The sequence below is a fragment of the Mesoplodon bidens genome (assembly GCF_964165515.1).
Source record: "Mesoplodon bidens genome assembly, chromosome: 12".
Taxonomy (NCBI): domain Eukaryota; kingdom Metazoa; phylum Chordata; class Mammalia; order Artiodactyla; family Ziphiidae; genus Mesoplodon; species Mesoplodon bidens.
Genome location: NC_138168.1, coordinates 43768072 through 43912250, shown reverse-complemented (window position 1 = coordinate 43912250; position 144179 = coordinate 43768072). Strand labels below are relative to the sequence as shown.

The 144179-nt window shown below is 41.8% G+C and overlaps 2 protein-coding genes across 5 annotated transcripts in view; one reads left to right on the top strand and one right to left on the bottom strand.

Annotated features, from left to right (window-relative positions):
- Positions 1-8711, top strand: part of SESN1 (sestrin 1) — a 116106-nt gene extending 107395 nt beyond the window's left edge. For all 4 annotated transcript variants that reach the window (XM_081251456.1, XM_081251455.1, XM_081251457.1 and 1 more), the window contains 5 exons: positions 691-838; positions 3067-3179; positions 5346-5536; positions 6811-6955; positions 7556-8711. In XM_081251456.1, the coding sequence (XP_081107582.1) occupies positions 691-838; positions 3067-3179; positions 5346-5536; positions 6811-6955; positions 7556-7642 (684 nt within the window). In that variant the 3' untranslated portion in view covers positions 7643-8711. The remainder of the gene's footprint in view (positions 1-690; positions 839-3066; positions 3180-5345; positions 5537-6810; positions 6956-7555) is intronic.
- A 15211-nt stretch (positions 8712-23922) lies between these two features.
- ARMC2 (armadillo repeat containing 2) lies at positions 23923-128258 on the bottom strand. Its single transcript, XM_081250532.1, has 18 exons — positions 127906-128258; positions 121684-121944; positions 121128-121200; positions 113089-113260; positions 105953-106157; positions 93059-93135; positions 88616-88714; positions 84291-84466; positions 78646-78748; positions 77078-77301; positions 62488-62633; positions 59795-59894; positions 45202-45517; positions 33416-33538; positions 32990-33103; positions 31118-31250; positions 30606-30766; positions 23923-24304 (listed from the first exon to the last, which is right to left on the bottom strand). Exons 2-18 carry the CDS (start codon positions 121899-121901, stop codon positions 24147-24149), a joined length of 2598 nt encoding a protein of 865 aa, XP_081106658.1. The 5' UTR covers positions 121902-121944; positions 127906-128258; the 3' UTR covers positions 23923-24146.
- Between the last annotated feature and the right edge of the window lie 15921 nt (positions 128259-144179).

The following is a 144179-nucleotide window of genomic DNA, read 5'->3' as shown; positions in this document are numbered from 1 at the left end:
CCAAAATATACCTGAGGTATGCCTGTCTATTGACAACATGCCCAGTGTACACAGTTGATGCAAAACGACTTATATTTGTGTACCTTATTTAACTGATTGAACAAGTAAAAGTTTAACTCTTAAATATTCAGTTCTGTTTAAATTGACTAGTGTTAAATTTTAATTTTTAAAATTTAGCATTGATAGTAATATTATAATTTTAGTAATAAAAGGTAAAACATTAGAATGTGTTCTTAAAATCATTTTTCTCTTATATTTTAAAATTTAAATATCTGTATATATAATAGGCCAAATAATTGTTGGGGTTTTTTTGTTTGTTTGTTTGTTTTTGTTTTTGCGGTACGTGGGCCTCTCACTGTTGTAGCCTCTCCCATTGTGGAGCACAGGCTCCGGACGCACAGGCTCAGCGGCCATGGCTCACGGGCCCAGCCACTCCGTGGCACATGGGATCTTCCCGGACCGGAGCACGAACCCGTGTCCCCTGCATCAGCAGGCGGACTCTCAACCACTGTGCCACCAGGGAAGCCCCAAATAATTGTTTTTGATTCATTCATGTGCATTAAAATTATAAGAAGATCTACTTTTCTTATATTGTATTAAGATGCAAATTCTTATGAAACAGACTTAATAAAATTCAAAAATTTCATTCCATGTCTGACGTATGTAACCTTAATTGCACTTTCTTTTCAGATAAGTGATTCCTTCTTTGAGGTCGAAGCCCTCATGGAAAAGATGAAGCAGTTACAGGAATGTCGAGATGAAGAAGAGGCAAGTCAGGAAGAGATGGCTTCACGTTTTGAAATAGAAAAAAGAGAGAGCATGTTTGTCTTCTCTTCAGGTAAAAGCAACCATTACATAGTCAATAAAATGTCTATTGTGTCCAAAAATAAAAGCCCAATTTTTTAAGAGAATTTAAATAAAAGTATCTTTTTTATTGAAATATAGTTGATTTACAATGTTGTTTTAGTTTTAAGTGTACAGCAAAGTGAATCTGTTATACATATACATATATCCACTTTTTTTTCAGATTCTTTTCCCATATAGGTCATTACAGAATATTGAGTAGAGTTCCCTGTGCCATACAGTAGGTCCTTATTAGTTATCTATTTTGTATATAGTAGTATGTATATGTCAATCCCAATCTCCCAGTTTATCTCTCCCCCCTTTTCCCCCCAGTAACCATAGATTTGTTATCTACATCTGTGACTCTATTTCTGTTTTGTAAATAAGTTCATTTGTACCACTTTTTAGAGTCTACATGTAAGCAGCGACATATGGTATTTGTCTTTCTCTGACTTAACTTCACTTAACATGATAATCTCCAGGTCCATTCATGTTGTGGCAAATGACATTATTTTGTTCCTTTTTATGGCTGAGTAACATTCCACTGTATATGTGTGCCACATCTTCTTTATCCACTCCTCTATTGATGGACATTTAGGTTGCTTCCATATCTTGGCTATTGTAAATACTGCTGTAATGAACATTGGGGTGCATGTATTTTCAAATTATGGTTTTCTCCATATATATGCCCAGGAGTGGTATTGCTGGATCAGATGGTAACTCTATTTTTAGTTTTTTAAGGAACCTCCATACTGTTCTCCATAGTGGCTGAACCAATTTATATTCCCAGCAACAGCTGTAGCATTTACTGTTTGAGATTTTTTGATGATGGCCATTCTGACCAGTGTGAGGTGATATCTCATTGTAGTTTTGATTTGCATTTCTCTAATAATTAGTGATGTTGAGCATCTTTTCATGTGCTTTTTGGCCATCTGTATGCCTTCTTTGGAGAAATCTCTATTTAGATCTTCTGCCCATTTTTGGATTGGGTTGTTTTTTTGATACTGAGCTGCATGAGCTGTTTGTATATTTTGGAGATTCTTTGACAGTTGCTTCGTTTGCAAATATTTTCTCCCATTCTGTGGGTTGTCTTTGCTGTGCAAAAGCTTTTAAGTTTAATCCAAATATGTCTTTCCTTTTAGAAAGGTTATTGCATAGGTAGTCCTACTTCTAGAAAAGGAAGTTATAGTGAAAACAGCACTAGACAAAGAGCGAGGACATTCGATTTGGGTTCTAATACTAAAATCACTGCTAATAAATTTTGTGAATATACGTCATTTAACATTGAGTGTTTTTCCTCTTCTTTAAAATGAGGAAATTGCATTCATAAAGTCCTGAGATTGCTTCCAGCTTTAAAATTCTATGATTTGTGAAAAGGAGCTACTTATTAGGTAACAACAACGTAAATCCTTTATGTTTGGCCTTTATCAAATGTAGGCTATAGGATTTAATACGTAAACCAGATAATTTAAAGGAAAAAAGTGTGTCAGTGTATTTTGACAGTAATAGAGTGGGACAAAGAGTATATGTTAAAAGCAAGTTTCTTAATAGCAAAGAAAAAATCAAATTTGTATAAATGGAGGTTGGATGTTAGCTTGAGGAGAAGTCTTTGATTTTATTTACTTGAAACTATAATCTCATCGACCCCTAAACGTGAAGATAATCTGAAAAGGCTTAGAAGCAGTGCAGGAAACATTGTAAAAACAATGACGCATAGAACCTCTTTCCTTTATTCATCATTTTAGAATTGTTTCTAGGACCTTCGAGCTGTTAAAGAGATCATTTTATATATTGTGTGACATTAAAAATAGTCCAAGTGCTAAAGTTTAGTGCATAAAGTTTAAAGTTTAATTTGTTATCACCATAAAGATTATTCAAAAGGGTGTTCATACTTGAAGTACATACTTTTCAGTAGAACCTAGTATCTATAAACTACAATGGGGACACAGAGGGAGAGAGGATCTGTGAAAGAGAGGAATGAAAAGCATAGAAAATTCAACCATGAGTATTTTTTAAATAACAGAATCTACTTTTATTATATTCCATTTACTAGTAAGTAGGCTATTTCTCTTTATAGTTTTAAGACTTTATTTTAGTTGATATTGGTTACTCAGTGTCAGAGAAAGGGTAATCCTGTTTTTAATTGTTATAGGTAAAATGAATTTTAACTAGCATCCTGTTTTTGAAAGGCTTTCAGTGGTTTTTTTAAAAAAATTATTTCAGATGATGAAGAAGTTACACCAGCAAGAGATGTATCTCGTCACTTTGAGGATACTAGTTATGGCTATAAGGACTTCTCTAGACATGGAATGCACGTCCCAACATTTCGAGTCCAGGTAAAGTGACAACTTGTTGTATGTACATGCTCGATTAGAAATATCTCAATCTGACTTAAAATAAGAAAGAGCCATCTGGATTTGAGAACAGAAAGCGATACAGAGAAAAATAACTTTTCTACATACATGTAATTCCCTTAGGTATGTTTATTATATTGTTGAAGTTCATAAATCAGTTGCTCAGAATTCAAAACACATTCAACCATAAAGCAAAATTACAATAGTGGTTAGGTTCCCAAAGATGGTATGCAGAAACCCAGTTAAAGTTCCTACTATAACTAAACAGTAAATAATAGTTGTGTTTGAACCTAGCTTGCATTTATAGCATTGTTTTACTGAGCCCCAGTGTTAAAGTGAGGCGACTTCTGCCCTGATATGCACCAGGCCTGAGTAACAAAAGAAATGTCCTCACAGCATCTCAGGCATTATGTGTGTGTGGGTGGAGGGAAAGAGGATGAGAAAGAGTGAAAGATTTGCTTAAATTAGGACTTATAGGGAAAACAGATTTTTTGTTTTCTTTTTAATTTGGGTGAGTTCTTACAGATACCATAGAAAATAAACCATGATTACAATAACCTAATTCCCTTTAAAATATGACCTGAATGTCATTTGAAGCAATGAGAATTTTTAAAGGTTTCAAATTTAAACCTTAAAGAGGATTCACATAAATAAATCTTATTCCAAAATTACTTAGCACCCATCTCTTAGAATAAATAAAGTTACTAGGGTAGGGAGTAGAATTATTGTTGGTAGACCCAGTTTGTTTAGCTCCATAATCATTAACTTTGAAATACACAGTAAAACTTCCCAGTACAATTCTGTATATACTGAGTCCATGGAAACTTAGGGACCTTGTCGTCCTCCAGGATACCAGGCTCCTTCTCTGTTTTCGCTTTGGCAGGAGGCACTGTGCTAAGTGCTTTGCGAGTATATCTCAGGAGTGACAATTGCTGTATCTTCTAGTTCCAGAATAAAAGTTGAGAATCATCAATTAGCAAACATTTATCTATTCTGTGCTGTAGTTTTGTAAGACTGCTCCCAATCCATCAGTAGAAACATACTGTAGTTTAAATGTTTTTCTTAAACAGACTGTTATATATTTAATTTAGATAGGTAAATATATAATTCATGAGTTGATATTCCCAACTTTTCCAGTTATTGTGCAGGGGCTATTATAACTCTTTTACCAGAATTATGAAAATATTTGAGAACTATGAGATTTTATTTTTCTTTGCTCAAGGAACTAACAATGTTTAAGGAGACAGAATTAGGCACAAGAAAGAATTATAGAATATTTTACTTGATAGTGAAGTTGTGTCATGAAATATAAAAGATTACAATTGAAAGGATCATGTGGACTGGAAAATTTTATGGAGGGAGATCAGGATTTGAGAGATTTGAATCGTTTAAAAGCATGGGCATTGTAAGCAGAGGAGACTGTAGGCAATAACTGAGCATAGGTTGAGGGAAGGGGGATCATAAACTGGGCTGCTAAGACCTTCAAGCAAAGGATTAGTGGGAAGTTAGTTAGTTTAAAATTGATCAGATTTGTAGGTGATGATCAGATTTGTAGGTTTTGACCATAGTGATGGCATAATATCAAAGAGGTGTTTTAGGAAAATAAATATGGGAGTAACATTGAAGTGGGGGCTTATTAAGTTTTGCTTGAGATGGAAAGAAAGGAAGCAGGGAGACTTTAATTTGGGAAAACTAATTAGGAGACACAATTAATAGGGCTGAGAATCAGAGGTGGGTAGGAGGAAAAAGAATGAATGGTGGATACCTTGAATTAAAAATTTACAAAGTTTGAGGACCACTTGAATGCCTGCAGCAATAGAAAAGGAGAGTGGCCTCCCAAGATGGGTCATCTCTGGAGGCTGACGGGGGAAACAGTGAGAGAAAGCTGAATATGGGTGACCTGTGTGTAAGGGGAAGAGATTCCACTGGTTTTTAAACTCACTGAGTTCAAAACGTAACTTTTGCATGTTGCAGTATAGAAATTGAAAACATCAAACTGGAATGCAAGTGAAACTGAGAGCTAGGGATGTATTAGAAAGGCAGTGGGTTTCAGCTGCCAGTAATTTCACTGCACTGAAGAGCGACAGACATAGAACTATAGTTGGCCACATTTTAATTATTCACATTTGTTCTGTTCTCTGTATTTAGGACTATTGTTGGGAAGACCATGGATATTCTTTGGTAAATCGTCTTTATCCAGATGTAGGACAGTTGATCGATGAAAAATTTCATATTGCTTACAATCTTACTTATAATACAATGGCAATGCACAAAGATGTTGATACCTCAATGCTAAGACGGGCTATTTGGAACTATATTCACTGCATGTTTGGAATAAGGTTAGTCTGTTTTCTTATGTTTATGAAGAGGTATTCCTTTAGCCTAAATTATTCAGGTGCTTGGAACACATATGCACAGACATACGTTAACATACTCAGAACCATCCCCTCCCCAATAGCTTGCTTATTTTTATGCATTTTGTGCTTCAAAAACTTGATTTTTTTGCAGCTTGGTGTGTTTCCTCTTGCCTAGCTAAGCAGGAGGGAGAGTTAGGAATGCTGACAAGCGTTAAATAACAGATGCCTCCAGGGAAGAGGAGAGCAAGCAAGCTGGTCCAAGAGCATAGAGGAAGAGTCAAAGTTTGTCTCTGAACATTTATGGTATCTTTTCCCTTTGTATCATCTTTTATCTCCTGACACACTCATACTTCTACCTTCATGGAACTTAGAGCTCTTACAGTACCCTTCTAAAGAGTACCTACTCCCATGATATTTCATCAAAATACAAAACTTTCATATCCTGTTAGGTATTCAGCCACATTCATTAATGCTATATAGGAAACACAGCCATCATAAACCACCTTCTAACATACACAAACAACCATGCTGTGGTACTTTCTGATTATTTTAGCTGTAAAGTCAGACTTTCTCTTGCTTCTTCATTTTATCAGTAGCCAGGCTATGACTTTAGACTCCTGAATGGTTATATAGGACCCCCTTTCTTCCTTTTCTACTAAAAACCAAATAGTAAACTTCAGTTCTAGGAACTATGTGCCAGTGGGGCAGAGGAGACATTGGTGCCTACGACCATCTTGGCTTAGCCTTTCCTAAGTGTAGACACTGTGAAGCCATCTAGAGACTGATTCTTTCCTCTCAGACACCTCTCCCCACTTTTTTCTCATCTGACCCCAAGAACTCCTGGAAACATAAGAAAAAAAATTTATTTACACAAATAGATTATAATTTATATATCATGCAGTAGTATCAATAAGTATTATTGTCTGATTAATTTGTTAATTTCTTAATATCAGAAATACTCAAACTTTGTTTCCAGAATTTGTTCCTCAGTGTGGTTGCTTATTCATGATTGTAAATATATACTGTTGCTTGGGCACTGGCAATTTTTTTGTTCATCTAACTTCTCTGTTTCTTACCCCTTTATAACTCATTCATCCACCCCCAATGAAACATTGTAAAGCTGTCATTTTGGGGGACAGCTACCTACAGAAAGAGGGGGAAAGAATACAGCATGTACTGTTGATGTCTGTACTTCCATAAGAAGAAAACAGACTATACATCAAAAATATAATAATTCTCACATTGTCTTTTAACAGATATGATGACTATGACTATGGTGAAATTAACCAGCTATTGGATCGTAGCTTTAAAGTTTATATCAAAACTGTTGTTTGCACTCCTGAAAAGGTTACCAAAAGAATGTATGATAGCTTCTGGAGGCAGTTCAAGCACTCTGAGAAGGTAAGTACCTATTGTGTTTACTGTAACTTAGCAGTGATCCTTATTCTCCTTCACCTAATCTAATGGGTCTCAAACACCTTCCATCACCTCTACCAACCCAGAGAAGAACATTCCAGATCAGCTGTCTCAGGTGCCCCTTGGAAGGGGGAACCTCATTATGGTTTAAAGTAAAAGAATAAAGACAGGGAGGACAGGTGTGCTGGCCTCTCCTCAGAATGCTGGCATCACTGTAACTGCTTAGGAGAAAGAAGAGACTGTGAATGATGATTTGGTGGGGAAGTTGTTATTCTAACAAACCTTCAAGAAGAGATGTGATCGAATATAAATATATAAGCTCAAAACATCTATCCAGACAGCTTTTGTTTTGAGAAACTGATGTTATTCAGTGGCACACAGAAAACATTTCTGGTGTTTATTAGATGCACTGAAACTGATTGTGAATGCTTATAACCCTATCTCTTTTCTTTTTGCATCTTTATTGGAGTATAATTGCTTTACAATGTTGTGTTAGTTTCTGCTGTATAACAAAGTGAATCAGTTATATGTATACATATATCCTCACTGAACCCTATCTTAAATAATAATGTGTTTTATATTCAGGTTCATGTTAATCTGCTTCTTATAGAAGCTAGGATGCAAGCAGAACTCCTTTATGCTCTGAGAGCCATTACCCGCTATATGACCTGATGCCTTTCCTCCATTAAAGAAGATGAACGATCAGCAGATATAGTCCTACAAGGGGAAGGTACTAAGCCCCAGGACCAATGGTAGATAAAAGAATTCAGAAATCCATTGTGCCATGATTCCTTTAGTTTCTGCTATTTTACTGTGGAAATGCCACTGCTGGCACAAGCAGTGAGTGCTTGGCAGCTTCAAGTTTAGAGCTGTGAAGAAGGGCTGCTGTTCACAGTATTTTGCTTTTTGACAGTACAAGATGCTGTATAACTGTTTTAATACAGCAAATAGTAACTCTCAAAATCCTGTTGCTTTTATGTTAAAAAATAACAAGAATTGGAGCATGCAAAGAATGGGACTTTGATAATGATGTAAGCTTTTATATTGATACATAAAGGATTTTAGATATTGGTGCTGCTATTCCTGCTGGTGGAATGAATAGAGTGGCTGTTCAAGTTAAGCTATTAGTACTAAAGTGAACACTGCTACTATCTGAGCCTACATACATAATTTTTGTGGTTTCAAATTAAACTTGCATATGTGTTAATTTTTTTTGCATCTAAAATTACTCACAGCTCGGCAAAGACCATTATGATGGTAACAGCTCGTTTCTTTCATATAGTTTTTAAATTCAGAGTTATTGGATGATATTAAATTACAGTGGCATTCTTAAAGATTTTCTTCAGAAAGCAATCTTAAATGAAAGTGTGTAAATTATAAGAAAAGCTGGCTACCTTTTGATATGCTGTTTCCCAAGATTCTCTGACACTGGAGGGCAGCTGTCTTGTACAGTATTTTTGTTTCCAGCACCACAGTTACAGGAAACATTGCTGTAGACTCTGCTGCGCAGTCCCAGGAGCATCCTGCCCCTCTGCTCCTGCCCACCTCCTGGTCCCCACTTCACAGGTTGTACAGCTCCTTAAATAAGAAAGCTGGAAAATGTATTTAGTCAGGTTATCAAATTTGAAATGCAAACAGGCTTGAAAAAATGTATTAAGTACTTTGTATTCTGGAGCATGAATTGCTTTTGAAGTCTGTCAGTATTATTGGTATTTTTCAATAAAGAATAATTTTTCTCCAATTTTTTTTGCTGTCTCAGTCTCTTAAAAAGTCATGACTTCACAATCGGTAGCTATTCTGTTTCTTTTGACTTTTTCATTAGCCATCACACTTAAATAATTCTGTAATCAGATGAGAGACTATTAAATGGCAAACTCTTGAAGTCACTTTGAAACATATAAAGAAAAGTTTTATTTTGGAAATAACTGGTACAGCCCCATGCCTTGTCCATTTTGGACTGAGATGTTTTAGGGGCCAAATAGAATTATTAAAAATTATTAGAAGCAAAGGCTAATTAGGGAGCCACTACAGAACAAAAAATGACACTGTCAAACAATTAGAAATAGCTCTAAATTTAATCAGAGCTGTTGTAATAACTCTCTTACTCATCGAAACATTTATTGAGCTCCATCTAGTGCCTATAAATTTATAGTGTGCGATGGGAGGCACAGTTTTGAATGGAGGTGATGTACTTACCTTCATGGCTGTACACCCTATTAAGAAGATAAGACTATCACCTTAGATAAAAATTATCTTCAATATATTTAAAGATATACATAAGCCCATTTCTAGTCAGCTTACAATAATATACAAATGGTCTTACCTATTGAACTTGCGTCATACCTCTGCCCTTTTCTGCCTGCTGCTGGGTTTTTTCATCATAGCAATACAGGTGAATCCAACAAGTAAAGTTGCACTGGATTTAGTTAAATTTTTACTCATTCTGCTTCTGCTCTTTGTTCTTTGCACTTGCTCTTGAAAATACAAAATTTCTAATAGAGGTTCTAATCAGTAGTAGGATGATCACAAAACAAGATAAACTGAGTTCATTACCTTCTTTCACTGAAGCTTATAAACTACTTACAAATCACGATTTGACATTTTAATGAGTAAAAAAGTGTGCTTATATCTAAAGTAAAAAGGCATGCCTGTGATACAAAGTTGATGTTTCACTACCTCCCATTTAACAGGTGTTTATTACTCAATGTTTTCTCAAAACTAAACACATAGGATTTCTAATGTCACTATAATCTTTGAAACTAATAGTTTCCAAGATAACTGGGGGTGGTAAAATAGAATACACTATGGAATACCAAAACTCTCCCCCACAAGAGGAATTTTTTTCTTAATCATGAATAGATTTCTGGTTGAGGTTTCCCAGATTCAATTTTTAAATCAGTTTTTTTGGTAAAAATTGGGGAACTTTTTTATTAGGTGAAACTTAATTCAGTATCTCTTACTATAAGAATGAGATTAAATTCTAAACATTTATGTATTTACCACAATTATTAACTTCATATAAGTAATGGTGATATTTTTAACTTAAAATTCATTTAAGAGTTAAGAGATTTTTAATTCTTCTAATGGTTACCTATTTTCAAATTATTTTGATAACAGACCAGTGGTAGATAAGTAAATAAATAAAACTTGTTGGATAAGCATGTTTTCCAAGCTTCCACATTTCACTCATTAAGATACTCAAATTTTGTCACATATTTGTGACTAGTGAATATCAAGGGAAAGCAAAAGGCAGGTAGATGAGGAGTGACATCACCAGTGAAGCTCCAGGTCCTTGTTCCCCATGAGACACTGAGCTAACAACAATATAAGGACCAAAATACCTTTGTGAGAACTCTAGAAACCCCTTGGGAAGCTATAGCTCAGGCAAACACAAAACCAGGAGAAGGCTGCACCAAAAGGTGTTAAGAAAATTTGGGGCATTTTGCTTGTCCTAGCCCTTTCCTTTGCCTAGCACAGCATGATGCAATTGAGAGGAAACCCCCAATTCGTGGCTCCTCCCTCAGGACAGAAAGGAAAAAGGTGAACTTGTGTCCAATATTCAGCTTGTCTGGGGGCTGTTTCAGGGACTGAATTCTGTCTCACCTGACTTGGAGCACTAGTGGGAGTGGCAGCATGGTTTGGATGCTGGTTGTGGGCCACTGAAAACAGAAGTGAGCATAGAGGTGCATTAGAGCAGCAGGGAGTCTACAGTTACGTAGCTAGGTACAGGAGATCCAAGAGAGTACAGCCAGGAATAAAATAGAAATTGGAACAGGAAGCTCCTGAGAAGAAACAGAGACAAGCCTCTTAGGGAAATTAAGACAGTTAAAAGCAGATATATATCTTGGAATAAAAGCATACACACATGCCCAAAGAAGATACGTCCCTGGAAGTAGCTATTTTTCAAATGCCCAAATCTCAACAAAGTTCACAAGGTATATAAATAAACAGAAGAATGTGGCAAAATCTAAGAAACAAATCTAGAGAAACAAGCCCTAAAGCAATGCGGAAATCTGATTTACGTAACAGAATTTTTAACAGTTGTCTTAAAGATGCTCAATGAACTAAAAAAGAACAAGACTGACAAATCAGGAAAATGATGCATGAACAAAATGAGAATGTCACTAAAGAGAATAAAGAAGAATCAAATTCTGGAGCTGAAGCATACAATAATTGAATTAAGGGGAAAAAACCGAGTTCAACTGGAGATTTGATCAGAGAGAAGAATTAATCAGTGACCTTGAAGAGTTATTAATATTATCAATAACTTTGGAGTTACTATTAGTAACCTTGGAGGTTATTTGATATTATCAAGTCAGAGGGACCAAAAAAATGAAGAAAAGTGAGGAGAGCCTAAGGGATGTAGGGGGACATCAATAACCAAGTGGGGAGTGGGCAGAACTGTAAAGGAATGGCGTTTTGTATGCAAATCGAGTTATCAGCTTAAAATATTCTTATAACTGTAACATTTTTAAACGTAATCCCCATGGTAACCACGAAGAAAATCTCTTTAGAATTTACACAAAAAGAAATGAGAAGGAAATCAAAGCATGTCACTACACACACACACAAAAAAAAGTCAATGAAACACAAAGGGGGAAGAGGGGAAATGAGGTACAAAAAAGCTACAAAACTTGCAGAAAACAATTAACAAAATGGCAATACTAAGTCCTTCCCTGTCAGTAATTACATCAAATGTAAATGAACTGAATCCCCCAATCAAAAGACACAGATTGGCCAAATGGATAAAATAAAAAAGAGGATTCAACTATATGCTATCTATAAGAAACTAACTTTAGATCTAAGGACACATATAGACTGAGAGTGAAAGGCTGGAAAAAGATATTCCATGCAAATGGTAACCAAAAGAGAGCAGAGGTGGCTATATGAATATCAGACAAAAGGGTCAATTCACCAGGAAGCTATAACAATTATAAACATATAGGAACCAAATACCTAAATATATGAAGCAAATGTTAATAGAATTGAAGAGAGAAATAGATAGCAACACAATAATAGTAGAAGATTCAATACCCACTTCCAAAAATGAATAGAACCAACAGAAGGAAACAGGACTTGAACAACACTATAGATTAGTTGGATCTATCAGACATATACAGAACATTTAAACAACAGAAGAATATACATTCTTCTCAAGTGCACATGGAACATTCTCCAGGACTGACCACATATTAAGTCACAAAACAAGTCTTAACAAATTTTAAAAGACTGAAATCATACAAAGTATCTTTTCTGATCATAATGGAATGAAACTAGTAATTGATTGCAGAAAGAAAAACTGGAAAGCCCACAAGTATGGAGAAATTAAACAGCACATTCTTAAAAAGCCATTGCAAAGAAGAAATCACAAATGGAATTAGAAAATATCTCGAGATAAATTAAAAACAGAACACACCAAAATTTATGGATGCAGTGCTAAGAGGGAAGTTTAGAGCTATAAACTCTTACATTAAAAAAGCAAAAAAGATCGCAAATCAACAACCTAACTTCACACGTCAAGGAACTAGACAAAGAACAATCCAAACCTGGAGCTAGCAGAAGGAAGGAAACATAGAGCAGAGATAAATAAAACAGACAACAGAAAACAACAGAAACAATAACAACAAGACAGTTGTTTGAAAAGATCAACAAAATTGACAAACCTTTAACTACATTAAGAAAAAAATCAAATATATAAAATCAGAAATGAAAAGTGGGACATTAACAACCAATGTAAAAAAAAAAAAAGGATAGAGACTATTAGGTATTGGGTGGGCCAAAAAGTGCCTTCAGTTTTTTAAGTAAAAATAGAAGACATTTTTCATTTTTACCAAGAACTTTACTGAACAATGCATTCACCCTTTTGTTCCACTTCCTTCTGCCATTTTTCAGGCAGCTTCATAATTCCATCTTCCCAAAACTTTTTTATCTTTTTTTAATACATTTTTAAATTAATTAATTATTTTTGGCTGAGTTGGGTCTTTGTTGCTGTGTGTGGGCTTTCTCTAGTTGTGGCGGGGGGGGGGCTACTCTTCATTGCGGTGCTCAGGCTTCTCATTGCAGTGGCTTCTCTTGTTGCGGAGCGCAGGCTCTAGGCATGTGGGCTTCAGTAGTTGTGGCTTGCAGGCTCTAGAGTGCAGGCTCAGTAGTTGTGGCACACGGGCTTAGTTGCTCCACAGCATGTGGGATCTTCCCAGACCAGGGCTCGAACCCCTGTCCCCTGCATTGGCAGGCAGATTCTTAACCACTGTGCCACCAGGGAAGCCCAACTTTTATCTTTTTGAGCAAAGAACTGTTCCAGGTGCCTTCTACAGTCTAAAATTTCAAAAAATTGAAATTTTTTCCATTAAGAGAATTTTGTAAAGAGCAAAATAAATGGAAATCCGAAGGTTCAATGTCCGGTGAATACGGCAGATGAATCAGAACTTCCCAGCCAGCTGTAACAGTTTTCACCTGGTCATCAAAGAAACATGCAGTCTTGCGTTATCCTGATGGAAGATTACGTGTTTCCTGTTGACTAATTCTGGATGCTTTTTGTCAAGTGATGCTTTCAGTTGGTTTAGTTGGGAGCAGTACTTGTTGGAATTAATCGTTTGGTTTTCTGGAAGGAGCTCATAATAGAGGACTCCCTTCCAATCCCGCCATATACACAACATCACCTTCTTTGGATGAAGACCAGCCTTTGGTGTGGTTGGTGGTGGTTCATTTCACTTGCCCCACGATCTCTTCCATTACACATTGTTGTACAGTATCCACTTTTCATCGCCTGTCACAATTTGTTTTAAAAACAATGTTTTCATTACATTTCAGTAGAGAATCACATGCAGAAATATGGTCGAGAAGGTTTTTTTCACTTAACTCATGTGGAATCCAAACATCAAAGCGATTCACATAACCAAGCTGGTGCAAATGATTTCAGTGCTTGATCTGGATATTTTGAGTATGTCGGCTATCTCCCACCAGGTATAACATTCATTGTTCTCAATTACTGTTTCAGTTTGATTGCTATCAACTTCAACTGGTCTACCTGACCGTGGAGCATCGTCCAGTGAGAAATCTCCAACACGAAACTTCGCAAACCACTTCTGACACAATCAGTCACGGCACCTTCTCTATAAACTGCACAAATCTTTTTGTGCATTTCAGTTGTGTTTTTATCTTGAAATAATAAAGCATAATATGCCAAAAATGTTTTTTCTTCCATCTTCAATATTAAAATGGCTATGCAAAAATTCACCAATTTTGATAAGTCTTTCTTTAAATGCACGCTGATATGACAGCTGTCACATACAATCTAACAAAATTGTTCTGAATGACGTTAAAAACAACTAACTGCTACTACAGCCATCTTAAAAAAACGAATAAAAAAACGAATGAAACTTTTGGCCAATGCAATAAACAAATTGGATAACTTAGAAACACACAACCTACCAAGATTGAATCATGAAGAAACAGAAAATCTGAACAGACCTATAACTAGTATGGAGATTGGAATCAGTAATCAAAAGCTCTCAACAAAGCCCAGGACCAAATGGTTTCACGGAAAAATTATACCAAACATTTAAAGAAGAGTCAACACCAAACTCATCCAAAAAATTGAAGAAGAGGGGCTTCCCTGGCGGCGCAGTGGTTGAGAGTCCGCCTGCTGATGCAGGGGACACGGGTTCGTGCCCCAGTCCGGGAAGATACCACATGCCGCAGAGCAGCTGGGCCCGTGAGCCATGGCCGCCGAGCCTGCGCGTCTGGAGCCTGTGGTCCACAACGGGAGAGGCCACAACAGTAAGAGGCCTGCATACTGAAAAAAAAAAAAAAATTGAAGAAGAGGGAACACTTCCAAACTCATTCTATGAGGTCAGCATTACCCTGAAACCAAAGCTGGACAAAGCGGCTACAAGAAAACTACAGACCAATATCTCTGATGAATACTGTTGCAAAAATCCTTAATACTAGTAAAGAGAATTCAATGGCACATTTAAAAAATGAAGATAGGGCTTCCCTGGGGGCGCAGTGGTTGAGAGTCCGCCTGCCGATGCAGGGGACACGGGTTCGTACCCCGGTCCAGGAGGATCCCACATGCCCCAGAACGGCTGGGCCCGTGAGCCGTGGCCGCTGAGCCTGCGCGTCTGGAGCCTGTGCTCCGTGACGGGAGAGGCCACAGCAGTGAGAGGCCCGTGTAGCAAAAAAAAAAAAAAAAAAATGAAGATAGATTCCTGAAATGCAAGGATGATTCAACATATAAAAATTGATCAGTGTAATACACCATGTTAACAGAATGAAGGGGGGGAAAACATATGATCATATCAATTGATGCAGAAAAATCATTTGGCATAATTCAACACCCTTTCATGATAAAAAATACTCAACAAACTAGTAGAAGGAAACGATCTCAATGTAATAAAGGTCATATGTGAAAAGCCCATAGCTAACATCATACTCTGTGAAAGACAAAGCTTTTCCTCTAAGATCAGGAACAAACCAAGGATGCCTACTCGCACCACTCATAGTACCAGAAGTCCTAGCCAGAGCAATTAGGCAAGAAAAAGACGTCCAAATTAGAAAAGAAATGTAAAATTATCTCTGTTTGCAAATGACATGATCTTATATATAGAAAATTCCCCCCACACACACACACAATAAAAAATTACATTTTAAAAACCTGTTGAAACTAAAATATTCAGCAAAGTTGCAAGATACAAAATCAGTTGCATTTTTATACACTAACAATGAGCAATCTAATAAGGAAACTATGGCAACAATTCCATTTATAATAGCATCAAAAAGAATAAAATACTTAGAAATAAATTTAACCAAAGGAGTTTAAAGACTTGACACTGAAAACTATAAAACATTACTATAAAAAACTAAAGGAGACACAAATAAATGGAAAAGGACCATTCAATGAGGAAAGGACTGTCTTTTCAACAAATGGTTCTGGGAAAACTGGATATCCACATGCAAAAAAAATGAAGTTAGACCTTTACCTTACAACCATACACAAAAACTAACTAAAATGGATTAAAGACCTAAATGTAAAAACTAAAACTTTAAAACTCCTAGAAGAAAACATAGGGGGCAAAGCTTCAGGACACTGGATTTGGCAATGATTTATTTGACATAAGACCAAAAGGCAACAGAAAAAATAGATAAATGGAACTACATCAAACTTCTATGCATCAAAGGGCACAATCAACAGTAAAAGGTAACCTACAGAATGGGAGAAAATATTTGTAAATCATGTATCTGACAAAGGCTTAATATCCAGAATATATAAAACTCCTTTAACTCAACAACTACCACCAAAAAAAACAAAACAAACAAAAAACCCACAGACTGATTAAAAAATGGGCATCTTATAGTTTTCAGAGTACAGGTCTTTTGCCTCCTTAGGTAGGTTTATTCCTAGGTACATTATTCTTTTTGATGCTATCGTAAATGGGATTGTTTCCTTAACTTCTTTGTCTGATATTTCATTGTCGGTGTATGGAAAAGCAACAGATTTCTGTATATTAATTTTGTATCCTGCAAATTTACTGAATTTATTGATGAGGTCTAGTAGTTTTCTGGTGGCATCTAGGATTTTCTATGTATAGTATCATGTCATCTGCAAACAGTGATAATCATACTACTTCTTTTCCAATTTGGATTCCTTTTAATTCTTTTTCTTCTCTGATTGCTATGATGAGGACTTCCAAAACTATGTTGAATAAAAGTGGTGAGAGTGGGCATCCTTTTCTTGTTCCTGATCTTAGAGGAAATGCTTTCAGATTTTTACTGTTGAGTATGATGTTAGCTGTGGGTTTGTCATATATGGCCTTTGTTACGTTGAAGTATGTTCCCTCTGTGACCACTTTCTGGAGAGTTTTTATTATAAATGGATGTTGAATTTTATCAAAAGCTTTTTCTGCATCTATTGAGATGATCATATGATTTTTATTCTTCAGTTTGTTAATGTGGTGTATCACACTGATTGATTTGCAGATATTGAAAAATCCTTGCATCCCTGGGATAAAACCCACTTGATCATGGTGTATGATCCTTTTAATGTATTGCTGGAGTCAGTTTGCTAGTATTTTGTTGAGGATTTTTGCATCTATGTTTGTCAGTGATATTGGCCTGTAGTTTTATTTTTGGGGTATCTTTGTCTGGTTTTGGTATCAGGGTGATGCTGGGCAAAAAGAGTGAGTTTGGAAGTGTTCTGTCCTCTGCAATTTTTGGAAGAGTTTCAGAAGAATAGGTGTTAACTCTTCTCTAAATGTTTGGTAGAATTCACCTGTGAAGCCATCTGGTCCTGGACTTTTGTTTATTGGAAGTCTTAAAATTACTGATTCAATGTCAGTACTGGTAATTGGTCTGTTCATATTTTCTATTTCTTCCTCATTCAGTCTTGGGAGACTGTACCTTTCTAAGAATTTGCCCATTTCTTCTAGGTTGTCCATTTTATTGGTGTAGAGTTACTTAGAGTAGTCTCTTATGGTCCTTCTGGTATTCTGTGGTATGGTATTTCTGTGGAGTCTGTTGTAACTTCTTTTTCATTTCTGATTTTATTGATTTGGGCCTTCTCTCTTTTTATTCTTGGTGAGTCTGGCTAAAGGTTTATCAATTTTGTTTATCTTTTCAAGAGCCAGCTTTTAGTTTCATTGATCTTTTGTGTGTGTGTGTGTGTGTCTCTATTTCATTTATTTCTGCTCTGATCTTAATGATTTCTTTCCTTCTACTAACTTTGGGTTTTGTTTGTTCTTTATCTAGTTGCTTTAGGTGTAAGGTTAGGTTGCTTGAGATTTTTCTTCTTTTTTTTTTTTTTTTTTTTGCAGTACGCAGGCCTCTTACTGTTGTGGCCTCTCCCATTGCGGAGCACAGGCTCCAGACTCACAGGCTCAGCGGCCATGGCTCACGGGCCCAGGCACTCCACGGCATGTGGGATCTTCCCAGACCAGGACATGAACCCATATCCCCTGCATCAGCAGGCGAACTCTCAACCACTGTGCCACCAGGGAAGCCCTCTTGTTTCTTGAGGTAAGCTTGTATTGCTATACACTTCCCTCTCAGAACTGCTTTTGCTGCATCCCACAGGTTTTGGATCATCATGTTTTCATTGTCATTTGTCTCCAGGCATTTTTTATTTCCTCTTTGATTTACTCAGTGATCGATTGGTTGTTCAGTAGCATATTGTTTAGCCTCCACATGTTTGAGTTTTTTACAGTTTTTCCCTTGTAGCTGATTTCTAATCTCATAGTGTTGTGGTCAGAAAAGATGCTTGATATAATTTCAATTGTCTTAAATTGACCAAGGCCTGCTTTGAGGCTGAGTATGTGATCTATCCTGGAGAATGTTCCATGTGCACTTGAAAAGAATGTGTATTCTGCTGCTTTCAGACAGAATGCTCTGTGAATTAATCAGTTAAGTCCATCTGGTATAATGTGTCATATAAGGCCTGTGCTTACTGATCTTCTGTGTGGTTGATCTTTCCATTGATATAAGTGGAGTGTTAAAGTCCCCCACTATTGTGTTACTGTCAATTTCTCCTTTTATATCTGTTAACATATGCCTTATATATTGAGGTGCCCCTATGTTGGGTGTATATATATTTACAATTGTTATATCTTCTTCTTAGATTGATCCCTTGATCATTATGTAGTGTCCTTCTTTGTCTCTTGTAACAGTCTTTATTTTAAAGTCTGTTTTGTCTGATATAAGTATTGCTACTCTAGCTTTCTTTTCATTTCCATTTGCGTGGAATACCTTTTTCCATCTTCTCACTTTCAGGCTGTATGTGTCTCTAGATCTGAAGTCGCTCTCTTGTAGACAGTATATATATGGTTCTTGTTTTTGTATCCATTCAGCCAGTCTATGTCTTTTGGTTGGAGCATTCAGTCCATTTACATTTAACGTAGTTATCATTACGAATGTTTTTTACTGCCATTTTGTTAATTGTTTTGGATTTGTTTTTGGAGGCCTTTTTTCTTTCCTTCTTCTTTTGTCCTCTTGTTATTTGATGACTATCTTTAGTGTTATGCTTTGATTCCTTTTTCTTTTTTGTGTGTATAGATTTTTGATTTGTGGTTACCATGAGGTTTTGGTATAGTAGTCTGTATATATACATGATTGTCTTAGTTGCTGATCTCTTAGTTTCAAATGCATTTTAAATACTTGCATTTGTACTCTCCTCCCCTCATGATTACTGGTTTTGATATATTTTACATCTAATTGTTTTGCATATCTCTTAACTGCTTATTGTGGAAACAGATGATTTTACTACTTTTGTCTTTTAACTTCCCTATTTGTGTGTGGATGATTTCCTATCTTTACTGTATGTTTGCCTTTACTGGTGAGCTTTTCCATTTCATAATTTTCTTGTTTCTAGATGTGGTCTTTTCTTTTCTGCCTAAAGAATTTCCTTTAGCATTTGCTGTAAAGCTAGTTTGGTGGTGCTGAATTCTTTGAGCTTTTGCTTGTCTGTAAAGCTTTTGATTTCTCTGTCAAAGTACAAGACCATAAACTATAAGTCCATGTACTCCATAAACTATAAGATGCTGATGAAAGAAATTGAAGATGACACAAACAGATGGAAAGATATACCATGTTCTTGGGTTGAAAGAATCAATATTGTTAAAATGACCATACGATCCAAGGCAATCTATAGATTCAATGCAATCCCTGTCAAATCATCAATGCCATTTTTCACAGAACTAGAACAAAATTTTTTTAAATTTGTATATGAACACAAAAGACCCCAAGAGCTGAAGCCATCTTGAGAAAGAAAAATGGAGCTGGAGAAATCACACTCCCTGACTTCAGACTATACTACAAAGCTACATTAATCAAAACAGTATGGTACAGGCACAAAAACAGACATACAGATCAATGGAACAAATCAATGGAAAGCGCAGAAATAAACCCACACATCTACGGTCAATTAACATATGACAAAGGAGGCAAGAATATACAATGGAGAAGAGACAGTCTCTTCAACAAATGGTGCTGGGAAAACTGGACAGATACATGTAAAAGAATGAAATTAGAACATTCATAAACTCAAAATGGATTAAAGACCTACTGTCAGACCTAAATGTAAGACCGGATACTATAAAACTTCTAGAGGAAAACTTAGGCAGAACACTCTTTACCATAAATCACAGCAATAGTTTTTTTGGATCCCTCTCCTAGAGTAATGGAAATAAAAACCAAAATAAACAAACAGGACCTAATTAAACTTAAAAGCTTTTGCACAGCAAAGGAAATCATAAACAAAACAAAAAGACAACCTACAGAATGGGAGAAAATATTTGCAAATGATGTGACCGAGAAGAGATTAATTTCCAAAATATACAAACAGCTCATACAGCTTAATATCAAAAAAATAAACAGTCCAATCAAAAAATGGGCAGAAGATCTAAATAGACATTTCTCCAAAGAAGACATACAGATGGCCAATAGGCACATGAAAAGATGCTCAATTTCGCTAATTATTAGAGAAATGCAAATCAAAACTACAATGAGGTATCACTTCACTCCGATCAGAAAGGCCATCATCAAAAAGTGTACAAATAATAAATGCTGGAGAGGATGTGGAGAAAAGGGAACCCTCCTACACTGTTGGTGGGAATGTAAATTAGTGCAGCCACTATGGAGAACAGTATGGAGGTTCCTTAAAAAAAAACTAAAAATAGAGCTACCATATGACTCACCAATCCCACTCCTGGGCATATATTTGGAGAAACCTATAATTCAAAAAGATACACGCACCCCAATGTTCATAGCAGCACTATTTACAATATCTAAGATATGGAAGCAACCTAAGTGTCCACTGACAGATGAATGGAAAAAGAAGATGTGGTATATATACACAATGGAATATTACTCAGTCATAAAAGAAGAATGAAATAATGCCATTTACAGCAACATGGATGGACCTAGAGATTATTATACCAAGTGAAGTAAGTCAGACAGAGAAAGATAAATATAACGATATCACTTACTTATATGTGGAATCTAAAAAAATGATACAAATAAACTTATTTACAAACAGATATAGAAAGCAAACTTATGCTTACCAAAGGCGAAAGCGGGGTGGGAGAGGGATAAATTAGGAGTTTGGGATTAACATATACACACTACTATATATAAAATAGATAACAAGGACCTACTGTATAGCACAGGGAACTGTACTCAGTATCTTGTAATAACCTATAATGGAAATGAATCTAACAAATGTATGTATGTGTGTGTGTGTGTGTGTGTGTATTATATATATATATATATCTGAATCACTTTGCTGTAAACCTGAAACTGAACATTGTAAATCAACTATATTTCAATAAAAATTTTAAAATAATTATTTTTCAAAATAAATAAATAAAAATGGGCAAAGGACTTGAATAGACGTTTCTCCAAAGATGATATATATGGCCAAAAAACATATGAAAAGATACTCAATATCACTAATTATTAGAGAAATGCAAATCAAAACCACAATGAGATACCATTTCACAACCATTAGGATGGCTACTATCAAAAAACCCCAAAAAACAAAAACAAAACAAACAAAAAACAGAAAATAGCAGGTGTTGGAGATGATGTAAAGAAATGGGAACCCTTGTGCACTGTTGGTGATGTGAAATAGCACAGCCTCTGTGGAAACCAGTAAAGAGATTCCTCAAAAAATTAAAAATATTACTACTATATGATCCAGTAATTCCATTTCTGGGTATACACCCAAAGGAATTGAAAGCAGGATCTCAAAGATGTATTTACACACCCATGTTCATAGTAGCATTATTCACAATAGCCCTGAGAGAGAAGCAACCCAAATGTCCTTTGATGAATGAATGGATTAAAAAGTGTGATATAAACATACAAGGAAATATTATTCAGCCTTAAAAAGGAAGGAAATCCCATCACATGCCACAACATGGATGAACTTTGAGGACATTATGGCTAAGTAAAATAAGCCAGTCACAAAAAGACAAATGCTGTATGAAATATCTAAACTAGTCAAATCAAATTAATGGAAACAAAGTAGAATGGTGGTTTCTAGGGCCTGGGGAGAGGAGGAAATGGAGAGTTGTTTAATGGATTATAGAGTTTCAGTTTTGCAAGATGAAAAAGTTCTGGTGAACTGTTGCAGAACAATGTGAATAAAGTTAACACTACTGAACTGTACATTTAAAAATAGTTAAGATGGGGACTTCCCTGGTGGTCTAGTGGTTAAGACTCCACACTTCCTCCACAGGGGATGTGGGTTCGACCCCTGGTTGGGGAACTAAGATCCTACATGCCACACAGCACACCCCCCCCAAAAAATTTCTTTTTAAATTAAAAAAAATAGTTAAGATGGTAAATTTTATGTGTTTTTCACCATAATTTTTTTTTAAGGCAGGTAGATGGTTCCAAATGGTCCAGCTTGCACATGAGTCTGAGTATAACATGGAGGACAGGTACAATGGTATTCCACTATGAGTTATTATATTAGTTATAAATACAGAGGGTGCTGTTTTAGGGGGAAGAGAGTTTTATCTTTTTCACTGAAAGTAGAATATATAGCCTGCTATGGTTAAAATAAATACTTAGATCTTCAAATGTTTTTGAGAGATTAGCCTGTCAGCCTTTTTAAAAATGATTTCAGCGGGCTTCCCTGGTGGCGCAGTGGTTGAGAATCCGCCTGCCGATGCAGGGGGCACGGGTTCGTGCCTCAGTTGGGGAGGATCCCACATGCCGCGCGGAGCGGCTGGGCCCGTGAGCCATGGCCACTGAGCCTGCGCGTCCGGAGCCTGTGCTCCGCAACGGGAGAGGCCACAACAGTGAGAGGCCCGCGTACTACCAAAAAAAAAAAAAAAAATGATTTCAACTACTGGAGTGAATCTACTAGTATATAATTATGGATGAAAGACTTATGGATAAGGTGAGTGTCTCTAGAGGATTTTGCTGAGCCCCAACCAGGAATGAGCCCCAAACTAGAGGAGCCCTTGGTAAGTCTATTTGTTCCTGGAAATTTAGTTTTTTTCTAATAGATATTAAGAACCCATCTAGGCTGGGATGCCTGCCTTCGTCCCATTAGTCTTGGTATTTTGTTAGCGTGAGAGATGAGCTTTTTGGTTATTAATGGCTCATCTCTCACCCTACAGAGCAGAGTAGTAAATCTACTTTTATTTCCAAATCGCCTTTGGCTAATATGGGATAACAATGGTTATCTCAATTTCTTTGGTTTTTATCATTTATTCAAAGGCCAAACTTATCCTACAAAGAGTGGCAAACTAATTACCATCATAATTTATTGAGCACCTACTATACATCAGTCACTATACTGGACAATTTGCCCATTTTGTTTTTTTCCTAAACTACACGATATTAAAATAGATATTAATGCCATTTTACAGTTGAAGCTAAATAAATCAAGTTCCTTGCCCAAGGCCCAAGCAGGAGAGAGCCAGGATTCAAACTGAGATCTGCCGTGCACTTAAGCCTACACTCTTTCTAGTACATTATATCACCTCCCTAGTCACAGAGAGTTATAAGTAGAAGAATTGTCTGGTCTACTCATTTTATTTCAAATGAAAATAAAAAGGTAAAATACTTCCTTTTCCATCTCTTTTACTTATTTAGTAAAGAGTAGATGGCCCCAAGCAATCTTCTCTAAACGTTTCTGCTTACCCCTTCCCTTAATATGACAACCAGAAAAATACTGATACCTAACCAGAAAATTATTATTAGATGCTGTAAGAATTAGTGCAGATGCTTATGTAGTAATGTATTCCTAATAGTGTTGACCACCATTCTTTCTATACACAAAACCTAACAGTCTTCATTGCACAGTTCATTTACTGAACTGACAAGCACTTAAATTCTAGAATTGTTAAGTCAGGATTTTAAGACTAGAACTAAATTATTTAATAGAGAATAGAAGAAAAAGTCATTTACTTAGAAATCCCATGCATATATTTCATCTTACATTTCATCTTACATTTCTCATAGCAGAAAGTACAACATGTATATTCATTTTTCCATAATACCTAACAAGAAGAAATGCTTATTTCTTTTAAAATACTAAGACTACTCACTAAAATCAGTACCTGAAAAACTTTCAATATTTGTTAATACTGAAAAAAAGTTCACATATGTTGCCACTTCTTAAGAATGAAGGAGACCTGACTTCCTGTTTCTGTTGTTAATCTGCATCATGTTAGAAAGAAGGAACAGGCAGGGGTTCCAGGAAGGTGTGATGACTCTGAATTCGGTTTAGAAGCTGCTGTGCCACCGGTTTAAATTCTGTTTCCCAATGGAGTTTGTGATAGTTTTTTAGGTCTTGGTCAAAACTCCCAATCAGTGCTAGTTCTTCATCTGTATCAGAAAAATTAACATCACAGCAATTTTTTAGAAACATAATCCTACCGAATAAAGTTTAATTTTTGATGGCATGAGTTAAACTCATCCTGGGTCATCTCTAATTCCAACAAGGCTTTTTTTTTATGGGAGTAGTTCTTTAACTCTTTTCTGTTCTTTACAAAAACTGCACATCTGCACATTAGAAAAGTTAATTACTTCAGTGGTTAACAGATATAAGTTAGGAAATCTTTGAGGAAAGTAGCACAGTTGAATTTGACACTGTAAACTTGACTGAAAATCAAATTGCTCATTTCAGAGCAGGCCGGACATACTTCTTTGAAAAGACAACCCCTCCCCCTGCCACCTTATGCTCTCACCAATAAAAGTGAAAAGTGGGAGACTGAGAATCCTAAGGAGTATCAGAATCCCAAGTGAGTCCATGGATAATGCAGAAAAGCACTTGTAAAAAAAAAAAAATGCAATATTACAACCTTGATTTGCTTCTTAATCCAAGGGCACTCTGAATTCTGTGAATGTCATAAGTATATCCAACCCAAGTAGGAAGACAAATGGCGACTGAGGTTTCTGCACCGACCTGCCACTGCATTTTTCTTTGTTTATATTGGACCCCATGTGAAGGACTTCAGGACAATGCACTGGCCTGCCAGTCGGAAGGTTGCTCTGCTACTTCCTAGGTCTGAGGCCTTCTTAAGTGGTAACCACTAAGTCCTAAAGTGACCACAAATATTGCTACTTGCATAATTTGCAAACTCTTTTCATAAGGCCAATTAAAATCCTACCATAAAATGCTTCATTAGTGTTTACATCAAATTTTCTACCCTGAATATTTTCAGTACACAGAGTGTACTTTGGCACTACTGCTGTTAGTGTCACCATCCAGGATAAGATAAGTCTGGAATCCCAGTCTGTACCTTCCCCTCCTCTCTTCCAGCCAAGTGGACAGCTATGCAGCTCCGAGATAAGTTCCGGGCAGACACACACACTTCAGCAAGGCTCTCCATGGAGACCCCTGTAAGCAAACCTGGCTCTCCCCACCCATGTGATAATCAGGGCCTTGAAAGAAAGAGAATACAGATGGCGTTCAATGCCTTCAAAGTCCTTCCCGTTGGGCTACTTCCAAACAAAAGGAGTCTGTGAGACTCTGAGTGCTTCTGAATTTCTAGATCTTCTTCCTGCTCATTCTTCTCCAGATTTTCTGAGCACTAAACTTTCATTAAAAATGAATTCTTGGGCTTCCCTTGTGGTGCAGTGGTTGAGAGTCCGCCTGCCGATGCAGGGGACACGGGTTCGTGCCCCGGTCTGGGAGGATCCCACATGCCGCGGAGCGGCTGGGCCCGTGAGCCATGGCCACTGAGCCTGCGCGTCCGGAGCCTGTGCTCTGCAATGGGAGGGGCCACAACAGTGAGAGGCCCGCCGCAAAAAAAAAAAAAAAAAAAGAATTCTCTTGTTTCATGCCCTTCTTTCCCAAGCAGCTTAGGGCTGAGGGCTGCCCAGGCACCCCACAGTCCTTTCCTCTGCCCAGGGCTTTTGGTTGGATTTGATGGTTTTAGCCATCAAAGGCTTAGCATATAATTAGTTAATCTACACTCAGACCTTATTAATTGTAAATTGGGTTAGGCAAGATAACAAAAGTGGCCAAATACCTATAGGTAAGATAAAAGCAGTCTCAAGTTTCAAAGTAAATACAGCAAATGCATAAAATGTGTCATATTGCACTAGGTATTAAATTTTGGAACTTGTACTGCAAAGAATAGCAGAGGCTAATCCAAGAAAAATTTAGGTCTATGATTTTCAAACTTTTTTTTTTTTTTACTGTGACCTAAGAAGCCCATATTACATGATGACTATATACACACACTTAAATATTCATATACAAATAGCAAATGTTTCACAATAGAATACTTATTTTTACTTTACTTATTTTACTTATTTATATATTACTACATGTACTATATATATATATTTTAAATAAATTTATTTATTTTTTGCTGCATTGGGTCTTTGTTGCTGTGTGTGGGCTTTCTCTAGTTGTGGTGAGCGGGGGCTACTCATTGCGGTGGCTTCTCTTGTTGTGAAAGACAGGCTCTAGGCACACGGGCTTCAGCAGTTGTAGCACGTGGGCTCAGTAGTTGTGGCTCATGGGCTCTAGAGGCAGGCTCAGTAGTTGTGGCGCATGGGCTTAGTTGCCCTCCGGCATGTGGGATCTTCCTGGACCAGGGATCAAACCCGAGTCCCCTACATTGGCAGGCGGATTCTCAACCACTGCACCACCAGGGAAGCCCCATGTACTATATTCTGATATTGTTTCTTTGCTACTTCATTTTTTAAAGATGCTGGTCACAGTGTGAAAAGTGCTGATTCAGATAACCAATTATTCTTAAGCTTTCTTTGTGCACAACATACTTCCAAATACTAGAACTTTAGGTAAGATATTAGAAAGGATTAAAGGACTCAAAACAAGTTTGTCAGTGACCATTATAACACAATCTCTATCTATTACAGTTGAAGGATCCTGCAGCATCAATAAAAGCTTCCCCTACTCACTGCACCATTTCCTAGCTTGCTGTTCAGCAGCAGGTGGCTCCTGAGGGTTCGATTATTGTTGTGACTATTATAAGGCACAGTCCTTACATGTTCCAGAAGCACCTGATGGCTCTTTGGCATGGGCTTGGTGATGTGATCCTCTAACTTGAACACTGGGTCCCCCTCTACCCCGTCATATAACCTAGGTGCTAAGTTCCACATACCACAGACGAACGTAAAATAACCTAGTGTCGTTTACGTTCACAATAACAAACTGCACACACTAATCACCATTTTCAGGCAACCCTGAGAGAAGCTCACAGTAGACTAGTGTGCCAGGGCACACCACTTAAGAACTTCAAGATAAACACATTGCTAATGAGTTTATAAGAAATGGCTGCAGTACATCAGGAAGTTTCAGACAACATTCTTTTTAAGCCACTTTCCTAAAAGACTGTTAACATGCCAACCACATTGAGGACCATTACTTTCTTTTTCCAGTTCCCCATCAAGAAAAAGTTGGTTAACTTATTACATTGCTTTATCAATTGCCCTACCATCATTTCCAAAAAGAGTGCTCACACTTCAGCGTGGGACTTTTGTGATTTAACAGCTCTTCCTGTTTTCAAAATGGCCTGTTTTTTAGCTATTTTTGTAAAAGAATTGAAATTTAAGTATACTCTCACTCATATATCGATTTCACCTGGTGCCACCCAACTGGCCAGATGCAGCTACAACCCTGTCAGAAGTAAGGGTCTGATGCCCACACTGTGGAGAGAAGAGCCAGCAAGCAGCCGGTCCTCCACAGTGTGATGACCTGGCTCCCTGATGGACTATGTTGATTTTTGTTACCCATGCCTCTATCCCCTTCCACGGCAGGGTAGGGTAAGGGTATACTATGTAATGGAACAGCAGAAAAACACAGGGGCTAGATGTTTACTTTCTGATGAAGAGCCCTGGCCTTGCTACAGTATGATCTTAAACAAGTCACCTAACCCTCCTAGACCTACCTACCTCATCTGTCACCTAGCTGATGACCTTAGAGAGATCTTACAAGGATAGAATGAACGTGCTTTTAAAAGTATACAGCACTATTAAAGATACCACTATTGGGCTTCCCTGGTGGCGCAGTGGTTAAGAGTCCGCCTGCCGATGCAGGGGATACGGGTTCGTGCCCCGGTCTGGGAGGATCCCACGTGCCGCGGAGCGGCTGGGCCCGTGAGCCATGGCCGCTGAGCCTGCGCGTCCGGAGCCTGTGCTCCGCAACGGGAGAGGCCACAACAGTGAGAGGCCCGCGTACCGCAAAAAAAAAAAAAAAAAGATACCACTATTGTCAGTTAATCCACAAGCATCAAGAACCTGCTTTGCACAAGGCAATATCCTTCCCCTAAAGTGTCTCCACTGGAGTGGGGAAAAAAGATAAAAGTTACAAAACAATAATACAGAACAAGTTACACAGCTCATGATTAATTGCTATATAAGTAGTATAGATTTCCTATGACCATGGGCTTGAAAAGCTCATGGGAAGGGCCTGCAAGGACTGGCAGCATTGGGCCAGGTAGGTAAGGGATACGGCACGAGCAAAGGTACAAGGTTAGGGAAGCACGCGAAGCCCAACCCGGCTGTAGGGAAGGCTGGGGGAGGGAAGAGGTAGGAACAGGCCCATTACAGTCGAGTGTCCGCCCGGTGTGCTGCCTCCTGCCGCGCAGCCGGCCGTGCCCACATCCCTTCAAGGTGCCACACGGCCCCACCATTTTGTTATATATCACTCACTGCCCCAGACTTAGGTGCCAAAGGAAACCACAGACAGCCTGTGGTCGAGGCAGCTGCTGCCTGAGGCACGAAAGCCCGACACCGCAGGAGAGTGACTCATGGAACCAGTCACATCTCCCCAGTGGGACACAGAAAGTCATGCCAACCACAGAGGAGGCAGAGTCCCACTCACGGAGCGCGGCCAGAAGCAGCCTCGAGGCAGCTGAAGCCGCGGCCATGCAGGAGCCTAGAGGGAACGAGGGGGAGGAAGGGCTTTTCCCGCAAGAGCTGAGACGAGCACGGCTGGGTCTCGGCAGGGTGCAGCAGATGACGCCCGCTACTGAGGGGGCCACGCGGGGTCTCTGCTTTTCCACCTGGAACAACCTTCCTGGTCCTGAGTGCCTGTCCAGCGGGCTCTGGGCAATGCGCGTGTTTCCCGGCTTCCTTCCTCCCCGACATCCTCTCCTTCCACTCCTTCGTTAACCAGGGCAGAGGTTCTCAGTGCTGCCTGAAGAGCACACTCACCTGTGGAACTGTTTAACGCCGCAGATCATCAGCCTCCCACCCAGAGCTCCTGAAATCAATTCCTGGGGATGGGGCCAGGACAAGTGGTTTTTTGTGGTGGTTTTTGTTTTTTAATTCCACAGCTGATTCCAATGTTCTGCCACAGTTGAGACCTGAACTAAGGCAGGTTGAGCACGCTTCTGCTCCCGGCAACCTGAGGAAGCTTCATGTCCACGGAGCAGACTGTGAACCTCAATGATTTAAAATCACGCTCATTTTTCCTACTCTTATGCAAAATTTTATTTACTGGGAAAAAAGCAAATTTCACATCAACCTAGCACACCCTATTCTTTCAAATAGCTTCAGGTTCCGAGTTCCTGTTTAATAACATGCTGTTACGACACTTAGCGTCTATGAAGCACTTTCACAACCGTGATTTGAGGCCTTGCTGTGTGTCAGGCTCTGTATCAGGTTCTTTGTACAGGTCTGCTCATTTATTATCCTTACAAGTCTGCAAAGTGGACATCAATCATCCCCATCTTAGACATGAGAAAATATAAGCTCAGAGAGGTTAAGCCAGCCCAAGGTTAAAAGCTTGATAAAGCGAAGCCTTAACTCAGAATTGTCTGACTACAGCCTTCTGGTCTTCCTGGAGTGTTCTTAGGATGCTTGTTTGATTTTCACGACTCCCTGCAACAGGGCAGGGATATCATGTCCCCATTTTACAGACGAAAAGACAGGTTCTGAGAGATTCTCCTATTGAGTCACCCCACCCCACCCCCTCCCCGAGAGAGGCTGGATTTGAATCCACAGCCTCTGAGTCAAACCGAGTCTTTCCACACAGCCTTGCTGATCCAGCACAGTGCCTAGGCAAGGGTAGGGACACCTCCGTTTTGGAAAAGAGATTATTTAAACACTCAAACTCATTTAATGACCCAAACCACTGCCGTTAGACCTAAGCCAGGATGAAAAAATTATCCTAAAAATAGAAAATTTTCAAGGTAAGACACTCTCATCTTTCCTTTGGTTTGCATCAGTGATTTCCCACCGTTCAATGTAGGGCGCCACTGTAATGTCACATAGTTTCACAGACCCTCCCTCACATAATTAACATAGATGCTAATCAAAACGTACGGGTTCATGAAAAGCGTGACTTAATTCAGAGTAGCTTTTAGCTGTATTTTCTCAATCACGACGTCTATATACTTTTTAAACAACAGCAATACATTTATGCCTAGATCTTCTATTTATGCAGTTTACAGAAAATGCAAACAAGGGGGAAAAGCCACAGAAGAAATCATGACATCAGGCAATGAGTTAAAAGTCCTTGCATCCCACTGTAAATAACATTCAGCCTCTTCCAGAGAGCTCCAAATTATAATAATCTTTAACATGCTCTTGTTACTTATAGAAACAAAGCCACCCAAACGCCTACCAATCTTTATCCATACAGGTCACAGAAAAAAATTTTTTCTCATTTTGATAAAACTCACAGACTCACAGTCAGGAGTCTTACCTAAAAACGACGAGAGCAGGACTAAGAGTGTGCTGGCGGCCTCATCTCCAAAACATGACGAAGCACTGGTGATATTTTCACTGAAGTTCCATAAAGTTTTGCACACCAAGCAGGCCAGCTGCCAATCAGTGGGACCAAAATCCCTTAAACAATCCACTAACCTGAGTTAATAAAAGTCAAATTGAAAAGTTATTAGGACAGGATCTCTTTAATTTTTATATTTTTAACATGATGCTTAACTTTCTGTGATATTTCATATGCATTATATATAATTCAGTGTTATTAAAATTAATTTCATATCTACAAATTTAAGCAGCTCTAAAGTAGCAATAACCTACTTCTGAATTATTTTAAACATCCAATGGAACCTAAATCCCCCCTTTAGCCCTAGCTTGGCACTTCCAAATGTTGAAATACCTCTGCCTGGAGAAATGAGGAGAGGGACCCAAGCTCCCCGGAAAACTGTGTCCTCTGAATCCTGACAGAGTCAGGACTCCATGCCTTGAACTTACTTTTTAATGCCACCTCCTTCTTTTAGGATGACACGCTTGTCTTTATCCACGGTGAGATTTAGAAGAACACCACAGGCAGAAAAGCAAATATCCTGATGCTTAGCATCCAGAAGAGCAATCATGAACTTGTGAACTGGGAGGGCAGAGAACGAATGCAGGCCAGTAAAGCTCAGGGGCCGCAGCTGTATTTCATTTCTCAAATGGCAAAGGGGAAATGGGGAGCAGCTTGCAAAACTGGAAACCCTGCTAGGGGACTCGGTCCACTCTTCCTAAGTGGACTTCACGCACTGCTCAGAAGCACCTTCCCCAACATCCACCACTTCAGAACCTGCTTCCCGCTGCCCAGGCCCCCTGTCGCGATATTGCTGTATCTGACGCAGGCATCAGCTCCCCCTCCCAAGCCGTGGTAGAGACCCCGCCCATGGAGAGGAGGGAACCACGGCCTTCCAATCACACAGGTGCCATTCATTTCATCTCTACACAGGTGCCATTCATTTCATCTCTAACTTCTGGTTGTTCTCCAGGGCCCTTATGAACCTCCAGCAGCAACTTTCTTTAAATACACAGCCCTGGGAGAGGGGAGCACAGGCTCCAGTGGAGATCTTTCTGGAAGTCTTCCAGGGTCACAGCTTGTAAGAGAAGACTCGCGCAGACCGCAGGAAACAAGCCTGTAGTGAGGCTGGACTTCCAGGGTAGGGGATGTCTCATATCAGGACAGGCTCCCAGCCTTCCCTTATTCCTAGAAATGGAACTGTTTGTCCTGTCTTCTCAACCCCCAGCGGGGGCTGGGCAAAGGGTTGGGAGAGAATGAAGAAGGTGTGTGCTCTGTTCTCCTGCTCACCTGAGAGGTGGCCACCCTGTGCTGAGCTTGGCCTACTGATGTGTCACACAGTGAGCTTGGCAAAGGCTGCATCACATGTAAGTGTGTTTTTAAGAGTCTAAAGAATATACACTAAAATGTTAACAGTTATCTCTGGGGTAGTGTTTTTTTTAATCTGTATTATCCAAAGTTTCTATCACGAACATAAATAATTCGGTATTTTTTACCGTTTTTACATGAAATATTTAAGACATACAAACAGTATGTTTAGTATACACTCTTGTGTACCTGCTACCCAGTTTAAGAAATAAAACATTACAGATTCAATTTTATATTTGGGGGCAACCATTCAAATGCAACTTTGTCTTAAATGTGGAGTTTATCATTTCCAACTACATTTATACCTTATTCCATTACCATGTGAGTATTACATAAATAATACCCAAGACTGTTTTACAGGTTTTAAAACTATATTAATGGCATTATTTCATATATGTCCTCTGATTACTAGCCTTTTTGCTCCTATATTACACGTTTGAGGTTGACACATGGTGATACATGAACTTCTAAATCATTTATTTTCACTGCTATAGAAGCTTGGTTGCATGAATATAATGTAATGTACTTATCCTCTTACCTGCTGATGGACATTTAGGTTATTTCCATTTTTCACTATTACAAGCAGTACTATAATAGACATTCCAGTATATGATGGAAAATGTCTTTTGAGTCCATTCCCATGGACAGAAATGATGTGTACAGATTACTTGTTTCCCTTAAACACACACACAAGCACACATACACAGGCACACATGTGCCATCTCAAAACTCAGAAGACCACTTATTAAGGAGAGGGAAACGCTAAGAACACAGCCTAGGTCCGTCTTGGCATCCTGGGCTGAGAGCCTTACGGATGTACGGAACAGAATGTGAGGCACCACTTGTCCCAAAGCAGAAACAAGTATCACGTTGACATGACCCAAGCTGCAAAACCGCTCAGCTGTTTATTGGCAAGACATGCCTGTTTATGAATTTGAGTGTCATTAACTCACCATTTTTCTGCACAATGAAATCACAGATGTCATGGTCCTGGGAGAGATTTCCAAAAACGCGCACAGCCTCCAGGATTCCATCCATGTTGTGGCTCACAAGGAGCTTTAAGAGCACTGGGTTTTGTGACCAGAGAAATAAAATTAGTGAACTTAAGTTTCAAGTTAAAGGCTATTAGAAACCAATATCATGCTAAATACTGATAATTTTAACATTAAAAATGATAATAAAATTCCAACTGTAGGGGACTTTAGCCAGAACTAAGAAACTAATGTGTCCCCATATTCAACTTTCTTAGAATTAAATCAGGCTCTTAGATAGCAGTACCAGAAATCAGAAAATATAAATGCCTCCAGTTTTGTGTTTAGTTAGTAAAGTCAAAACCTTAAATGAACATGCATCTACCCAAACCCGACTCTGAACCTTACATTCAGCAATATATAGCTTTTTGTCTTGAATTATGGAATTCTTCACTTGGTAGTAAGATAAGTTGTTGATCGCTGCCGTAGTGTTGATCACCAGCTCCTCACAATCATCAATGGACTTAGATTCTGAAATAAAGTGAGGACAAGGGTGTCAAAGACTCACTGCAGGGCAGAAACCACAACATCCTCACTGCAACGCCAGCAGTGGCAGGGACAAGCCATTGTCCCAGGCAAGGGCTGTATGAGGGCAGTGTTTGCCCTTGCTGTTTGCTGCTTTATTTCCCATGACTCTTCCTGCAGGGAAATGCGCCAAAGGCAGGGGACCACTCTGGGCCAGGGTTTGGAACACTCTAAGCTCAGTCCCTCCAGCCAAGGGTCTGGAAAAGTTGGGCTGATCTAGTTCCTGTGTACAAAGGTGCCAACACCAGTGAGCAGAGCTTGTTTGCCCTGACCCAGAGGTCCCCTGGGCCCCCCACCCTGGAAGTCTGTTCCCCAGACCTGCCCCCCTCCCAAAAGAATGGCCCTCAGGTCATAATCCATCTGTAACTCCTATCAACGCTGCCTTCGAAACACGCAGTCTGATCGCCTCTCAGCTCCTCTGCTACCACCTAGTCCACCTTTCACCTCCTCACTGGCTTCTCTTCTTCTGCCTTTGCCTCTCTGAGCCTGTCCTCGACGTGGTGGTCCTTTAAAATTCACTCAGGTATCACCACTCATCTCATCCGGCCCACAGGCCTGCCCCAGCTGCCCCAGTCCTGACCTCCCTGGCCTCATTTGCTGCTCCAGCCCCCAGCTCCCCCCATCCCCATGCCCACCTCACCAGTCTTCTTGCTCTTTTTGAGCATGTCAGCCTGATCCTGCCCAAGAACCTCTGCACTGCTAGTCCCCCTGTCTGGAATGTTCCTTCCTCCAGTCATCCTGGCTCACTCCTCATGTCCTTTGGGCTGCTGCTTAGCTGTCACCTTACTGGACATACTTTCCTCAGCCACCCTATATAAAATAGCACTGTTACTCCCTTTCCCCTCCCCCTCTTCTCTGTAACACGTGACCACCTGACTTGTTATGTGTTTAATGTCTGTCTTCCAGCTCTAAGGTGTAAGCTCCACAAGACTAGGGACTTGTTTTATTCATCACTGCATTCCCAGCATCTAGAACAGTGTCTGCACAGAGCGGTGCTCAATAGATAACTAATAAGAACCTACTGTACAGCACAGGGAACTCTACTCAATACTCCGTAATGACCTACATGGGAAAGGAATCTAAAAAAAAAGGGGATGTGTGCATATATATAAACACAATATTGTAAATTAACTATACTCCAATAAAAATTTAAAAAAAGAAAAGAAATCATTCCCTCTGGAATTCCCCCTGGAAATATCGACTAACAAAACAGAAAACTGTAGCATTTCAGTGTCTTGGGGTGGATCAGAATAAAGCCTAGATGATAAATTTTTGAAGCAAAATAATAATAATAATAAACTTCATTGTTGTAAAAAATAAATAAATAAGTGGTTGCTGAATGCAAGAATGAATGAAGGAATGAACCCTTTAGCTTAGCACATAAGACCCTTAGTTATTTTGTCCCTGCCTTCCACTCAGCCTCCAGACTCATCTTCCTGGTGACTGAGACCACAGTTCAGAGAAGGGGAGATGCAGGGATGCCAGTCAGGAGCCTCCTGTGGTGTTCCAGACGGCAAATAACAAAGCTGAGGCTGGGGTGACGGTGGAGATGGAACAGGCAGGCCAGGCTGGAAAACTATTTAGGGAGGAAAACGGACAGTGTGTGGTGAAGACTAGATCGGGGCATGAGGGAGAGGAATCACTCCGGATGAGCTCTGGGTTTCTGGATTACATAATGGGCTCTCTATTACATAAGTGCCAGGTGGAGGAAAGGTCATGAGTTAGACATCTTGAGGTGCTTCTCAAGTACCCACAGTTGATGAGATTAGGTAAGGCAGTTGGATATACGGGTCTGGGAGTCAGAGGAAAACGCCAGGAGTCTGGTTATACTAAACTAGCTACAGCAGCCTCTGCCTCTCACATCTGACCCTGCACGTGCCCCTCCACTTCACCCCCACCCCGCCCCCGGCCCTGCCCCGTGCCTGGAGTACATTCACTCCCCTCTCCACCCAGTCATCGGTCACCGCCTGACTGGGAAGCCCTTCCCCAGCCTGGGAGGGAATAACCTCAGTGCCCATGCATGTCTTGGGCCCTGATTTACCCACTGGGTTTTATTGGTTAAGAAGTGCCTTGTACCTCTTTTTTTAAAAAATTGAAGTATAGCTGATAAACAATATTACCTCAGGTATAGAACACAGTGATTCAATATTTTTACAAAGTATACTCCATTTAAAATTATTATAAAATATTGGCTATATTCCCTGTGCTGTACGATATATCCTCGTTGCTTATCTATTTTATACAAGTAGCTTGTACCTCAATCCCCTCCCCCATCTTGCCCCTCCCCCTTGCCTCTGCCTACTGGTAACAACTAGTCAGTTCTCCATCTCTATGAGTCTATTTCTGTTTTGCTGTCTTCATTTGTTTGTTTTCTTTTTTTGGATTCCACATATAAGTGAAATCATTACAGTATGTCTTTCTCTGTCTGACTTATTTCACTTAGTATAATACCCTCTAGGTCCCTCTGTGTTGCTGTGAATGGCAAAATTTCATTCTTTTCCATGAGTAAGGAAGTGCCTTTTATCTCTTGTATGAAACCAAAGTTCCTCAAGGATAAGAGGGAGGCTGTGAGCTGAGCAGGAGGACTGTGCTAGCTCTTACATTCTCTGATTTAATTCTCTCTCCTTTTGGCCTTCTTTTCATTAAAGAGAATGACCTTTTTACAGTTTACTCGATTCAAAGGGAAATTCAGACATTTGTTACGCTACAGAAAACACATACTGGCCCTTCAGCCAGTGGTTCCTCCACCCACAGCAGCCAGCATGGGTGCAGTACCTGGTAGACACTCAATGAATACCTGGAGAAAGAAAGAATAAATGAGGCCCTAATTGCCTGGTTTGTTAGTTTAAATACATGGGAAGGGAATAAAGAACAGAATTATCTTGGACTTCAGTATGGATTCTACAGCAAGGAAATATCCTAGTGGCCTCAGGCTTCTAGGAGATCTGTGAAAAGATCCCAGGTGTTTTTGAGGGAGGCAAGGTAAAAGTAGGGACATAGGACCCCCAAAAGTATCCTCGCTTGCTTCGCTGGGACTCTGGAGCTGGAATCCTGATCTACCTGCTGGCTGTGTGACCTTGTTCAAGTCATTTAACCTCCTTGGGCCTCAGTTTCCTTGTCTGCAAAGTGGGATAATAACTGCACCTACATTACAGATTTGTTACAAAGTTTAAATGCATTAATATTTGTAAAGGGCTTATAAAAGTGCGTGGCACACTGTGGGTGCTAAATAAACATCTGTTAATGAACAGGAGGGCTATCCAGAATGATGGCTCATGGGGAATGGCTTGAGTGAATGTCTAAAACTTAGCAAAGAGGAAGTCTCATCCCTGGTTCCCTCCATCCCTGGACTGATGGCCAAAGATCTTGGGCAGTGTCTAGGGATGTGTTTTTTTCTCTTGCCTTGGTAGGAGAATTTATTAGTTTGCCCAGAAAAAGGAATGTAGCTCTCATGTGTCACCACCCCCCTGTAGGACCTCACGTTTGGGAGCAGGGATAATGTCTGTCATCTGGGGCAAGAGGAGAGACATTCACAGCTACTAGGCATCTATCATGAACAGCACCAAGCACTTTCCATGCATGTAACCCCACAGAAGTTATTTATTAATAACGCTTTAAATGCACTTACATTTAAACCCACAATAATTAATACTCTAAAGGTGCACCTGCCTCAGTCAGCTCAGGCTGCCATAACAGAATGCCCTAAACTGAGTGGCTTAAACAACAGGAAATCATTTAACAGCTCTGGAGGCGAGAAGTCCAAGATCAGGGAGCCCGTATGGCTGGGCTCTGGTGAGGGCTCCTCCTGGCTTGCAGATGGCTGCTTTCTCTCTGTGTCCTCATCTAAAGCTAATTATTTCCCAAATGCTCCATCTCCAAATACCATCACACTGGGGGTTAGCGCTTCAACACATGAATTTGAGGGACACAGTTTAGTCCACAGCAGCCTCCTAATATCCCATTTTCTCCTCCCAGATGAGAACATTGAGGCTTAGAGAAGTTAAATACCTTGCCTGATTTCACAGAGCAGACATGTGAATCCAGGTCTGCCTGACTCCACCATCCTGCTCTTTGCACAGCATCTTGCTGAGTGCCTATTAGAGTCAGTTGGGGCAATAATTTGCCTCCAAAGAGCATGAGACACCCACACAGCCCTCTGTAGCTGACTCATGAATATAAGAGAATCTGGAATTTGGAGATTCCACTAAGGCAGCAAATCGCTGCATCTGGGCGCTTGCCGAGAAGGCTGGTCCTCACTAGAAATATTTTTGATTTTAAAAGACCCTCTGCAATGAGACTGGCCTCTGGAAGGGAGTCCTGGGGTACAAGCAACTCCTCTGTGAGGGGAGTAGGGCTGGGGAGACGGGGAGAACAAGGTCCCAAAGGATGCCTTTCCCACATGCCTGGGGGGAGGGTGCAGTGCAGCAAAGGTGTCAGGCTGGGAGGAGTGAGGACTAAGTGAGCACTGGGGACTAACAGGGCAACAGCTGCCTTGCCCTCAGGCAAATGAGCAAGTCAGAGTCAAGCCGGCCCCGGCCTGCTTTCCAAAGCCACTACCAGGCTGGCTAAGGGAGGCAGGCGCTCTGAAGACCAGCTCCCTCTACCAGGATCTGATGGCCCTTCACTGATGCAGAGACTCCAGGTAGGAACCAGCAGAGACCAGTTTAGGGGGTCCTCGTAGGGCTCAGGACATTCACCCCTGCAGCTGAACTGCCAAGGGGAGGGTGAAGGCATATGATCCTCTGTCGAGGTGAGTTCACCCCACTAGAGCTTTTCGTGGGAGGTCAAATCATTCAGGAGATAAAACAGACAAGGGATCCCACTGCCTCTGCCCAAACAGCTGCCCAGCATGGCAGGCTAGAGAGAAGGGTTTCTTCACTCAGGCTTAACCTCAGATGGCACTGAGCTCTAACATGCAGAGACTGAAGCATTCTCAAGTGAGACCTTCCACCACCCACATCCGGACCAGCCAAGGAGCTTTAAAAAAAAGCAGACTCCTGGGCTCCACACCTCACTTGATCAGTCACTACTTCTGAGGGTAGGGTGAAGAATCTGTGTCTTCCATAAGCTCCCTGCATGATTCTATGCACAAAGAAGTTTGCGAAGTACCAGATTTGAGTTTCACTGATCGCTTTTGAGCAAAAGCAAGAAAGCAGGCTATTCCCGAGTGACAGTAACCTCAAGAGGGTGCACTGGAGAGACCTCCCATGGGAATCCCCCAGTGACCAAGACAGAGCAACTACCCTCCCAGAGGACTTGGTGATGGAGGAACGCAGGGGACAGGCCCTAGCCTCCTAAGGACTCTAGCCAGGCCCCCCTGGTTAACCCTTTCAGCTCTGGCCAAATCTGCTTCTCAGCCTTTCTTCTGCCTCCAAAGCCTCAGTTTCCTAGAAGTCAAACACAAATTATCCATTGTACCTTTAGTTCATAGGTAGAAATGTAATTTCTAAGCTCAGAAAATACATATAAGACCAGGAATTTTCTCACTTCACATGTGAATATTAATAATTGCAGGAAAATGAATCATGCAGAGCTTTATTTCTTGACTAGCCACAGTGATGTGTCCAGGTGGCTAAGGGCAGGTCCTCAGGCTCTCCCCAGGTAGCTACAGTCAGGTGAAGCGATTTGGCCTGCCAGCAGATAAGAACTCACCGGATGGGTTTCAGACACCTGCCAGCGCCTCACTAGCCAGAGAGGCTAAAGGTGATTCTCTGAGCAGTGGGTTTCAACATTTAAGGGGCAGGGGAGTAGTTGAAATGCATATTTCAAGACCCTAAAACCGTCCTTCAGGTAAAGCCTTTTTCTGGGTAAGACCAGAAACTGGAAAGGGTATTTTAATGAGCCCCATAGCTGACTCTGAGGCAGCTGGATCCCTGATTTCTGGATGGAGAAGAATTGATCCTCCAGATGCAGAAGGATCATCAGAAGACAGGGAGATAGTATGGTCCAAGTGCTGAAAGTTTTGAGGTTGTTAGAGAAACTGCATTTCTGGAACAGCTTGATGCAGGTTTGCACAGACGGTTTAATGTGCCGTCAGCAGCTTGGAAGACAGTCCCACACTAAATGTGTAGGTTTTTGAGTTATCATGTGGAAGTGATTAAGTCACAAGGAAAGACCTCAGTCAGAATTTAATAATCCTTCCTTAAGACCAGCAACATGTAGGGACTTCCCTGGTGGTCCAGTGGCTAAGACTCAGAGCTCCCAAAGCAGGGGGCCCTGGCTCGATCCCTAGCCAGGGAACTAAGATCCCAAGTGCAGCAACAAAGATCCTGCGTGCCTCAACTAAGACCCTGCAGAGCCAAATAAATAAATAAACATTAAAAATAAAAACAAAAAAAAAGGATCAGCAACATGCAGAGCAACCCTGTCACTTACTAACTTTGTGACCTCTAAAAGTCACTTTATTTCACTAAGCCTGTTTCCTCCTCTGTGAAATGGCTAAAATAACAACAACCTAGCACAGCTGCTGTGAGGTAACAGATGTGAACGTGCTTCTTAAACTGCGCAGCTATGATGGTGATCATTTTATAATGTATAGAAATATCAAATCACTATGTTGTGTACCTGGAACTAACATAATGTTTTCGGTCAATTATACCCCAGTTAAAAAATAAATAAAATAGGGCTTCCCTGGTGGCGCAGCGGTTGGGAGTCTGCCTGCCAACGCTGGGGACACGGGTTCGAGCCCTGGCCCGGGAGGGTCCCACATGCCACGGAGCAGCTAGGCCCGTGCGCCACAACTGCTGAGCCTGAGCTCTGGGGCCCGTGGGCCACAACTGCTGGGCCCATGTGCCACGGCTGTTGGGGCCTGCACGCCTGGAGCCCGTGCCCCGCAGCGGGAGAGGCCACGATGATGAGAGGCCCGCACACCGCGGCAAGGGGTAGCCCCCGCTCGCCACAAGTGAAGAGGGCCCGCGCACAGCAACGAGGACCCAACAGAGCCAAAAATAAATAAATAAATAAATAAATAAGCTTATTTTAAAAACAAATAAATAAATAAATAAATAAAATAAAAATAAATTACACAGCTCCACAACAAGGGAAGGCACAGTCACTTACACCCCCACACACCAAAAGCTGGGCCCTGTAGCTCTGTCCTCTCAGCTTTCATGTTCTGTGTACCCCTTGCTGCTGGCACTATTCATAAGCTTCTTGTCTATACACATGATATTCCTCCACCACGTACCCTGAGTTCCTTGAAAGCAGATACCAACCTATACTTTTTTAAACGTTGTGCTGGCCTGAGTGTTTGTGTTCCCCTCCAAATTCATATGTTGAAGCCCTACCCGCAATGTGACTATATTTGGAGATAGGGCCTGTGAGGTGGTAAAAGTTAAATGAGGTCGTAAAGGTGGGGCCCTCATCCGATAGGGCTGGTGCCCTTAGAAGAAAAGGAGGAGACACCAGAGCTCTCTCTCCACCATGTGAGGACACAGCAAGAAGGTGGCCATATACAAGCCAGAAAGAGGATTCTCACCAGACACCAACCCTGCTGGCACCTTGACCTTGGAATTCCAGCCTACAGACTGTGAGAAATAGATTTCTATTGTTTAAGCTACCCAGTCTGTGGTATTTTGTTATGGCATCCTGAGCAAACTAAGACAAACCTCTTTTAACATACAGCATAGGACTGATTATGCAGTGAAGACTCAATAAATGAGTGGCAAAGGGGCAAAGTTCAAAGATTACCCCAACACATCATTGTCATCAGGCACGAATGCTTCTTCCACAACAACACAATCTTTCAGAGTCTGGTAAGTAGTGGCAAAGTAGATCACTCTAGATGGCAGTCAATTTCCTTGCACGCTGGTAGGCAGAGGTGCCCATGGGAAATGACAGGGTCTAAAAAGTGGAAGGGGGTGCTATGGACTGAACTGTGCCCCTCCCAAATTTGTGTGTTGAAGCCCTCACCTCTAATGCGCCTGTTTTTGGAGGTAGAGCTGTTAGGAGGTAATTAGGGTTAGATGAGATCCTAAGGGTGGAGTCCTTATCCAATAGGATTGGTGGCATTAGAAGAAGAGGAAGAGAGAGAGAAGGCAGCCGTCTATAAGCCAGGAAGAGAGGCCTCACCAGAACCAACCACGCCGGCACCCTGATCTCAGACTTTCAGCCTCCAGAAGTGTGAGAAAGTGTCTGTTGTTTGAGCCACCCAGCCTATGCTATTTTATTGTGGCACCCTAAACAGACTGAGACAGGTTTGGGTGCCTAGCAGTGAGGTGCTACTGTAACAAATACCTAAAAGTATGGAGGCGGCTTTGGAACTGGGTAATGGGTAGAGGCTGGAGGAGTTCTGAGATGTATACAAGAAATACGGATGTTAAAGGTTGTGAAATAAAATTCATATTTTATGGCAAGACAAGAAAAACTTAAACATAGAACTTCTTCTCTGCTCTTTGGCCTCCTCTCTCCCCACACTGTGCTTTGTGTATCTGCGTTATGCATCGACCAAACCTCTCCCATCGGTAGGAATACCTGTTCAACCATAAAGAGCAACATTCTTCCAGCATCAAGATGACTCCCTCCTTAAAAGATAACATGCCTTCTTGACCTTGTAAGGGGTCACATGACCCACCAGGATGATGCTTAGATCTGGATTATGTAAACTGCCAATAACACATCATTTGACATACAGCCCTCTGTCTCAAAAAAACTTATGTAACTGTGCCTTGACTTCTAACCAGTGGAACAGTTCTCAGAGCTTTCTGAGATGCTCTTCCTGGGTTATAATCCTCAAATTTGGCTCGAATAAAATTTTCCAATTCTTTCTTTGATCCACTGATTATTTTTTTAAGATAAATTTATTTATTTATTATTTTTGGCTGTGTTGAGTCTTCGTTGCTGCACACGGGCTTTCTCTAGTTGCGGCGAGCGGGGGCTACTCTTTGTTACAGTGAGTGGGCTTCTCATTGCGGTGGCTTCTCTTGTTGCGGAGCAAGGGCTCTAGGCTCACAGGCTTCAGTAGTTGTGACACACGGGCTCAGGAGTTGTAGCACACAGGCTCAGTAGTTGTGGCTCGCGGGCTCTAGAGCGCAGGCTCAGTAGTTGTGGTGCATAGGCTTAGCTGCTCCGCGGCATGTGGGATCTTCCCAGACCAGGGCTCGAACCCGTGTCCCCTGCATTGGCAGGCGGATTCTTAACCACTGAACCACCAGGGAAGCCGACTACTGATTAATTTTTTGTCAACTGGGTGATTCTGGCAAAGGCTCAAAGACAAGAGAGAGCTGGAGAGAAAGCTTCCATCTTCTTAGAGAACACAGAAATAATCATGAATACAATGCTGTTAGAAAGATGGACATTAAAGGCCACTCTGACAAAGTCTCAGATGGAAAGGAGGAACAGGTCCTTGGAAACTGCAGGAAAGGTGATCCTTGTTATAAAGTGGCAAAGAATTTGGCTGAATTGCTTGTGTTCTAGTGTTTTGTGGAAGGTCTAGTTAGCGAGCAATGATACTGGGTATTAGCTGAGAATTCCAAGCAAAGTGTTTAAGGAGAGGCTTGGCTCTTCCTGACTGCTTACAGTAACATATAAGAAGAGAGGGATGAAATGAAGAAGGAGTTGTTAAGCAAAAGGAACTAGAACTTGAAGATTTGGAAAATTCTCAGCCTGTCCATATTGCAAGAAAGAAGAAAGCATGTGCTGGAGAGAATACCAAGGGTGTGGTTGGCCTATCACTCAGTAAAGAGTTTACAGGATTATGTGAGCAGAAACACTGCCAATTTGAACTGAAGCTGAGACAGGATCAAACGAAGGAAGGCTGTCAGACTCCTTGGATTTGAGAGGACAGAGTGTACAGCTATTTGGCTGTGAATATGCACTACTCTAGTAGAGAAGAGAATGACCCCAGTGGTGATTCAGAGATCACCAGGGTCACTGCCTCAGTTTCAACAGGCCACACTGGCCTTCACCCCAAAGTTTTGAGGGCAAGACTGCCCTGCAGAGCCCTGGTGGCCTAGCCGACAGAGCTGTGGAGGAAGGGCCACTGCCCCAGCGGGTCTGCAAGGCAAAGCATCTAACCAAAGAGGATTATTCTCAAGCCTTAAGATCTGATGGGGGCTTCCCTGGTGGTGCAGTGGTTAAGAATCTGCCTGCCAATACAGGGGACACAGGTTCGAGCCCTGGTCCAGGAAGATCCCACATGCCGTGGAGCAGCTAAGCCCATACACCACAACTACTGAGCCTGTGCTCTAGAGCCTGCGAGCCATGACTACTGAGCCCGCGTGCCACAACTACTCAAGTCCACGCCCCTAGACCCCAGCTTCACAACAAGAGAAGCCACCGCAATGAGAAGCCCACGCACTGCAACAAAGAGTAGCCCCCGCACTGCAACGAAGAGTAGCCCCTGCTCGCCGCAACTAGAGAAAGCCCACACGCAGCCAAAAATAAAAAAATAAAAGAAATAAATTTGTTTAAAAAAAAAAAGATCTGATGGAATTCGCCTTACTAGGTTTGGGACTTGCTTGGGACCCATCACACTTTCTTTTTTTTTTCCTATTTCTCTCTTCTGGAATGGGAATGTCTATCCTGTGCCTGTCCCACCATTGTATCTTGCATATAACTTGTCTGGTTTCACAGGTTCAAGCAAGAGAGGAATTGTTCCTCAGGATGTATCATATCTATCTGATTTAGATGATATTTAAATGAGATTTTGGACCTTAGACTTTAGAGTTGATGCTGGAATGAGTTAAAATTTGGGGGGCTGTTGGGATGGAATGAATGTATTTTGCATGTGAGAAGGACATGAATTTGGGGGACCTGGGCTAGAATACTATTGACTGAATTGTGTCCCTTCCCCCAAATTCATATATTGAAGCTCTAACCCCTAATGTGATTATTTTTGGAGACAGGGATTTTAGGAGGTAAAGTTAAATGAGGTCGTAAGGGTGGTGTCCGTATCTGATAGGGTGGTCTTATAAGAAGAGAAAAATCATTCTCTTTCCTATGTGCACATGCACACACTGAAGAAAAGCCACAAGAAGACTTAGTGAGAATGCAGCCACCTGCAAGCCAGGAAGAGGGCTCTCCCCAGAACAGAATCAGCGGGCACTTTGATCTTGGATTTCTAGCCTCCAGAGCTCTGAGAAATAAACTTGTGTTGCTTAAGCCACCCAGTCTGCAGCATTTTGTTATGGCAGCTCCAACTGACTAATGTGGGGTGGGCGGGGGAATGGGACCTGAATGACTAGGGGCTATAATTACTGATAATGTAAAAAGCTGAAAAAATAAAAAGATAAATAAACTTTAGGACTATCCCAGGAAAAATTTGGGATTTTAAACTCTGTGGTTAGTTTGGCCAATTTTTTACAATTTGATTGGTATGCTTTCAAAAAAAATTGTGATATAATTCACATACTATAAAATTCACCCTTTTAAACTGTACAGTTCAGTGAGTTTTAGTAATAATTTGTATTACTATTTTTTTCTTTTTTATCTTTTTTAAAAAAAATCTGGATGACTTTTGAGGCAGTTCTGAACAGAAAAGGAATGAATTTTCCTTCCAGCTGAGAAGGCCTGTTAAAGCGAGCCGACGGTACTGCTAAAGCCCCCATGGCACCCGAGCCCCGGGCCATCTCCTGGCAACACCCTTGCCGCCAGGGGGCCTCGCTTCTTACCCAGCATGGCGATGAGCAGGCCCACGATGCGCGGGTGGGCGGCGATGGCTGGGCCCACCCTCGGGTGGATGGCCAGGTTGGCAAGCACACGGGTCAGCTTGATGAGCACGTCCTCCGCCTGGGCCGGCCTCGGCGCCTTGGGCCTCTCTCCTCCTTCCCCCAGGGGCTTCTGGGAATGCAGATCCAGTTTGTAGAATGTATGGAATAAAGACAGCAGAGTTGGGATGCTCCCTTTCTCTTTGGAAAACTGCTCACGAGCCTGGTTATTTTTCGCTGTCAGGTTGCCAAGAATAAAAACAATACGAACAACTAAATCCTGCAATAAATTAAAGACAAAGAGTCACAAGACCAAAGGGGTTGGGACAAGTTGTTGGGAAGAGGACAGTATTTAATTAATTCACAATTTAATTAATAGTAAAATGGAACACATCTGGCTTCTTCTGACTTGTACAGTCTTTGATTCCCAAGATTGGTGCAAAGTGACAGAGGAGATTAAAAGCATTTGGCAACAATGAAAGAATACAAACTGATTGATGCTGTTAGCAAGGTCTATTAACTTCAGATCCTTCATCTGAAATGCTGGCTGGCCTTTTTTTGTTTTTTGTTTTTTTTCCTGGAGAACAATTAGTTAAGCGGGATGACATTACTAACAATGTGTCATATAAATCTTAAGTCTTGACCCAAACAGGTTTCTTGAGCAGCCAAATCTTTTCCTAAAAGTCCATCTCTTGCTGAAGCACTGTTTCTAAACCGGGTGTTTGTCCCATAGTGGCTCATCAGCTTGTGTTACAGCAGGCTTTCTCAGCCTGGGCACTGCTGACTTTGGGGCCTGGATAATTCTTTGCTATGGGGGGCTGTTTATGTTTAATGGCATTCCTTTCCTACTAGATACCAGAAGCACTTCCCCAGATACCACAAGCAAAAATGTTTCAACGTCCCCTGGGAGCAAAATGGCCCCCAGGTGAGAACCACTGTTACAAAGTGTTCACCACTTTAAAGCAGTATTTGTCTTTCTTGACCAGGGTAGTGGTTACACGGGTGACACTTTTATAACTGTTTGCTAAATGGTACAAATGTGTTTTGCGCACTTTTCTGTATATAAGTCATATTTCACAATAAATAAACATTTCTAAAAAATCCCAAGCTGAGAACACTTTACAACTGAACAAGAAACAGAAACAATTATGTTCTTAATTTGACAACAGCAGGCAGACATACCAGTTCGGTTGTTAAAGGAACACTTACTGAGGGGCTACAACTGGCCAGGGTGCTAATGCTCACTGTGCAGGTGCTCCAAGACAAGAAACTGGCTTGGAGAAGCTGCCTTGGTCACAGCCAGTGAGGGGTGGAGTCTGGATTTGAACCCAGGATTACCCAGACCTGGAGTCCTTCCTACACCCATGCCTCTCACGTGGCCTGTTATTTACGAACCTCCTTCCCCTGCCCTGCTTTCAGAGCAGTAAAGGAATTATCTCCTTTTAAATGTAAATATGTCACCAGGAGGGATTCTGATAAATACTAATTTATCAGATCTGTAGTCAGCAATAGCCTTAAGGAACTGGGACAAAGGGCAAAGGGCTGGGTTGGTTTTTCTCCAGGTGGGACCTGGGGGATGGGAGCAGCACTGAGCACTGTGTGTGGCCTAGAGAGAGTGGGTGACCCAGGACAAAGGACAAGACCCTGGGGTTTGCCTGGGTCTGCTCTGCCAATACCAACTTGTTCCTGCTTGTTCCTGAAAAAATTTTCCCTGGCCCTGGTGAAGAAGCAGCCAGGCTGCTGCTTTTGAAGCTGGGAATCATTTGCCAACATTAAGAAAGGATGGAGTCTAACACGATGCGCTGGCCCTGGAGAGCATTCACACCGGTGGGGGGGATAAACCTCAGCTGGGCAGTGTGCAACCAATCACAGCAGGTGGTCCAGTCAGGGGACCCACTCCTGCCCCCACCCCAACTGGAATGCTAATCCTTGGGTATATTTTGAATGCTGGGGTCTGGGGGAAATACACACAAACAAGGATAAGGCAAGGTGCTCTGAAGAGTTAGAATCGACTTGAGAAAACAAGGCTAATGCATGAGGGGACACAGCAAAGACAGAAAGGCTAATAAGGAAGAAGTTAGACACCCTAGGGGATTACGACTCCCAGCAAGAGAGCCAGGCAGCCTGCGTCACACTTCACTTAGCTTCTTTGTGACTCGATTAACTCATCTGTAAAATGGGGGGAATATTGTGTTGCAAAATTAAGACAAAACAGATAAAGCACAGGGACTTCCCTGGTGGCTCAGTGGTTAAGAATCCACCTGCCAATGCAGGGGACATGGGTTTGATCCCTGGTCCGGGAAGATCCCACATGCCGCGGAGCAACTAAGCCCGTGCACCACAACTACTGAGCCTGCGCTCTAGAGCCCGTGCAATGAGAAGCCCGCGCACTGCAACGAAGAGTAGCCCCTGCTCACCGGAACTAGAGAAAGCGCCGTGCACAGCAACGAAGACCCAACACAGACAAAAATAAACAAAAATAAAAATAAATTCATTAAAAAAAAAAACACAGGTAAAGCACAGATTGTGGTGAGTGATGATTCAGGTACTGTTTTGGGTTTTTTTTGTTTTTTGTTTTTTTTTGGCTACACCACGTGGCTTGTGGGATCTCAGTTCTCTGACCAGGGATTGAACCCGGGCCACGAGAGCGCCAAATCCCAACCACTAGACCATGAGGGAACTCCCCTCAGGCACTGTTAAGAACCCTTTACTATCAATAGAATGTTAGTAGTGTTAACCGTGGTAAGTTCAACCTTGAAAAATGAATGAAAGCAGAGATGTGGCGGGGAACACAGGTGGGTTGGCAGGGGGAAAAGGAGCATGTCTTGAGAAAGAGGACCTAGAGCAGTCCCTTTCTGTGGCCTGGGGTCACCTAGTCTGTGTCTGATCACCAGACAGTTCCCTAAAGAAGCCGAAGCCTGTAGGCCTTAAATCTAAACCAAACACACAAAGTTTCGTTACAATACTCTAGTCGCCCTTCGCATGAAACCAATGGTTACTTCATGTAATTCCCGATGGTGCAAGCCCCTCCCTGGGCTCTGGAAGGAGAGCAGTCCTCCACCCTGGCAACACCCAGCAGCAAAGCAGACCATTTTCCAACCAGGACAGAGGCTACTTCTGAGAATTAAGCTCCCTGAAGGAAAATTCCACTGTATTTTCTAAATTGAGGAATATGAGCTTTTCACACAAACTGATACAAGATTTCTGACTAAACACACTCTACACTAGTCCTACCTCTGAAAATTGTAATAATTACTATTACTACTAATAGTAGTAGCAGCAACTAATACACTGTGTTTATGATGCACCAGGCACTGTTCCAAGCACCTAGGTACACAAATTAACTAATGCACTAAAAGTGACAATTTGCAGTTCTTTAATTTGAACAAAACGTTCCCAATCTCCACAATCTGGATAGACACCTCCCTCATGCCCTAGACAGCAGTTATGGCCAATATTTTTGGACTACCTGGTATTCCCTGGATTGTGCTCTTATTTGCACAAAAGTACATTAAGCAAGTCAGGAAAGACATGATCAGTGCTCTTAAATGACTTCATAAAGAATACGATAAATAATTGTATTCTATCGGTTAAATCATTACCGGGACTAATCAAGTTACCTCCTAAAATGTCACTGCCGTCTTCTGAAGGATGCTAGACTATTTTTTTCTCCTCTCTCCCTCTTCCTAGCTCTGCTGCTTTACCTCCACCTCTGATGTTTGTTTTTCTGGTTGGTCTAACTCAGAAGGCTTCTCTGACCCTGTGCCACCTCCACCTGCCCCTGCTGATTTGCTGACCAGATCCCTGGCTGCAGGTAAAAAAAAAAAAAAAGCAGGTTTCCTTAGAGGTCCTCATTGTTCATAATTCAAATGACCTCTACCCACTGTCACATGTGGTCAAATCTGGGAAGACTGAGTGCTGCTTTTCTTGTTTGAAAAATTCCCTCAGGCCCCTTCCACTTCTAAAATTCTTTGATTCAAATATCTCTGTGGATCCTAACATGGCACGGATTATTAAGCCTGATGTGGGAAGAAGAAACTTTAGGCTTCAGGGCAGGAAGAGTTAACCCTGCTGCAGTACCTCTCTCCCTTCCTTCAGATGGAAAAAGGAGGGGGTGGTTCCTGGCAGCAGTGGTGCCAACTGAAGGATGGCATGCAGAATCAACAAACGGGCTGGCAGATTGCAGCACCAAACTTCCAGCAACTGCTATGCTTGCTGTTTCTGTCCTCTTTCTCAGGGTTGGCTAAGGCATCTTTTTTTTTTCCTCCCCCCATCCCCTCTCTCAAATATATTCTCTGTGAATCGAGGTAATAGGCCAGAAGAGCAGCAGTCTCACAGGAGGCTGGCAGCGGTGGTGTTTCCTTACTCCCACGCCAGTGCTTGTCTGGACTCATCTGGAATCCGGAACAAGGAGGCTGACCAAGAGGGCTTAGCAGGGCCCCTGAGCTCCCTGCGGGTGGCCTCTGCGCCGTGCAGAGTACTGCCCCTGGATGGTGTTACGGAGAGGTTGTTTATTGTTCCACAGCCCAATCTATCTCAAGTCTACCAAACATCACTTAATTAAAATCCTGTAAAGATTTGAAAAATTAGGCAAAGGCCAAAATCATCAATCTGTAGAGAAACAATGTGCAGAAAACGATTTCATCGAGGGGCCATTCTCCTTTGAGGTTCAGAGGCTCTCCTTTATTCTTAGACAACATCTGAGAACCACCTATAAATCAACACTGCATTTTTTATAGCCTTCTTATTAAACTGAACACAAAGTTGCATATTCATACCACAACTATGTAGTTTTTTTTTTTTTTTTTTTTGCTGTACGCGGGCCTCTCACTGCTGTGGCCTCTCCCGTTGCGGAGCACAGGCTCCGGACACACAGGCTCCGCGGCCATGGCTCGCGGGCCCAGCCGCTGCGCGGCATGTGGGATCTTCCGGGATAGGGGCACGAACCCGTGTCCCCTGCATCGGCAGGCGGACTCTCAACCACTGCGCCACCAGGGAAGCCCCAACTATGTAGTTTTGAAACAGCAAAATGAAGATGAATCAGGAGACAGAATCTTATTTTTCTTTTTAAAGAAGGCAGTCTAGTATAACCAGTTCATATCGACTCTAATTTTGCTTGAAATGGAATCAGCCCAGCAACAGCTCCGGCCAACCAGAGCTCAGACAGGTACACCTACTGGACAAAGCCTGACTCAACTGTGCATCTCAGGTATAGCCTGTGGGATGTTCTCTTTGGTTTAGCATAAGCTATGCCCTCATGAGCAAGCATGTTACTCAGTCTGAATGGGCTCCCCATGCCTGTAAATAAAATTAACTGGAACAAAACAAGGAGCAGGACACTGCTGAAAGGAGTGGTCTCTGTCAAGTTTCAGCAGCAGCCGCCGTGTTGACTGTTACTTTCCATGTGAGAAAGACTGGCCTAAAGTCAATGGAGGAGATTCCCCACTACTCAGAGATGTAGAAACTGAGGCTTCAAGAGGCTCCCTGGCCCCAAAGTCCCACACTGGTGAAGAGAAGAGGCAGGACTTGGACAATCACTTCTGTACTCACAGATGGACTCCAAAACCACCTGAGCGCACCTGCTCATCTTCCCCAGGCTCAGCCCCAGAGGCATCTTCCATTCCTCCCTATCTCACTCCCCTCAGCAACCAGTCACCAAGTTCCCTCCAACCTGTCATCTCAAGATCAACCCTGGCTCCCCCGTCTGTAGACTCTTGTCAGAGACCCTTGACGGGCTCCACCCTCTGTGACCAAGGTGAACTCCACTTCTTGAAGCGCAGCTCTTACGTCATCCCCTCGCTCAAAAACATCCACTGCCTATTAAATGCCAAAGCCAGCATCTAATGCACCATCTGGCCCCATGTGACCACTTCTACATTGCCTCACGTTATTCCCCACCCACGGCCCACCAATGAGATTGCACTCCTCCCCCACTCCCACACCCTTCCTACCGTAGTACCTTAAAATAACCCTTAAAACAGCCCATGTACATCATGTTGACCATGGGGAAGGAAACATATCGAGCTGTCACAGAAAGAATCAACGATGTCCAGTAGACTCCATTACTTACTTGGGAGAGGACTACTTCTTCGAAGTCAAGGAAAACATTTGAGAAAGGTTTTCAAGAATGGGTTGAAACTGAAAGAGCTGTAAACGTACTTAAAATCAGAACCCTCTCTTAACCAGAAAATTAAACTAATCAAGGTGCCCTGTTTAAATCTGGGTTAAAAAGCTCTCATGCGATCTGGATCTGAGAGCTCAATCAGGATTTGCAATTTGCAACATTTATCCAACTTCTCACCCTCAAACAAAACCCCAACATTAATTGAGCTTATAGGTGGCTTGAAGAACAGATACATTTTACCAATCGGGAAGACAGACTGCAGTGCTACAGAAATGCTAATTAACCTTAGGCTACTGAAAGTGGGTCAATGGTTTGCTGAAGCACTGAGCCATACAGAGCGGAAGAATCTGAGATGTTGGAGACTCAAAACCAGAATCTAAGTAGAAAATCATTTGAAAACCAGAAGAGATTATCCTTGATGCTTCCATCCACCTATCCATTCCGTCAACAATCGTTTACTGAGCGCCCACTGTATGCTTCTGAATGCGGCTATCACTCAAAAGCACCAGGGCGATGTTAGAATTTCACTGGGCTCAGTTCTTTTTTAAGTCAGCAGACATAAATCAGGCATTTGGGTTCCGTGCTGAGTGGGGGAAAGAGCCAGTTCCACAAGGGCAAAGCAGCAGGAGCTGGAAAGAATGAACAAGCTAAGGGCTTGTTGTGCTGCCCGCCCGGTCAGGGGTACAGACCAAGGCCAAGGCCGAAAAAAGGAGCCAGCTCAGCCAAACGCTCGCGGCACCCACTGGGAATGTGCCTGCAGAGGGGCCGGGAAGAGAGCCACAGGGCGCGCTCCTGCCAGGCAGGAGGCGGAGGGCAAGCGGGGAGCCAAGTCACCATATAAAGGCTCCAGGGGAAGGGGTGGAGGCGCCTCCCTCACCAATCCTCTCCGGCCCCACAGAGGATGGAGGGGAGGGAGAGAGAGGTCGCGCTATCTCTGGCCTGCTCCTTGGCTGTGGCTGCATTGGAGGTGAACAGCTCCAAAAAGGGCAGATGTTTTTGCTTTCAGCCTATACTCTCCAGACATTCCAGGTCTCGTTTTCGACATCACGCTGCCTGAGTGCTCCAAATCAGACAGTGTTCCTCATGGCTGGAGACAGCTGCTTGCCCAGAAAGAGCTCTAAACGGGATGAGAGAGGCATGACTTTAAAAGCAACACAAGCAAGGACATGTCGGGGGATTCCCAGACAGTGTTCTCTGAGGTGCTGATGATTGCCCTGCATTTGGAGGTTCTATTTAAAAAAAGAAACACAAGAAGTTGACCATATCTAAAAGTGGAGAGGGTTAGACAGACAGTTGTTCAATGGACACAAGTGATGGGAATGTAGCTAAAGGTTATTCCTTTTGGACTGTGACCTTTGCAAAATAGTGCCAGTCTTATAAGTCTTATTTGAGGCATTTTACCAGATCTCCTGCCCAGTAGACATTTATAGAAGAAATGGGGGAAAATCCTTCCACGTTTTTCCAAAAAAGCAAACCCAAACGTATTTTGCTGAGCTGCTAAATGCGACAACGCTGACGTCAGAGGCACCTCCTGAGGCGGGTCTGCTTTGCAAGGCCGCCATGGCCAGCCCCTGCCCATGCCTTCGACACTAGGCCCATCTGTTTGCACATTTGGTTGTACCAAACGCAGTTTATGCCATAAAGCATACAATATGTGCTTATTTCTAAATGAGATTTGCCATTTAACTGAATTTCAGTCAGCATTCTAAATAGATGCTTTACTTAATGTTAGAGTCTAGCTTACAAACTGCACCCAGCTGACTGAAGTGCTGCATTTTTCGGTCTCAGGTTGTGTGTGTGGGGGAACTGGGAGTTACTAGTTGGACCGTGGATCTTGGACAAATCAACCTCCTAGACAGACATGAGCCAAAGAAGTTTCCCTTGTTCTCCTTGGGGAAGTCCTTCATTAGAGCTGGGAGGAGTGGATTCCTTTTCTCTGAGACTGTTGATAACTAGAAACCCTTGGCTTATACCACAGCCATCATATTCTGACGTGCCCCCGTCACTGAAGGGCTGTGTGTGGAGAGGGGTGTTATAAACCAAACCATGCGTTATTTAAAATGAACAAATCGCCCTCGGACTTTATCTGTTGCAAACTTACCCGGTTAAGATATGGCTATCTACTGAAATGTCGCAAAGCAGACATAAAGCCTGGTGGTTGTTTCACTGACAAATGAATCAACAGCAGCTCGTGCTTGTCTAGCTAACGGAGGATAACGAACCCTCCCTTCCGCAGCCAATTCAAGGGTCCCGAGGGCCCGTGCTCACCTTTCCCCGTAGCCCACTCTGACCGGTGCCTGAAGCCCCATCGGTGCGATGGCCTAGTTATCAAATTGGGTTTGGTCTCAGGATGACTTGTTTGGACACAAATCTGGCAGAGAAAATTCCTGGAAGGGTCTAATGACCCATCTCATTTTCTCTGGCTAAGAAAGTGCTCCTTAGCTATTGTTGCAAAAGGCACAAGGCATGTGGTTATCACCACTCACTGGCGAAACCTACACCAACACCTGGCATGTCTTGCTAATTTGGTTCCTACTTTGTGAGGGAGATTCAGTTTCAGCCACATGCCTGTAGAGAAAGACTGACCCTGTGTGGCTGCTTTGTTTTAATCATTTTAAAATCTCTTGAGGTTTTGTAGAAAACCCTCTGCTGTCCATATGGGGGAAAATATTGTTTTCAGGAGCCACCTTAATAATTTATACCACAGGTTCTCAAACCTGCTCTTCATTTGAATCACCTGTGCAGCCTCTTAAAAACAGGTTCTTGAGCCCTGTCCCAGATCTGAATCAAGATCTCCCAGGTGGGGCCTGAGAACCTGTATTTTATTTTTTTTATTAGAGTATACTTGCTTTACAATATTGTGTTAGTTTCTGCTGTACAGCAAAGTGAATCAGCCACACGTATACATATATCCCCTCTTCCTTGGACTTCCTTCCCATTTAGGTCACCAGAGGGCACTGAGTAGAGTTCCCCTGTGAGAACCTGTATTTTTAAAGCTCCCCAAGTTTAGGAGACACTGATTCAAGTCAAGAAAGAATTAGAAATCTCACCACCTTAATACCTACTAACTGTTCTTATAATATCATGTTTAAAAATAATATGAATCCATGTTCCTTGTAAATAATTCCCACAACACAGATGTGTAGAAAATAAAAGTGAAAATGCTCCTCCTACCCTTCATTATCAACTGACTCAATAGAGACAGATTAAGGACTTTCCAAAAAGACCCATTCTCATATGCTGAAGTCAGACTTCACCCGTGAAAAGAGATGAATATGAATAATGTAAAAAAAAAAAAACCAGGAAAACAATTTTTACTTTTGACATTTTCTCAAACAATTTTGTTTGTTTGTTTTTTTCCTTTAATGGGAAACAACATCGGATGGGGGAGGAAATATGCTACTTCTCCCATCAGCCATCAGCTCTCGTACTACCCAGTTCCAAGCAGGATTTCCTCCCGGGTGGACTGTGGAAGTGGCTGGGCAGTTTCCTGCCAAGCTCCTCACCTGGTTGATAAAAAACACTTAAAGAGGTGTGCGTAGGTGACAGTTCATCTATTACAAGAGAGGATTTTTCTTTTTGTTTTTGTTTGTTTTAGATTTTTGTTTCTATGTTCTTTGAAAATATACTTAGCCATAACATGAACTATGATTCATGATTTATGTTATGGCTAAGGCCCAGATAAATGAAATCTCCCAATTGCCAATGTAGTCTTCAGACTTCTAAGACAAAGGCAACACTAACCTCTCAGAACAAAGTCTATAGACTCTTTCTGATTATTAATCCCTGGGTGATACCTGTGTACATTAAGAGACTATAAAGCCTCCGAAGTACGTATGTGTCCACAATCCAAGTTAGCCTAAGAGAAACATTTCCTAGAGCTGAAACAAAAATAGTTCCAGGAAGTAATAACTCTATTTTAAAAGTTGCTGGAGGACTGGTGTATGTTTCAAAGATCAGTTCAAAGCCTCAGCGTCCAAGTAAACCTCAGATGGAGCAAAGTTTGAGCCACCAAAGATTAATACACTCACATCAGAATGTCATGTGCGGTTTCTGAAAATCACTTTTATCTCTAGGCAAAGAGGAAAAACAAATCTTATCCAGCTGGTCACCTGGGCCAAGGGGAACAGGAACCTAAGATGCTGTGCTGGTCCAAAGTAATTTAAGATCCATCATTTCTGTTTTGCCATTGTGTATGGCAGCCCACCAATGTGAAAAATGTGGGGAAAATTATTATTTCCTCCTCCAAAGTAGGAAGAAGAAAGTAAACATTTAAGGAAGAAGTACTAGACGACTAGAAAAAAAAATACTGTATAATACTTTCCAAAGCATCTCACATACTCAAAATTCATTCTTTCAGCACTTTTATCATGAGTCTGTTATGCCAAGAGTCATCTCAGTTTATAAAGACAAAGATTGTGTCCTTAGGAAATCCCAACAGTGGGTGAGGTAGCTACGCAAATGATAACCATTTGGAGAATCACAGTAGAAATATTTACAAAGACCTATGAGAGCTTTTGGTTAGTGATTTTAGGAAATAGTTGGGACACATAACTACTTCCTTGTAGCCTGAACAATTTCCCTGCTCTTCTAAAATATTTTGGTTTTGAGGAAAATATGAATTATACATATTTTTTCTTACTAGAAAAAAAATCAAAGATGGTTCAAAACTGTAATATTTCATTCTTCTACATAAGTAAAAGACAATATAGCATCAAAGTATAATTTTTAAAAAGTTAACATGGCTCTCATAGAAATATAAAATTAACACATTAAAAAAATTATTTAATGAGGGAAGCCAATACAATGGTAAAGTGGGCTCCAAGAACAATCAAAGAACTGGGCGGGGGGAGCCATTTACAGGCATTAAAAAGAATGTTAGAATTAAGATTACTAGGTTAGATACACACCTGGATAATAGCCCAAAGGGAACAAAACATAACTTTGAGGTTATCTTGTCTACCAGAGAGAAATCTACAAATTAATGTGTAACTTTATAGTGTCTGGGTTCTAATCAAATAGTAAACAGCAAGTTTAAACAAAGATATATTCTCCTTGAGAATTAAGCCCTGCCCATTAATGCCCCAGAATGACTTTGTCAGGACATCTAGGCTCCTACCCCACACCCTAGTTCTAAGTTTTCATTAATTTTTCTTAATAATAGTGAAATGGTTGAGGTTAGGGACATACTGCTTGGGTCCTTAGCTCTGGCTATACTAACTGGGTGTGCTAGCTACATTAAAGTCTTCAAAATGAGGCATGCAGTATGTAAACTTTGGGGATTGGCTTTTTTTCACTCAGCATAATTGGAGATTCGTCCAAGTCGGAGTGTGTATAAATAGTTCACTCTTTTTTATTGCTGAATAGTATTCCATGGTATGGATATTCCACAGTTTGTTTAGCCATTTATCCAGTGAAGGACATCTGGTTGTTTCTAGTTTTTGACTATTACATATAAAGCTGCTACAAACATTTTAAAAATAAAAATAAAATGAAGCACTGATGAGGGAAAAATTGGCTGGTCTTAGAAGGCTTCACAGAGAAGGGAACACGAGCACTACATCTTGAAACATGAATTGGCTTTTGAAGATGAGAAGGGACAAGAGAAACTTCATCAGAGAGTCCCTCCAGCCTTTCTCACTAAGAACCTATTCATGTTCAATTTTTAGACTATTTAGGTGTTACTTTTAACAAGTTTGGTTATGAGGTTCCCCTGCTAATTGCAAATAATTGCAAAAGACAGTTAATGATTACCAAAGGCAAAGTTAACAACCACAGAAAGGGAGAGAGAAATCTACAAGAAGAAGACACAGACATTTAAAGAACCTTATCAATAGACTCATGCTCCCAATGTAGGACAAGTAACCTCTAGAGTAACAATTAATACCTGTAATATTGACCTTTGGCATCAAGAAGAGGTTAAATTATTTTTAATATCCTCTAAGAAGGCAAGGAAATATGCAATATATTTGAATATGATTTTACCACAATGATTAAAATAATTTTGGTGATTAAGGGGATAAATTACACATTTCCTTGATGGTTCTGAAAACAACATATTACTGTACTTAGTTTGCAAGGTGCTCTTTATTCTTCTTTGGACCAAAATAACTTTAACAGGAACACAAAATTAAAACATAAATCAATAGAGAAGAATATGGCCTTTAAACACCAATTTTGCTTTACAGACAACTATTGGTCCAAAGTGAAAAGTAGTTCAGTAAGAAGTGTGTTAAAATTTTATGCCAATTAAACTTTAAGACATTTAGTCCCTTGAGACAGAAAAAGCATATCCTTAACCATACTGACATCTCAAGTATCTAATATTAGCGGGATACCAGGACTTTTCACTGTTTATTAAATACGACCATCATCTAAGCTACAATCAGAGAAACAGTTATGTGCTCATAATGCCGTAAGACAACAGGGCTATTTGTCAGTACTGAAATGATAGGTTTTCTTCCTTTTCAAACAAATTACAGGTTATGACATAACTTGAAATCAAACTGTAAAACAGAAGTGTTTTCTTTCATCCACATTTGAAAACATCTTCTCCGGTTATGTCTAATCTAAGTCATCCATGATCAAAACACCAAAGCAAAAGAGAAACAATGATGGTAATATTACAATTAAAACCCATAAAGGAATCCCATAAAACAAAACTACAAAATAAAATCCATAACTAAATCCCTTTTTAGATATAATATTGAAAAGTTTCTTTTAATGTTATAGCAAACTATCTTTTCTACCCTTTTAATTTTTTCCTTAAAAAAGAAAACTAGGACTAGGAGTGCCTAAGCTCCTATGGGGTTAATTCACTTGTCTAAAGATTAGGGTTCTGGTAATATATTGTACCAAAATCTAAATCAATAAATGCTTAATGGACACTTAAATTAACACTGTGACTACTTTAAGGTACATTAATCAAATTCATTCTCCACCTGACACAGCAAATTCTTATACCAGGAAATCTTTCAAGGTATGTAATTTAAAGAAAATACAAAATACACAGGGGAAAGCATTTGTAATCCAAATACTCAGAATCAGGAACTCAAGTGCCTATTTGTGAATCAGGTTTTTAAAGTTTAATAGAAACATTAACACTTTAAGCAAAGTTTTATCATCTTTAAAATGTAGTAATGGTGTAATATGAGCCCAGAAATTTCTCTAACATCTATATAACCAAAAAGACACTAGTAACCATTTAATAAATAGCTGATAATAGTGTAAAATATGACAAATTTAGTCATTCTGAGCAGAAGTACTTGGCTGGGTAAGAATAAGTTCAATGCTGTTTGTGGCAAACAGGGATTATATTTTGAGATGGTTTTGATATGGTTAATATAAACACAAAGCTTTATATTAAAATGGTCTTATATATAAATGATTTGGTTTTAAACTGGTGATACCTACTATGTGATTTTGAAAATTTACTGTATTTCAAATGAATATATATTGTCTTCATGTATAAACCGTCTCCACTAAAGAGTTGATGTCACTTTAAGCATTTTATTTATATACTGCATTTAATGAATATTCAAAAACTTATAATAAAAATTAACATTTGTACTAAGTATTATAATTTTATTAAGGGGAAGTCATTTGTGAGTTCCTTTTTTTTTCTTTTTAAACAGCTAAACACATTTTTGTCCGATCCATTAAAACCAAATTATTTCCTTTAAATACTTACCTAGAAATGTCATCTTCTAAATACAGCAGTGTCAAGGAATTAGAGAATTTCAGGGCCAGAAGAATCTTTAGACTATATCCAGCATAGGAGATCCCAAACTTTAGTTCGCATCAGGAGTCCCTGCAGTTCTTGTTAAAGTGAAGATGGCTAGGCCCATGTGCACCCAGCTGGCTCAGCAGGCCTGGGGTGGGGCCTGGAAATAACCCGGTTAACCCCACCCCACCCAAAGATGCCTCTCATGTACGGGTCCACAGATCACTGGGAGGAGCAACACTTGGGGGGGTCCACCCACCCTTCACCCCAAATTGTGAATCCTCCTACTGCATCCACATCCTACTGAGGCCATTTCTCCCTCAAACTACTCCCTCCCCACCTCCTCCATGGAACTCTGCCTCCTGGGGAAGCTCGTTACACATCGGATGGAAGCTTCTAATAGAAAACTATACATTCAAAACATAAAGTCATTCAACATGGGATTACACAGGGACTTGACTGGCAGTCCAGTGGTAAAGAATCTGCCTTCCAATGCAGGGGACGCAGGTTTGATCCCTGGTCAGGGAACTAAGATCCCACATGCTGCGGGGCAACTAAGCCCGCTGGCTGCAACTACTGAGCCTACGTGTCGCAGCTAAGACCCAACACAGCCAAATAAATAAATATTTAAAAAAACAAAAAAAACATGGGCTTACACAAATACACCAATGCAAAGACACATTGAAGAATTAAATGTATGAAAAACTGACCTGCTTCTTCTGGTATTTGTTTATCAGATTCAAAAACAAGGCATAACATCTGGAGTAGTTGGCCAAGGCTACACAGCAGTCATGATAAGTAGTAACTTTGCTGCAGAAATGTCAAATGGAAAAAATTAAAATAAACTTTGTTTTTCAATAAAGTTCAACTATACCTAGGGTCACTTTAAATGCAGACCTTCAAAGCACTGTTCTGTGCATGAAAAGCAGTCTGGAAATACTGTACACACCAGTCCAGAGAAGCCTCAAGGAGGTGCGCTGTCTGCTCTAGACTCCAGAGGCATAGAGTGGAAGGAGGGAAGATTTTTTTTCAAGTTCTTTGAAAAAGAGAAACCTGAAGCCTCTAACACATGTACAAGGTATGAATTTACACTGCCCATGTGGTTCAGAAAACACAAGCTAAGAAATTTACACAAAATCTGGCTGGATATCAACCAGTCAATCTCCTGGGACTCCAGTAGAAGTAAATGTTAAAATGCTCAAATATACTGGGCTGTTGGTGGTCTATTAATATCAGGCAAGATAGACCTTAAGGCAAAAAGCCTTGAAAATAGCTTCAAATTTTCAAAAGCAAGAAAACAATGAAACTCAAAAGGTGGAGTTGACAAACCTACCTCAAACTGGGAGATGTTCATAAATTTCTCATTAAGTGATAGATTAATAGGTAAAACATCACTGATATTTTAAAAACTTGATCATGTGCCAGGCCATTAATAAGTCTCAGTAAATTTTCAGAAAACCAGTGTCTCAGATCACATTCTCTGGTCAAAGTACAATTAAATTAGAAATCAATGAAAAACAAAATGTTTAAAAAACTTACTTTTGGAAATTTAAAAACACATAACTTATGGGTCAAATAAATAAGAAAATAGAAAAACACATATCTGAATAATAACAAAAACACTACAAATCAAAATTGAGATGCAGCTACAGCAGTAGCTAGAGGAAAATTTATAACCTTAAGAAAGCTGCAAAGAAGGGAATTGAATTTCTAATCAAAACAGAAGAAAGTATAATGTATCCAAAAAGAATAGAAGATAGGGATTATTAAGGATAAGAACAGAAGGAATAAAATACAAAATAAACATACAACAGAGTGGTTCGATAATCTGTTGGTTCTTCACAAAAACTAATAAATTGTCAAACCTTTGGCAAGACTGATCAATAGAAAAAGAGAAACCTCACAAATCATTAAAATAAGGAATAAAAATCAATATCAAAATGAAGAGGCGGTGTAACATAGCTTTTAAATGTATGAATTCTAGAGCCATACTACCTGGTTTAAATCATGGCTGTGTGACCCTGGGAAAACTACCAAACCTCTCTATGCCTCAGTCTCCTCATATGTACAATGAAGATAATAATAATAGTACCCACCTTTTAAAGCTGTTATAAGGAATAAATGAATTAGTATCTGGAAGGTGCTTAGAACATTGCCTGGCACATAGTAGGCACTGTATAAGTATTTCTTAAATAAATAATATAAACAAAAGGGGCATAATCAGAGATGCAATAGAGATTAAAAGGATAATAGAATATTTGGGATGACTTTATACAGTTTGAAAACTTAAATGGACAAATTCCTATAAAAATATAACTTTTAGAAACTGAATCAAGTAGAAATAGGAAATATGACTAGACATGTAACTATTAAAGAAAGTGAATCAGTTGTCAATGACATTCACACATGCATGCATGCACACACACGTATACACACACCAGGATAAAACAGCTTTCAAGCAAGTTCTACAAACTTCAAGAAACAGGTAAGTTTAATTTTCAGAAATTCTTCTAGAAGAGAGAAAATGTTGGAATATATCCCAGCTCATTTTATGAGGCTGGTATCAACTTGACATTAAAACCAGACACGGACAGTATGAGAGAGGAAACATACAGGTCAATGTCACTCATAACCATAGATGAAAAATACTAAACAGAATATTAGTTAAGCAAATCTAGCAATATATAATGGCTTAACATGAGAAAATCTGTTAAGAAAATCCACATAATCAAAATACATTTGAGGCAAGTATTCAAGGAAACTTAAAATCCATTAATGAGAGAAAATTGTTCCTTAACTGTCAAAAGGTATCTACAGAAACCTACAACAAACATTAATTTCAACTGGCAAAACCACAAGAATATTTCCTTTCAACTCAGGAGAAAGTCAGCTGGTTCAACACTCTCACAACTTTGTATTGGACATCCTAAGCCATGCACCTAAGAAAAAGGTGGGGACAGGGGCCAAGAGTTGTAATCATGGGAAAAAACCCCAAAGTAGACTTATTTGCATATATTTTGCATAGAAAATCGAAGAGAATCTATAGACTAACTCTTAGACCTAATGTTAATCAAGATGTCCTGGGGCTTCCCTGGTGGCGCAGTGGTTGAGAGTCCGCCTGCCGATGCAGGGGACGCAGGTTCGTGCCCCGGTCCGGGAGGATCCCACGTGCCGCGGAGCGGCTGGGCCCGTGGGCCATGGCCGCTGGGCCTGCGCGTCCGGAGCCTGTGCTCCGCGGGGGGAGAGGCCACAACAGTGAGAGGCCCGCATAACGCAAAAAAAAAAAAAAAAAAAAGCAAAAACAGGATTCCTTGCCAGTCACACATACAGATATTAAAAATAACCCCCTAAATCTAAACATGAGCATTTTTGTAAGGCTACTTTGTTTTCCTAGTCTACCTACCTGAATATTCTGGCAACATTGGTGCAGACATCCTTGTCATCTATGTACTGTCCCATCACCATGCAGAGCTGGGGAAGGGCACTGATGATTAGCAACTTACTTCTTGCTAGTGGTGAGTCAACCAAGTTTCTCAGCGTAGCAGTCATCTATGAAAAAAAACACATTAGTGCCATCTTTAAAAATTAGAAAATACAGCAACACTAATCGGCACAGCATAATTCATACCATAAGTTTCGTTACATCAGTAGCTAAACCGAGGCCCTGTTATGCATCTCCCATCAGAGAACATGGGCCTATATGCACAAGTAGCACAAAACGAAAACCAAGAAATGAATACAAAGAAAGCCTACTTTGGTTCAAAAGTAATGAATGAAATATTCGTGTTAAGAAGCAATGAGTATACCAAAACCCCAGGGTTAAGCAAATCGTCATCTGGGTTTAGTAGAAGTCATAAGATCATCTATTGACCCTGTGACATGCCACATGAGTTCCACAAAACAGGAATTCCTTGTTCCATATTCTTATACACACCATCAAATGACAATGCTGTAGCCAAAGAATATTTAAGACTGTTAGTCTCATCCTCTTCCAAGTGGCAAGGATTGATGTCTTGCAAATTTATCTTATTTTGTAAAAAATGTTCAGAAAAGCTATGTACTTTAACCCTTGTCTGAAAGTGGAGAACAATTTAATAAATCCATAAACGAAAGTTGCTGTTATCTAATAATTTTAAATATGCAGGGTGATCTTTCCTCGTGAGATAGTACAGGCAGGCTACTGGGTAAGAGAGTCAGCTTGGGAGCTGGATGGCCTGGTCAAATCCCAGCCCTACCACTCACCAGTTTAGGTTAGTTAACCTCCCAGAGCACATTTTTCTCAACAGTAAAGCGGGGATGGTGATAACTGCCCTGGAGTTATTAGGATTCAGTGAGATGAGATGCATGAGTGGCATTGCCACTGCTGATTAACTAACAGGAGCTCAAAAGTCATGGGTCCCATCCCCGCCTTTGTTGTGGGTCTTCACATCCAAAATGCAGAAGAAGGGAGATCGCTGGCCGTAGAGTCAAAGGATGGAGATTCAAGTCCGAAATCTCTTCCTAAATAAGTGACTGAGGCACTCACTCGTTCCTCAGCTTCCCCATTTCCTCATCTGTGAAAAGGGGGTTACAGCCCCTGCTCACCAGCCAGGGTTGTGTGTATCAGGTGGAAAAAATGTGACACTGTTTTTGTACACTGTAGAGCATTATGTAAGTATAAAGCCATAATTAATAAACTTTGAAAACACTTATTAAGATGACATGTATCTTTGATTAGTTTTCCTTTGTAACAACCGCCACAAAAAGATTTTGCTAAAATATAACCCACTACCTTCTAAAGCAGAGAAAATAAAATTAATGCTTCAAATAAATGTGTGCAAGTCTTTTGTAGTCAATTCAATTATGCAGCAATTTAGTAAATTCTTCCCTGAAAGATTCAGTATCCAAAACACTGGAGGGGAAACAAACTATTCTACCATTCCACTTCACCAGAGATCTACAACACAGTCTCTTGAGCTAAGGAAGGCTAACAAACCATTCTAGGCACTTCAAGCCATCACTGCCATAAAATGGAAAATTCTCATCATCGGACCCTGGCTCTACCTGTTCTCCTTCTTCAGAGACAGCCCAGGCACTTGAGCACTGCTGGTTTATGTCAATCCAAAGGGAGACTCAGAGGCTTCCCCACTCCGACACCAAAGAGCACAGATGCCCAAGTGAATCCTGGCCTGAACCAGACAGAGACCGTGGCTGATCACGGAACACTCATTCCACCCACGGTGCACACAAACGCTTCCCCTTCCCTGGCCCCCACAGCTTCACAGATTGGGCACCTCAATCCGTTGTCATCTTCTAGCTCCCCAACTCAACCTCTGGCAGGGGGCGCTGTCAGCAGGAGGGACCAGACTTTTCTTAGGAGCTTTTATTTTCTTGTTTCAACCTCAGTTTTGGCGGGTTTTTTTTCTCCCTTTCAACCCTTTTTCTCACCTCATTAGCAAAAGTTAAGACAGCTCATGGTTCTTTTGCCCCAAATACATAACTTTTATAAATGGCCCAAATCAAGAGTGGAAGCACACATTTATATGTGACACATCACCTGATTTTAAATCCCTATCTATTTACTGCCTGTATCAATCACATTATATGGAGTACAGGGAGTTGAGTGAGTTGAATGTTTCCAAATTTGTCAGTTGTGATGCGAGTAGAATAATATACATGAAACATATACCATGCACTTGAAAAATACATAGTGATGCCTCAATATATGACACTACCATCAACACAGTGTCTCAAGTTGCAAAACTTCAGACACATTCCAGAACTTGCCTTTCTGCTTTCTGTCACCCTAAGCCCTACTGGCTTTTTGTCTATTGCTCCTAGAACATGACTCCATTTCCTGGCCTTGGTGTACAAGGCCTGGTATGGTCTGACTCTTGTCAACCCCTCAAATTTCATCTCATACCACACAACCCTCACAAACTACTTTATGTTAGGTTATTTAATATTACGTTTTGTTGTCTATTTCTCTATACTAGAAGTTTCAGTGAGGGTATACACTTTTGTCTTTTCACCATTGTGCCTCCCAGGCCCATATCTAGTGCCTGGCACACAGTGGGTCCTCAATAAACATTTGTTGATGGAATGGACGAATGGATTAATACCTACAAAGGAAACACTGGTATAAATAGAAAGGTTGGGATTCAGAAAACCATGGATGAATCAGACAGTATCTCAGGTAGATGGACTTTAAGATGATTTAAAAGGAGCGGAGGAATAAAAAAATAATCGATGAGAGAAAAGTGGACTTCCTGGAGGGGGACTAGTGTATTCCCTATTCATCTCCTTCACGACAGCAGCTCCTTCCTAGGCTCCTAACTCCTTTCCCTCCTTCCCTTTCAACAGCTGATTAATCACCTGTTCTACCTCTTCTTCCCATCTTCAAGGCTGCTGGTTCTGTTTAAGCCCATTTCATCTCTCTCCCAAACTCTACACTCCCTGCATGGGCTCCTTCCACTCTCTCCACTGTTGGGCTCAACTCCCCACAGCGTCTCCCTGCTGCCAGAGGGAGCATCTTGAAACCCAACCTTCCCTGTTCAGACTTCCTCTGACTTCCGGTGGCCTACTGGGCAAAATCCATCTCCTAAAGGCTATTCACTCTCTAAAGCCCGGTTCACCCCCCGCAAGCTCATCCCCTTCACCTCCCCCTTCCTCCCTCTCCATCTTTCAGACTCTGCACCATACACAACCTCCTCATCCTTTCACAATTCCAAGCCTTTGAACGGACCGCTGCCTCTGCCCAGAATGTCCCCCTCCATCACACTCTGCCGCCCCTTCTCCAACCTGCCCACCTCCTGCTCGGGTTTATGGACACAGCTCAGGCTCACTTCTCCTCTGTGAAGACTTTTCAGCGGTTGATTGCTTCTCTTCCAGGTGAACAGACCTTCCTGTTCCACACCCATCACAGACTCCTAACCACTAGTTTCAGGTACCTTCTCTCCCACTGTGAGCTCCTCCACAGTCCAAACAGTTTCTTATTCCTTTTCCTACCCAGAGGACAATAAATATGCCCATAAAAAGCTTACTGGATGGGGCTTCCCAGGTGGCGCAGTGGTTGAGAGTCCGCCTGCCAATGCAGGGGACACGGGTTCGTGCCCCGGTCCGGGAAGATCCCACATGCCGCGGGGCGGCTGGGCCCGTGAGCCATGGCCGCTGAGCCTGCGCGTCGGGAGCCTGTGCTCCACAACGGGAGAGGCCACGGCAGTGAGAGGCCCGCGTACCGCAAAAAAAATAAAAATAAAAATAAAAAATCTTACTGGATGATACACATTAGGAAAAGAGAAGGAAGAGGGGATGAGGAGGGGAAAGAAGGAAAGGAGGAGGAGGAAGGAAATGAAGGGACAAGGGAGACGGGAGACAGAAAAGGAGGCTTTTCCCCTTTAAGGAGCCTCTGACAAGAAAGTGCCCCGGCATTAGCTGGTGGTAAACCAGAGCTTAAATCCCTGGGGAGGAGGGTCAGGAGGAGGTCGCCAGGCAGATGCAGGCGTGAAGGCCCCCCATTTGAAAGGCTGGCTGTGAGCCAATGATCTCACTGCGGGAGGGGCTGGGGCTGAACAGACAAGCGGCTTTTTCTGGGAAAAATATAAACAGATCAGTGGGAGGAGAGTCCAGCTAAATACTGTGGTAACAGTAAAGGCAAATTCCAAGTCAACCCACCTAACTCTCAGCCTCGCTCCAACTTTTTAAAAGAGATATATTTGCAGAACTTGTTAATGAGCTGTGTGCTCTGCCGCTGAGTCTTTGTTTTCCACCCCGCAGGAAAGCCCACCCACTGGGCCTGCACCCAAAGCAGGAGCTCACCGAAGTCCGAGCTTCATGCTGGGAGAAATGTATCTGTTCCTTTCTTAACTTTCTATTCTAGTTTATATTGTTCCTAATTCCACTGAGTTATGTACTCTTCTATTTTACTGCATACAATCTTTTAAGCCATCTCAAATACTTTATGACAAAAAAAGAAAAAGAAGTAGAAGTTAGATGCATACACAGATGCTTGTTTAGCTTCTAAAGGACTTTACTGGAACAATTCCCAACTTCTTAACTGTGATCTCACCAAGAAATAGCAAACTGAAAAACAGGAGTTTCCATTCTTCTTTTTCCCATCACTTAATGTGCAACCCCTTGGGACAGATATACTGAGTCAGAAGGCAACCAGTGGGAAGAAGAAAAAGGAGAAGAATATGGAACTGGTAATCCACAAAAAGGACTGATAAAAATTTAAGTGTCCTTGCTTATTAGCAGCTGTTAGATGATGTCTGGGACAAAAGGGGACCTAAATGTTTGGTATATATCAGGGAAGAAACATGCCGGTGTGATTCTGGTTGCTAATCTACTGCTGGAAAATGACTGAGCCACACACACACTCTACAGCTTTGTGGTGCTCACTTTTCCTGAGGCAGCTGGGTTTCCCCAAACTCCTTGATCGTCAGATTGGGCCCCAACCTCAATCAGCATCTCCAGGTAAAACACCTGGTGAGTTTGGTAAAGCTGTCCTATCTCACACTGAACTAGTTGGGCCTCAAAGTCTTCACCATGCAGTCAACATTGGGAGACCCATTTTAAAGGGAAAAATTCTATCAAGAAGTGATTATTTTATAAGGGCTCAAAAAGCATTTTAGTAAAGCAAAATTAGAATTCAAAAGATTTAGCATTAAAAAAATCAATTTAGGTACTTCATTATCGATTTTAAATTATGTTTCCAATTATTAATTATTTGAAAAACCTAAGCAAACACATGAAATATTTGCCTTAAAATATGAGGCCCTCCTAATTTATATCAATGAACTTAAGAATGACAGTGCAGGCCCAGCAGCTGTGGCCTCATCCCCAGCATTCTCTACTGCAGGGGGGTGGGTGCATGGTGGGGAGGGCTGGTTGGCCCACCTGGGCCTCCATATACTGCTCATCTCTCGAGTGGATGACTCCTCTACTCCCTTTGCACTCTCCCTCCATCAGAGTCCTCAGTCCCCAGGGAACTCACCACATTCTTCTGCCCTAGGAGGCATTCAGCCATCAGAGCTGGCCCAGATCGGAGGGGCTTGCAGCTCACAGCCCACCACAGAATTCCTGTTTAGGTGCATCAGAAATTGAACAGGCTCTTTGGCTAGCCCGGGAACTTCACCGTCAATCATGGTATTATTCCTTGGAGAAATATTTTCCCAATTTCAAAAAACCGGCTTTCAAAGAAAACTTTGGAACATAATGCAATTGAAAATTGCACTAACAGTCTGAAAGTTATTATGCTTCCTCTACCAAAATTAGCATCATGAGTCACTTTATTTTTATACATTGAATGCTATTATGAAAAAAATATGAGCAGCTACTTTATTTTTTATAAAGCTATCTTGTGAGCTTGATCTCATTTGCTCCCTGAATGTTGTAGACAGGAAAGGTATCCTGAGCTCCAATTTTCAGATGAGGAAACCGAAGCTCAGAAAGTCTACCAGCTCCAGGTAGGTGGGCATCTGGTCCTCTAACGACTCCTCATCTGTTGTCTCCCCTGCTCCATTTGACTGTCTCCTAAAAGCATTCATTTTATTGCTCAATCATCTGGAATATCCATAACCAAAATCCCTAGAGCTTTATCTCAACTTAACTGCCAACTGCAAAATGGTTCACTTCCCGCTGATGACGTGAAAGAATAAACACAGCCGCCAGAGACCACAAACAGTGTCAAATGATTTAAGACCAAAGCCACACCATTTTCCAACCTCAGCAAAACCATCTCCCTCTATTAATGAAAGCATATTCATTTTCTGGATTTGTGCCCAATTGAGACCACATATATGCCAAAACCAGAGCCCATGTGGTAACCCAAGAAGTTTCATATTGTCTCATGTACGATTAGTACAGTTCTGCCTGAGAAAAAGGAAACTAATTGTAAGATGCCACTATATACATGAAACCACTAGTTCCAAAACTTCCTAAGCATTTTCTTGGAGTTAAGATACATGCATGTGAAAGTAATATTAATTCACAATCCTCAGTAATGCTTGGTGCCTGGCTGTGGACCCTATTTGGCACATTCCTACCATGAGTGTCCTACTTCTGCAGGAAATGGTTCTGCCCTCCTCAAGCTCCAGTGCCCTACTTTGAGACTCTTATTTAACATTTGCCTATGTTTATTACTGTTTCTCCATTTACTGCCACTATGTCAGTTACACCTTGGTAAAATGAGTAGGTAGCTGGTTCTTCCAGTTGTGGCCGTTATATGTATCAATACAGCTGAAATTTGAATGTCATCTAAACTATACAGAATGCCAGAGCAGTAAAATAAAGAAAATGAGTCTGAAAAAGGTAATGCTTTAAGAACTACAGAGTAATAACACTGATTTTCAGAATTACATGTTAAAGTTAGTGACATTTCTTTATTGCCACGACTAATATGTCTACAGGGAAGAGATGAGACTGAGCAAATATGACAGCAATTGAAAAGCAAATGGCTCTCCCCAGAAGCAGGTGGCATAGGAATACTTACTTCCCACACCTGATGTTCCTTCCTTGTGAGGTGACTTTTCTTAGCATAATCTCCTGGTCACTCTCCACCCCTCACTTCCTGCTTGGTGAGCACAGGTGTTCTCTGCTCCTCCTGGGGCAGGCGTGGCCTGTGACTGGGTGGGCAAGTCTGATTCAGGGGTTCAGGATTAGAAAGCACACCCACCTCAGCTATAAACTACATCCTTCAACTTTCTTCCCCATCTGCCTTAGTCTCTCTCTTATTTCTAATTCAAAGCCCAAGGCGTTACATGTTTGGGATCTCTGACTCCCCCCAAGTCTTCAGGTATGCCATCCGTGGAGAGTCAAAGTTGAACAAGAGTTGCCTATATGTAGCCCTTTCCCAGGAAAGGGAAGAGTAGGCTCTGACTGCCCGCTCTCTCATGCCAGTTGGATGACTTGAGTGGTCAGTTACACTACTGGGTATTCCTTTATAGGAAGGAAACCTCATAAGTAGAAATAGCTCCCCTTCCCACTAACAAATACATCATTAAAAAATTAGCAAGCCTAATAACCAAACTAAAGACTGTGACAAAAAAAGAGACTCACCGAATCTCAAAAATAATATGCAAATAAGTAAAATAGTTAATGGTATCATACCCATATCAGTTTCCCCCTTTTAATAATGTCCTACAGTTATGTAAGATGTCATCATTGGGAGAAGCAGGGTGATTGGGAAAATAGGACCCCTCTACTATTTTTGCAACATCTTGTGAACCTATACTGAGTTCAGAATAAAAGATAAAAAGGAAAGCCACACACACACACAGAATACACAAAGATGAAATCCATCTTCAACTCTGTCATCTTAATTGTTGTGATTAATTTTTTCTTATCAGAAATAATTGCTCTTTGAAGCTTCAAGTTTTGGTGATTCTGATCTCACTTTGTTTAATAAATTTCTGCTGAGTGCCATCTACATGCCATGTCTTGTTCTAGGTGCTTCAATAGATCATCTTGTTTAACTCTCCTGACTACCCTCTACCCCAGGCACAGCCAGTCACTGGGAGATGAGGAGGGAGAGGCTCACAGAATGTCAGAGCTGAACCGCCAGTTCAGGCCTGTGCTCCCGTCACTAGTCCACAAGGCAGCACTGAGCCCTGTCCCCGCCGGGCACAAAGCCAGAGGGACCATCAGGGCTCCGGAAGACGACGGTACCGCGTGCTGGGGACGTGGAATACACAATACAGGAGCGAACTCGCATCAGCCAAAGCGGGGAGTTTACTCTAGGGTTTAGAAATTAAAAAACAAAAACCCAACTATATCAAAACATCTCTTAATTTAAAAGTGTAGAGATAAAGAAATCATTTAAGATTTAAAGAGAGTGCGGACAGACCCCCTGCAACAGGACGCGACCCCACCTGCCCACTCAAATTGCCCCACACGGTAGCGGAATTCCTCTTTCCCCGTGTGCTTGCCGTAGCACTTGCCAAAGCTGACCAATCCTTGCTCTTAAAAGCTCTACCCTCTTCTACACTGTCCTTTCTGAATTTTCTGGTCACTTCTCGTCTCTCCCTATTCCACACATCTGGCTATTTTACGGAACCTGTCCTCAGCCCTCCTCTAGCCCTACTCTCTCTCTCTACTCTCCCTTTGAGTAGTATCATTGTCTTTTCTTGACTTCAACGGTCAACTCCATGTAGATGACGCTAAGTCTGCTTTGTTGGCTTTACTTTCTCTGCTAAGCATGGGTTCTTCTCTCCAGTTTCCTACGGGACAGTCCCACTTGGCTGTTCTGCTGGCACCTTAAAGTTTTACACGAGGGCTAATTACATCATTTCCCTCCCTCCTCTCACCAAATCAGTTCCCTTACATAACCCTCTAATTTCTGACAATAACATTATCATTTTCTGAGCTACCCAGGGTCAAATCTCTGTTTAATTCACTCTCCTTTTCCCCACACTCTAGAGCCAAAGTGGAGGAGAGGGACTGCCAAGGGCTGGGAAGACCGATCTTCCTGAGAAACTTCCGCTTAGAAAAAGGAAGAATTGGACAGTGGAGCTGTACTGAGCAAGAAGGGTGAAAGATTAGGACTTGAAGGACCCTCTGGGTGGCAGGTTTAGAGGTCAGAGAAGAGAGACCAGGTGTAAGACGAAGGAAAGAAACCATGTTATCTGGGGGGGGGGGGGTGCCAGACAGTTCTAACTTCAAAAATGTTACGTCTAAAGCAGGGAAAGAATATATTTCTTTAAGAACTGAACTCAAAATCAAGTGGGTCAGGCTGTAAAGAAGAAAAGGCTGGAAATACAAAGGAATCCGTAAAAATAGGAACATTCGTTTAAATCAACCTGGGTTTAATAGTTACGTTATATACCTACAAATTACCTAACTGTAAATGTGAGTACCTTGAGATTTTCTTCAATTACAGTAAATCAGCTTTGTACATAGTGTCCTCAAGACACAAGAAGACAAATGAGACACCAGGGGAATTGGGGCTTGTTTGTGACTGTGACGCATACCAAAGACTCTTCTCCATGGAAACCACAACAGGCTTACTGATGGAGGTGACTCCAGGAATTTTCCTCAGTTCCTGTATTATCCCTTCCCAACTGTCGGGCCTTAGAAGCCAGAAATGAACCCTAACACCTCCTGATAATCCACCGAGATTAATATTGACAAACCCCTATTTCATCTGTGTCACCTCCTTAGGTGATGCAATTTAATGCTGGAACCTAGGGGGCCTAGCCTTTTAGCTGGTCTGTGTTTCTCTTTTTCCAGGTTTCAAGGAGCTCTCCCGAAAGCCTAACATTCTGGAATTTAGTGATCATGCACAGATTAACCTTCTTTATGCTAATGATTTTGCAGACAAACTCCTGTCTCCAGTTTTGCCAGACTGGGAATATTAATACTTCCACTTAGTGGAAAGTGGTGCTGGTCCCTCAGAGCATCAACGATCATCCTCTCAACATTCTTAAAATGCTATTAAGCATCTGACAGGTAGAACTGAACTCGTGGAAGTACCAGAGTTTTGTCAAAGAATAGGGCATGAGAATACTATTATCTGGACATGGGGATCATCAAAAAGTAGGCCCCCTGGGCTTCCCTGATGGCACAGTGGTTGAGAATCTGCCTGCCAAAGCAGGGGATACGGGTTCGAGCCCTGGTATGGGAGGATCCCACATGCCGCGGAGCAACTGGGCCCGTGAGCCACAACTACTAAGCCTGCCCGTCTGGAGCCTGTGCTCCGCAACAAGAGAGGCCGCGACAGTGAGAGATCCGCGCACCGCGATGAAGAGTGGCCCCTGCTTGCCACAACTAGAGAAAGCCCTTGCACAGAAACGAAGACCCAACACAGCCAAAAATAAATAAATCAATAAATTTAAAAAGTAGGCCCCTACTGGCAGCTCTCTTGCCCTCCACTGCCTTACTAATCACCCAAAGCACGCCTGGCACAGAGCAGCCACTGCACAAACACTTGTGAAATCAATGTCTCTTGATGTCAGTGGTGCAGTAATAAACATGCATGTATGTGTACACAAATACATATATGTAAGAAACAATGCAAAGGAAACTTTCAAAAATCTCAACACTTCAGTATTTTTTCCTCTAAGCATCATTGGCCCCTATACTGTGGAGGAGCTTTTTTTTCTTTTGTGCCCATTCCTTGATCTCGATCCTTTAGCTCCATTATAATCAGTCTAAAATCTAGTAACTGCAGCAACACCTCTTAATTCGGGCTGCTGTGTGTAAGATCTTAACCCTCCAATCCGTCCGTACCACTGACAACACTCTCCTGCCACATTTCAGCTTTTCGGCCTTTATCAGTTTAACATCTTGCACATGCCCACCTGTCTGCCACTCTGATCTCATCTCCTCCTCCCCTTGCACTGACCTCCAGCCGTTCTGTGTTACTCCAAGTCTGCACTCTGTAGCCTGGTATTCGAGGCCCATGACCGTAGCCTCTGAATCTCACCTCCCACGCCTCCCCCACGGAACTCTCTGCTCTGGACAGACCTACCTTTTCAGCAGCCCCCAAACATACCGTATCCCTTTTCCTCGGTGACAGTTTCCCAAATCCTACACAACCTGCAGGACCCAGCTTCAGATGCCTTCTACTCTTTCAATGGCCTCCAACAGGGCTGCTTTAGGGAGACAGGACGACTCTAGCACTGGGTCGGATGGCAGCATGCGCAAAGTTTTAACAGCAGTTAAAGTCATAAAAGAGAGGAAGTCCTGCCTTTATCTTTTTGCCTTGCTGTGTTCTCTCTGGCTTACAGACATTATTCTATTAGTACAGCCGCAAGTCATTTATTTATTTTTTCAATTGAACAAAGTTGCTTTTAAAAAATGCCTTGAGCTAGAGTTACCAGTTCTGAAGGCTGGTGTAATTGAACAACTCTGCCCATGGCCAGATCTGTTTGGGTGAATGTGCACATGAGCGAGCTGGTAAAAAGCCAGTCAGTGCAACACATTCGCAAGAGTAGAGATTTTCATCTGTTCTTATAGTGAAGTCAAGTTGCTTACATTTTTATCATTCGGATGATACAAAACAGCTTTTCTTTGTTTTAATTAAACACAAGGGAATGTCCAGTTCAGGGGATTCTGCAAATGAAATAGCCTAAAACAATATCACCCTTCCCCCAAATTTGTAAACATACACACACATAGTGACAGTGTACAGTTGATACAAATGGCTCTTGGTGACCACAGCAGGAGCACATCCTCAGGTGGAGGCAATAATGGGCCCCTTTCTCCTGCTGGACAGGGATGTGGGCTGCTGACTGCGCTCCTGAGAGAGGCCTGGGGCTGTGTAAGCCCCTCCCCCACCAGATCCCAGGCAGGTTCAGAGGAAGGCTTTGGAGATGATGACAGTGCCCAGTGAGTGGTGGTGGGCAGCGAGGAGGGAGATACTACAGCACCCTTTCCCCCACACCCTAGAGGGACGCAAGGACGTCGGGACAAGAAAGGGGCACCTGACCCACTGAGTCAGTTTGCGTTTGAGGAGGCCAAAGCAAGGGAAGAGGGAAAGGAGAGGCGCATAGGGAGAAGTGCACTGTACTTACTGGCATACCAGAGGTCCTAGCTCTGGATTTGATGTATTTTTGGTCACAATAATACTCAATTCTCCTTTATACCAACTGATTTAATTATATATTTTTATTCTATACAAATACATTTATATATTTGTTTTTATTTTTAAATTTATAAATTATGTATAAATATATAAATGCATATACATATATCCAGTCAGCACTCCTATCTGTAGGTTCCACATCTGCAGATTCAACTAGCCATGGACGGTGTACTATATCCATGGATACAGAGGACCAAGTATGGGACCTGAGCATCTGTGGACTTTAGTATCTGGGGCAGGTCCCCCATGGATGCTGAGGGACAACTATATATATATGAAAGAACTTTTTAAAACAAGAATTCCAAAAGCTTTTACATAAAAATTAAAAGCAGAGTATCTCAATGGAAGAATGGTTGAGAATTTGAGGTACATCTTCATCACAGAATATTATGCTGCCAATAAAAAGAATAAGTCTCTTGAGTTTTTTGCTATGTATTATTATTATTATTATTTTTTTTTCGGTATGTGGGCCTCTCACTGTTGTGGCCTCTCCCGTTGTGGAGCACAGGCTCCGGACGTGCAGACTCAGCAGCCATGGCACACGGGCCCAGCCGCTCTGCGGCATGCAGGATCCCCCCGGACTGGGGCACGAACCCGTGTCCTCTGCATCAGCAGGCGGACTCTCAACCACTGCGCCACCAGGGAAGCCCTACTATGTATTATTAAAATAGAAAAGAGAAGTGCACAGAATATTCCATTTTTGAAAACCTATGAGTAGGGTTTCCCTGGTGGCACTGTGGTTAAGAATCTGCCTGCCAATGCAGGTGACATGGGTTTGAGCCCTGGTCCGGTAAGATCCCACATGCCGCGGAGCAACTAAGCCCGTGCACCACAACTACTGAGCCTGCGCTCTACAGCCCGCAAGCCACAACTACTGAGCCCACGTGCCACAACTACTGAAGCCCACATACCTAGACCATGTGATCCACAACAAGAGAAACCACCTCAATGAGAAGCCCGCGCACCTCAACAAAGAGTAACCCCTGCTCACCGCAACTAGAGAAAGCCCGCACACGGCAATGAAGACCCAACGCAGCCAAAAATAAATACATTAAAATAAATTAAAAAAAAAAAGAAAACCTATGAGTGTATTAAAAGGTGCTGAGCACATCTGTGTGAACAATATTGGCTAACAGGGAGAACCAGGAGGAGAAACAAGGAGGAAAAGAGGGTGAGAGAAAACAAGCAAAAACAACTCTTAGAAAGAGGAAGTTCATGATAAAAAGCAAGAATTATATAAAATTATACATACGTAAGTATATATAATATATATGCATGTAAAATGCATGGAAGAATGGTTACTAAAATGTTGGAGGTGGATTATCTAAGGGTGAAAATAATTCAGGTGATTTTTACCCTCTTCCTCATACTTCTTTTTTTGCATTTTAACAAGAAACATAATTATATAACCCAAATAACTATTTTCATTGAGGGAAAAATTTAAATAACTCCATAACACTGTCAGCATGAAAATAATGTTTCTTAAGTCTCCCTAGCCAAAAGATGGCACATCCAGTAGAATTCTGAATCACTCATAACTAAAGGAGGTTTTCACAGTCTTTTTCGAAATGGAGACAGACCACAAAGTCCAAAATTAATAATTATCATATACACTTGAAGCATCTTTAAGGCAGGGACTAAATCTAATTTTTAACACACTTTCCCCAAGGCTTCGAACATGCAGTCCTTGATCAAGCCCCATTAACTGACAAGCACATTTCAAATCTCATCAATTATTACACCAAAGATGCTATTATCTGATATACAAATGCTATTAAAGAGTAAAATCTCTTCTAAAGAAGAATACGAGACCTGAAGCAGCTCCAATGAAAATAATTCAACTATGAAATTTAATCTGCCACAAAAGAAGTAATGAAACTCTAACACATAACACACTTTTTCTTCCTGCCCTGGTCATACTAAATGTATCTGGCTTTGCTACCACCGTCTACACACGCCCTCAACAACTGTCCACTCAGTGTCATTAAATTCTGTTTTCTTTATTGTAGATACAATATTTATGATATAAGCTACCAATCTTCATGAACAATCTCCAGGCTAGACCTGTCTTAAACTCTGAAAGTTAACACTCTGCCTATTAAAATTCTGATTATAACATGCAATTGTTTTGAAGAGGTGCTAACTTTTCATTCTTCCAGGCCTGCTTTCTCCGCAGGGTAGTGGAAATAGATGTCTACATGCTGGAGACCTGCTCCATGAAAAGCCATGGAATAGCCTTTCCAGAGGAAATGGGCACACACGGGGCAGAGGTGTGGCTAGGGCTGCTACCCTGATCCCCGAGGCCAGGCACCCTCACCTGGCTACAGATAACAGCCCACCTGTTTCCTGTTACACCCACTGGCAGGTAAGTGGTATTAGACAATGTGAAGACTAACTTTACATGTCTAACTCTTTCAAGTAAAATACTTACTTGGACTAACAAGTGGCCTGAATTAGGCAAACATGTACCAGATTTCTTGGTGTTCTCGCTTATTTGCATCATCAAATTCATCAATATTTCAACAGCACCTTTGCCAATCATCTCATGAAGAAATCCTGGATTTCCAGAAATGAATTTGATCACCCCCATGCAGTATAAGAAAGCTTCGGTGTTAGCTTGCAGCTCTTCACTTCTCAGGACCTCCAATAATGATTCTGTCAAAAAGATGAATTATTACAAATGGATGAGTAGATCAGCTGGAAAGAGAGATATTAAAGCACTTATATGTGAACATCAAATACAATTTGTAAAATGTTAGCCAGAACCTACATTCAAATGCTTGTGAAGAGTTGCTCACATGGCATAAACAGGAAAGCTTACTTTTAGCTAAGACAAATCTCTGGGATTATTATATATAAATAAGAAAGTGTTCTTTTAACTGAATGCCATTCCTTGCCTCTTATTAATATTTGCCAAACTTTATTTTTGGTTACAAACAGTTTGAGTTATTATAGAATAACTAATAATCAAAACAATTTAAGAGTTAAATTTCAACAAACCTTTAAGAATATAGTGGTTGCTGTATGAATGGAAAGTTAATCTTAAGATAGGAACTTTTAAAAGTATCTCAACAGTAGAAAGGGGTGCTTCGAATATAACATCCACCCTTTCCCAAGACAACTTAAAGAACATCCATCCAAATAACATACAAGTACTAGGTTTTAGGATTAGTCCAGGCAGCTCTGATAAAGTTAAACATGCCTATCTCACATTAATTTTTATTAATGTCAATGTGATCATCTGTCAGAACCTTTCTTTGTTTTTAGTCTGTTACTCTCAATGAGCTGATTCAGTGTTAGAAATTTCTTTCAGTACTGGCTTTGTCCCTGTCTGCTGGGATTAAAAAAAAAAAAAAAAGAAAGAAGAAGACCATTTATCCTATGTTGCAAAAAGAGGACTTAAAGTCTCTTCCATGTTGCTGCCTTCCCTTAGATCAACAATACTAATTCATAAAAGATTTCTGTTTAGGTAACTATTTAAGCATCTTAAGTATTTAAGGGTATATAAAGAATTACACATGATTAGCTAGATAATTAGAACGTATTACAATTTCTCTACCTACATATTTGAAACACATTTGACACACTGTGATGTCAATTTTATACAACAGTTATAGATGTTTTCCCAGTTTTAACCATTCCTACTATATCAAAAGATCAAACATTTCAATTATGTCAAACACTATTAAATGTATTTTTTCTAGTAGTAAAACCAAGACCAGGAAATGAATTTTTAAATAGGAACCACTTTATAAATTATATATTATTACTACAGGCATTTAAAAAAAAATAGCAGGTTATCCTCCTAGGTTCCAAAGGATACATTAAATGAAACATGGAAAACATAGAGGACAGAGAAAAAACAGGCATCACCTAACTTCTGCATATTATGAGAAAATAAAATATTCCAGCTATCATTAATTATAACTTTGCTCTCCAAACTTTTCATTCATACCCAAGTACAACATTTGCTCAATGGTAGTGCTGAATAATACTCACCCAGGATGCCATCATTTTGAATCAGAGAATCATTCTTCTCACTCCTGCTAATTTTAAATATAAGCTTGCAGACGTTAAGAAGATTCTTTCCACTCACTTTAAGCTGCAGAGAAAGAAATCACATTTCCACTGCAGGGAAATAAAGATATGCCGTGATTTTTAAACATAAACATCTAACTTAAAAAGTGCAGCAAGAGAATTTTAAAAACATAAATAAAAGTTCTAAGGAACTCAACTTTCAAAAGTTTTGGCCTCATATTTGCCAACTATGGTATCTAATTAACTCACTTATAGTAAGTACAATAGAAGTGATATTTAGAGTAAGCACATTTTAATGATAAGCCTTTATTTCTTACTTCATGAAGTCTCATGCTTATATGTGAAATTATTACTTTTTAAAGAATATATGAGGAAAAGGGGGGGCTGCTGTTGATAAATTTAATTAAATGGAGTAAATTGCCTTCCACAAAAGTAAAGGAAGATGGATGCTAAAATTTCAGATTAAACTAACCTAGAAAAGAATACATCATGGAGGTGAAGGAAAGAAAAGAAAGGGGAAAAGTACGATTATATTTATCAGTTGTATAAAATAAAATGAAAAAGTAATACTCTTTGATTAGATAATACATATGTATTTATTACAATATTTAAGCCTATTTCTGGAATGCTTTGAGAAAATCGCAAGTAACGTTCAAAGGTTAAAATTACCTTCTAAATCAGAGAAAAATATTCAAGTAAATTAAGCAATAAGGAAGTATACTCTTTAAAAAAAACACAGTATAGGAGGACTGAATCAAATGGTCTAAATTAGCTGCATATTTATGTAAAGTAGTAAAAATTAAAATAAAAAATCCTAAATGCCCAACATTTACGAAGAGTTTAATAAATTGTGGAACATCAAAACTATTCATATTAAGCAGTCACAAAAGTATAACAGTGAACACCATGCATAAAAAGACATAACCTACTGTAAGATGGAAATACTATGTGCCCTCACTGCAAGAGTGTAGAATATATTTGTAGAAATGAGGTCATCCGAACAAATAAATATATCTGTGTGAAAAGGATGGCATATAGGTCATTATTTTATAATTAAAAAGTATCCTTAAAAAAAAAAAGGGTCTTCCCTGGTGGCACAGTGGTTAAGAATAAGCCTGCCAATGCAGGGGACACGGATTCGAGCACTAGTCTGGGACGATCCCACGTGCTGTGGAGCAACTAAGCCCATGCGTCATAACTACTGAGCCTGCACTCTAGAGCCACAACTACTGAGCCCACATCCCTAGAGCCCGTGCTCCACAACAAGAAAAGCCACTGCAATGAGAAGCCCGCGCACCACAACGAAGAGTAGCCCCTGCTCGCCGCAAGTAGAGAAAGCCCACGTGCAGCAACGAAGACCCAACGCAACCAAAAATAAATAATCTAAAAAAAAAGAAAAAATTCCTTTAGAAAAAAAGTAGTCTTAAAATTATCTTCAATATTGTTTACTTATTTTTAAAATTTTATTTATTTATGTATTTAGGGCTGTGTTGGGTCTTGGTTGCTGCGCGCAGGCTTCCTCTAGTTGCAGTGAACGGGGGCTACTCTTCGTTGCAGTGCATGGGCTTCTCATTGCGGTGGCTTCTCTTGTAGCAGAGCATGGGCTCTAGGCATGCGGGCTTCAGTAGTTGTGGCACGCGGGCTTCAGTAGTAGTGGCTCGTGGGCTCTAGAGCGCAGGCTCAGTAGTTGTGGTGCACGGGCTTACTTGCTCTGCGGCATGTGGGATCTTCCCAGACCAGGGCTCGAACCCGTGTCCCCTGCATTGGCAGGCAGATTCCCAACCACTGCGCCACCAGGGACGTCCTCAATATTGTTTATTAATGAGTTTTCAGCTAGTAAAAAAAAAAAAAGATAATGGAATTTGTCAGACATATTCTTAAAAGATTCATTCTATGTTTGATCCACAAATATTATTGAGCTCCTATTGTGTACCAGGCGCTGTGCTGTTTGCTGTAGGAAATACCAAGGTGAATGAGGTCAGCCCCGAGCTGGAGAGAAAGGGGGAGGTGAGTATTATTCATGGAGCAGCTTCTGTCTGCCCCTCTGCTCTGGTGCTTTTCATGACATCTCAGAGCAAACCCTGCAAATTAGCTATAGTCACTCCCATTTTGCAACTGAAGAGTCTGCTCCTCAGACAGGCCATGTCATCTCGTCTCAGCATCACCTGGGTGTGTATTAGAAATGCAGAATCTCAGGCCCCACCAGCCGTATTGAACCAGAATCTGCATTTTACAACTTTGCCAGGGGATCGTGTGTACATTCAAGTCTGAGAAGCTCTGTTATGGAAGGCTCAGAAACTGTCACACGTGGCAGAATGGAAATTCTTTCTGTTCTCAGGATGAAAAAAGGAAATGGAAACTTTAAAAAAATGTTTTCAATGTTTAGGTATTTTTAAAATGTTGTTTAAAAACCTAGGGGAAAAAAGCTGACTAGAGAGAAAAAAAATCTGTATCAATGGAAATATATATTGCCCTTTATATTTGGGAATATATTTTAATCTGTTGGCAATCTTCCACTACATTATCAGCCTCTGAGGTCAAAACCATGATTTGCTACTCTTTCTACATGTGGAACGTAGCATCTGCTATGTACTTAGTGAAACTTGTTGAATAAATGAATGAATACAACTAACCTCACTCCCCACTCCAAGTCTTATATTTTTAGTGAAAAGTGGGAAAGAAAGAAAAAAAAAAAAAGAACACCTGGTATCAGAGTTTTCATTAAAAAAACCCCAACAAACCCCACCATTTCCAGGCCTGCTATAAGGTCAGTTTACATTCAAAGCAAATTCCTATACCTTCTCTTTTGGTAACTGTAAAATTATGACTTTGAGACAAAAAAGACAATAAAACATTAAATTATATGCAAGGAATATAGACTACCCTATATAAAACAGCATTTGCCCCAACACAGGCCATTCCCTTTACTCTGCTTTATTTTTTTCCCACAGTGCTCATCAGCCCCTTTAGCACTTTAAGTGTTTACTCTCTGTCTCTCCTGCTACATGGCCAGCCTGCCAGGCAGGGGTTATTTTATTCACTTTCATTCCCTGGCACAAAGTAGGTTCTTGCAGTGGGGTAGTTCACCTTTATGTTAAACATAGGAGTTTATTTTATTTAAAGCAAATTTGGAAAATTAAAGAAAAGGGAAGTTTAAAAATCACTCATAACACTGCCACTATATATAGTCACTGTTGACATACTGCTATTTCTTTTCTGTTTTTCCCCCTGTATAGGATGTTAGATTGTCCTCCCTTCCTGAATGTAGTTGCTTTCACACTGTATATATGTTTGTACTCTAAAAAAATCTTAAAATAGGCAGATATATTTTTGTAAGATTTTTTTGATACAAAGGTTAAAATGAAAATGGCTATCTGGCAAACCCCACTTAACTGAAGAATGCAAGAAATCAGAACTAACATTATACTCACTGGATTTTTTTTAACTATAAATAATTTTAAATGTCTGAATTATAATATTAAACTGGTAGATAAAATATTAGCAGAAGTTACTTTAAAAAATTTTAGTCCTATTATCTTCAGTTTTTTGTCAAATTTTTTTTTCTTCAACAGCTTTTTATGATGTCCTTAAAAAAAACATTTACATAGAACCCCATTACCAAGGTCTAAGGAAGCAATGTCTTGCCTGGAGCATTATAGAAGATTCACGTAGCAGATGGGAAGTAGGACTTGTTGGTCGATCCTGGCCACCATCTACAGTCAATCAAAAAGGACAGCCCACCCACCTCTGCACTCTGGACTGTAGCCTAGCGGTCTTGCCCGATTCAGCCAGGCAGACAGTGTCATGGAAAGGGCTTTATCTAAACATATGTTTAGTTCAGAATGTGTTCACTTCCTGGCAGATCACAGCCTTTTGCCCTAAAATACTTAAATTGTGCCATGTATATAATTAATTTGAATGGCACCTTTAATAACCAAGATGACATTTTCTCTGCAGAGCATTAACAAATTCATGGCATTTTCCTTCTTCCTTTCTCTCTCTCTTTTATTTATTTACTTACTTGGTACAGAGCACAATGCCTAAGGATGAAAAACAAAGGCAGTCCCTGGGCAGCTGGTTGCTTGGGTCCAGCCCAGGGCAGCTACACCAGTAGAGCCCTCCAGCCTCACACTGGGGTCTCCTGGGCCAGGAGGTGCTCCAAATCCAGGGCTGGAGAAGGAACTGGGCAAGCGTGCAGTTATCTTTTCATCTCTACTTATAACTTCTGACTTTAAATCCTCCCTGTGGTTTATGTTCTTTCTGTTACATTAAAACTGATCCATTTTCATCAATGAGAGGGGCTTAAACTATGACTGAAATCATTATTTCAAGGAAATGTTGCTTTCTGCACCACGTATCATATCACAGTTTTTACAAAGAGGGTGAATAGTTTAGGGTGGCAGCTAAATAAGAACATAATTCTCCAAAACACTGCATAGAATATGTAGTCAGAATATTCTGCTTTATGAAATACTTCAAAGTAAGAAATAGCGGGCACCCTTATTAAACTATTAGTAAGTATGCCAACACTTACCTTCACTGTGTACTTTAAGATTTTAAATTATATGAATTATGGGTGTTAATAGCTTTTACTTTTATGGAACCAGGTAAACAAAGCTTCATTCATTTGTTTTAGCGGCTCTCTTAGAACGGTCTATAATAATTGTGTCTTATCTTTTGGTTCCAACTGTTTATGGCTGTGACAACAAAGGGCTGCCCTCAAACAATGATATCATTTTGTTTGAGACAGAGTTCTACAGACTTTCATTGAAGGTGTCTGGCCTTTTCTTCTAACACCTCACAGGAGCCTTCTATGACCACCTTCCCATGACCACTAAGCAGCTGGTTCTGTTTCACGCAGCCTCATAAAGCACCTGGCCACTATGACCACAGCCCAAGTTATCTGAAGTTATTTATTAAATCATGTGATAGAACCAAGCACCCAGCAGAAACCGTAGGGCAGAAACCACAGTGGGCTCTCCGATACTGATCTCCAGTCGGGTTACCTGAGCGACTGTTTTTTTTTTTTTTTTTTTTTTAATTTTATTTATTTTTGGCTGTGTTGGGTCTTCGTTTCTGTGCGAGGGCTTTCTCTAGTTGCGGCAAGCAGGGGCCACTCTTCATCGCGGTGCGCGGGCCTCTCACTCTCGCGGCCTCTCGTTGCGGAGCACAGGCTCCAGACGCGCAGGCTCAGTCGTTGTGGCTCACGGGCTTACTTGCTCCGCGGTATGTGGGATCTTCCCAGACCAGGGCTCGAACCTGTGTCCCCTGCATTGGCAGGCAGATTCTTAACCACTACGCCACCAGGGAAGCCCCTGAGCGACTGTTTTGAATGTGTTTGCCTGTTGTCACTTTTTTAAAAACCTTGCCACAGTCCATGTGTAGGCGGTTATTTGAACATTTTATCTGTACTCAGCCTTAGTTCCTTAGATGGTACTTTCTGGTCAAAATTCTGGGATGTCAGTTTACCACCTTAATTTTTTTTCAAGATTCTAAACGAAGAGCCACACTGCATTTCTAATCTTCTTTGTAATATTTACAAATAAAGCATTAAACAGAACTTTTACGTGCTACAGTCTACGAGACCAGAGGAAAGAAAAACTTACTGCTAGAATAATTTTTGCAAGTTTAAGGCTCAGCAAGTCTGAGCCAACATCAACTAGTTTATATAGGGTCTTCAGGAGAATACTTCTTCTCTTAAATTTACTTCCAAGCATGTTTCCTTCCTCTAAAGCGTGGTGAAGTTGTGTGCAAGCAGCACAAACCGTTTCAATGTTTTCCTCTGTCAGGGCAAAGAGAGCAAAGCAGAACTTACTCATTGAGGTCAAGTTTACAAGTGTGTCAAACACAGAAGGTATAAGTAAAACCCTATAATTATTTCCCTGGACATCTTCAAATTCCTGAACTATGTTTCTTTTTTTTCCATTTCTTATCATTTCCATCTACCTGATTTTTTTTTCCATTTTGTTGCTCCATCTCCTGCCATGCTGACTTCTTTATTAATCAGTTAGCTTATGTAAAACACACAGTCTTTCAAAGAGTGTATTGAGAAGTGGAGCTGCATTATCTCAGCTGCTCTCCTTTATTCCTGATGAGCCACCCACCAATGCTCTGCTCAGGGCCCCAGAAGCATTCCACTCACGTCTCTGCCACGGACCCTCTGCCACACAGTTCCAAGGGCCCAGAATGTTCTCCTTACCCTCGTCGCTACTGACTTTGGTCCTTCAAGGCTCTGTTTACTTTCTGGCTCCTCTCAAAAAGGTGTACCATGCAACATTCAACAAATACTGTTACTTTTCACATACATATGCATGTTGTGTTACATGCCCAATGCCCTCAAACAGATGTCATGCTAAGTGAGTAGGAACCACGTCTGACGCATCTTTGAACCGATAGTGCGTGGTGCAGTGAAAATGCTGTACTGACAGCCTATAACACAGTTTAATGCAGATTCATTTTCTAATATGTCTATTGATGAAAACGATGATCAACATTTTCCTATGAGAATAATGCTCATCATCTGAGAAAGGAAGGTGCAAGTGGAACAAAATCTCAAAATGTCACCACATCCACCATTATTTGGAGGTGGGTATTAGCAAAGAGGATAATAAAAAGAAGACTTTAGTTAGGAAACGGGAGACCTAGACCACTTCATTTTATAATTAGAATTCTGAGGAAAGCAATTTTTGCAAGTGGTAGCCCTACCAACAGGCATACAAGGAAGAAAAGTAGCACACAAAATAGAACATGAGGGGAATATAAGGATCCAAGGTATAAGGCATTCAGTTGAAAAATATTATCTCTGATAGATTCCGTCACAAAATTTAAAAGTAGGAAACCAATCTTAAATAAATACCATAATGTGCTCTTGAAAGCCCGCATAGAGGAAGTGTGCGCCTGCAGAAGGAAATGACTCAGGCCATTTTTAGCTCTTTTCAACAATAACATCTAAGAAAAAATTTTAAACCTCAATAGCTAAGTAACCTTCCATGCCTTTCAGTTATGCACTGAAATAAATGAATTGATGGGAAATGACTTAGACTAACTTTAAATAAAGGGAAAAACCTGAGCTCTACTGTAAGAAATAGTTTTGTTTTGTTGTTTTATTCTTCTGTTACTGGCAGTTTCTTCACAAACTCAGGTCCAGGCTGAGGGCTACTCTGTGGCAGTGGGTAGACTTCAAGCTATTTTTCTAATACTTCCCTCCACAAACTCTTCAGCCTGGTGGGTTCTACTTAAGAGCAGCTGTTTTCGCTTAAAAGAAATTAAAAAGGAAGGCTCCCGGGTCAAATTTTAAACTATTGATCAAATTACCTCTTTCTACCAGTTGGTCTGTTATAACTGCCATGTAGCCTCAAAAGACAGCTTGAATCTAAGAGCTATCAAGATTCTCAAGGGGCTAAAGCTAGTGGGTGAAAGTTTGATGAGTAACAGAAAGCAAGGTAGGTAGACTCAAAGTAACTTCTCCCCATAAGATACCTATTAATTAGAAAGGGAAAAACAGTGATTTTACAGTGGAAAAACCTGGCAGACACCACCTTCCCCAAGTGATCAAAGTCCACATCACCAGTAAAGGACCAAATCAGCATCACGTGCCTCCTGATATGATACACTGGGAAGGACACAGCACCACTCATGCTGCACACTGCCCCAAATACCTAATAAGCATCTAATGGTGAGAAAAAACCAGACAAACCCAATTTGTGGGGCAGTCTATAAAATAATTGGCCTTTTCTCCTCAAATACATCAAGACATAAAAGAGACATGACAAACAACGGTATTTTCTTTCTCTAAAGGAAATCATTAGGATAACTGGCAAAATCTGAATAAGGTTTGTAATTTCCAGATACGTAACAGAATGCCCTTGTTTCTAAAAATACATGCTAGAGTACTTAGGGATATGGGGTATCATGAGGGCAATTTGTTCTCAAATGGTTCAAAAAAGGGAAAAAAACAATATGTGCGTGTGTTGGGGGGGGTGTGTACAGAAAAAGAGAGCAAGAGGGAGAGAGGGAGGCAGGGAGAGAGAGAATGATAAAGCTTATGTGGTAAAATGTTAATATTTTGGGAATCTGGGGGAAGAGCATACAGGATTTCTTTGTACTATTCTTGCAACTTTTCTAAAAGTCTGATATTATGTCAAAATAAAAAGTAAAAGAAAGAAAGAAGGGAGGGAGGGAAGGAGGAAGGGAGGAAGGAAAGATCTCAAAGGGTCAAGTAACCTAGTCCTACCACCACTTGCTGTTCTTAAAGTTGTCTATGGAAGAGATGTCATCCTTCAGCACTTAATAATCCCCCAAGAAGGGAGATTCATCCACATTTCAAACCCCAAACTCCTGCTAAGTTTTCTCTGTTAGTGCCTGTGGTGACAGAGCCCTCAGAACCCTCTTAAAATCCTTCAAGCTGAAGACTTTCTCCAAGACAGGCCTTTGTGCTGCCCCTATCCTCCCCACTGTGCTCCTCCTGGTATGTGTTTTTCTTTAACCTTTGCCCAGATTGATTGCTCTTCCCATTAGTTTTTAGGCACATCTCCTAAAATAAAGGACCCGATGGTAATCAGGCTATCATGAGGGTGAAAACGATTGACCCTAGGGGGAACAAAGTCATCATGGTCTTATTCTCAGGGTTTTGAGCTGCAGTGGACTTTGGTGATGTTCTAGCCTCGGCTATGCCTCACCTGGCAGGTGAGAGCACCTCTGCGCACAGAGATCAGGTGATTCCCAGCCATCTGCTTCGTTAGCAGCACCAGGACCAGAAACCCCATCCAGGGCTCCCACATTAACCAGAAGCACTGCCAAGCATCATCAGAGAGCCCAGGAGGGGTGAGGTCATTTGAACCTTTAAGGAAGTAGGTCTTCTGCACAACTTCCCTGGTTGGTTGGTGGGAAGGACTCATTTACCCTGCTTCTCCTAGGGCTTCTTCCGGTGGCTACCATGCTGGTTCACTCATCCAAGGAGCACTCATTCCACAGTTGTTAGTGAGGGCCTCATGTGTGCTGTGGGCCAGGCACTGGGCTCGGCCCTGGGCCAGGACTGTAGCTCCAGAGGAGCCCATTTCAACTTCAGAAGTGGAATCCCTGAGGAGCAGCAAGGGGGCAGAAGGTGGGATCGGGGGGTGGGTATTCCATAGGTCAAGCTTTCCATAGGTGACCTTGGCAGAGACCCATGGGTTGTGAGCCTTCCTTGCTGGGGCATTCCAGAGTGTAAGGGTTGGGCATATCCCAGGCCACTTCCTGCTCTGAGTGGCCTCCCTGACACACATGCTCAACCTTAGGAAAGAGGACATACAGTCCTCCCTCAGGATCCACAGGGGATTGGTTCTAGGACCCCTGCATATACCAAAATCCGTGGATGCTCAAGTCCCTTGTATAAAATGACATAGTGCAGTCGGCCCTCCATATCCGCGGGTTCTGCATCCTTGAATTCAAACAACCACGGATCAAAATTCCATTTGCAGTTGGTTGAATCTGTGGGTGTGGAACCTGCAGCCATGGAGGGCCGACTGTATACGTTTGGATCTAGAAAACCACAGGCACACCTGCCAGGGATGCCAGTCTATGAGACTTAGGGTTTCAGAGGCCTGAAATCTGTTTTAATTTTTCACCGTTTTTCATGAACTGCCACTCTACAGTGTTCAAACTGGCATTTCCTTGGGAAGAGGAGGTGATAATTTATATTCCAAAGGGAATTTCACAAGTAGGTTCTTTTGCTGCATTTAAAGTATAATTTTACTCATTGAAAATTAAGTTTACATGTATTGATAATATCTAATACATACATTACTGGGTAAATAAAATAGATGACTTCATTTGTTTTTGAACATGTTCACAGAAATGACAGTCAAAGTGTGCTGAAAATATCAGGGCAATGAGGAACATATAAATAAGTGCATATATTTTTAATGTAAAACAACTTTTTTTTTTTTTTTACCTTTTTCTAATTCACGCAAAATCGGTACAATCCTTGTATTCCAAAAGACTTCACCTACTTCTATTTCTGTATCCCTTTCTTGCAAGTCGAGTTTTGAGTCTGCAATAGAAACCCAGAAGAGGAGAAAGAGCCATGAAAAAGGAGTTATAACTGGAGCACCGCCATGAGACTGTGTTATCCATCCCTATAATTAACAAACTCTAGAATTACATTACGCTTTGCCCCCCAAGCCCAACTAATTCTAATTAGAACTACATTTCTTCTAATCAAATCATCCCAAATTAAACTCAGATAAGATAATGTAAAGAAATCAGAACTTTAAACTCTGGGACACTGCATAAAGTCTTCAGCTTTGTAAATGCTGAAATTATTATCAGTGAGGCAAAGAGTTTGGAGTTGTTTTTTTGTTTGTTTTTTTACTTAAACATATCCCTCTGTAATATAAAATAAATAGAAAACTATCGATATGAAAAGAATAAGGATTTTGAACATGTTTACTGAAAAATTATCTGAAAGGGAGGCCTGCAGGGACTATCTTTCCTATAGAAAATAAAATGTCCACATTATTGTGAGGCCAGGGCCGTTCACGCCCGTGGCTTTGTGTGGGGCGGTGGGAAGCCCGAGCTCTGTGAGCTGGCAGGTCTCAGTTCAAATCCCAACTCCATTACTGATGCCCTGGGTGACAGGGGTCTGGTTTCTTATCCTTTCTGAGCCTCATCAGCAAAACAGAGATTAAACTATTTGCCTTCGGGGTTATGAGAATACAGAGACGTGATATAGGCAAAGCTCTGAGCCCAGTGCCTAGCGTCTAGTAACACTCCATCAATATGGATTTCACTTCCCTGATTAAAAAACCAACAAACAGATCGTCACTGTCTGAAGCGTATCGGGCTGTAGGATGTCACCACATCACCGAGAAGAGATGCTGCCTGAGGTTTTAGGCTGTGGAAGAGTAATGGCTCCCACAGCTTGTATACTTTAGACCCAGCAGGCCTGTATTTAATTTCTGTCCCACTATGAGGAGGTCCCCAAACTGTCACTAGTTTCCAGATGAAGAAAGTGGGGCTCAGGGTTATTAAGTTACCTGCCCAAGGTCATAGAGCTCCATAGCCCTTGCACTTGACCTCTTCAGGGCCATTCTGCCCTGAAGCAAACTGGAAAACTAGAAGGTAACGTTGGGGAGAAATGTAAATCACATTAGAAACTGCAAATAATGATTACATTTCACGCAGGCAAGATCTCCAGGTCTAAAACACTGACAGTCTAGCCGGAGCGGGCACCGCTGTGCCGGGCACTAAGAAGCAGTGCTACAGACAAAATCCTCAGCCTTCCTTCTCTGAAGGCCACCCCCTAAGGCCCTCACCTGGCACCCAACCTATACTGGTTCAGGGAGTCCGTGCCTGCTTAGAGCAGACCTGGTACCAGTTAAGTGCCCCCGCAGTGGGTGCCTGGACCCTAAAAATGCCACATGGAGAGTTAGAAATCATAGGGGCAATCAGAAGGTTCTGCAGAGAGAGACAGAGAAGTGAAAGGGTGTGTGGCTTGTATATTTTTAGGGCGTTTTAACTCAAAACCAAGACAAGCTGACCAGGGAAGCCTGTTAAGAGCACTGGTTCTAGAGTCACTGTCTGGGTTTGACTCCTAGCTCTGTCACCTACTAGCTGACTTTGGGCAAGTTGCTTCACTTTCCCTCTGTAAAATGGGGTAACAATGAGCATCTCCAAGTATTGGGATTACAGGTTATTATCTTCTTTTATGTGCTCCTGTGTTTTCCGAAACCTCTCATGTATTACTCTTGAGAAAAAAATACACAACACATATTAAATTTTTCAAGCAGTGGTGATGTCACCCAGGAGAACCTGGACAGCTCTCCCGCCCAGCGTACAGGCCTCTCCCTGACACTCCGTGCTGGAAACGGCCACCCCCAGCTGCCGTGAGTCCAAGCTTGCTTTTATCACACCTTCCTAATATCAAGAGGGGCCGATGCACACTGGGCATGAAGAGCATTTGAGCAGCAAAAGCAGAGAGAAAGGATGTCAACAAAGCTGTTATTAAACAATGTAGGTGCTGTCAATGGTTTTCATAGCAAGGTTGCACAGAATCTGCCCAACCCAAAAGGAAGAATTCACCAAAACACATAGTTGAATTGTCTTTAGGACAAAACCAGTCCATATCAGTTCACAATCCCGTAGCCAAAACCTTTGGGACCAGACGTGGTTGGGGATTCAGAAAATTTTGAATTTGAGTAAGGCAATATGGTGCCCACACTGCATGACATACCACCCCCAGCGGGGTCTCCTGAAGCAGCACCCTGCAGCAAAACATGGGAATACTCACACTAAAGAAACAAAGACTGTAACTGGCCTCCCATCAGTGAGGGTCAGGCATTGCCACTAAATGAGTTTGTGCAGTACTTCAGCTTTCAGAGCTTTTGGGGTTTCAGAACTGCAGGAAAAGGATTGCAGACCACCATCTCCATCTTTTGGATTATTACTTTTATGAATCTTCCCTAACATTGATAAATTATGGTTATGGATCCTAAAAGTAAACATGACTATTCAAGCAATATGAAAAAGCCATAGTGGCTCATATTCCCAGGTATCAGGCATAGTCAAAGTCCAAAGTATGCGAATAAATTCAACATATATCAAGGCAAGGGGAAAGCCAGGAGATAATAAGCCAGGCAAAAAATATAATAGACAACTATTTATGACACACTTAAATTTATTAGAAATACAGACTTCAAGTCCAATCAGTTCAAATCAGCCTTTTCACCTTCTATGCGACATGCTCTTTAGCAGGACCGCTCTGTGAGAAACCACGATTATCAAACCGTTTGTCAGGACAAACAAAACTGATAACATGTTCACCCCAGGAAGAGCTGAATTACAGGGGTGAGCCAGAAATCACAGAGCAGTTTATTTAGCCTTTGGAAAGGAAAGGCCCTCGTAGGCCCTTCTGAATGTTTCTGAGACTTGTTTCTTCTCAGAACAGAAGTTTGCCAGACACTGTGGTGTAAGTCTGCTTTCAACCCTCTCCCAGGAACCCCTGTGCAAGCAGTGGTGTCCGGCTATGGCCTTTCACGTCACACACCTCCTCCAACTCTGCTCTCCACAAAAACCCCATTTTATACACTAACCCAGCTTCTACCCTAGAAACTGAAGCCTAGAGTCATGTGACTACTTTTTAAGATCCACAGATGACAAATAAATACAGTTTGTCTCAGTCCTGGGCAACAACCCATTTAGAAAGCACTTTCATCTAGGTTCACAGTTTGCTAAATATAAAAATTATGATTCAACAGGAAATTGGGTAAGTCAAGCAGAAATTTCAGCATGTTTTTGAAGATTTTGCTGTCTCAGTTGTTATAGTTCTTAACCACAGCTTCGAGTTGTGGACACAAAAACTTGACACAATGTTTATTGGCTGCTGTTTTTAGCATGCACACGTAAGATGCTTAGTAACAATGCTGATGAGGAAATCAGTCTAAGATTTTCCTAAGTACTACAGAAATTCCCACTGGTCACAAAAGTCATCTGATTGATAAGAAATTAGTTCTGAAGGTAATAAAATAGTTTTGAACTGAATATTAGTTTGGTTTCATAAAAGATCATGTGCACCAAAAAAAGTATGAAGAATATAACAAACACCTGTGTACCCAAAAATAGTTTGGTCAAATACTAACTTTATTTTCATTCTCCTCCTTATTTCAAAGAAATAAACATTACAGATATTGTTAATGCTCTCTGTGCGCCTACCCCATCCATTCCCCTCCCCAGGGGTTACCACCACTCTAAATTGAATGATTATTTTTATCATGCTTGACTTTACATGTTTACCACATAGATCTGTAACCATAAACAACACATGGCATTGTTTCTCCAACTTAATTTTTTCATGTAATGTTATGTTTGTAGTCATTTCATTCAATATTATAAATGTGCTCTGGTTCATTTTTCTAACTGCTATGTTCCATTGTGTGAATACACTTTGTAGCATTTCTAGCCTGTGATTTATATTGTTATATACTTTCTCAAACAGTTTAAAGTTGCAAAGGGCTGATTTCATATAGTTAATATAGTTTCATTTAAGGGAGCCACGATTTTGACTCAAGTATTGAACTTAAGAACAATGTGGATGTCAAGTTTTGCAACCTTCCAAGTGCTTTCACAAAATAATTTCTGTGCAGTCATTAAGATTGTAATCTACAGATGCTTGAGGCACTAGAGCTGGGTAACGGTAAGAGTGCTAAGACTGTTGTGAAAATAATAAAAATTTATCAAAATAAATGCCGACATGTGACCAAGCTGGACTAAGTTCCTGGAATTTTCAAAGAGTGAGCCAACATCAGACCTCTTTAGTGCAAATGATTATCCTACAGACGGAGATTCTGAGGATAAGATGAAGGAGTGCTGGGGACCTCTAAGAACACAGGAGCCTCACCTGTTTTGGTGTCTAGCCTGCTCCGGTCTGAGCTTCGGGAGCATAAGGAGGCCCCTGAATGCCTCTTCTCCTGGTCCCTGGGAGGAAGAGGAATACACACAACACTCAGCACAAAAGCCAAAGCAGTTCTCTTTTTGTTAAGTGTCAAGAGTCAACAGTTGGCTAAATATAATTTCTAAAGAAACCAGAAATGGAGTTTGGTACTCCATATCTCATTTAAAGCAACCTCTGATTTTCAACTGAGATTTACCTTTTAAAGACAAGTCAGATTTGCTTTACAATATGAAATACAGCTACTAGAAACAACAACAAAATAAATCCAAAGTTTATTTTGCAAATCAAAAAAACTGATTAAGGATCTACACCACAAGAGGTCACTGTTGCAGTAAGAAAGAACTCTGGTATGCTTGAATCACAAAAGCCTAGTAGCGTTTAGGGGCTGGAAAAGACCTCTTTCTCTCACACTCTGGTACACACGTGCTCCAGGCAAGAAGACCGTTCCCAAATTGGTCAGATGTGGCGAGAATCACACGGCAGGGTCAGATCTGGAACCCACGTCTCATTTTTCCAATTCACTGTTCTTTCCACTAAATCACTAAGTCTCCTGTCTCCATTTTATAATTTTAAAATTAATTAATATTCTCTAAAAAAATTTTTGTTAAAGAAATATTTGACATGATAAAAAATCGAAGGTAAATTCGAGCAGTCCCCAGATGACAAATATTTTGTGTTTCAAATGAAAATTTGGTGGCTGGCCAACAGCAGGATTATATGCCTGGGTTTTTTGTTTTGAAGCTTATATACAATGTAGAGATGGTCTATGAAGGACGTAACTTCTCTTTAGCTAGAGCTGATACTTAAAACATTTACTTTTAAATATCTGTACAAAATTCCAAGGTAAAAAAAAAAACTACTTAGAGAATAATAGTGCAAGTTTTACAACAAAAATTTCATTTTCGCCATCAAATATAATATTTGCCGCAAAAATCATAAAGAATGCACACTCATGTGGCCAGGGTCACCCATGAACATCTGTGGCTGTCCACTGCTCCTGCTTCCTGTGTAGTGAGATCCGCAGCAAATGTTCAGTGCTGTGTCTTGGCCCTTGGCCTTGAATACTGCCCCAAGGATTCGTTTCTCCAAATACCGTTTTTTCCATAAACATTTCCTTTTTTAAAAAACACTTGATTTAACACTTCCTTTTATCGTACAATAGAGAAAAGATCGAGTTACTCTCCCCAAAAGGGTCTACTTATTTACTACTCTGAAACAATTGCTTTATTTTTATATACAGTAAAATCATAGATCTGGTAGCAAGATGTTCTGGCCAATCCAAGAAAGAAATGGGGATGGGAGCCTTTCTGTCAACACTCTCAGAGTAGAGATGCAAATGGAGATCTCAAAGAAGACAGAAGTAAAGAAAAACAACACTACGAAAAGGTAGAATACCAAAAGTTTGGCAGGGTGTAAGGCCAAGGAAGTTCCCAGACTTCAATTCTAGAAATAGCAAGAAAGTTTGAGGACCACAGAGACAAGCCTTTCTTTTCATTATGGTCCTAAACAGCTACTGAAATCAAGCAGGATAGTTTGCATCTAATGCAAGTCCCTGATCCATCCTCCCTGAGGACATGGCCGTGATGAGGCTGCCTCCGTAAATACCACATTTGTGTGTCCCCATTTGGAGGGGCAGTTAAGAGGGGTCCTTCTTATCAAATACCAAACCTTGACAGTGCTGGGTCCTACTGGTTCTCAAGAAGAGCGCAGGGTCGGCATCCACTAATCCTCTGTGTGATCATCATGGTACAGTGGTTGAGTGTGCAGGCTCTGGACCTAAACTCCCTGGGGTCTAATCCTGGGTCCAAGTATTGTCAGCCATGTGGCCTTGGTAAGTTACTTAATCTCTTGGCCTTGTTTTCCTTTTCTTAAAATAAGGGCAATGTCTCTACTGAGCACAGTGACTGGTATGTTTGAAGAACTTAATAAATTGTCAATATTCTTTTTCTCTTTTGTTCCGAGTCAACAAGCACCTGTCTGAGCAGCCCAGTGCTGGGTGTTACTGTGATAAAGAACATATAAGACATTGCCCAGAAGTTTAAAATCTACTTTGAGGAACTAAGGACGTTTTTCTTTTTTTTAATGGAAAATTCTAATGGATTCTCTAATCAAATACTAGAACGTGAAATTCAGCAGGTTACAAGGACTAGAGGGATGCTGAGGAGGAAGTGATTACTGAGAGGGAGAAGTGGACCACAGGGTGGGACTTAAAAGCGTAAAAGTCAAACTGACAAATGACAACACTGCTCTCAGTGTGTGGGGGGGAGTAGCATGAGTGAAGGTAAGGAGGAGCACGAGAAGCCTGGTGGGTAGGGTAAGGGGGTAACTGCACAGGGCCAGCAATGTAGGAATAGGTCTCTGCTGGCAGGTATCAGGAACAGCCATCTGAAACTCTGCATTGAATCAATGGACCCAATTAGATGGGCGATAAGGGTCTGTCCTAGGTTCTTATACGAGGAAATGGTGAGGTTTGGAGTTATGTGATGATGAAAGTATTTAGGAGACTTGGAGGGAAGTAACAAGGACTCATTCTTTGAAGGTGATAGTGGGACTGGAGAAGCAGGAACAAATTCAAGAGACCCTATAAATGAAAAGTTGATAGGATTCAGTGGATGATTTCAGGCAGAAGAAAGATGAAAAGGCAGAGCTGGAGGAACAGGACAGCAGGGTTGCCATACAGAAATGGGGAGGTGAGAGAGCAGCACGGTTTGAGGGGTAAAGCAGGTCTCTGTTTTGCCATGTTGAGTTTCTGATGAAAAACGGAGCGTCAGCAAAGGAGATGTGGAAATCAGGAAAGGAGCTCCGTGAAAAGTCAAAGCAGTACTCCGGGACTAGAGTTATCAGAAGAGTGGCTCAAAGACCAGAATCTCAGGACACGGCCTTGTCTCAGATAGTCACAGGTAAAGGACAGACACAGGAAAACGAGTCCAAAGCAAGAAGACAGAGAAAACATGCTCTCGTGCAGTCCAGCATGTTGAGAAAGTGAGCATGACTGACAGGTCCAGGAAGATGAGGATGGAGGAAGAACCGTCCAGTCTGGAGAGGGTAAGCCTAACAGGGTTTCCGCGCAGCTCAGGACCCACAGAAAGCATGAAGCGGGGAGAGAAGCATCCAGAAAAGAAATTCGCTCTCTGCTCAAGACTAGATGCCCTTGTACTCAAAGAAGAACTGTCTCACTGTAACTTTTACCCATTGATCTTGGCTCTACTAATGAAACAAATCTTTATCCTTCTTTCTCTTGACCATCGTCGTGGTCACCACTTAAGTTCATCTCCTACGGCTTAAATCCTATGGTTCCGCCACTTCTTAGCTGTGTGACCTCGGGTTCAGTTTTTAACCTAAGCTTTGGTTTCCGTATCTGCATATGAGGGGGTGGTAAATAACAGTGCCCCCAACGTAAGGCTGTGGTGAGGATTCAACGACGTGATGTGGAATCGCTTAGCACAGTTCCAGGCACACAGTAAATACTCAGCAAGTGTTTACTACTATCACGGTTGTCATCACTGCTGTCATTAACAAACTCCAGTCCCTTCAACTGTTCCTCATCAAATCTCTCCGTCAGCCTGTTGAGTTACTCAGAGTGAGTGTCAGTTTGTCTGGAACCCAGCACTGAGCTAAAGGTATGGCCTGAGGAGCAAAGAGGAAAGCTTCTATATGATGCAGCCTAAAACCGCGTGAGCCGTTTTGGTGGTCACATCACAGTGTTGGTCAATTCTCGTCTTTTCTTCCATATGCAGCTAAAGGCAGATTTCCCCCATCTATGTTGGACTCATTAAATTTCAGTGTTATACTTGGCTAAGGGTTTCTGCCTATTAAATGTTTCTAGACCTTGATTCAAACATCCAGTATAATTGTTCTTCTTCTCAGCTTTCTGTTCCATGCTGTTAAAGACCATAATTAATTTTTTTGGAATATCTTTTGATGTACCAAGAATAAAACAATTCCAGAAAATATTCTTTAAAGCTCTTTTGTGAAATCCTTCTCTTTTTTTTGCGGTATGCAGGCCTCTCACTGCTGTGACCTCTCCCGTTGCAGAGCACAGGCTCCGGACACGCAGGCCCAGTGGCCATGGCTCACGGGCCCAGCCGCTCCGCGGCATGTGGGATCTTCCCGGACCGGGGCAGGAACCCGTGTCCCCTACATCAGCAGGTGGACTCTCAACCACTGTGCCACCAGGGAAGCCCTGTGAAATCCTTCTTGAAGCCCCCAAAAGACCATTTCATTAGGATATCTTCATCTACAAATAACAGAAACCTAATTCTAACTGACTTAAACAGTAACTGGTATTGGCTCATGTAACCCAAAAGTCAAGCACTACGGGTGGGTTTTAGGTGTGGTGTGATCAGGGCACTGGCTCCACCTTTCTGCAATTCTCTGAGCTCTGCCCTTCCTCTGGTTCCATCTGTAATCCGGTTGGAGTCCTGAGGAAAGCATAGTGCGTATGGCACTCCCAGGTCTCTCTGCTGTAGCCCACATGTTTCAGAGCAAAAACGAGGTCCTCTCTTCCCAATCATTAACAAGAGTCCCACCTTTCACTCTGAACAACCAGAACCAAGCTCTGTAGCCAAGGCAACGTCATACACTGACCGAGTTACTACTGCCCATCCATGCATCAGTCACATTGGCAACATCTACTTCTGGATCATCTACACTCCAAAGAAAGAAAAGTATATTTCTTTAAAAGTATTCCAAAATTCAGATTTTGCTATAATTCAGACAGTTCTTCCAATTATTATGACTGAGGTTCTTTAGTCAGGGGTCAGCAACTTTTTCTTAAAGAGCCAGACAGTATATATTTTACACTTTGTGGGCCAAGTGGCAAAACAGAGGCTATTAATGTAGGTACTTTTGTAACCGTTTAAAATGTAATGATTTTAAAATGCAGAAAAAAATTCTCAGCTTAAGGGCTATAAAACAAACAAACAAACAAAGAAACAGACGGCTGGCCAGATCTTGCTCCAGGGCTATAGATTGTTGACTCCTTCTCTGGAGCAATAGCTAAAAAGATATTAAGAAGCAGACTAAATGGTAGGATTTGGAATTAAGAAAAAAAATATAGTAAATTTCTTTCCATTTGGGAAAAAATTACATGTAAAAAAATGGAAAAGGAAATTTTAAAGGATATACATGATAAAAAGAAATTTAGGAAATCTGAGCTAACATTTTCCTTGCCCTAAGAAGATGACACTTCATTTTTAGAATTAGAGTCAAGTTGTATAGATTCCAGTCAGGTAGTAAATATCTTAGGCTCTGCAGTCACTCAGTCTCTGTCACAACTACTCAGTTCTGTGGCTATAGTGTGAAAGCAGCCAGGGACAGTAGGTAAATGAATGGGCGTGACTGTGTTCCAATAAAACTTTATTTACAAAAACAGGTAATAGGCTGGATTTGGCCCATGGGCCTTAGTTTGCTGGTCCCTGCTTTGTAGTCTCTTTGATTTTTTTTTACTGCAATTTAAGAATACCACCACCAAAAGGTGGTGGTCCCTTTATCATGTCCTCATAGCCTGAAACACCAGATGCACAGTTTCTAGACATTAGCACTCTGTCTTAATAACTAACACTAAAATAGAATTCTACTTAAATGGTTAAAGAGAAACACAGTGAAATTAAAGAACATGATTTTAAAGGAATGGTCCTAAGATCAAAATTTTGATAAAGTCCTCCAAGGTAACCATAGCATTGGGCTGGTGGTCCAAGATTTAAAATATACATTTTGTAAAGATGATGCATAGATTCTTGTACCTTTTTCAATGATCACTAACTGGTTATTACTCAAGTTCTATATGCAGAAACTTGATTGGACACTGCTTTGTAGCTAACCGCATTAGCTTAACTTAGTTAGGCTTCAATTCCCTTAGCTTAGGGTAAAAGCCCACCGTTTCACGCTCCCCTTCACCTGCACAGCTCCAGTCTCAAGGCGCCTCACGCGAGGAGCGCTGTAACTTTTCATTGCGGCAGCTACGGGTACTTCAGCACAGGGGAGAGTTGCTGGCGCTACCCTCTTCCGTGGCGTTACTGTGGAAATGATTCCACACCGGTTTCCACGATCTGCTCTCCATCCCAATGTCCCAGTGGGCTGCTCCAGCTCACACATCACCGTCTCCCACCAGAACTGCTACTGCTCCCCCGTCTCTGATCCTCCTTCACGCGGCTGCCAGCGTCACTCTCCTGAAAACCTCTCAGCACTCCACGTAGTCTACAGCCTCAGGACCCATGCTTCCACTACACTGGGCCATCTGCCTTTCTTTGAACCTGCCACCACCAAGTCCAATCCCCCTCTGCTTATGCTGCTCCTTTAGCAAAGAACATAGAGCCCCACCTCTTTTGAAAACCAGCCTCAAGGGGCAACCCAAACTCCACAGACCCCAGGAAACCTTCCCTGATCTTTCAGTCAGAGTTAGGTGCTCTCACCTCTAAACTCCCAAGGCACTTTCTTTCAATTCTCCTTTGATTCCTCCAGCATTAGAGTCAATCGTTGAACAGTGCTTCTAAAACTTTGTGTGAATTCAAATCACTTGGATACCTTATAAAAATGCAGATTCTAATTCAGCAGGTCTGGGGTGGAGCGTGAGATCCTGCATTTCTGACAAGCTCCCACGTGATACTGATGCTGCTGGTCTAGGGACCGCACTTGAGCCTCAGAGCCTGACATGCTGGTAAGGCTCTCATGGACAGGGTCCATTTGTGTATCTCCCAACCCCGCTAGCGCAGGGCTTTGCTTATCAACAAATTCTTATCGAATGGAAGCTGTCAAATAAGGCGGGATTCTACAAAGTCATTTTGATCAATGACTGTCTTTTCCGAATGCAAACAGTTTCTCAGCCACATTAATTAATTTCTTAAAAGAATAATGACTTCATTATTTTTGAAAAAATGATATATTTATTATTTTTTAAGGCCAGGCAATATAAGAAGTACAAAGAAGATTTAGAAAACCATCTAAGATCCCACCACCCAGAAATAAATATCGTTAATGTGTGGCAAACATCATTCCAGACATATTTTGCATATATTCAGATGAAAAGATAAAAGAATGAAAGAACAGAAGGGCGACTTAGAGGGAAGGGCAGATAAAAGATACATATAAATGGGATCATAGCATACGTGTCGTTGTGATTAAAAAGTAGGAAGTATAAATTTTACTTGAATATGTATGACAGAGAAACAGAAATTGAGGTGAAACCGAAGGAATTGTAGAACTTCAGATGAATGGGTCTTCACAAGAGACATTAGTTTCTAAAAGATCTCTCTAAAGTTAAGAAAAGAATGAAAAACATTAGGAGGCTAAAATCACTCTTTTTTAACTATATATTTCAATTTCAGACTATAGCTACTGACAAATCTACTCCGTACTATGAAGTGAAGCGATTAGTACTCACACTTCCTCCCAAGTACCAGTTTTGGTTCTTTATGCTAATATTACACTGTCAAGGTTTCTGTTCCGTAACCATCGTTTTCAGAGTTGTTTAGCTTTAATTCAGTAACTCACCATGAGTTTAATTCATTTAACTCACCATGAATGCTTTGACCATAGCTTCTCCATTCGAGTTCTGAATTTTGACTCATCATTTTGTTGTCAAAAAGTTTTCCAGAAAGTGCATGAGTACCATAGTCCCCAAATCCATTCGCATTTGAAAATGTCTGTTGCCTTTTTGCTGAAGGAACTTGGCTGGCAATGTAATTCTTGGGTTATCCTTCCTGTACTTAGGACTTCATAAGCCTTACTCCACTGTCTTGTGGCACCGAGAGGAGCTCTAACAGAGCCAGAGGCAGCCTGCCTTTTTTTCCTTCTATGTGACTTGCTTGTTCAGCCTGATGGCCATAGGATACCTTCTCGCATTTACCCACCCAATCAACAATTACTAATGGAGTGTGTACTATGTACTGGGTAGTATTCCGGTGCTGAGCACTGCTGGAGATGTCTTAGTGTGGATTACTCCATATCGAATTTTGTTGGGACATGATGTGTCCATTGGAGCTTCAGATTCAAATCTTTATTTCAGAAAGTTGTCTTCTATTATGTTGATATTTTTCTTTTCATTATCTCTGCCGTTCTCAGTGGGTTGTTGTGAATATTAAATGAGTTAATACATGTAAGTCACTTGGAAGAGTGCCTAGCACTTAGTCAGAGTAAGATGGAGGACGGGGAGGGGGAGGACAAGGATGACTTTCCTCTTCAGGAATACAAGTGTCATTCCTTCCATACCTATCTTAATCTCTCTGATGATTTTTCTATTTTCTTATTCATTTCTTTATGTATGATTTCCTCTAGCTTATCCACCATGTCTGATTGCATTTTCAGCTGCTTCTATTCTCACTTTTAATTTCTAATGCGGCTTTTCTCTCCATGTTTATACATTTTTCTTTCATTTCTTTTTTGAGAACTGTGAGCATATTTTCATTCTTTATGTGGGCTTAAAATCTCTAACTTGAATTCTTATAACCCAACAAAGAGCTCTTTTCGTCTTTTTTTAAAAAGAGGGTAACAACAGTATCTGTAATTTCTTTGACACTATGGACAATTGTTTTAACTCTCCTTATTCTTGGAGGGTAGTTCCTTTTGTGATCCATTTCCTTCATCTGTCTTTTGTTATGTTCCTCACAAAGCCCATGCTCAAGTTCCATGTTAACTCTTGTGCTAACATTATTTATCTTGAAACAGAGCCAGGTATTTGTTGAAGAATGAAAATGGTCCACGGAGGGAGAGAACTGGGGTGCTCAGTAGCTTCAACTTTAGTTTTCCTGAATATCCATCCACCAGGTCTGTTATTTTTCTTGACCTGCAGTGTGTGTTCCCTTGGTTTGTATGTACCAGGTTTCATGACTCACAGAAAAGCCTCTTTACAGGCTAGGTTCCTTGGGTTCTAATCTATCAAACTCCCTCCCCCATAAACACACACACCAACTGGCTGGATCACAGGAAAGGAGGAGAGTGTGTCACCCTCAACTCTATTCCCCCTGTGTCACTTCACGCTCTGGATCTTTTCCTTTTTTTTTGGCCATGCCGCACAGCTTATGGGATCTTAGTTCCCTGACCAGGGACTGAACCTGGGCCCTCAGCAATGAAAACACGGAGCCCTAACCACTGGACCACCAGGGAATTCCCCACACTCTGGATCTTGAAGGGGGCCTCTACTGTGGCTTCCCCACTTCTCCTGTCATTTCTTTAATTAAAGACTACTGGATACACCTTTCTTAAATAAGAGACTCGCTTTTAGTGAAATTTGTTTCTTGCTCAAGTCTGAGGAGGTGTCTGCTCTCAAATTACCCCCTTGTCCTCATCTGTATTTCATAAAGTCTAGCAGGTTAACTAGACCCTTTTGGTTGCAATATTCCAAGTGACATAAAACTAATCTTAAGTACCATTAGCTGTTCCTGTCAAAATAAATCAATAAAGGAAAGAAGAAAGATAAAAAAGGAAAGAAAAGAAAAAGGAAGGAAGGAAGCAAGGAAGAAGAGTGTAAGAGAGAGAGAAAGAAAAAGGAACATACTGGCTCATGAAACAGAGCAGTCTGCACTGTGGATGTGGTGGCCTCAGGCACAGCTGGATCTAGGGGTTTATATGTCATCCTTGAACTCAGTCACTGTCTCCATTCCTCGGCTCTGTTTATACATCACTTCCCAGACAGACTCACCCTCCACAAGGCAATGAAATAGCCACTGTTGGCTCCAAGACAACATCATCTTTACAGCTTGTGAACTTGGAGAAAGAGCACTTTCCCCAAAGGCTTTGGCAAAAGTCCCAGGGAAGGATTCAATTGGTCTGGCTTGGATCATGTACCCACCTCTAAACCAACTGCTATCATTCCACAGCCTATAGTGAGGGCTGGGAGGAGATGGAAGTGAAGGAGAACACTTTTTTCCACTTTATAGATTAGAAAACTGACCCCCTGAAAGTGTTCAGAGACTTGTCAAAGAACATACAGCTGAATCAAGTGGCTGAGAGAGAACCAATTCTAAATCCACAGACTCTGGCCCCCCAACAAAGAGTTCTTGACTCTCCACAACTGACTGCTGTTGGGCTTTCCTCCTAAAAATCACATTTCCAAACCATGAGAGTTTGAACAGTATTTATACAGAAAGCCTTAAAAGGTTTGAAAAAGCAGATGTATAAAGGGATTCATCAGGTAGAACCACTGGATGGATGATGGATGGAGATATACACACATACATATTCTAATGGAAGCTATTTTCAAAACATATGGCAACATAAAGTAAGAGAAGACGGGGTATTGCTAAGAGCAGGCCTGCCAAACCTTGACTGACTCCTCAAACAGACACATGGACTGTCGTACTTGGCACGCTGTTTGAAGACGACAGTTCAATAGGGGCTAGAGATTGCGTTCTCTCCTGGAAGGTGAGAGAGGGCCCCCTCCCCGCCCACCTTGCTTGCAATGATGCCTTGCTCAGCAAGTCCTTTTTCCATTGTGACCAGCATAAAGTTAAACTCCAGTCCATCCCAGGTCTGAGCTTATTCTAAATTAAAGGTTTCCCTAAAATCAATGTGGTTTCATTGAATTAAGCTACTCCTTTCTCTCCCTGGTCCAAGAAGCCCTGACATAAAGGTGGAGGTTCCCACGCCGGACTGGCAGCAAGGAGCCTGCGCGGGAACGTGACCTCACTTCCTCTGTCCCCTTTACACAAGCTGCTCGCACTCCTTCTCAGCCCTCAGCCCACTGTCGGCTCCTGCTGCCCCCTCTTCCACTTATGCAATCCCGTCCCTCCCTTCTCCTGCCAGCCCAGTTCACTGACAAGAGTCTTCATTTTCCACCTTCTGGTGTAAACATGAAAACATGTTAATTGAGGGTAGGGCTTTAGCATCAAGACTGGGAATACTCCACTGCAGAGCAAAGATCATTTCTTGGAATTACTCACTTAAATGTTTACCAGAAACAACTATCAAGTGTTCCAGATTGATTCACAAATGTAATTAGTGAAAGAACTGCGAATAGTTTCCATTTTCTGGTTTGTTTTAATCCTACTGTATAAAAATATTTTGTGGGGAATCACCTCAACAAAAGTTCCTTCCAATGACTAAAGGAGGTAAAGATTCCGAAAGCCAAAATGTTACTGGAAGTTAAACTTGCCAGAGTGTATGGCAAACCCCAAACAGACACAATCACTATACGATGCAAAAGCCGTCCTAACAAGGCAAAAAGAACACAATTAGTGCTGCCGCCAGTGCCTCACAATTTTGGACAGTCGGGAAGAAGTGCCTCCAGTCCCTAATTGATTTCTCCTCTGCTGTTTGTGGGATAAAATATGTAACTGAAAATGCCTTTGCTGTCCCAGACTGAGGAAGACATAATGAACCCTGGCTTGCCAGATTATTCTGCAACATCTGAAGGCTTGCAAAAAGAAAAAAGAAAACAGCTCTTGTCTGGTTTTTCCTAGTCAACTTTAATTACTGTAAGGATGGGTGCAGCAAGATAAATGTTTCCTTTTCAGTTCAGTGCTGAAAGAAACACAAGTTTTCCTGCTGCCTTTTATGCTTAAGCTCTGAGGTCCGCAGCCTATTCTTATTCACTAACTGGAAAAGATTCGTTGCAATGGCTAGTTTGATGTTTTGTGCTCAACTCCCAAAGTCCCAATTTGAAGTCCTCTTCCACTTAAGGAGACATTTCATTTTTACTTTAATTTAAAAAATGTTCTGAATGCAAAGCGACATTACAAGGACTACTAGGTTGCCTAATATAAATTCTGTGTGTGCAAAGCTCTTCAGGCTGTGTCAGCAGACAAGGTCAGTTCAGCTAAACTAACCAGCTGCCAAGCAGCCAGTAGGGGTGGGAGGAGTTTTAAGCACACAACATGTGGACAAGCCAAAGTCAGACCCAAATCTAAGTGAGGGCAACGAGCATTTGGTCTTAAAATGGCCCATGGAATTTAATCTTGTTAAGCAAATTTGAACTGGGCAGTTGCCCACAATGACCCAATGGAAAGTCGTAGAAAAATATCTCTGAGTGCCCCTGTCCAGTGCAAGGCCTTCTGCCTGTCTTAGCATCACTACTGTCTGGGACTGGAAAACAGAGCCTGCTCTATTCCCCACCCTGGTTCCCCAGTTAGTCAAGGCTTCTTTAGGAAAATACCAGTGTAAGAATTCACAGTCCATACAGTGAACATTCTCTACAACTTCTTAATATGGTAGGAAAATTGCTCCTCAATTTTCTAGGGGAAGCCTAGAAAGCCCTATACAGGAACACGGTATGAATTTAGGGGTTCCTAGATGGGATGGGGGTGAAAGGATCACAGACTGGGGTGAAAAAAGCCTTATCTAGGAACATGGTATGAAATAGAGTAATCCTCAATCGTTCATTTTATGAGGGATTAGTAGTGAGATATCATAGATAAGAGAAAACCGTAGGACTCTCCTGTTTTAACTATTAGTTTCCAAAATAAATATTCTAATCCAAGTTTCTACTGGAGAATAAAATAAATCAAGTGTCCACTCTTTGGTGGAGTCAACAACAGCGAACTAACCTAAAGGGAGGTAATGAGACATTCCAGCCCGGGCAAGAATCCCAAGTAACACAAACAGAATGATCAGTCATCACTCAAGGGCTTGCTGGAACAGCCCAAATAAAGCAGAGACATTATTCTGACAGTCCTATCAAAGCAGCATTTTGGCAGGTATGAATGTTTTCCTGAGGATTAAAGAGGGAGATGTAAAATCAACCCCATTCAGCTGTGAGAAGAAATCTCTCCTATTCATGCATCATTAACTTACATTTTGTTTATATAAAAGGGGAAAAAGCAAATCAATCATCTACATAAGACAGAGAGCAAACTGGTAAATGACATAGTCGTCCTGACCGGAAAGTTAAATGAAAAGAATACTGACCCTCCACTTCTGAGATGAGATGGCAAGGATGCTGCCCCTTTGAAAATTTCTTGCTCCTTGATTTCACCGAAGTCTCCGTCATACGTTAGCTGAAGTGGGTGACTCAAGTGGCTGATGGCATTTGATTCTGTTAAATAAATCTCATGTATTTTCACCATAGAGTCCCCCATCGTAACTGTTTCTTTGGATTCCACTCTCTTCTTTGCTGTAATAACCAAGGAAACGTTTTGTCAAAGCATTTCTTATTTTAGGAATCACTATCTTTCAATATATTTTTCAATCCAAGAATTTATACAATTTTAAAACTACATATGACTTATAGTAATCAAGTCTGGAATTGTATGGATAAAACCCCCCTGTACATATGCAAGACCTCACCACTATTTTAGGTTTGACATCATCAATATAGCAGGTAAAAATGAATAGAATCTTAGCTCTATTAGCTTTGAGTCTACCTGTAGGTAAATACTCTAATTGAGGTTTATGAACTACCTAAGTCCACATAAATACATCTGTGTCGGGGCTTCCCTGGTGGCGCAGTGGTTGAGAGTCCGCCTGCCGATGCAGGGGACGTGGGTTCGTGCCCCGGTCCAGGAAGATCCCACATGCCGTGGAGCGGCTGGGCCCGTGACCCATGGCCGCTGACCCTGCGCACCTGGAGCCTGTGCTCCGTGATGGGAGAGGCCACAACAGTGAGAGGCCCGCGTACTGCAAAAAAAAAAAAAAAAAAAAAAAAAAAAAAATACTTCTGTGTCCCATAACAATTCTTCTTCCTGAATTTGATCATGTTAGTAATTTTTCATTCAGAAATATTGAGTGCCTTCCTGATGTCAGACACTGTCCTAAGCACTTGGGATGCATCAGTGACAGAACAAAGATCCCTGCCCTCATAGGGCTTACATCCTAACAGTACACCTGTTTACACAATAGACAATAAGTAACAGACCATAATAAATGAAGTATATAAGATAATAAGTGCTATGGAAAAAAGCAAAAGTAGAAAAGTGGAGAAGGGTAAAAGGGGATTGGGAATGGGGGCAGGTAGCAATTTTGAGCAGGTGGGCATGGCAGGCAAACCCTTACTGGAGGTAAGGCATCAAGCCATCAGATGATGAGGGACAGTATTTCCAGCAGAGGGAACAGCTGGTGCGGAGGCCCAAAGGCAGGAGTGTGCCTGGCATGCTCAAGTGGAGTGTGTGACGGGAAGGGGAGGAGAAAGGTGATCAGAGGAGCAGGCACCGGCTCTTGGAGGCCCAGCAGACAACTCCCAGGTGGGGACACAGGAGGGCACTGAAACACTTAGAAGGCTTTCTAAAAAGGAATAAGATAAAGTTGCAAAAAAGAAGTCCAGTCTCTGAACTGAAACACCTACTGTGTTTACGGCTACAGATCCTTAGACTTAAAATACAACACTGTTTCTTCATCAGCAAATTGACATTAGGAATAGCTTACCCACGATGCTGCTACTATACTCTAGTCCGTGATAAAATATGTTTTTCAAAGGGGCAAGAGGGATGAGCTTCACATAGAGAAATAGTTTTGCAAGCTTTTCCAAAATGACTCAAGGTTTCCTTTTCTGCACTTGAACCATCAAACCAATAAAAACCAACAAAAACAAATCCACCTTGTCTGCTCCTCTGTCTAAGCTCCGTGCTTTCCAAACACTGAATTTTACAACAGAAAGGAACCTTAGAGATTGGCTGGTCTAACCTTCATTTTTCAGATGAGAAAATGGAGAACCCAAAAGGTAAGGTGACCAGTCTAAGGTCACAGAGCAGGTTCGGGAGGGCCGAGACTGTATCGTGGGGAGAGCATGGGCTTGGCATTCCATCAGACTTGGGGTCAAGTACAGGCTGAGTGAGCAGGCAGCTCACTCAGCTTCTCTCCCCTTCCTCAAGTGGTCCCAAGTGATAATGGCCTGGTAAAGTGACTTCCGTGGTGCCAGCACACTCAAAACCTAGAAGTTATGATCATTATTATTAATGGAACCCACGAATCCTGACTTCTAGTCCAGGGCTCTCTCCACAGCACCAGACAACCTTAAATATCTTTAGGTCTGAATTACAAAGCACATACTTCATCTTAGATTACAAAGCATTGTTAGCCTGTCCCTATATTTTAGTATTCGTTTCTTTCACTCCACAAATATTTATGAAGCATCCACTGCCGTGTGCCAGATGCTGTTCCAGGGGCTGGTGGTCCAGTGGTGAACTGAGAAGTCCCAGCCGCCATGGAGCTTCTGTTCTAGAGGGAAAAATGCAACCCTACTTGTGGACGGAGGAGCTGCAGCCCCTCTGTCTTCACAATCTACTGGAGCGAGCTGTCAGTTATTACTACAGCGAAGAGTGGCCCCGGGGCTCACTCTTACTCCTGCTAGATGTCCACCATTCAACTGAACATGACTAACAATGCTCTGGGTCTCTCTGGAAAATATGTGCAGCACGTTGTACTAATTTTATAACAGATCATGGTACACTTCAAAAGGATTCTACAACCAGTAGCCTTACCGTGTAGGAACTGTCCGGTTTCACAGATATTTTCTTTGGTACTTACTATAGACTATGCCCTGTTTCAAACTCTTGGGCTTCAAATAGAGAAAACCCCTTTTCCTACTGAAGTTGTTCTGTCTAGTAGGGGAAACGGAGAGGCAGATGCGTCCAGACAGAGATTCAGTACAGTGTGGTCTGAGCCAGGTAAGGACGAGTAAGAGAGCAGGGGAGTCCTGAGGGGCTGCAGTTGGTCAGGGAAAGATTCATAGAGAAGGTGGAGCCTGAAAAGCATTCCAAAGGGTTAACAGGAGGCCAAAAAAGAGTTCTGAGAAAAGGCAACAAAAGTCTGGCGTGAGAGTCAGCTTCAAGCGTGTCCAAGCTGTACAGTCAAGCAGGGCCCCATGCTTTGAAGGGCCTTGCACTTGGTTTAATGCTTTGCTGTTGCCATCTTGAAATTCTAAACAATTTTTGAAGAGCTCCACATTTTCATTATGCCTGGGTCCAGCGAATTATATAGCGGAGACCGCATGAGGCATGAAACAGCAGGATGGGTGTGGGGAACTGCAAGGGCTCCATATTGCTGGTGCACAGACCAGGGGCAGGGGATGGAGACAGGCAAAGGAGAGGGGCGAGAAGGGCCTGGAATGTTAGACTGGGGCAGAACCATGCACGCTGCACAGTGAAGACTTCATCCCCTGGACCAGGAGTCAGCAAACTGCAGCCCCACCGAATCTGGCCTGCCGCCTGTTTCTGTATAGCCTGCAAGCTAAGAAGGGCTTTTATACTTTTAAATGGTTGAGCAAAAAAAAAAAAAGAAATCAAAAGAACAATATTTTGTAACATGTGAAAATTATATGAAATTCAAATTTTAGCGGCCATAAATCAGTCTATGGTTGATTTCCTGCTGCAATGTCAGAGTTGAGTAGGTTGAACAGAGACTCTATGGCCCACTAGGTCTAAAATATTCACTCTCTGGCCCTATACAGAAGAAGTTCGCCAACTTCTGCGCTAGGTCGGTGTTTCCCAAACTGTTCCCCAAAAGACAGATTCCACAGTCAAGTAGGTTTGTAAAATGCTGGGCTGAATTAAAATGAAACAGGTGACTTCACTAGATGGCCTTCCCCTCCCTTTAATATGCTCTCGTGCACTGTGGCTCTCCAGGAGGGAGAGGAAGTAGGCACACATTGAGCACAGGACCCTTCCTCCAAGGAAAAGCTATTAATATTTTTGCCAAGTGTTCCCTGGAACTGTTTGGCAAGCACTCCTTTAGGCACGGGGGGCCCCCTGAAAGGTTTTCAGCAAGTAGATGATGCAATCTAATTTTTATTTGCTTCCTGACCTCTTGTCCCTTATGGCACATGGAGAGAAAACCATCATCTTTCATGGCCCACTGGGATGAAGGGACAAGGCCGCTGGTCACAGCCATGTCTCTGTGGGCGCTTGGTGCCCATGCTCTGCTGGCTGTCCCAAGGGCCAGGGTCCTTGTGCTGACCCACCTGCAGCCCCTCAGCGAGCGGAGGGTGGAGAAGGAAAGGAGCACTGGACGACCAGGGACAAGGCAAGAGGTGATAAAAGCAGTGGGGCAGTTGGGATGGAGAATACAGAGAATACAGACCCAGGGATATTTAGGAAGCCCACGCAGGAAGCCTGTCCGTGGTGGCTAAGATGACAGAGATCGTGCAAAGGTGGAGCCTGCACTGAGGTCTCCGTCCAGCTGGAGTAACAGGGGCGTTAGCCACACGGTCACCTCCAGCCAAAAACCCTATTTGAACACAAGCGATTAAACTGCTGGCCCTACGAACATGACGACACACATCTCTTCTTTCACTTTCTTCAAACAGGAATTCCGAACCTGCCACGGCACCAAACCAGCCCTGCCTGGGGAGGTGTCAGCTACTAATGACTTCACACCAGGGGCAGGGACACTCCCTCTGTCTCAGTCTCCACCACAGGCCTTTATAGCCTGTTACCCAACAAAGGATACCTTTTCTAAACAGTAGGGACTCTGAAACAAGCCCAGGGAGCTCCTGTACAAAGGACAACGAGTCCAAGGCTGGAGCATTAGAATGGATTTTTAAATGGGGTGATGTGTGCTTTTAGAAGACAATGGCTTTTTACTGCCTCTGTTCCCTGGGTGCTGACGCAGGACGCAGGGATGATGGGAGTGGTGAAGGGGGGCAACTCCCAACAGGGTGGATGGAAGAACGGAAACAGAGACATGCTTCGGCTGGTGGGGAAACATCTGTCTATCCTGTCACCTTCACATACATGGCAACAGCTCAGCAAGCAGCAGGATTTTCAAATGGGAGCCACCGAGAGTTAAATGTGTGCGGCATTCAGGCTCAGAAGCAAAAACATCTGATAAACAACAGCTCTGCAACCCTCACTCCAGCTCTGCCATCTATTTACAAGAAGTGACCCTGTTCCTATCCGAGTCTGACCTCACCCTGCACCGTGGCTCCCGAGCCCACTGCCTCTCACCTTGGCAAGGACTCTGCTCCCGTAAGTACCAATCCTTTCTGATGTAACTGGTCTGACTGGGGCCCTGGTGGTGCAACGTCTGAAAAGTTCCTCGGGTGAGTCTAAACGTGCAGCTACTCTTAAGAAACAGAAGTCAGATGATGTCTCTCCCTTGCTTAAACCCTGTCCTGGCTTTTCACTGCAGGAAGAATAAAGTCCTGGCCATGTCCCCCCTGGCCTGGCCCTGAATGGGTCCTGTGTCCTCAGCTCCCTCCCCCTTCCAGCCACGTGGGCCTTGGGGTCCACCAGCCGAGTCTGCGCCCATCTCCGGCCTCAGCTTCAGCCTGGGCACTGTGTTTACAGATTTCCACCCGGCTGTCTTCTCATTATTCACATTTCAACTCAGAGGCCACCTCCTCAAGGACACCTTCCAGAGGTGACCTGATTCCTCCTGCCACAGTCACTCCCCAGCCCAGCATCTAGCTCACCTTCTTCTTAGCACTCAGAACCCAACTGCCATCTTACTTCTTGTCTTTCCAGTTGATTGCCTGTCTCCCCTCACAAGCTCTTTGAGGGCAGGACTCTGTTGGCCTAGACTGGTACCTGGCAGTTAGTAAGGACTCAATAAATATCTGATTGACTGTTAGAAAAGAAACAAACTGGGACATCAAGGTAAAGCAGATTGCCTACTTACACACTCCGTCCGCCATCGAGGTGTGGCCCGCACACCCCGCGCTGCCTCTGTCGTTTCCTTTCTCCTTGATTCTACCTCTTCAGCTGCATCAGGGATCATTAGGGACCAGCCAGGAAAAAGAGTGCAGTGGGCCGGGGAGACATGGGGACTGCAGATCATATCCCGGGCTAATGGGGCTGGGGACTACTCAGCTCAATCACTCCCCATTGGGGCTGCACAGAAAGCGGGCCCAGCGCCGCCAGATCTTCCAATTTTTCACAAAAAGTCATACATCTAGATTCTTCCATGAGACCTTCTACATTTAAATGTTGGTGACTAATTAAAAGAAAAGGCTTGTATGCCAAACAAGTAGGATCCTAAAGTGGTGGCTTGTAACTTTTGGGATCATCTTCAGATTATCTCCTCTCTGTGAATGAAAACCTATCCCTCCTCTTCATCAATCCTGTTGACTGAAGGAGGGTCAATTCTAACAGCCCCTGTTAAAATGGATTTCTAACTTTTGGGGCTACATATAGTTATGATAAATTTTAATATAAATATAATGTATAGTAAACTTGTAATATGATCCTGAACACACATGTACGTGACTGAAGTAAAGTCCTTGAAGCCACACTAACATTTATTGTCTGCAATGTGCTCTGACATTTTCCATTCTATTTTATTCTACTTCGTTGTTTTAAATGTTGGTGTGATCCACTGAATCGATTGTCATCCAACTAATGGACATTTCCTACAGTTTGAAAAAACTCTTAGTGTGCCTTGGACAGGGCGTGATTCCAATTATTGGGGGCATTCCTTAGGATTTGAGGTTTTTAGCTTCTCTGTTTCCAGGTTTAGATTCATGCCAGCACTTCTGTGGCCACAGGATAAGCCCCATTCAATTTGTGATTACATTTTCACATGGGATCAGAAAGGTATTTTCAAAGACCTAAGCTTAGTGTACATTATATGAATCTTAAATATGCCTAATGAAATTAACAACTTTTTGAACTCTAATTTAGAAATGATTTCCAATATACCAATAGGTGAACGCATTCATTAAAGAACACTTATCCCAATATTCTTTTTCTACCAAGTAACTTTTTTTTTTTTTTTTCTTTTTTTTTTTGCGGCACACTGGCCTCTCACTGTTGTGGCCTCTCCCGTTGCGGAGCACAGGCTCTGGACGCGCAGGCTCAGCGGCCATGGCTCACGGGCCCAGCCACTCCACGGTATGTGGGATCTTCCCAGACCGGGGCACGAACCCGCGTCCCCTGCATCGGCAGGCGGACTCCCAACCACTGCGCCACCAGGGAAGCCCCCAAGTAACTTTTTTTAAAAAAACCTTAATAAACACCCATAAAGTGTTTCTTAACCAGCTTTTGCACAATATTAACTAAGTTAACATAAAAAATCATGTGCAGTTTGAAAAACATCATATAACAATAACGTTTGTGTGCAAACTCAAGAAACATGCTTGCTCCCAGGTTTTAAAGGATGTTATGTGGCCTTACGCTGAGCAGGAGGAAGGGTCATGTCTGGCAGAAGAGCCCCCTGCGAGGCCGCCCTGAATAAGCGCGCCCGGGCACTGCTTATCCTTCTAATCTTCGCAGGGTCCATTGGGAGTTTTGGAAAGGAAGCGTAGGGATCCTCTTCTGTGGCAGGAGGTGCTGGAGCTTTTGGTCTCTGGAAAGAGATTTTTTTTTTAATGATTGACATGAGTTTGTCTTGAATAAGACTCACCACCCGGAGCTGGCCCTGACACTTCCAGAGGAGCACAGGGCTTCCTGCCTGGCTTCTCCTCAGGCCCCTGGTTCTCCGTCTCATTGGCCCACCTTACTTAATGTGTTAGGTATATAACACTTTTTCATTGTTTTGTCAATTATATTGTATGAAATACTCTACTGTCCTGCTTAGTGTATTTGAAAAGAAAGGTTTACCCATGCCAGCAAACAGATCTCTACAAGAGACTATAAAATACGGTATAGTACATTCAACATACTTTGTAAATGTTTGTGTTCGATTCAGCTCAGAAAACATTTATTGGGCACCCATATGTGCCAAGAACTGTGTAGAATTTAAATACTACCTTTATATATTTTGGACTCGACAGAAGTATCTTTTTAATGATATAAAAAATTTTTAATAATGTAGATTAAAAAGTCACAAAACAGAAGAGCAATAAGTAGTCTTGGACTTATGACATGAAAATGTTTTATTTGCTACATCTCAAAAATTCTATGCTGATACCCTTAGAAAAGGGACATTACTAGCAAAATTCCAATTCCTTAAAGACTTAAAACCACCTGCACCAAGCAGTGTGCCCCCCAGAGCACCCTCTGGCCTAACCTCCAGATGGCAGTGGCCTCCAACCCAACCTGGGGCGGCAGCCTCACAGGGGCCTAAACTCCCACTTTTAGTGTTGCCTGATGGTCCAAGGCAACAAGATTATCTGTCTATGGAAGCACAATCTTATGCAGCAAGTGCTTCTAGCTCTCTAGCCAAAAGTAATCAAGTCACTGAAGTCACTCAAGTCACTTACATACTGTGTGAAATGAGTGACTCTCAATCCAATAGGTTAATTAACAAATTTTTAAAAAATCCAGTGTGATATTTAAGTCAGATAATTTAGAAAAATGGGTGAGGTCATCTATCATATATGACACAGAATTTCACTCATTTTCTCATATACATTAGTAGAACATAGACATCTATATTAGTGTTCTCCTCTCAAGAAGCTGCTTATTTCAATGATGGTAACATTTTTCAAAATATTTTTTATATCCTCTTGTTCATTTTCATCTGTAAACGGTTCATAAACCAGACCCAAAAAAATCGGTTTTATGACTATAGAGATACATTCTTCTAAACGCAGTTAAAAAAGCATAAATAAAATAATCAGCATAATAGACAGGAAGAGTAAGTGACTCTGAGATCAAACCCACTTACTAGTTATGTGAACTTGGGTGGGCCATTTACTTCTTTGAACTTGCCCAGCTATCAAATGGAGACAGCCGTTCCCTTCTTGCAGGGACACTGATGTACATACAGGTCTTCTTATGGAGACTCAAGGTATGCCAGCTCCCTCACTAGCATATCTCGGTAAGCTGCTCACCCTTTACGTATTTACCAGATTTGGTTCCAAGTTACTTTTAAGTCTCAAAAGCTAAGGCCCTAGATCCTGAGGCAACCTTGCTGGAAAAAAGAACCCGAATTCAGAGGGGTTTATTCTGAAGGAGACAACACTCATCTATCTGTATAAATTATGTTATATTTGTTTAATAAAGAGTCGCTTTACTTTTCAGCCTCCTTAATTTGTTGCAAAATATTCATAAGAATGTGACTTAGGCCATGAAATTAATAGCAACAAAAAAATCTAAGAGTATGATATAGGCAAATAAGTGCTTTACATTTAATTATGAAAGATGAAATACATAAGTATAACCTTCTCAATACTGAATGTGGATTCAAGGTTTTCTTATCTCAGAATGTCTGTACTCTGCAGGTACCTTGCATCTGAAACAAAAGATTGAGAAGTCTGCCAAATAATAATAATGCAGACAAAGTAACTGGCTGCTTTTACAGATGCCTTAACTACTAGAAATGTTTTGGGTACTAAATAAACGATCTTATAAAATAGAAAATGTGGTTTTGCAATGCTAATTTTTACCCAGAAGGGAATAACTGAATTATCTCTGGATGGCAAGATAAATCCCCTTAACTGCTCCTTGATAAAAGGCATTATTTTCCTAGTGCAAAATTAGTCATTGCTTGCATAATAAAAAATTAGTTCCATTTTACTACTGACCTTTACTAAATTATGTATCCCATTTAAACATATACCTCATTGGACTACTTAAAATATAAAGTGATACATGTGAAGCATTCTTAATTCTCCAAGGGAAAATGAAACAAGCCATCAATTTCTATCATGCCAGGTTCTACAAAATGTTCTTTCACTCTGTGGAACAAAATGGCTTTTTTGAAGCACAAGAGTAAAAATTTTTTCCTATAAAATTCACTTCATTTTATAATTCAGAGAATGTTGCAAGTGGGTTTAAATCTTCACTTGAGAACCTTACCTCCCTCAAGTTTTGTGTCATAATACTAGCCAGTGACTGGCGTATAACCAAGGTACTGGAAAAGTCAGATTTCAAGATCTGTCCTGTTTGAGAAAACTGCTAGAGTCCCTTGAAGACTGAAAGACTATTTTCATAGAACAACCCAATCAACAAAGACAAACCCCCTAGAATATTTAAGGGGTCTGGCTGGCCTTGACTCTCATCCCAGCACAATGGGCCCTGACCAGCTTCTGACCTGGCTCCTCTGGATCACCAGCTGGGAAGGTGGGGTCCCACTCTACATGAAGACTGGAAAAGGGGGTCCAAGACCTCCCATCTCAGAAAGTTGCTGTGATTTAATCTGTAAGGCAACAGAACACACACACACACACACACACACACACACACACACACCCCACCCTCTTGCAAGTTACAAAGCAAATATGTAGTAAAAATTCCCCCAAGCACATAACCTTTGGATGTGGCAATTGTAGGTGCATTTCTATTACTATGATTTTCTCCACAGGTCCTCTGGGCTCCTCTGTCACTCCCAGCATGTGATTCACTGCTGTAATGTCACCCTTCCGCTTCAGAAACAGTGAAAGAAAAAACACTGCTTTGACATTCGCATTCTGCTCTTTCTTACCCTGGACTTCCCCTAGTCCAAAGGTATATATGGGCTTCTAAGTCCCTTTCTTTTTAAAATATATTCAGTTTTGTTTTACTTGTCAAATACTTGGAACTTGGTTCCTATAAAATACAAAAACGGGCTGAAACTAATCTATGCTGTGAGAAGTCGGGATGGTGGTCACCCTGGGAAGGTGGTTTCTGGGGCGCTGGTAATGACCTGTTTCTTCTTCAATGCTGGTTACCGAGTCTGTGGAGTCTGCATAAATTTATCAAGCTGTACTCTTATGATCTGTGTCTTTTCAGTATGTCAATAAAAAGTTTAATTAATAAAAATACCTGGGGACTTCCCTGGCGGTCCAGTGGTTAAGACTCCATGCTTCCACTGCAGGGGGCACGGGTTCCATCCCTGGTCGGGGAACTAAGATGCCGCATGGTGCAGCCAAAAAAAAAAAAAATACTTGGAGCTTAAATAACTAGGCTTTGTAAGTTTCAGAAACATAAGGAGAACTCTGTTTTGACAATGATAATGATGAAAGACAAAACTTCCTATTTCCTCAATCTCTTTTCCTACTTTATACAACCCTATAAATCAGAACATCAGCTAACTAACCCGAGTGGCAGAATGGAAATAGAAATAACCATCACTACACAACAGCCCCACATCTCAGAGCTGTCATGGGAAGGGGGAGAGCTGCTGAGAAAGAGAAAGCTGTGCACGGCCCACCTACATAGAAGGTGGATATAAATGCTCATGGCAGACTGCAAACTGCAGTGCTTTCCCCTGACTTATAAGATTAGAGGTGCTAACGGGAACCCTGGTGAGCCGGGACCAGGAGTGTCAGTTCTCCTGTCATTCTCAGAAGCCCAGGGCGCTTCTAAGTGTAGGCAGCCCACGCCTGCTGGAGGCTGTGGGAGGAGCACAGGCCGATACGGGGAGGGGGTGGGCGGGGAGGGGCCAGAGAGAGCTGTTAGTCTACAGGTGCAAAGGGTTGAGAGGATTTGTTAAATGTAGGAGCTGGAATGGGTCCCTCTTCCCTGCCTGACTGCTGGGTGAGGAACTATTAAAAGGCAAACCAGCCTGAGAAAGTGTCCCAGATCCAAAAAAGTGCTGAAATTCAATTGTTTAGGTCTTCACAAATTCTTTCAGCAACTGCATCCTTAGGGGACTTAAGTATGCACCACTCCTCCCCCACCCTCTAGGGGTCGTTACCTCCCTCCCTCTCCCTGGGCTCCCACTGCCCCTGATCTCCCCTCTTTGTCAATTTAGTGGTCACCAGAGTCAAAGGGTTCTTTAAAAGGTCTAGCGGAAAGGAGGAGAAAAGCTGGAAGGGGAGGTAGTTATGAGGCCACTTTCAGGTTTTTTTGACTGGGAGCTCCAAACTTTAATTATGGTTTAAAACGAAATACACCTGAGACCCTTAAATAATCCACTCTAACAAAAAAACTCAAACTAACGGAGTTATTCTTAGCCTGATTTGCACATAGCACCCAACCATTCTGCAGTAAAGAAATTTAACTGCAGTGATCCTAAACAGAGGCAAATGCCAACATTATCTTTGCCTAACACCTAATCCTGCAGTCCAAGAACTATACTTTGACAGGGACCACGTGAACGCTAGAAATTTAGATTTTCAGGAAAGAGTGAGTCCCCCAAAATTACAGCAATATTAAAAACAAAGCATAGGAGTCAAATGAGAGAACTGTAGAATGGAGAGCCACTCTTCAACAAGGCAGGCCTACTGGGCTGCTAAACCGGGGGCCCTCTTGCTGTTGCTGGCTCAAAACCCAAGTGGTTTCCAAGGCTGTAGGTGCAAGAAGCCATACGTCAACGATGGCTGACAAAGTACAATACTTACTGCACACTGGTTCATGCTTCCTATTTTGGAATCTTATTTTTGTCATCTGCAATATAAGAACAAGTACAATCTTCCTCACAGAGGCATTTTGATGAGTACTTTGGGAATATATGATGCATTTTGAAACAATCGGGGTCATTTGGGCATGGACTATACATTAAATGATACTACTGAGTAATGTTAATTTTCTGAGCTGGGATGATAGCATTGAGGTGTAGGAGACTGTCCCTGTTAATATGAGATGCATGCTTAACTTTTTGTGGAAAAAGTCTTATAAGGGCTACAACTTACTTTAAAATAGTTCATCAAAAACCAACATACACACACATAAACAGTAATAAAAATTGAGAAGCAGCGTGACTGACGCCCCCGTTCCATGAAAGTCTAAGGAACGGGTATCACCAGGTACTTGCGGTAGCAGGGCCATAAAGGCAGGGGCGCCGAAGGAAAACTGGTTGAAAGTCTGTGTAACTCCTTCCCTCCCAGCTCTACGCAGTCAGGCTACTGGACCCAGGATTAGATGGGGAGTGTGTTCTTCGGAGAGGATGAAACAGAGGGTCTCTGAATCAGGCTAACCAGGCACAGCCGAGAGTCAGGGTACTTAATGTAAACATAGACATTAACTGAATATTTACATACTGAATGCTATAGGCATTCCTACCTTCTTCCTCCTGGCTCCTAGAAGTTAGTGTATGTATGGTCAGGCCACTCAAAATGACTGATCTCTTGCTCCCTGTACATCCCCTGCATGAGCAGCATCTGCTTCACCTAAACCCTACTCACATGACTGACCTTCCTACATATTTGCCCCTGACCCAGCTGGTGACTGTTCTAGTCTTTAGATCAGAACATCTCCACCTGATAGCTTATCAAAGGGGAAGTGAAAGGCATGCACCTCTGCTGGTTCCCCTGGTAACTAATGAGCCAGAGAAATTGCCCCCTATAACTGATGTCTCTATTGCCGACTCTGGGCTCTTTCTTCAGTCTTAAAGCTGGGCAAGTGCAGGCGTTGCAGGCCTGCAGGGTGCAGCCTAACAGTTAGCAACCAGCCTTTATCCTCCAAGAAATATTCTACAGAGAACTGAGCAGCCCACAAGGAAAGCCCTGAAGATATTGCTATTGAGGGTCTCACAAACAACACAGCCCAGCCAAATCCCCCTAAATGTAGGTTTGGGTAGGTATCACCTGTGGGTTGACCAATCCATTCCACATGCTTCCACTCTCAAATAAGAACAGCCAAACAAGCAGCATGAGCGATCAGAGGAGAGTCTCTTGAGAAAAAAGAGAGACCAAGGCAAATATAAAACTGCAACAGAGACACAGAGGACAGACCGTGTGAAGACACAGGAAGACAATGGCCATCTATAATCCAAGAAGAAAGATCTGAGGAGAAATCAACCCTGTTGCCAGCTTGATCTTGAACTTCTAATCTTCAGAACTGTGAGAAAATAAATTTCTCTTTTTTAAGCCCTCCCCCCAACATACACAAAAGCAACAGAGATTTTAAAAGAAGAAAACAATTAAAAAATCAAAACTACCATTAATATACTAAGATGCTGCAACCATGAAATAAGAACAGAATACCATATATTTAAAAAAAGATAATTTAGAGGGGGAAAAGCTTTAGGAAATTAAAAATATCATAGCAGAAATGAAAAGGACTCAGTAAAAGGATTAGAAGATAAAGCCTCATCCAAAAAATGATGAGAACCAGAAAAGAGAAAAGAAAATTGAAGGGCCAGTCCAGGGGATCCTACATCCGAATAATAAATTGCAGAAAGGTCAAAAAGAACAGAAAAGAGGGGAAGACACATCAAAATGATTCAAGGACATTTCCCAGAGCTGAAGGGTACAAGATTTCACATTGAAAGTGCTCAGCATCAGCACATTTCAGAACACTGGGAACAAGAAGAAAAAATCCTACAAACTTCCAGAGGGAAAAAACAGCAGTCGAGGTCTCAAATAATTCATTTCCCATACATCCTTTCTCAAGAAGCTATTGGAGGGAGTACTCTGCTAAAACAAGAGTAAATCAAGAAAAAGGAGGACTTGGGATACAGGAAATACAAAAGCCAGCACAGGAAGGAGTAGCAAGCTGTGTGCAGATGCCCAGGGCAAGTGGTCCAGGAGGGAGTGTGAAAAGTTCTCCAAGGAGATGAATCAATACCTCATGTGTCTGAATATATGAAGGAAATTTAGGCCACTGGAGAAGAGTCTGGAGTTGAAACAATAATAATACAAAACTAAAAAAGCAAGGCAATTATTAACACCAGGGAAAACAAAGAGTGGTGCAGGGAAGAAGCAATCATCATTAATCATCATTAGTTCAAGGCTCAGCTATAAACAGGATTTATATAATCACAGTCAGAGAAAAGGGATCTAACCAAAATTATGATATATCTATACTGGGAGTAGCAGTGGGGACAGAAAGGGTGAATGTGTTGTGAGGAGGTGTGTGGGAAGACAGACAAGGGTTAAATCTTCATCTTCCCTCGCAGGAAGTCATTAGATAGTTCCTCAAGCTCCTAAGTCAGAGAGCAGCAAGCCACTGTGTTATTTAAAAATTTGGATGTAAATACCAAAAGAATGTGCCAAAAGAGTTTAAAGTGAGAGCCACTGGGGAGTGGAGAATGAAAAATAAGGGGATGGAAGACTGCTGGAGGGTTTTTTTGGTAACAAATCTTTGATTATGTACATGCATCTATAATTTATTTGTATATGTAACTACTGAAAATAAAATACATATGCATAATTTAAAAGACACTGTGAAACATTCTGTTTGCCAAGTTACTATATATCTCTAAAATTCCTCTTTATTGTGAAACTATAGGTGAATAATAAACGTGTTTCATTATATACAAACCATTATATTTGAAAAAGTATAAAAGAATTTGCTTTCATATTAAATTATTAATACAATTAGGTCTATGTGATCATTTTCTTAGCATATATAAGTGTTGAGGCCAATTCCATTTCATAGCACCTGTGGTAATATAAAGTACTCACAAGCTCTAGTGGACTGAGACGTGTGCCAAAGATGGGCCTGGAATCAGAGGACTCAAAACTGGATGCATGGACGCTAGCATAGGAGACAGAATAGAAGTGTTAGTTTGTAAAGAATCATTTTTTAAAATTTCTAGTATATGTTAGTTAACTCTAGCCCCAAAACAAGTAAAAGCATTCAATGCATAAGCCTTGAGGAAGAAGCAATTTTTAAAAATCATAGTACTTTAAACATTTTATTAACAACTCTTTTCTTGCTTTTAGGAGGATTGTAAATATTGAATAATGAAAAGGAGGACTGTATACTGTGATTTTTTTAAAGCTTTGTTCAGATCACTTTATAAAGTTGGTATGACAATCATTATTAACCATTTCAAACCAAAGCAACTTCTTGGACCCAAGGTCTGGAAATATCTTTAGAAATCTTGAACAGATATAAGAGGTATAATTAGCAGAAGTCACACTTAGAAAAGCAACTATCCATAACTAGAATTAAGGGAAAATGTCATCTTCATACATATATATACTTGAGTGTATAGGCAAGTGAAATTTTAAATACCTGAAGGAAGACGGGGGTCTATTTTCTGGTGTTCTTGAACATGCACGTCCAAATAGTTTTCTTTGGTCTTCCCGTGGTGTAAATGGTCTTTGGGTCCTAACAGTTCTTAAGGCATTTCGTGCTTCACTTATGATTTCTGCACTAGTCTTCCGCTCGGACACTGAAGGTCGGTAGAACGGATCTAGCTTTTCTAACTTTTTACCATTTGGAGACAGCATCTTTCCTTTTAAAGTGCAGTGTTCTTCAGGTAGACACCACACCCTGCAAATATAGGGTACAAAATATCAACTATTTTCATCCAGTCATTTAGAAAGGAGTGCTCAAACCCAATCATACATACTTAAACCATTCCTGTATATTAAACTTGAAAAAAAATCACAACTTTTAATTAAAAATCTACCATGCAGTTACACTTAGAAGATCAGGAAGGGAAAAGAGCTTTCAAAAAAATAGGTTGACGTGCACAGTGATGCCTTTGGGAATACATGCGATTGAGGGAAATGACGCGCAGGGAAGAGACCTAGAGTGAAAGCTAAACCTGGAGAGGAAGAGGATAAATCGTGAAAGAAGACACCCCAGGAAGGGAAAACCATCTCATAGTCTGCAATCTATAAAAAACACACTGGGTGGCGGGGCAGAGGGGTTCTGCTAAAATGTTTAACTGAAGTTTCCCTTTTTTTCCCACTGCCCTCCACATAAAATGCTAGTATAAGAGTAAAGTTAGATGGGGCCTCTATCCAAACTATATCAGCTTTTATAAATGTAGCTTGTAAACTCAGAGAAAGGTTCAGCCTTCCATTTGCCTATGATATATTTGAATGAGTTGATTCAAATCACCTTCAATTTGAGATAATGTCCTACATGAATAAATACTGAATATCGATATCAAATGATCCTTTCCCAGGCCACCGCCCTCGGTTAAAAAGTTAAAGTCACGCACAAGGGACATGAGAATGCAGATCCTTCTTTATGCTCGTGTGCCCATGGAGGCCTGGCTAACTTGGCAACACACCTCTGACAGCTCTATACTTCAAAATAGTCGAGATTTTTAAAACTTAATTCTAATCAGTACATATAGTGTTCATTAAAAAAAAAAGTTGTACCTCCAGGGAGACTGAGGTCTGTAAATTATTCATATATCTCAGTTGCCCAATTTTAGAATAACTTCTGCAGAAAAGAAAAAAGTTTTGTGACATATGCCCAAGGAAACTAAAAAGACACCATTTTTGTAAATAGAATCTACAGGTGATTCCTTAGACCATTAAAGAGGACTTAACTGTATTATGATTCTATACATTAAGGTGTTACTTAACAACAGACAACAAGAACATTTGTTTAGTTCTACCCTCCATAAGAGTTTTTGAGGAAAAGAATATGATAACTGCAAACAATATGCTGTTCCTTTCATTTGGAAAGGCCAGGTGTTGAAGTAAAACAGTAATAAATTACTAGATAAGCAACACTATTCTAGGAATTTTTGATATAGGAGTTCCAATTTAAGCAAGGTCTCTGGAATTATGTAATTAGAACAATTAACAAAAACTGTGGCAGGCCTGGTACATTTACTTCTAATATGATATGATAGCCTCTTTACTAAAAAATATTCAATGCTAATTATTAAAAATACATATAAAGTGTTTCATACACACTATATATATGTATATATATATAAATTTTTGATGCATAATAATACAAATTCAGAACCACAACATCTAACTTCAGTGTCCATGGCAAGTTTGTTTGGTTTTTTTTTTTTTTTTTTTTTTTTAAATTGTGTCAACACAGCATTTTATTTTATGTTATTTTGCGGTACGCGGGCCTCTCACTGTTGTGGCCTCTCCCATTGCGGAGCACAGGCTCCGGACGCGCAGGCTCAGCGGCCATGGCTCACGGGCGCGCAGGCTCAGCGGCCATGGCTCACGGGCGCAGCCGCTCCGCGGCACGTGGGATCTTCCCAGACTGGGGCACGAACCCGTGTCCCCTGCATCGGCAGGCGGACTCTCAACCACTGTGCCACCAGGGAAGCCCTGGTTTGTTTTTAAAAGGCCCACTGAAGTAAGAAAAGAAGACATTTCAGTACAATGAACAAGTTTCTTCCAGAGACCAAATGAGGTTTGTGACGCCTTAGCCCCACATGGCACTAATAAGTTTAGGGATGTCCAAAGGTGATCTGGCAAAACTAATTAAGATTAGAGAACATGCTTTGGATGAGTAATAATGGACCATCATTCCTGACTAAGGTTGTCCTTGGCTGTATTTTAGTTTACATTGAAAACTATACCCTTTCATAGAGTAATGAAGGAGGCCAAATTCTAAGACCTCTGTAAATTATTTGGGCATACAGGAGTTTAGATTGATCAAATACTGCTGGAAACGATGTACATAATGGGTTTAAAAATCTTTTCGTCTGTAAATTTTTACCACAAATTCTAACACAACTTTCTCCCTTTGCCTCTCTTCCCCGCAAATCCCACTTTAGCAGCTATATTGTGAGAAACTGTTTCAATAATGTAGTATCTGCTCAGTTAATCTATTATCATATCAATATTAATATATTAGTAACTAAATCAAACATGGAAATGTTCAATAATCAAAGTGAACTGAGTTAGGAGTGGGGTTTTTTTCGGGGGGGAGTATTTTCTTTATAATTATTAAATTACAAATTCTTATTAGAGATGGTTTTTGCCAATTTAAAAAACGATCAGAATTTGAAAGCTTGTCTATTTATAGTAAAGTATGCCTGAACCATAACGCAATAGTATCACAGAGAATTTTAACTTTACAAAAATTCTCCTGACAACTGGAACAAATCCATTCAGCTAGTATAGATGAACTGTTTCCTCCCCCTTGGATCTCTGGGAACACAGACAGGAATAAACACTGTCTTCACTCTCAGGCAAGGACCAACCACTAATGCTAGTTCAACATTTACTTTAATACCAAGCAGTGTGCTAAGTACTCTCAAGTACATCATCTCAATTAACTCTATGAGGCGGCTAAAGTCTTAAGCAATAACACACACACACACACACACACACACACACACACACACACACACACACACACACACACACACACACACACACACACACACACACACACACACACACACACACACACACACACACACACACACACACCCTAAGACATTGAAACTATTACCCACTGGATGAGGTGGTGGAAGGTGGGGACTCAGAGGCCCTGGGCTGCAGCTATTTACACACCAATATAAAAACATGCCGGTGTTTTCACAAGTAGAGCAGCTTTCTTGGTGTGAACCAGCTGGGTATCATTCCTGCTTGTACCCACATGCTTTTAATACAAGGTAGAAACTGATGGGGGCAATACAAAAAATAGAGATAAACTACCATGTGATTATGAAAGAGAAAGGGATTTCTGATTGGGAGGTGTCAGGCAGACATCCTAGAGGAGGTGATGCTTGAGCTAGGTTCTGGAAAATGGTCTGAATTTGAACAAATGGCAATGGCTGACATTGGGGCTGGAATAGAGGAGGAATTTCCAACCAAGTCAATGAGTGAGTCAAGGCAGAGTATCAAGGACATATGGGGTGTGCGCTGGAGAGGGAGGAGCTCTGGAAATGAAGACTGGAGTTGTAGCAAAGACAGAACTGAATGGCAGGTCAGGAAAGTAAATAAAAGCTGATAAGCAAATTAAAAGATGTTGAGGCATGATGTGATGGCAGGAATGGGCAGGATGGAAAGGATGGAAAAAACTAGAAGGGACAAGATCAGGCAGTTTTTATACAACCACCCAGCTAACTCTTAGAGGTCCTCAAGAAAGCTTTCCTGGACATGCCTCTCCCACCCTCCCAGCCTCAACTAGGTGTCCCTCCGCCATACTCTGCAAGGTCCCCTGTGGTCTCTGTTAGCATACCCCACCCCTCACTGGGTTAGAATTGCTCGTGCACCTGGTGTTGCCCCACCAGACTCTAAGCCTTAGCTCTTCACGTGAAGCACAGCTTAAAGTCAGCATTTGTATAATTGCTGGACTCCATTTTCAAATACAGACCCAAGCTAGAAAATATCCAGATGAAGGCTGCATGGCTTCTGAATTGGAAGCATTTGTAACAGTGGATTAAGAAAGCACATGGAACTTTATTTCAAATGGCATCTGATTCTTGATGCCATGGGATAATATGAGATCAAATTTAGCCCCTTTTTGCTTTCTTGCTTTCACTTCAAGTTGCCCAGCATGGAGTAAGACTTGATAAATGTTGTGATTAGTGGATGGGGCACTGAAAGCCTGAAGTATAGGAGTGAAGGTGAAATAGAGTAAGAAGAGAGATGAGAACAAGTAAGGTGCACCAAGAACACAAGCACCAACAGGATTTGGCATCTGAGAGGGCAGGAAGGGGGCAGAGGTGACACTGGGTATGCAAACTTAGGGAGGTTGGGAGGGCAAGGTGGCCTTTTAAAAGAAAACAGGAGGAGGGACCTCCCTGGTGGTCCAGTGGTTAAGACTCTGCGCTTCCAATGCAGGTGGCCTGGGTTCGATCCCTGGTCCGGGAACTAGATCCCGCATGCCGCAGGACCCGGCACAGCCAAATAAATAAATATTTTTTTAAAAAATAAAAGAAAACAGGAGGGGATGTGGACTTTGAAGGGAAAGAAGCAGCTGAGTTCTGTCTTGCATCACTGTCTTGAGTTTATGATGTCCACAGGACCTCTAGAGGATGACCACCACCAGCGGTAGGAAATTTGAAACTGGCAACCTTTTCAAACAAAATATTTCTTATTGGTTAGGCGGAAAGTTGTGAGTTGTCACCTGTAAGTTTATACCTAATTATAAAGATCTGTCTTTACCTCTGCTGCTAACAGTCATCTGAAACAGGCTTCTTGCTAAATGCAACACGGCACTATCAGGATGTTTGCAACAGAGGAAAGACTGGCCATCTCCATACTCTTTTCCCTGAAAATCAAACACTCAAGACCCTTACCATGATTTTGAATGACTTTCATGTTAATATGAGTATCCAAAGAAGCAGTGGTTAAATGCTTAGATGCTGGAGTAAAGGTTCAAATAATCTGACAATTTGCAGCTACGTAACCTTGGGCAAGGCTTCTAACATCTCTAAGCCTCAGTTTCTTCAGCTGTAAAAAGTGAGTAGTAATAGTAATTGCTTCATAGAATTGTTTTGAGAATTAAATGACAAAATTAATTTAAAGTGCTTTAGCATGGTGCCTGGCCCTTAAAAAACATTAAATACTGTCCAAGCACTATGTGATAAAAGGATACAACAAAAAATTTTCTCATGAATGAAAAGCTGCATTTAAAAAAAAGAAATTGCAAAAGAAATGACATTTGTTCAGTGTTTTCATACATTTTATAAGTTTTAAAATTTAAACCAGGGTGTTTTGCTCTGTGAAAAAAGAATCTTAAGTACCTTATTGAATATCAGCTATGTCAAAACAACAATTGATCCGAATTGTATAGATTCACAAAACAGGATACAAATAAAGAGTGGTACTTGCTTTTCTACCAAGTAAAATAATTCTAAATCAGGGTGAGATGGAAGATGTGCTCTGATACTCATAGGAATGGATTATAAAAGGCATTATATGTATGTACAATATATTTTAATGCATATTGTTACATATACACTTATTTATTAAGACCCTATGTATTGCCTAGAGGAGCCCAGGTACAATTTGTGTGACCTTAGCTGGGTCACTGTATGCCTAAACAAAGTCCCTTAGTCTATGACTCTCATTCAACAAATACTACTGAGTTTCTACTAAGCACCACGCGCTTGGCTAAATGCTCAGTGTATAGAAATAAAGACAGCCGCGGCCCGACCCTGACAGGCGTGCACAGGGCACTCTCATCACCTCTCCCGCCATACACGGACAGAAGGCGGATGACAGCAGGAGGGGTGCCGGGTGAACCGGGAGGGGGACGCCTCACCTCCCACGCAGACAGCTGCTTCCCCACTCCCGGCAATACCCCCTCCTCCACCGGTCCAGGCCAGAGCAGAGCCCAACAGCATCTTCACTCTGCCCGCCAGCCATCTAGCCAGCCTGCTGGCTCGCCCGCTCGGCCGGGCCCGCCAGTGTCTCCATGGTAACCGTACACAAACTATTTACCCGGGACGCCCAGCCCGCCTCCCTGCAGAGCCAGGAAGCTGCTGGACAGGCGGAGTGGGCCAGGGAATGAGTTGGGAGTGGGCGCAGGGAAGAGGGCTTCCGGCCAGACCCAAAGCACCTGTAGGTAGCGGTGGAGACAGTGACAACTGCGGAGATTCAGCTCATCCTCCAGCTTTCCCCAGGCGGCGACGGCGGCAGCAGCAGCCACCGAGAGCAGGCGGGGCCCAGCAGGTTGGGGCCGGGCGAGGAGTGACTGAGAGGTCCCTCAGCCGCCGCTGGGCCACTGGACTTGCGCAGGTCTCCCCAACGCATGCGTAGAAACACTGAGGCGTGGGCGCCAGCAGGCGGGGAGTGGGAGGAGCGTGGGCGAGGGCCCGTGGCCGGGAGTATGAGCATCAGGTGCTGCGAGAAAGGGCGACCGGTAAGCTTGGAAGAGCGGGGGTGGGAAGGCGTCTGTTTTAAATCAGCAGTTTACGGAACCGCGTTTGTTGAGCCCCTATGAGATATCAGCGCCTCTATTAAATAGCAATAAGCAGGACAGCAGCTTAGTGTTTAGGAGTAAGATTCAGGATTTACTGGTTCAAGTTGCGGTTCAGTATAATCTTGAACTAGTTGTTTAACCCTCTCAGTCTCTCCTCATCTATAAAATGGAGGGAATAATAGTACCTAGCTAGGTCTTGGGGTGGTTGTGAAGATTGAATGAGAAAACAGATTTAAAGTGCTATGCATGTGGCAGTCAACTAATGTTAAACTGTTGCTAGTATTAAGACCTTGCACTTGTGAAGCACTTTAGAGTTTACAAACAGTATTTCACTGTATAGTATCTTTTTGAGCGTCCCTGGCACTCTGAGGTAGCCAGCCTGGCATCCCCATTCACAGAAAACAAAATCGGGGCCGAGGTCTAGTGAGTGACAGAGGTAGATTCAAGTCTAGGCCTCCCATCAGCAGTCATTTTTTGCTCCTACTGCATCATCACAGTTGACTGGCAGAAGAACCCCATTTATATGTTTCTGGTTTAAATTCTGTTCTCTCCTGTTAGACCATTCAGCATCACTTTATGGTGTTAAATACAAGTGAGACCATAATCACTCTCCATTCAGGATTGCACCACATTTTATAAATATGGGGATTTTTCAGCTGAAGTGTTGTTGTCAACATTGGGAAAATGCCACATCCCTTGGTGCTAAGTATCTTGTAAAGAATAATTAAATTGAAAATATTTTTGAGCACATACTATGTGTAAGGCATGGTGTTAGGTGGGAAATGATACAAACCTGAACTAAAGGAATCTAATTATTCTTCGAAGCACCCAACAGGATTTCACATATAACAAACAATAAATACTTATTAGTTGACTGGGTAATTTTAGGGCCTGAAACAAAGCATTTGTGTTCTTCAGGGTTGAAATCTTTTCTAGTGACTCGACCTGAATTATATCAAGTCCCTTTTACTGGCCATTGGACTCTATTGTGCAAAGGGACTTTTTTCCCATTTAACATAAACCATAACTAGTACTTTGCGTTCACAACTTGTGAGATATGACCAAAATGCAACTTTAGTTTTGTGTCTCACTGCCATTTAAAAATATATTCAGTGTTGGTTATCTTCCCCTGCCCCTGGATGGAAAGCTGGGTAGAGTTGTATTTTCTGCTCGTTTATAGATAACTGATAGTCCTCTAGTAACTAAGTCTCAACCACAGCTTCGTTCCAAAATTCTAATGTTGGGTACAAGATATAAACAAATGCATCAAACTTAACTTGGAAGTAAGGCCTCATCCCTCTCTTCCCTTCTCAGGCTTAAGGTCTGTAATTGGCGTTCCCAGAGGGGATGCGGTTGGCTTAGGCTCACCACTTCCCCATTGACTAGAGGCTCCTTAAGACCCAGGCTGGGTGGAGGTGGGCAGGAAGCAGGGAAAGGAGAAAGTCAAGAGCTGGAGCACTCGTTCCTGGAGCTGATGGCTTTGAGCTTGCTGTGCCTGGCCTATGATTAAAGCAACCCACATGGGTCTTTCCTGAGTCCTTCAGAGTTTCCTGTTAATGGGAACCTCTCTCCCTGAGGCTCTGGGTGGGTGCAGTGCTATTCTATTGGTTGCTTGTAGCTCCATCCCATCCCCTAGAAATCCAGGGTTCACTCCAGACCCTTTAGATGGATCCCAAGATGGCTCCACATCTTGTCCCAGGGAAATCCCACACATCTCTTGCCTCTGAGACTCTGAGAGTACAGGCCCATGCAGTCCCCTCCATGCTATCCCAGGATGGAGCTTTAGTTTTCCCAGGACCACCTAACTGCAGTCTCTGGGAAGCCCCTCTTGCTGAGTTTGCGAAGAGGGAATTGGCAACCCCACACTCCAAAGAAATTTTCTCATACATCCTCCCTCTCCTCCACTCTCTGACTCCTTATTTTTAGCCTCAGCCTGGACACTTAGGTCCAGGGAGTCTGTATGTTTCTTTGTAACTGGCCCTATGGAGACTTTGCCTCACCTTCATTTTGGAACTGATGATTATACAATTACCATCTCATTTGAAACTTCAGTTTAAAAACCTGTTGTAGAGTCAATTACTAACTATGGTCTTTGCACCCTAGGATCTTGGGCTAAAACAGACCTCGTAAGCACCCTACTGGAGCGTGAAGCTGGCCGGCTCAGTTGGCCAGGAAATGTCTGCCAGGCAAGTCAGAACGATTGAAAAGAATGACAAGGGCAGAATTATAGGCAGCAGTTATTTAAAAGCAATAAAGCTGCCCAGCTTACCTCACTGAAGGGCACGACATGGGAAAGTCTTGAGGATATCATAGCAATGGCCTATTATATTGACCTGGCTGTTCCTCCATGGTTACCTGATGGCTATTTAACCGAATTTGACATAGTTAAGCTTATAAGTGGAATTATTTTAGAAACAAAATTGTTGACATTTCTTATACCTTAGAAAGATGAAAGAGGAAAACATTTAGGGCTTCCCTGGTGGCGCAGTGGTTGAGGGTCTGCCTGCCGATGCAGGGGACACGGGTTCGTGCCCCAGTCTGGGAAGATCCCACATGCCGCGGAGTGGCTGGGCCCGTGAGCCATGGCCTCTGAGCCTGCGCGTCCAGGGCCTGTGCTCCGCAACGGGAGAGGCCACAACAGCGAGAGGCCCGCGCACTGCAAAAAAAAAAGAGGAAAACATTTAGTCTCTAACATTTATAAAGCACTTTATAGTTTCTAAACTGCTTTCATTTGGAGCATTTCCTTTTTATTGTTTTATTTAGAGTTTAGAGTTTACAGTAAGCCTGAGAGGTAGTTGGTTTGGGGATTATTATCCCAATTTGAGAGTGGACAAAACTGAGGTTCAGAGAAGGTAAGTGACCTGCCCACAGTCACACAGCTAGTAAAGTGATCTGAGACCTGGTGTTTTTGATGCCCAGGTCCCATGTGTCATACACCATTGTACACATGTAAATGTAATTTTTCAGGCTGAGGCTTCTTGTTCATAGCATTGAGAGGTACCTCCTAGGCTGCCGATGCTGTTAAGATATGCTCTTCATTTTCTCCCCTCACTTATCTCAAAGTATATCCTGTGCGGGGCTATAGGGAGCAAGAGGAACTTAAGAATCTTTACATTCACCTGAAAATGTCTGCTGGATTTCTGGATTTGGGGTTAAGGTGAGAATTATATAGGTGCTAGAGCAGGTAATAATATAATTTTACGTACCCTAAGATGCAGAAGTACAACAGAATGATAGCTACTTTCAACCACAGACGACCAGTGTGTTTTATAGTTTATACTAGTTTACATTACATATACTTCATATTTAATATCTGTAACCTGTCTTTATTTATACATTAGACATATTCTTGAAAAGATACAAGTTAAATAAATACTTCTTTCATGCTCACAATTCCTTCAATGGTTTTTATGACCATAACAAAGATGTGACTCACAGAGGAAAAAAAAATGCTTCTGGCTTGAAATAAAAATCACCAGTTTAGAATTCTAATATTCCCTTTGAGATACTTTCTGCTTTTGCCAATATGGAATCTCAGTGCTTTAATTATTTTTATCACGTAATCCCTGTGAGGCGTTCATCAAATTGATAGCCTATGCAGACTTTGCACACAGATTTAAAGGTACAAATACATTAGAATGGAACTTGGTGAGAATTTACAGTGCAATGGAAGTTAACTAATTTCATGGAATTGGATAGACACAAGACTGTGGAAAGGTCCTAAAATGTATTCACTGAAAAAAAAATTACATGAAAAGTCTATTTAATGGAGCTCAGCTCTAATCTGTGCACCTTCGGTCTTTGCCTTTAAACACGTTATCTTACCATGGAACCTGCACCACCTGGGCCAAGCTCTGCAGGAGCAGCCAAGTCAAGCATTGCTGAGGATGCTAACAAAGAGGGTCCATTTAACTACCAGGTGATTACAAAGAGCCTCTAACTACCTAGTATTTCATTGGATGGGAGAGGGTTCTAGTTTTCAGGGATTGAGTCAGGAGTCTTAGCTACAAATTGCTTCATCTTAAAACAACTGCTGAAGTACCTCCTGTAGAAGAGACCATCAGAAACCCCCATTCTTTGTCAAACTCACCTGTGAGGCATTACTAAGTGAGGATGCCTATATCTTTTGGAAGCTTTCAGCTGTGAATAACAGAATACTCTATGAAAAGTAGCTTAAATACCAAGGACGTTTATTATGTTGCTTAAATCTCAAAGTGGGCTATTTCAGGGTTGGTCCTGAAGCTCAGGGATGGCATTAAGGAGTGTCAGTCATGCCTCCTCCCCACATCGTCACAAGACAGTGGTGGCAGCACTGACCTGTGCGTTCTCACATGATAGCGTCTCAGAGCAGGGAAGAGAGAGAGAAGAGTCAGAGCGCTCTCCATACACTCGTTACACCGAGAAGGAAAAAATGTCCCAGCAGCGCCTCAGCTGTGTTCTCCTTACACCTCATTGGCCAGAACTGTGTCACGTGTCCCCACAGCAGTTGCTGGCAGAGATGAAGAGGATGACTATGACTATGATTGATTTAGATCAATCGAGTTTCGTCCCCTGGGGGTTGGGGGAGGAGCCCATCTTCTCTCAGTATTTTGCCACCACAACCTGAACCAAACTGGAGGCTGTTCATCAGGGAGAAGGGGCAATGGCTGTTGGGTAGATGCCAACAACGTCTGCCACAATGTCTGGGTGAACTAATGAAGAATGTCTCCTGATAGGCAAGAGATTTTGAAAGCTGCTCGTCCTGATTGAAACGAGAGAAGCAAACGAGTAATGCCCAGGCAGGGTGCTCTGGTACCAAGTCCTAAAGTGAGGCTGTGGTCCCTGGTCTCACTGCTGCCCAATCGTGGCTGCCATTAGAATCACCCAGAGAGCTTCAAAAAAGCATCTCTGGGGACTTCCCTGGTGGCGCAGTGGTTAAGAATCTGCCTGCCAATGCAGGGGACACAAGTTCGATCCCCGGTCCAGGAAGATCCCACATGCCGCGGAGCAACTAAGCCCATGCGCCACAACTGCTGAGCCTGCACTCTAGAGCCCACAAGCCACAATTACTGAAGCCTGAGCGCCTAGAGCCTGTGCTCCACAACAAGAGAAGCCACCGCAATGAGAAGCCCGCACACCGTAACGAAGAGTAGCCCCCGCTTGCCTCAACTAGAGAAAGCCCGCGTGCAGCAACGAAGACCCAAAGCAGCCAAGAACAAATTAATTAATTAATTAATTAATTAATTAATTATTTAAAAAAGCATATGTGCCCAGCACCAACCCCGATGTTGGTTCAGTTGCTGGGGGAGGGGAGCACAGGGCAAAGGGTTCGGCGGTTTTTAGAGCTGCCGAGGAAGCTATAACATGCAGCAACCAGCATGGAGAACCCCAGCCCCAGTGAAGGTCAGAGCTCCCCTGTCTGAAGGCCTCAGCCAGGATCCAAACAGGAGGCAGAGATGTCCCAAGAATCCTTGGCTTCAGAGCAGAAGGAAAAGAGAGAACTCTTACGATGCATGACTCAGAGATGAGTCTCAGAGACTCAGGGTGCTATCCTTGATGTGCCCCCACCCTGTTACCATGCCATCTCGGCACTTTTTATATCTACTCTCCACCTGGTCCCTCTGACCCCACTCCATTCTCCTCCTGCTCCAAGTCCATCCTACAGGCAGCAACCAAAGTAACTGTCATAGACCACAGTCCTGGATGTGCCTGTCTCTGCTCACAAGCTCTCACTGTGCACCCATCGACCACCAAAGTGTATCCCAGATCCTCTGGGTTCTGTACTGCAGCTGCTGCTTCTACCTTTTTATAATAACTAGGATTTATTTGGGGGGTATAACAGCACTTAGCTGTGTGGTAAGTGCTTCAATGACTTTAAACTGGCAAATCTTTCAACCCTGAAGTTCTACAATTATTCTCATTTTACATGCGAGGAAACTGCGGTTTAGTTTATTTGCCCAGGTCACACAGTTGGTAAAAATGGTGGATCTAGGACTCAAGCCCTGCTAGTGTGATTCTGGAGGCCATGTTCCTACACATACCATGTACTCAGACAAACCAGACTGCTGCCATTCCCTGGACACTCCTACAGCTCCCCACCTCCTTGCCTTGGCTTTGAATGGTCCCTTGCCCTTAGAAAGCCAGGGCACTGGATAGGGATGTTTATACAAAACAGACACTCCCCTGGAAGGACTGCAAGGTGGAACTTACCTTGGGGTAGCCCACAGGAGAGAGGAAGACGATGACATGTATCTGCTCATTCCCTCCTGCCTCCTGTTGTCCACTGGTCAAGTTCATGGTGGATCTAGTCAGGACACTTCTGTGGCTTTCTGTACAATGCCCCGTGGCCCAGGAAGAAGAGCAGAAATAGTGTGTATGGGGACGACCAGGACCGGGGTTGGCCCAGAGGCTGAAGTCTGAAGCTGAAGGGATGGGCTACAGGCCTAGGCTGTATGGGGGAGTAAAGGGAGAGGAGAGTGTGCTGGTCTGAAGGTTTGGGGGAGGGTAGAGGACAGAGGTCGAGCCAGGGCACAAAGCAGACGAGGAGGCTTGAGGGAGGCAATGAGGAGTGTGCTGTGGTAGAAAGAGTCCTGGACCAGGAGTCAGGAGACCTTGCTTCAAATGCTGCCTCTGCCACTCCTTAGTTTCGGCACGTCACCGAATAGCTGCGCTTTTCTCACCTGTGAGATTTGGAGGGTGAACTACATGATCCTTGAGATACAGCCAAGCTCTAGCATTCCATGGCAGGAGGTTGTAGTCAGAGAGAGGGCTGAGGGCTAGAGATTTTAGAAGTGGCTCAGTTGTGAGAGCCAGACAATGAGGTCCAAGGTGTGGCCTGGCTGGCCACTGCCCCGGGGAAAGTCAGGGTGGCCGGGGGCCTAAGGAGGCCAGAGGAAGTGCTGAAAAGGCAGGGACAGAGGGAGAGAAGAACTTGACCTGTCAAGTAGTTTGTTCCTCAAGACTCTCGTGCTAGTAACACCCGTGTACAAGTGTCTCCCCGCAGAACCTGGCAGCCCCAGAGAAGGCTGTGACTCCAGGGCTTGAGGTTCTAGGAGAGAGAGGCTTCTCAGCACTCTTGGGTGATGATGGCAATGAGTTGCCCTGAGAAGGAGCCCCCTAACCAGTCTGGAGACCCGTGGGCCTAGAGGAGCTCACCCAGGAAGCTTAGTTTGCCACTTCTTGGGGCTCTCAAATTCAGTTTGTTTGATTTTCAAAACAATGTACTTCTGTACTGAGTTACCAGCCCAAGAATATATTATCTTGGCAATATGACAAGAAGGAAAATATAAATAGAGGGAAAAAAGTTTAATTTAGCTGTGGGAATTCAGGTGATCAAGGAAATGTAGAGTTTCAGCATTCAGGCAGAAGGAATCCCAGCAGGTCCCAAATCTAGCTAATAGTATCTGGACAGCTAATAGCAATATTTTTAAGAGCTAAAGGTGCTAAGCACCTATGTTCATTGAGATGAGAAGAATCATACAATTCTTTATACTATTCAGATAAAAGATATTACATAAATTGGGTCCACAATATTATCTACCAGGAATGCAAAAATAAAAGCCACAAACCAATGAAAACCTCATCATAATCACTGTGTACTTGCAAAGCACTTTGCATCAGAGCCTCAGACACTTCACATTTCATAGAGCTAAATACACACACACACACACACACACACACACACACACACACACACCCCAGTACATGTGAAACAGGAAATCTGACAATGATGGATTTTGTTAGTGTCAATGTCATTGTCCTGGCTGTGACGTTGTACATAGTTCTGCAAAATGTTACCACTGGGAAGCTGGGTAAGGGGTACACTGGACCTCACTATATCGTTTCTTACAACTGCATGTGAATCTACAAGACCTCAAAGTAAAAAGTTTAAAATAAACCACTTCACCCTCTCACTTCCTACTTCATCTCTACAAGGCTCATAAAATGAAAAGCTATGATGGGAACACAGAGGAAATATAAATTCAGAAATAAACAGGATGATTATCCCATGATGCAGTGTGGATAAAACAATTTCTGTCTGAACTTTGAAAACAGTGCATTGGCCTTGACTGATCAAGAAACGTGAAGTTTCAGCACTGAAAGTCTCAGTGAAATTATTCTTTCTGGGTGTTTTCTAAGTTCACACCCAGAGATTGTTAAAATAAACAGTGTGTCAATCAGGTTTGTTGTTGTTGTTGTTTTTTAACTTCATTGTGACAGTTCTTATTAAGGTATGGATAGAAACAGAAGCTTTTCAATTTTTTAAACCATTTTGATTTTGAGAGCTCAAACGCAAACTAAGAGAAGGAATTTTTGGCATACATGGCAGTGTTCGAAGCAGCTCATTTTCTACTAGGAGTGGAGACCCCCTGGCTCCTCCAGGCCCCTGCTACTCTCTGCCCATTGGCTGCAGCTGCTCCAGACCCCCCACTGGTCCTACCGTCCCCTGCCCTCTAATTAAGCTGCAGGGGCCAAGCCCCCAGCCAACCATTGCTCACCACGCCCTGTGCCACCTCCTGTTTCAGCCTAGCACCCAACACTAAAGATCTGCCAGGCTTTGCACTAAATGGCTTAAGTTCTTAAGAAGCCATGTGATTGCATCTTGTACCAGCTGGTCTCCTAAAACAGCTCCAGGCAGAGCACACTTTAGTTCTCTGGCCAGGACACACTCTGAGGTCATGATTTGCCATGAGGAAAGCTCATCCAGCATGGAACAGCATCATTGCATGTTCCCTGAGCCCTCAGTACAGGTGTCCCACACCCAGATAGTCCTTGTGTTCGAGAACCTCACCAAAAAGAAAGATTAATGCCTCTGTAGCAAGCTTTTAAAGATGCTCCAAACCATCTCTTTCTTGGTTATTATTTTTCTCACTGCATATTATACTTCTTGTTCATTTGGGTCCTAGAGAGGAGAACCCCAAGGAGAAGAGAATGGAACTGCGTAGCTAAGCAGGATGGTAAGCACTTGAGAGCAGAGGGTTTGTCCCTCTCGCTCACCTTTGGGTATCCTTGATACGAGAATGGTAGCCAGAACACATAGATGTTTAACAAATACTTGTTGAATAAATGAACAAGTGAATGTGGGCTTGAGAAGATGGTATTCAGGGCCAGAGTGTCATGATGTGTACCCTGTATGTTCCATGGTATCAGTCCACTGACAGTCACCCCCAGCTCCCTCTAGCCCCACCTACCACCAGTCTCTTGTCAGTTATTTCTGGGAGTGCCTGTGGCTGTGCAGTTGCACCTCTGATCAGAAACAAGCCCCATTACGCTTCTCAGCTCACGCCATCTCACTGCCCCAGCTGTGGGAGCCCTTTCTTTGAGAGAGTGTGGTCTTCCCTCCTGCCCACTGGTGCCAGCCTGGAGTGGGAGCGTTGGGGTGGGCTCTCTTGGTCCTCTGTGCACCTTGTCTCCAGGGCCGGGGCCAGCACTGCTTCCGCCCAGTCTCACACGGCCATTCACAAACAGAGGATCCTCACTTCTCACCTGCTCCTCCCTCGGGGGCTCAAAACCGGTCCACAGGCCTGGCTAAGGGTCAGAACCCCTTTCTCCCTCTTTTTCTTATTTCTCTGTTCCTTTCGGCACCAAGAAACTCCTTCCTTTCCCGTCAGTGTCAGTGTGAGTCAAAAGCTCTCCTGCAAATCGGCTCCTGCAGACAGGCACCTGCAGGGGTCGCCAATCTCCCAGGTCTCCAGTTAGCAGAGGCCTGGTGTGAACTACCCAGGAAAGAGCCCTGGGCTTAGGGCCTGGAGTCTGAGGTCAAGCCTCACATCTTTCCCCTGACTGCTTTGTAACGTGGGAGAAAGAATCTGTGGGAGTTTTTTGGGCCTTACTTTCTGCGTGTGTGAAGGAAGTAGGTTCCAGCAGTCTGTGGTACCATGAGCTATTTGAGGGAGAAGAAAGTGAAGGCGAGAGGCCTGGGAAGGAGCTGGAGGCATGGTAAATCAATGGTTAGCTAGGAAAGGCATGTAAGGGAGCGCCCCTCTGGTCATGGGGAGGAGATAGCCCACCCCAGGAGCTAACAGGGGTAGCTTTTGTAGCAAGTGCAGAGATAAAAGACACCTCTTAGGTAGGGTCACCTCTTAGGTTCCTGGAGCTTCCACGGGATGAAAAGCAGATGTGGTTCTTTTGTGCAGTCATACAGGATGACTGGCCACACTCCTAGTCAAGATTTTTTTCCTGTGTTGCTTGTGTTTTCGGTGTCATATCTAAGAACCTATTGCCAAATCCAAGCTCATGAAGATTTTTTCCTCTTTTCTTCTAAGAGTTTTATAGTTTTAACTCTTACATTTAAAAGTCTTTGGTCTTGGGCTTCCCTGGTGGCGCAGTGGTTGAGAGTCCGCCTGCCAGTGCAGGGGACATGGGTTCGTGCCCCGGTCCGGGAAGATCCCACATGCCGCGGAGCGTCTGGGCCCGTGAGCCATGGCCACTGAGCCTGCGCGTCTGGAGCCTGTGCTCCGCAATGGGAGAGGCCACAACAGTGAGAGGTGCGCATACCACAAAAAAAAAAAAAAAAAAAAAGTCTTTGGTCCATTTTGAGTCAATTCTTATATGGTGTAGGTAATGGTCAAACTTCATTCTTTTGCAAGTGACTATCCAAGTTGTTCCAGCTGTTGAAGAGAGGTGAGAGACTTTTTCTGAGGCAATGATAACACTGTGTCACTTAAATGTCCTTTGATCTAGGGCCAAGGGAACCTGAGTAGAGGTTTTCAGGAAAAGGGCCTGTAAGATTCTGAGGGCATGAGCTCACCAGAGAGTGACTGCGCAGTGGTTGCTGTAATGCATTGAAGGAACAAATTCCTTTCCTTCTCAGCGAGAATGCAGACACCTGAGGCTGGCAGGAGGGTGGGAGCAGTGACAAAGGGCAGGTGGCTTTCGGGCAAAAGGTCAAACTATATGGAGGCAGCAATGGCTGACTGAGCCACCAGGGGGCAGAGCGGGGGGGGGGTACCAAGTGGGAGCACATTAAATGGCTACCACTGATGCAGGTTTTATCCAGAGGGTCATCTGGGAGGGGAAGAAACCAACTTAGAGGACACGGGTTACAGCATTTCCACTGGTGGGCACTTGGAGCCAAAAACTATTTTTGTTACTTTTTTGTTTGTCCTCCCCCAGGATGGCAAGGCCTGGAAAAGCAAGAGTTACAGTTAGTCTCCCTTTTCAAAGTACAGTTCAAAAAAGAACATTCTGTTTTCCAGGACCCCAGCTTTCTGTGAGAAATTCTATACTAGCATTCCAAATTAAGCAATGTTTGCCAAAATGTAAATTTCTTTTAATGGCTAATTTTTTTTTAAAGTGACTGTTTATGTTTGCAGCAGGGAAAATAAGAGAAAAAGAGGAGGAGTAATTTATCTAAAAAATAGCAGTTCTATTTTTGGGAGGGATGCTACAGAGAACTAATGCAGTTCTGTAATATTAATCTATTTCAAATTTTTCAAATGTCAAAACTACAGTTTATATTTACTGCCACAAGTTCAGTGAACACTTTTCATTATGCACTAAGCAGAAAATTTAAAATTAAATGTTCAGCAATGTTCAAACAAATGAAGAAGTCCCCTCCCCCAGGCCATCCTTTGACATAACTAGGACAATCCAATATAATAACCCTCTAAAAGGATTAATTCTGCCTAAAACCAGCTCCTGAAAAAAACCACATGGCACCTTCTGAAACATTCTTGATAATATGCACACCATTATTACATTTACAACCCATGAGCCTGGTGCTGACTCTGTCTTAGAACATTCTATGATAATGCTGAACGAGGGAGTCTTCACAATCAGAATCGTAGGAGAACCTCAATAATAATTAAAATATACAAAATAAAAGAGCAATAAGGCTGCATTATGCTTCTATTAAATTAATAAGATATTTTAAACACACTCATTGCTGGAGATGGTGTAGCAAAACGGGTCCACATGTACACTGATGATGGCAATGCAAAACAGCAATGCCAGGCAAAGCCATTCAAAATGTTTATATGATTCAGTGATTTGCATTATTCAGAGGAAGAACAATGTTTTGCACCTGCTTAATGCAAAATTAATAGAAGAAAGTTTGTAAGCTTGGAAGCCTCCTAAATACCTAGTAAATGTAGTTGGTGGTTAGGTAAGATATGTTGTACCCACTTAATGAAAGGCATTGGTATATGCAAATAATAGTGATAAGAGGCACGAGGAGTTCTGTCAAGGCAGCAGGAGGGGCAGAATAGTAAGTGCAGTTTTTCCTTCTGTTGTTGAAAGTTTCATTAACACCATAATTTATTTGTTTGTTTAATTAAAATGTTAAAATAAATGGCAAGGAAGGTTCATTACCTTCTAGTTATTTGTAAGAGGATACAGAATCATGCATATACAGCATCTCTTTTTTTTTAACCGTTTTACTTATGCTTGGATTGATTTGGCTAGACTGGTCTGTGGTTTCTTCCACACAGTATTAAGTTGCACCTACCCATTAGGCCAAGGGGGAAAATTCTCAGGGTATGAAGCCCTATGGAACTGCTTCAAAAGAGAGGCAGTAAGAGCAGATTTCCAGAAAAAGGTAGTAATCCTTGAGTTATCCCAAGGAGGACAATGGAGAAAGGAAGCCAGGTTCAGCAGCAGGGCATCGTAAGTGGGGTGCACCCCACAGAATACAGCCCCCTGGTGGTTTGCAGTACTGACTACCTACTGATCCCCTGCTGGAGTAGACATGGTTTTGCCTACCCAACAGCTATTCTTCACTTCTTCCTTGCAGAGTTCCTGGTAATAAACAACAGCACCAACTCAAGCTAGTTTAAGCTAGAAAGGAGTTTCTTTAAGGACACAGGGAGCTCACAGAATCCCCAGGAGGGCTGGAAAATCAGGCTTGAAGACTATATAACCTGGAACAATACCCAAATTATACCACCAGATTGCTCCAGTGGAGACCCGTGGCCACTGCCACCTATAACGTGGATGCAATGCACGAGGTGTTACCACTCAGCTGTTTCAGAAAACTGCATTGTCTATCTGAAATGTTCCTCCAGCTTCACTGGAAAAAGGAATCTGCCTGGCATCTAATCCCTCACTTTGCTTGGTTCTAAATCCAAGTCTTGTGCAGGTGTATCTGGTTGGTGGAGTTCAGGTAACATACCTGCACCCAAACTTACCTACCAACTGGGAAGGTGAGTTCTGCTTCCATCTGGGACTCATCATGTGGGAAATTTCTCAAATATAGGGAGCCACAAATGTGACGTGTCCACAAAACTTAACCCAACTTTGTCTAGTTGTCCATTTTACTTTTTGTGGCCATGAGCTCTGGGGCAGGCTGGCCCCATTCCCAGCTATCTCGATTAAGCCAGTTGTGGAAATGCCATTTTCCTTCATGGTAACTGGCCAAAAAAGTTGTGTGACCTAATTCTGACCAAAGAGGCATGAAAAGACATCTGCTGAGGGTCTTCTGAGAAAGGTTTTTAACTCTTACGGAGAGATACAAAGACACAGTAATCCCTTTGTTCTGCCTCTGGATAGTGTGTGGGGATTTGAACTCTGGGGCTGCCGCCACCGTCCAGTGACTGACACACTTAAAATGGCAGAGCAGAAAGGTGGAATTCATGTGGATCCTTGATAACATTGCTTAGCCACTGACTCAACCCATCCTATCTCAGGACTACTTGCTATGTGAAATAATACTTTTTTGTCTTGTCTGAGCCAGTTGAGGTTTTCCTTGCAGCCCAAAGTATCCCGATCTACCCACTCTGTCCATTATTGCAAGGATGATTGAGAATGAGTGGGAACATAGGCACGGTCATCTTCTTGTACTGGAGGAGCCTGAGGATGGATCCGTGAAAATGAAATGGGTGGGTAACATGTGGCCATATTAGGAAAGTCCCTTCTGAAGAGCTTTCCCTCTCGGAAGTGGACCCATCCATCCCCCGACTGCAACAACAACCTATTTCCTTTTGTGAATTTCATTTCCTCCAGTATGTTCAGTAATTGAAGACACTCTGTCCTGACACTGAAAAGGCTGAAGGAGTTCCTGGAGGTTCCTTCTGGCAGAAACCTCCTGTCACAACCCCACCCGCATGCCCCCTCACTCCGACAGCCAGGGGCAGGCTCAGGCCCAAGCGCAGGCAATCAGACTCTTTCTCTCAAGACTTGATCTCTCCGACCAAATGACTCAACGACGGAAAGTAGTAGTAGGTATTCATTCATTCAAAAAAAACTCTCATTCCAGCCCTACTCCCTGGCCAGGACTGCTGAGTTGTTCCTGCTGCCTGGTTGCCCAAAGCTACCCTGGAGGAATATCTGTTCTGTCTCTAAAACCCCCGAGTTCCCAGGAAACAGAGATTTCAAAACCACTGCAGTAGCCCAGCCAGAGACCTTCCGGTGTGAAAGCTTATACACTTGAAGAAAATCCAGATTAAAACGTTATGAAAAGTTGGTTCTACAATGCTGCCTCTTTCTCTAAGGATTGCTTCAGTGAATTTATACTGAAATGTTCTTTATGCATGAAAGCCATACTATTTCTTCTCCTGCCCCCCCACCCCAAAATTGGGGGTTTAAATTATGAAATAAAAAGGCTGATATAAAAACAAGCTGCTAAAATTAAACTCATCAAGAAGTTTACAGATGACGCAACTGTTCATGAAGCATTTCTGTTTATAAATTTCAGGGAATACTGGAATCCTGGATCTTTGCTTGTTGGAAACTAGAAGACAATTATTGGAAATATTTTTTAAAGTATTTTATTTCCAGGAACTGTAATACTGAGTAACGTGTGACATCCAAGGGCAAGATAAATAAATATTGAGTATGTGGGGCTTCCCTGGTGGCGCAGTGGTTGAGAGTCCGCCTGCCGATGCAGGGGACACGGGTTCGTGCCCCGGTCCGGGAAGATCCCACATGCTGCAGAGCAGCTGGGCCCGTGAGCCATGGCCGCTGAGCCTGCATGTCTGGAGCCTGTGGTCCGCAACGGGAGAGGCCACAACAGTGAGAGGCCCGCATACCGCAAAAAAAAAAAAAAAAAAATATTGAGTATGTGGAGGAAAAAGAAAACCATTTTATCTCTTCATCTGGAACATTTTTCTTACATAAATTTTTTAAATTGTGGTAAAATACACATAGTATTCTAACCATTTTAAAGTGTATAGTTCAGTAGAATTTTTAAAAAATTAGACAATTGAATATTTTGGGTTTATCAAATTATATGCTCATACAACTTGCTACCATGAACACTTGTGAATTTTCTCATAAAATTAGAATTCTTTAGTCTGCTGTCTGCAGAAATGTTAGTTATAAAGTTTACTACTGAGACTGCATTACAGTGATGACCTCTCTTCTATTTTTGAACACTGAAACAAATAAAAATGATCCAAGAAATAAAGAGAAACACATTCATGATGAAAACCACTTAATTTCTCATTTTTAACCTCCAGCTAATTAAAAATACTAGATAATGTTCAGTGGGTCTTGCTGTAGTCAAAAGGAATTATATATTAGTCCTTATATTTTTTAAAACTTCTATTATGGAAAATTTCCAATGCATACAAAGTGAACAGAAAATGAACCCCCATGTACCCAACCTCCAGCTGCAACAATTATTAATATTCTGCCATTCTTGTTTCATCTGTATCTCCACTGCCCCCCACACACACACACTCAGTTACCACTGTTATCATTCATTCTTTTAGATAATTTCTACACATTAAAATACACAAATCTTAACCGTGTAATGCTGGCAAACAAACACTCCCACATAACCTCCACTCTTATCACAATACAGAACTTTCCCATCTCCTCAGAAAGTTCCCTCACGTCTCCTCTTAGTCATTCCCCAATCAGTGATAAGCCACTGTTTTGATTTCTTAACTTTTGATTATTTTTGCCTGTTCTAGAACTTCACATAAATGGAACCATCCTCTTTCAATCTAGAAAAATGAAAGATACTAGAAAGTATACTAGAAAATATTATG

Bases quoted from the DNA above. Each gene is read 5' to 3' on its own strand.
- ARMC2 (XM_081250532.1), bottom strand. From the start codon at position 121,901: ATGCTGTCTCCAAATGGTAAAAAGTTAGAAAAGCTAGATCCGTTCTAC. The intron at 62,634-77,077 runs GTAAGTATTTTA...TTTTTTTCATAG, and splicing joins CAGGCCACTTGTTAGTCCAA to ATGACTGCTACGCTGAGAAA. The intron at 33,104-33,415 runs GTAAGGTTCAGA...CACAAAACCCAG, and splicing joins AAAGCTATATATTGCTGAAT to TGCTCTTAAAGCTCCTTGTG.